This window comes from Cornus florida, unplaced genomic scaffold (assembly GCF_030987335.1).
Source record: "Cornus florida cultivar Cherokee Brave unplaced genomic scaffold, ASM3098733v1 CherokeeBrave_3.0.0_Hap2_Chr07, whole genome shotgun sequence".
Lineage (NCBI taxonomy): Eukaryota > Viridiplantae > Streptophyta > Magnoliopsida > Cornales > Cornaceae > Cornus > Cornus florida.
The window spans coordinates 2,175,851-2,299,889 of NW_026775577.1; the positions used below are offsets into that span (position 1 = coordinate 2,175,851).

At 32.7% G+C, this 124,039-nt stretch overlaps 3 protein-coding genes, 2 long non-coding RNA genes and 1 pseudogene across 27 annotated transcripts; 3 read left to right on the forward strand and 3 right to left on the reverse strand.

The window, feature by feature from the left end:
- Positions 1-9,605: 9,605 nt before the first annotated feature.
- On the reverse strand, positions 9,606-11,830 carry LOC132267545 (uncharacterized). The gene is made up of 3 exons (XM_059768695.1): positions 11,407-11,830; positions 10,567-11,336; positions 9,606-10,481 (listed from the first exon to the last, which is right to left on the reverse strand). Exons 1-3 carry the CDS (start codon positions 11,828-11,830, stop codon positions 9,606-9,608), a joined length of 2,070 nt encoding a protein of 689 aa, XP_059624678.1.
- Positions 11,831-23,281: 11,451 nt separating this feature from the next.
- On the reverse strand, positions 23,282-59,280 carry LOC132315716 (bidirectional sugar transporter SWEET4-like). 14 transcript variants are annotated; one of them, XR_009483773.1, is made up of 6 exons: positions 27,834-28,255; positions 26,640-26,705; positions 26,303-26,362; positions 25,200-25,379; positions 23,927-24,036; positions 23,282-23,813 (listed from the first exon to the last, which is right to left on the reverse strand). XR_009483773.1 is itself a non-coding variant. In XM_059814075.1 (5 exons), the coding sequence occupies exons 3-5, from the start codon at positions 26,328-26,330 to the stop codon at positions 23,607-23,609; spliced, it is 306 nt and encodes a 101-aa protein (XP_059670058.1). In that variant the 5' UTR covers positions 26,331-26,362; positions 26,640-26,705; positions 27,834-28,248; the 3' UTR covers positions 23,282-23,606. The 14 variants fall into 14 exon arrangements, 6 of the variants coding, with proteins under 6 accessions (XP_059670058.1, XP_059670059.1, XP_059670061.1 ...); XR_009483777.1 differs by lacking the exon at positions 23,927-24,036 and having other exon boundaries at positions 27,834-28,254; XR_009483771.1 differs by having other exon boundaries at positions 23,282-24,036; positions 27,834-28,254.
- On the forward strand, positions 35,808-46,211 carry LOC132315720 (uncharacterized). Of its 6 annotated transcripts, none has more exons than XR_009483785.1 (6): positions 35,808-37,465; positions 38,645-38,730; positions 40,523-40,614; positions 41,495-41,736; positions 43,039-43,138; positions 43,712-46,211. It is a non-coding gene; the product is annotated as an uncharacterized LOC132315720 (long non-coding RNA). The 6 variants fall into 6 exon arrangements; XR_009483788.1 differs by lacking the exon at positions 41,495-41,736 and having other exon boundaries at positions 35,999-36,367; positions 37,347-37,465; XR_009483786.1 differs by lacking the exon at positions 41,495-41,736 and having other exon boundaries at positions 36,001-37,465; positions 43,712-43,783; positions 45,023-46,211.
- A 9,335-nt stretch (positions 59,281-68,615) lies between the features above and the next one.
- On the forward strand, positions 68,616-77,882 carry LOC132315718 (uncharacterized). 5 transcript variants are annotated; one of them, XR_009483780.1, is made up of 8 exons: positions 68,616-69,335; positions 70,024-70,123; positions 70,231-70,349; positions 71,458-71,541; positions 73,344-73,435; positions 74,350-74,613; positions 76,085-76,176; positions 77,102-77,882. It is a non-coding gene; the product is annotated as an uncharacterized LOC132315718 (long non-coding RNA). The 5 variants fall into 5 exon arrangements; XR_009483782.1 differs by having other exon boundaries at positions 68,616-69,059; XR_009483781.1 differs by having other exon boundaries at positions 68,616-68,883; positions 68,987-70,123.
- A 1,847-nt stretch (positions 77,883-79,729) lies between these two features.
- LOC132267546 (uncharacterized) lies at positions 79,730-83,309 on the reverse strand. The gene is made up of 5 exons (XM_059768696.1): positions 83,281-83,309; positions 81,283-81,340; positions 80,848-81,186; positions 80,368-80,709; positions 79,730-80,284 (listed from the first exon to the last, which is right to left on the reverse strand). Exons 1-5 carry the CDS (start codon positions 83,307-83,309, stop codon positions 79,730-79,732), a joined length of 1,323 nt encoding a protein of 440 aa, XP_059624679.1.
- A 9,586-nt stretch (positions 83,310-92,895) lies between these two features.
- Positions 92,896-93,999, forward strand: LOC132267547 (DNA (cytosine-5)-methyltransferase DRM2-like; annotated as a pseudogene).
- Positions 94,000-124,039: the final 30,040 nt, after the last annotated feature.

Genomic DNA, 124,039 nt, shown 5'->3' on the forward strand with positions numbered 1-124,039 from the left:
ACGAGAGATTGACCTCTTTGTAGAAGAGGGAAGCATTAATGACTTGTTCATGAATGATTTTTCCAAATCTGTTAGGCTCCGAACATTGAAAATCGCATTCCAACTGATCCCAATAATATTTACTCGTGAGGTCATGTTGAATGCAGGTGAGACATTGATGGAAAGTGAATGAAGATAAAAGATTGGAGGGCGTGGTACATAGTGATGGTCTAAATAGAGAATGATGAAGGTAGCTCCTAGAGTGATAGAAACGTATGCTGCAGCGTCTAACTTGGGCGGCGCATTAGAGGGTTTAGAGGTGTGCTGGGCGGGAGCCGGTGGAGCTTCCACATTGAAAGGGTAAACGGCGGCCATCTTAATTTTGCTCAAGGCGGCACTGACATGGCCCAAAGCTACTTGATCACGCTGATCTTCCATTGCTTGATAAAATTAATCTATCACAGAGAATGGAATACTTGAATGAAGGTAATAATAACACATAACAACTACTGTAATATAGAGCGTTTTAGAGATGAATATATGTATAGATACATACAAGGAAGATGTGTATATATATATAACAATAAACGTACAAGGAAAGAATTAGTGATGGTCTCAATTTTGTTCTAAATTTTTTAAATCAGATTATGTTTACATAAGCTTTTGAACCATATTTTTTTCTGGTGTCTCCTATATCAATCAAAACACAATTCAAACAAACAAACTGAAACACAAATCGCACCGGATCACATGAGAGTTCAATTTGAACCCTAAGAATTATAATCAAACACAAATCAACCAAGGTGAAGAAAGAAATTAAGTAATAGCACAAAATAAATATATACTGAAATACTGAAACACTGAAACTCTTTGCACATTTAATAATAGTATAGAAATGTTCAGATCACTTTCACAGATTTTGTTACATATATCTATATATAGATTTTGTGACCAATTAGGTGTGGTCAATATTAAATACATGGGGACGCTTTTGTCCACGTAAAATAAATAATATTCATATAGACTTGAGGCTTTGAACAAGGATGATTTTGTAATTTTAAGTAGTTATAACAACTGGGTGATAATTGGCTGACCTCATTTTTACACAATTAATGTCAATTATTTCATTTCAATTAGAGAAAAGAAGCATGCCATAATAAGTATATTATATACGAGTATAATGAATATTTACATGGGTATAGGCCCACTGACCATAAAGGCAACAAAAAAGAGCCCAACAAGAGGCTTATATAAAACCTATCTAGGTTTACAGTGGGAGGCCCAATCAACGTGTTACATATAGACTGACCCAAAAGAAATTGGCACATTTAGAATGGCCCATCAACTTATTCATAGTCTAAAAAAGATTTCTACTATATATAAATAAATATACTAACTAATTAATTCATTTGTTGAGACTTGCCTCGCAATGTGTAAATATGTCTCATTTTCACACTCTCTTCTTGATCTCATGATTTTTTTCAAAACGCATATACAAAATTATCCAAACGTGGACCTCATCTATAAAATAGATTCTCCTACACTAGTGATAGTATTATAAATCAATTATATCTTGAGAAAAATGCACCCATTAAAACATTTCTTATTATCTATACAAACAAGTTGTGACAATAAAACTTTATAATGCAATTTGAGACACTTAATTAATATTATTGTTTACTAATAAGGTGATTGCGAACAAACTAATCCAACTTGTGTCATTGGAATAACGGTATATATATAATATAAAAGTCATTACAACTCTGAGTATAAAAATTAGAAATGAATTAAGTTTTATAATACTATTACATGTGTATATAAATAAAAATTTATATTTATAATTGTGTTCTCGTTGTACATTGTGTCCTATTTTTTCTAAATATTGAACCCGTAATATTATATTCATGTCCCCTATCCATATTACATAGATCAGAGACCAAAAATTCAAAATTATATTGCATTTCATTTTTTTGAAAAGAAAAATATCATTTTCACACAAGATGCTTTATGCCTCAATTAGAAATGACTAATCCTTCCATTATAGTTCAATCACTCGCCAGCTGTGGGACCCTAAAAAAAGTTGCAGTTGCCAACTTCATTTGAATCAAAACGTTTGGACGGTGGAAAATCATCCTCCATATGTTTCTTGCGCAAATCGTGTGGCTAGCTTGTGTAGAATGGGGTCCACCAAGTGGAACACTACACCTGATCTTTTCTGCTGACATGGCACTAATCCGTTAAGGGCCCAAGACAACACCCCACTCTTGAACTGAAGAGGACAAGAACAAACGGAGCATCCGATATATAGTTGGTTTCCCACTGACAACCTATTCACCAGGTCCCACTCATCTCTCTCTCTCTCTCTCTCTCTCTCTCTGTGAAATGTTAGATATACATGACATGTACTAAAGAGCTCATCAGCATGTTCTTCAAACTGGAAGCCGAAAACATCTGATAAACAATTAATAACAACTTTAAACGTAAGTCCATTCTCATCACTTCAATTTTTTATATTTTTTATAATTCGTTTGATTTTTTGTCTATTTAGTTTGGTTAATTATCTGTTTATGTTTGACACTCTATTTATTCAAATTAATATTAAACTGTAGTTCATAAGGGTTTCTAGCATCAAAACTAGGGTTTTAAAAGCTAGCTAGCTCCTTTTTTACTTGATTGTTACTGTTGATTATATACATGTATACATGTATGTGTATATATACTTTGTTTTGTTTTGTGTAGAGCAAGGTTGTGAGCAAATTAGATGCCGATGAATATAATTCATAAAGGCCGTGGATCTCCCAAAGTTATATTGTCTGAACCCACAAGATCGACGGTTGAGGTTTGTTATTTTCCCATCATTTTTCTAATATTCTTGATTGAATTGACATATAATGATAGGCTACGAATTAAGGCGTAAAATACTTGTTTTGGTTTAATTTTGAAGGAGAGAGAGAGTTACGGTTGTGTGGTGATGTTTGATTGGAAAGAAAGAACCTTTTAGATTGATACAATTAGAGACTTATTCAATGTGAGAAGTTTTCAAAAACCATTTTTTTTTTTGTGTGTGTGTGTGTGTGTGTGGAATTGTTGGGTAATCAAAATTGGTATTTGAAAGCTAATTAGGTGATGAAAAATATAGTTAAATGTAGAGATGTAATTAAATGTTTTCATATTTAATCTGTAATCACATTACCCGAGTTGACAAGGTTTGTGTTGGGAGTATTTAAGTGAGACATTGAATTACATCCCCATTCCCAATGATTAGGTCAACTTAATCATGCGTGTTTCCGCATATATTTTTAATTTGATTGTGATACTAAGTAATTGACTGCTCCCCCTTGATTTCATCTGCCAAATAATTTTCGTAAAGGAATTCTCTGCTTGTTTGAACACCATCTCATTCAACATGAATTGGTTCCAGGTGCTTCTGTATGGCGGGTAGGTTATTTCTTGAAAGACTGAACAAAGAGAAGAACTGCTTTTTACAAGCAGCAAGGAATTTAAATTTAATTAGATTATAGTTAACCACCATTTTGACATCTAATGCCCAGATGGTTCGTTTTCTATGTGCTAGAATTCTGAAAATGCTCATTACCGGCCTTTTGATTCTGAATAACCCGGGCCTTTGTAGGAAAATAAACATGATTTTGTTATTTAGTATTTTTCAAGTATTTGGCATACATAATTCATTTGTGCATTTAGCATGGTAATGGCTAGTAAATTGTCTTAATGGGAGTTATAGTGGAGGTTATGGGTATTCAACCTACTAAATATTATACTAGTGGGAGTAATTGAGCATCTAAATGTAATTGGTTGTGCATGTTCTAGACATGAGAGAGCATCTAAATGTAGTAAAAGCAGGCTAGCAGACCTGTCACCTGAGAGTACAAGTTAAGGGCAGACACTGGGTGCAATTAATGCCATAAATTGTGATTAATAACTAATACATAATTTTTGTTATTCTTGCTCTAGTTCAATTTTCAGTCAAAAATATTTAATTATTTCCCTCACATAAAGCTATTGGTTTTCATGAATATTGTAATGAAGCTAATATTAAATTACATGTAATCAATTGATTACATGTAATTTTAAACATGTAATCAATCAATGGGCTCAAAGCCTCAAACATGTAATCAATTGATTACATGTATTTTATCTAGGTAAACAGTGGGAGGCCCAAAGAACAAGCATATAGAATGGCCCAAAAGAAATTGGCACATTTAGAATGGCCCATCAGCTTATGCACTTTATCTGTTTGATGAGCTCCCTTCCTAAATATAATTCAATTATCAAAGGATAACTGGTGACACTATATCATATATATATATATATATATATATAAAATGAAAATTGGTGTTTGATCTTCAAATTAGACCTCTCTCTAGGCATTGTGAATAGGGTGATTGTTAGTTTATTATATAAACAATCCTTTAAATGGAGATGAGATGATGACCTGATTGGATGAAGATAATTTTGCATGAAATTGTGTCTTAAAATTTAAACTATTTTTTCTCCAATTCTACTTCCAAAAATACCAATATGAAGAGAGCATAAATTTATTCGCAATCTAAGACCAACAAAATACAAATGAAGCGAGAAGACGAGTACAGCGTTCTACAAATCTCCCTATAATTCAAGAGAGGAAGAAAAAAAAAATAATTTCAAAAATTGTGATTATGGCTTTAAATATATATATTCTTTAGTTTTCAACCATAATATACATCTAACAAGAAGTAAATATAAGAAAGAAAACCAAAAACCTTGAACTCTATTGTAGAACAGAATCTTAATGAAATAGGTGACAGAACAATCAAATAAAAAAGTTTTCTACTGTATATAAATAAATATGCTAATTAATTAATTAACTAAAGTTATTTAGAGTGATACTTCAATTTCTTGCAATATTGGATCTTGCATTGCTTGGACCGATCCCCAACATTGATGCCCTTGTTCTTGTTGTCGTTGTGTTATGAGAAGAAATTACGACCTTCACATCCTCACAAGTGACTCTCATATTCAGCCGTTTGTCAAGATAATATGGTTTTGCACCGAGCCTCACAACATCATCTATGGTCCCAGTAAAATTCATTAAACCACCACTTTTTGACCAATTTGCCACCAAAATATCATCATTGGCCAGGGACACCAAGGTAGCCTGTAGGAATGTTTTATCCTTCCCCAACTGATAGAAAGGTGAGATAGTAGCGTGGATGACGAGAGATTGACCTCTTTGTAGAAGACCGAAGCATTAATGGCTTGTTCGTCAATGATTTTCCCAAATCTGTTAGGGTTCCGAACATTGAAAGTCACCATTCCAACTTATCACAGTAGTATTTACACTAGAGGTCATGTTGAATGCAAGTGAGACATTGATGGAGAGTGAACGAAGATGAAAGATTGGAGGGCGTGGTACATAGTGACCGTCTCAATAGATTGCAGTGTACACAAGAATGATGAAGGTAGCTCCCAGAGTGATATAAATGTATGCTGCAGCGTCTAACTTGGGTGGCGCTAGCACACTAGAGGGTTTAGAGGTGTGCTGGGCGGGAACGGGTGGAGCTTCCACATTGAAAGTGTAAACGGCGGCCATCTTCATTTTGCTCGGGGCGGCACTAGCATGGCCCAAAGCTACTTAATCAATAATATTACTGCGACATTGATCTTCCATTGCTTGATAAAATTAATCTATCGCATAGAATGGAATACTTGAATGAAGGTAATTAATAATAACACATAACAACTGCTGTAGTATATAATATAGAGCATTTTAGAGAAGAATATATGTATAGATACATGCAAGAAAGATGTGTATATATATATAATAATAAACGTACAAGGAAAGACTTGGTGGATAGTCTCTCAATTTTGTTCTAATTTTTTTAAGTCAGATTATGTTTACATAAGCATTTGAACCATAATTTTTTTGGTGTCTCCTAATATCAATCAAAACACAATTCAAACACAAACCGAAACACAAATCACACCAGATCAGAGAGTTCAATTTGAACCCTAAGAATTATAATCAAACACAAATCAACCAAGGTGAAGAAGAGAAAGTAATAGCACAAGCCCTTAAATCAAACACATAAATATGATTTTAAAAATAATTTTGTAAGCAACATTACATAAGGCAATGAGACCAGGTGAAGCAATTTTTATGATTCAAGCTCGAAAGGGGTACCCCGAATGAATGAAGGTACGGACCCCAATCACCTCCTTTTTCACAACCTGTTGAACTTCAGCTTCTGATGGTGGCTGCAATAAGGCTTGATTCATGTCTTCTGTTATTTTGCCCGGGACGTATTGTCCAAGTGATAAAGGGGTTGAAAGTAGTTGGACAAAAATAGAATTCACTTTTGGGTCATTCTATTTTTCCCATGTAAATGAACCAGGTAGAATAAAACTTGGAAGGAGAAATTGTCCTAATTTTGGAAAATCAAGCTCCAAATCCAAGGAAATGACTCCCAACATCATTGAAGTGATGAGTTAATTTTAAATTCATATTCGAAAAAAAAAAAATTGCAGGTGTCAAAGGTTTTTAAATAATGGAAACTACATAATAATCATATTCCATTTTTGCAAACTACTCTTCTTTTTTTTAAGATTTTTATAAGATGATTAAATAGTAAATGTATGATGAGGTTGAAAGATTATGTTACTTTTCTATTTATAATATTTTTAAAAAATTAATTAATTAATTAATTAATTATATATATATAAATAGAATTTAGTAAATTTTATTGTTATATCCTAACTCATATAAAGTTCATTCTTCCAGCTAGAGAGAAGATAGATCGGTGCAATGCAGTGCATGGAATCAGTGTGAATTATATATATATATATATATATATATATATATATACCGTAAAAGTGACGTGGCAATTATTTTCAATTATTATTATTATTATTTGATTATATATCTCGTGATTCTTGGGAAACAAAAAAAAAAAAAAGCGATCCAAACTGTTCAAATTGTTATTTTACACTATCATATGCATATATTTACTATAGGGTAAAGTGCAATAAACTCCCTTGAACTATACCCCAATGAGCACAAAACCCCCTTGAATTTTTAAGGTAGCATTTAACCCCCCTCAACTTAGGAGGTTGGTGGCAATTTACCCAATCCGACCATCGGCAAAAAATTTCGCCGTTAAATTGAGTCCCTTAATACTATAATTAAATTAAATGACCATTTAACCCTTATCATACAAAAATACCATACTACCCTTATATTATACATATTGTTACCCATTCAACCCAAAATCCCTAATTCTTCTCTATCCTCTTCAGTCTTCACCAAATTTTCTCTCTCTTCTCTATCCCCATTGAAGAACAAAAGCAGAGCTATTCGTATTGCCAATCAAAATAAAGGAGTAATAAAGAACAGTCTAAAAGTGAATTTCAAAGATTGAAGATTTGGGTGTATTTTGTAATCCCTTCATGTTGTGAATTGGCACAACAGGAGAAAGCAGAAACAGCAAGTGAAAGATTACCGAACGGCGGGTTAGTGGTTGCATGCCCAACTTCTCGAACGGATCTCTCTAAACATCTTGGTTCTTTCCATTTCCCCTCTACCAAACGAGAGCGGCGTGTACACCAAACTGAGAGCGGCGTCCACACCATGAACTTTTGCGACGGCCTTGATCGGAACACCACGGCGATTTTTGTGTTGCTGTGACAGAATATGAGCAGGTCGTTTTTGTGACCTGGTTTTCGCCATGGATGGTAGTGACCTTTGGGTTGCTACATGTTAGAGGATGGGGTCGCTAGTACTGTAGTGACCCAGCAAGCTATGGAGGACATGGGTTCCTCTGTATTATATCTCTCTGTGTGTCAATCTCTCTCTATATTATATACACATATACAATATTTATATTTTGTATTTTTTTTTTTACAGTATGAGTTCCTCTATATCTTCTTATATATGTATACATAGTTTAATTTTGGTTGTGTATGTGGCGCGCGCGCGCACACACACACACACACACACACACACACATATATATATATATATATATATATATATATACTGATGTGTAGTATTTTCTTTTACAAAGACTGAGTTCTATTGGTGAATCATCTTTGAGTATTCAAAAGGGTCCTTTCAAGAACTGGAGATGTTTTGTCGTGAAAAGGTAGCCGTGTACATTTCTGATTCCAAAAACAATACAGGTTTTTTCCTTTTTTAAGTGCAGTGCGGGTACTTGCAAGTTATGGGAATGGTGGGTTGCTTCCTTGCACTATGTTATCAGTTTAAACTATTAGCATATCCCTGAGTTAATTTCAATCTGTTAGGACTTTGAACATTTAGCATATACCTGGGTTACTTTCAATCTGTTTGTTATTGGTGACGCTATACAGGAATAAATCAATGCCCAGGCAAAAAAAGAAAGTGAAATTTAGCCTCAAATCAAATTAATAAAGGTGATCGGTTGAAGATTTGCGCATTGTTTCTATTTGAAGCTTCACCCTTTACAATTCATGATGCTGTTTTAACTGCCAATTATGGCAATTTGATTCTTCATCACATATCATACATGTCCTTAACTTGATGGAGTGGGGATTTGAACTTGGGCTATCACACCACATCCAGTTATTGTGTTGATCATGGCAATTGACCAAAAATGAGAATTTGACCTAATTGAGTAATTGACCTGCTGCACATAGCACCTAACCAAAACTGGTAATTTGACCTAATAGAACAATTTACATGCACTTAGCTACTACACATATATTCTGCACATAACACCTGCACATATATACACCAAGTAACTACTGCACTAATCTACTACTCATATATCCTATATTTAGTACACTTTATTGCACATATCATTCATCAAATTCACTTACCACCTGCACATGATACACACAAATATTAAGTCACAATACTAATTCGCATAGTGCACTAGCAAACATAAAATTTAACAACACAAACATTAAGTAACAGTCTTCAAAGATACTGAACTTTTATTACATAACCAAATTAATCTTAATGTTTCCATATCCCAGTCATCAGTACTTAATTAATAGAATATTAATATTTGGTCATTCTTCTTGTCAACATAAACAATAAGACAAAAAAATAATTTAAAGGTCATTCATGTTAACAAAAGCCATTAGTTCAGTACCATCAACCACCCAAAAAACTGTAACCATCTTCACTACCAACAAGCATAGTCATTGTCCATCATTGACCTGTGAAAGCATAAATTACACATGTTCAATATTTAAACAAGTTTCAGTAGCTACCTAAATAAGAAAAATAATGAAACACACCTAGAAAATGAAGCCTGTGTTGATGCCAGCTGAGAAAATGTTATGTTTTGAACCTATTATGAACATACACATGTGAGAAGATTTGGAAAACACCAGCAAAGAACTATGTTTACCGAAAAAAGAAAAAAAAATTAATTAAAATGTACCTCCTGACTCTGATTTGAAGGTACTGTAGTAGGAATTTCAGTTCTAGCAACTCTTCCTCTTTCACCCCTCCTTCCCCTTCCTCTCACTGGTTGTCCTTTTCCTCTGCCAATAATTGGTGGTCTACCTCACTTTTTTGGTGAAGGTTTCTCAATGACCAAAGGTGCAGAAAGTTTACAAGTCCTTGAGTTATGACCTTTAACCTAGCACTTTGAACATTTCAGCTGTTGCTTTGACCTGCTAAGCTTAGTTGAAGTACTGGGCTCATCATTTTTCTTGTTCCTAGCCTTCTTTGGTCTTCTAGTGGGTTTCCTAAAGGTTGGTGGAAGCAATGGGTTGGAGGGTTGTGCTTTCAACAACTGTCTTATAGGGAAAGGATGTATTAAACCAGAATAGGCCTTCAAGTATGTTTCCCTATAATAATATGGATCAACATATGACTCAGGCAGGTCCTTCCTTAAAAATATGCATGCTACAACATGCCTACAAGGTATACCAGTCAAATTCCATATTTTGCAACTGCAAGTTTTCTTCTCAAGATCTACTGTCTCGCCAATGCCAAAGCATTCAACATCATACTTGTTATGACCAGCATAAAGAACCTTGCACATCCTTGCTTGCCTTTTCACTTTGTTCAAATTCTTTTGAATTTCTGGACACAATAAACCATCCTTTGATTCCATCCATTCTCTTTTCTTTTGGAACCTCAACATTAAATGTCTTCTGATCCACTCCAACATGTATATAATTGGTTTATCCCTTACTTGAAGGATGATAGCATTCCAACTCTCACACATATTATTGATCACCATATCACTTTTTGATTGATATGTGAATCTTGATTTTGACCATAATTCAGGTGGCACATTGTGAAGCCAGCCATAAGCTTCAGCATTCAACACCTTAATATTCCTCATATGTACATCAAAATCAGCTTCTGTGAAAGACCTTGCTGCTTCCCACAACTCATTTTTTAGTTGTTGCCCTTTGAACCTGAGTTTGAAGTTCTCATATAGATGCCTCACACAGTATCTATGGTGTGACCCATCCATTATGTTCTCAAAAGTGTCAACCAGACCCTGCATTCACAAGAAAAATATTTCAATTCTAAACTAACAAAATTTTTAAACCACATATGAACTGAATAATGTTAAATATACTTACTTTTTGTCTATCAGATATGAATGTGATTTCTTGGTAAGGCCCCACAGCATCCATGAGCTCTGACATAAACCAATTCCAAGAATCCCTTGTCTCAGACTCAACCACAGCAAAGGCAACTGGGAACATTTGTTCATTTCCATAAATAGATACAACACTGAGAAGGTGACCCCCATATGGTCCCTTTAAGAAACAACCATCTACACCAATCAGTGGCCTACACCCTTCTTTAAAACCCTTTCTCATTGCAGCATAACAAATAAAAACCCTCTGAAATTTTCTCACATTTTCTTCAGCTGTGGGCTCAGTTTGAATTTTAACTACACTGCCTGGGTTTGATGTAAATATCAAATGAGCGTACTCCCTTATCTTTTCATATTGTACTACTTCATTTCCCTCAACAACATCTAAAGCTTTTCTCTTTGCTCTTCTTACTTTGTAGTCTGACACATCAATATCCAACTCACTTGCAATAGTACACTTAAGTGTATTTGTTGGCATGCCTGGATTAAATCTCACTTGCTCTAAATACTTATTTGCTAAGTAGGTAGATGTGGCTTGTCCATTTGTATGAAACCAAAGGTAGTTATTATGCTCTGGAACATATGTCTTCACTATTATGCAATCCTCATCGTCTAGCTTACTTGCAAATATCTTCCAACCACAACCCCCCTTACATACTATAGAAATCCTATCCCCATCATTTCTTTTGAACTTCAAATCAAACCTTTTCTTCACTGCTATTTCTCTAAGTGCTAGTTTGAAATCTGCAGCTGTCGCAAATTTCATGCCCACTGCTATTTCTTTTTGAAGGAATAAATTCTTGGTGCTTAGGACCATTACCCTCATCATCATCTGATCCACATGCACTTATCAACTCATCAGTAGGAGCATAATCAAATTCAACCTGTGTAAAATCTGCTTCAACTTGTGCATAATCATCAGTTGAAGTTAAGCCCTCATTTTCTGCACTATGTGTTGAAATTGAAATTTCTTTCCCTTGCAGATTCAACATAGGTGCAACAATGTATAACTTGACCAGGTTGCCTTCCCTTTGAGCTTCATAGTCATAAAACATCCTTAGAACATCTAAATCACATCTGACCTCTCTGAAGCAATGATTACCATTTAAGAATGGTACTTTATAAAACACTTCTTTGATATCCCCATATCCCAAATTATTTGCCATCTCTTGGATATCAGTATAAGTCATGAGGTCTGGGTCTACACTTTCAATGAAGGATGTAGCTTCTCCTATGTATGTCATATGGGGTGTTTTTGAAAAAAGACCTCCATAACGAAGCTTAATACTATAAAGGTGCATCTACAAAATTTGTACAAGACAGGCAAGTACTTTAAACACACTAAAGAAGTAAAAAGTGGAAAGAAAAAAAAAAGAGTGACTTAAATGCAAGCACTTTAAAGGTGCATAAAGACAAACAATAACTTTGAAGTGTAGGATAGGGTCAATGGTCACAAGTGCATTACAAGTGGACAGTTTCAAAAAAAAGAAGAAAAAAAAAAATTCAAACTACATTCAGCATGACCACTCAATCGCGGGGTAACAAATTCAATAGCAACTCCACACTTCAATAATTGAAAAGGACCTAAAATAAATACACAACAAAGACCATTCAATCACAATCCAAACATACAAATGATTTTACTAGGGACCACTAATGACCAAGTTGCTGCCTACTAAAAACATTATTGATGTCTGATGCAAAAAAGAACAAGCTTTTGGTACAGAACTTTAAAAGTAGATGCTTTCAACACTATATAACAAAACATGGAAGAATCTAAAAGTGACAACATATGCAAATACACAATCAAATTTATGTCGCCCATAACTTAGTAAATCACTACTCATTTTTTTTGCAATTTTTACTTAATATGTTTCAGTTGCTTAAATTTTTGAGAGAGAGAGAAAAAAAAATAATAAAAATAAAATAAAATAAAATAAATCTTTCACAGGTCATTCACAGGTGGAAAAAAAATCAAATAAAACCAAACATCTTGGATTAACATACTAAACCCTAACATAGAACAATTTTCACAAAAACTTAGTAAATCACTACTCATTTTTTTTGCAATTTTTACTTAATATATTTCAGTCGCTTAAATTTTCAGGAAAAAAAAAAAAAAAAAAAAATTCTTTCATAGGTGAAAAAAAAAAAAAATTCAAATAAAACCAAACATCTTGGATTAACATACTAAACCCTAACATAGAACAATTTTTAGAAAAATTTAGTAAATCACTACTCATTTTTTGGCATATTAAATCAATATTAACAAACTAATGTGCTAGGGTTTAGAGCTTTACTGAGTAACCCTTGAAGATCAAGACTGAAGATCGAACGAAAGCACGAATTTGATCCTAATCAATAAAGTTTTATCTCTCTGTATTCAATATATGAAAGCCTCTGTTGATATTGTACTCCGTAAATAGGGTGAATGAATGGTGGTTGGTGATAAAAGTGTCAATTACAGTGATAAGGGTGAATGTGTGTCAATCATTAATTCACTGCCTCCATAAATAAAAATGGGTCCCACATCAATTTAACAATTTTATTACTTATATTTTTTTTATCTGTTTTATTACTTATATTGATGCGTTTTATTGAAGGGATAAAATGGTCTTTACACATTTCCGATTATAAGATGTCACCGGCAAAACTTTCTCTGTCCTAAAACTTAACTAAACTCATAGTTTGGGGGGGGTTATTTGTAGTTGAGTGGGGTTTGTTGCACCTGGGGTATAATTCAGGGGGTTTATTGCACTTTACCCTTTACTATATGGATAACAGAACTTTCATTTAAAATATTTTTGATATATAGCTACTAACTGTACTATTTACAGTATCACTTCATTGGTTCTTTTTCTTAATTTCTTTCTATATCATATATTCATATCCTCTAATTTTTTATAATACAGACACAACACAGTACGACACGAATATATTGATTAGTCAATTAAATTTTTTAAAATTCATTTATATATCTTTTGAATATAATCAGATAATCATTGACCTTTAATTAATTTATAAATTTTAAAGGTACATAAAGTTAGAATATGACAGTATTCAAATATTAAAAAAAAAAAATGTTACTATATGATATACCATTTACTATCGTATCTTGTCATTATAACTATAATTTTAGTCGTTAAAAGTTGAGCAATTTAATATATTTTTATAATGTTGTGTTCAGGAATGATTATGCATTTGTTTTATGTAAGACGAAGAGCTTGTAATGTATTAGTCAACTATTCAAAATGTGTTGGCCAATTATTCGAAATTGACCACTTATTCGAAATGTGTGATTGAATATCCGCGGCAGTGTCCCGTGGTTCAAAATTATTCCTAGTGTGCACCTTTCTGCCCTGGACCAGCTTTTGGCCCTCCCAACGATTCTCTCTCTCATTTAATAATTATGTTCAGCTTCAAACCCATGCATGACCAAGGCAGAGAAGTGTTGGATAAGACTGGGTATTACCTATATGTAGATTCAGTGCCCGTGCTCTTTTTTAAAATAAAAATAAAATTCAATCTAACTTTGGCTTTAATATATTTGAACGTGAATCCATAGTTGGACCAACACTTCAAAGTTATTTGATTTATGATGAATTGGAACGGTGGGTGACATTCACAAATTATGAGCATCAGACACTTTATTTATTGCTTTTTGCAGCTTTTTTGGGTTGGAATGATAGAAATTTTATTGAACCAGAATTAGGCCCTTAAAATTTTTGTTCAAAAGTTACCACATTAGTCAATAACGATCTCATTGTGTTTGTGTCCCCTCCCTAATATAATAATAATAAATAACTGGTAGAATTATATTGTAAAATAGAATCTTAATGGAATAGGTGACATAATAAGCTAATAAAAGAGCTTTCTACTATTTATAAAAATAAATATGTTAATTAATTAATTGAAGTTATATAAGGCCGATAATTGAAGTTATATAGGGCCGATACTTTCAGTTCCATGGAATATTGGATCTTACATTACTTCGACTGATCACCCAACATTGATGTGACCTTCACATCATCAAAAGATATCTTTTTTTTTTTTTTTTTTTTTAAGCAACTGTTATATATAATATGAATAATTACAAGAGGTGGGCCATTTGATCAAAACAACCCAAAAAGATGGTAACAAAAGCCTAAACAAGGCCCAACAAAGAATATAACCGGTGCAATTATCAGTCCGACGGCCTCGGTAAAGGACGGCAGCTGGCAAGAGAGAGATTCCAGTCCGAGAGAGTATCCGTCTCGAAGAGGAACAATCACGTAAGAAGCCCAATTTGAGAATAGCAATGATGGTGGAGGTGATTCTAGCAAGAACCATTCTTTGAGTAGAACTCTTCCCAAGATACCCTCATATTCAGTTGTTTGTTAAGATAGTATGGTTTTGCACCAAACCTCACAACATCATCTATGATCACTGTAAAATTCATTGCATCCACACCTTGGAAGATTTTTTATTTTATTTTTTTTTTTTCAAATTAAAGCAAGCTCAGAAGATATAAAGAATGATATAAATAGTTTCCAAATAAAATTACATAACCATTTGTAAAGGTGTGATAGACTATAAACCCTTAATTTTTCCGCTATTAATCAAAATTCAAATGAAAGAAAACGAATCTGTCTAACACAAATCACATGTGACTTCAATTGAACTCTAAGAATCATAATCAACACAAATCAACCAAGGTGAAAAAGATTGAGTAATGGCACAAACCCTTAAATCATGTGCCAAATACAATGAATCTGTCAAATATGAACAACGATGAGGAAGAAAAAAGAGAGAAAGATCCCACTGACCGGAGCTCCGGCGACGTTTGTGAGGCTGACGATGATGGTGGCGGTGGCAGTCAGTGAGGGTGGAGAAGGAATTTGGGAGTGTCTCAAAGTTTTCTTGATGGCTAATGAATTGGGAAGATTATTAAGGGATTTTATTTCAACCTTAAAAGAGGTTAAGGGGTAACTTGTAAATTTGTTAGCTCAAAAGTCGAGACCTGGAATACACATATGTTATTGTACTAGTATTTATTTTTCCTAATAGTGAATTAAAAGTTTTTCTCTTAATGGGTTTAATTCAGTCAGATTCCTGTGATTTGTTCACTCTTTAAAGAGACCTCTTTATATATATAAAAAGAGAAATGATAGGTCTTCCCATCTCAATTGCCGACTCTTCCTTCGAATATGACTTGGTTGGATCACGTTGGAACTCTTAAAAAACAATCCCGTAAACATCTCTTTCTCTTGGACTTATTTCCAACCACGTTGTATTCAGAGCAAAAGTCGACAATTGAAATCGAAAGACCTATCAGTACTCATTATAAAAATTCAATCAGACTCTTTATGTTTTTCGGCTACAAATCAATCTCCCTCTTGGTCAACCAGTCAAAGCTGGTTGAAGACACTTTTTACGACATCATAAAAAATAAACAATAATACCTAAATTACTCTCGAATAATTATGTTTGACTACATTCAATAGTCATGTTTGGCTAAATTATATATATTAAATTTAATTTGAATATGGTTGTACACAATTTAAAATAACACTATGCTTGTAACCAAACAGGATTTTACCATATATAATATAAATATATATTTATGTAATATTAATACAAAAATATATTTATAAATATTATATAAATATTTTTATATATTATATAATATAAAAATATATATAGTATATAATATAAATATATATAGTTTATAGTATATATAGTATATAAATATAGAAAGTACATACGTGGCACAACCCAATTTTTTTCTCTCATCGCTCATCTTCACGTCAATACGATTAATCTCTCTCTTCCCTGAGGCATTTTAGACAACAAGTTTCATCTCTTCTCCATTTTTACCAAATCCTTCGAAGGAAAAAAAATGGATTTGCCACAGATTTATCCATTTTTTCCCTTCAAACTCTGTTTTAGTTGCTCTTGATGTTCGTATAAATGATATAATCCCATTTCAAGTAAAAATGATTTTTGTATCAGTTCTTTTGGAGTGATCCCTCCCTCCTTGTCTTGATCTCTGTTGGAGTTTGTTGAGTTAATAAAATGTGAATTAGGGAAAAAAAATAAATAAATAAATACTACTTCAAACCCTTTATACAATCGCATAGTCGGAATTATAGATGTATTCCTTCCAAAAATTTACACATACATATATAAATCGAGTAAGGAAAAAATTAACTCTCTGCAAAGCCAATTTACTTTTCATTTATAAATTTGCAGAAATATATATTTCATATTGAATTGCAAAATGAGAGAGAGTCCATGTGCAATTCGTTGGCTCAAGCGTGCTCCACCTTACCCAACAGAACAATTTTAGCGTGGTGAAAACAGACCCAGTTCTAAAAAAGGTGTTTGGTTAGCTATATATGGAAAAATGACAAAAAAGGTAAATTAGTCATTTCATTCAATTATTTTGTTTTGTCAGTTGATAATGTCTCACGGAGTCTGACTGAATTTTTGTAAATGTGAAAAAATTTCTTTGAAGATTAAAAAAACACAAGGGGTCTAACTGAATTAAATCCAAATTCACCGAATTCGTACATACTTTAATAATTAGTAATGAATTACCTCATACTCAAGTGCCTCCTATATAATAACTTTTTATTTATTTTAAAATTATAATTTAGATCTTCAAAGTCAAACAACTCAAAAAAAAAAAAAAAAAAATGGGGTCATTGTGATGTCATATCATTTCATTTTGGAATCTAAAGTTTCTTTGGTGGTAAAATATTTTTTTTTTAATTTTTTTTTGGGTATTCGGAGGACTCTGAATTTATAAAATATTTTTCATGTAATTTATTTTATTTTCAAAATAACTAAAAATAATTTATCAAAATTTTTTTTAGGTTTCCTCATTTTTCCGGTATTTGGGAGAGTTAGAAAATTATTTTATACTAGCGAGAGGAGAGAGAAAGAGGGACACAAAAGAAAAAGATTATGTTTCCACGTAGTGAGAGGAAAGAGAAAGTATTGCCGAGGAGAATGGAATTTGTTTAGCATAGAGAAAAATAGTTTCGGGTAGAGAGAGAGCTTGTGTTTCATTGAGAATGGAGAATGGAGAATGAGTGAGAGACATATTATATTACTATATTACATTATGGTACTAAATATAGAAGGGTCTCAAATTTAGTACCATAATGTAATATACTAGTATATGTTTAAAATATCACTACTTCTCATAATTGAACATAATTAGTATTTTAATCAATTAAAAAATAAAAATTTTTAGCCATAATTTTCATAATTAAAAAACGATGCACAATTATATATCATGTAAATTTATGGCAATACATAACTTTCAAAAAAAAAAAAAATTATGATAATAAGCACGTATTTATAATACCAATATATATATATATGTAATATAATAATTTGTAAGGTAAAAATAATTTGTTTCTATTCTTTCATTCAAAAGAAAGAAGATTTTTTTATATTTAAACAAAAAATTGATTTATTTTATTATTATATTAGTTTTGGACTCACGTGAATGCATGTTAAGCCCAATTTAAACAATCAAAATTTTAACTTATAAATGTAATCAACTGTCAAAATTTTAACTCAGCTCAGTTCAAACAATAAAATTATGACACTCTAAATTCTGTCTATGTCATGTTGGGCTTGTCCCTGGTTCCTTAGACTCATGTTTGTTTACTAATCTGTTGGCCTCTGTCCACTCTTCGTGGGCTGGGCCTTTGATCATGGCCTGGCCATTGAATTTTGTACTTATTTCTCATTTATACAATATTTACATTCCCAAAAAATATATATATAATTTTTATGACAGTGATTGGAGCATTTCAATTTTGCATCTCAAAATATAAAACAGTCACATTTATTTTGATATGAAGTTGAATTTTGATTTTTGTGACTAAGTTGTGTTGAATATTTTTAAATTTTTTAATATAAATTGGATTGTGCTCTTTATAAAGAATGAAGACAAATTTTTTGTTTTATATGTTTTCAACCTTAATATATTTTATGTGTTTATGGTCTGATTTAAATATAAATTTTGCACTCAAATAATTTTTTTGCTCATGTGAAACCTTATACATAAAGAGTCTCACATTTAAAATTTTGCCTAGGTAGAGAGAGGATGGAACAAATTTGGATCAAGAGCATGTTCTCAGTGGAGAGAGAAAGTAATATGAAGAAGAGGGAGGGATGGTTCAGGGAGTACTACTCCCTGAAGAATAAGAGAATTAATTATGCACAAAAACTGATTTAAAAAATATTTTATACCAAACACCAAAAAATAACATTTTACATGAAATTTTTTGGTTTAAAAAATATTTTACTAAAAGTCAAACAACTCTGACTGATTTATATGATGAGAGACATTATCCTGATATCACTAAACCCATTAATATTTTGATAACATAAGTATTACTCAATAAAATTTATCCCACATTTTGAACTCACATTATTTAAAGATCAAATATTTGGATCTTGCAAATGTATACTTATATCACAGTGAAATTTCATCGTTTTACATTTTATAAAAATAACTTTTTCATTTTGAAAAAGTGAATGATGTAATGTGGGGCACATCTTTAATTTGCAAGGCGAGATGAGATGCTATTGTATTTCACTATTTTGTACTCCAGATATTTTCACACACTGCTTAAATGTCTTTTGCAAAGACTCCACGAGGCTTCAATCAGCATATCGACTAGTTGAGCATTGATTATTCAAATTTGTTGCATTACAAAAACATAAAAATAAAAATAAAGAAAAATAACATGATGCATTTTGTGATTCAATTGAAAATGTCCCTTTCATCGGTTGCAATTTATGTGGGTCATAACCGTATCATATCAATTTAAGGATATTATACTAAATAATTCAACCCAAATACAACCCGTTTAATAATCATATCAAAAATTCTAAATACAAACCCGACTTATTTATTAAACGGATTATACGTGACCTATTTATAAAAACAAAACATCATATTATTTAAATTACTAATAATTCTTTATCAAACAATAAAACCTGAAAAAAATATAAGTTTCAATCCAACTTAGTTGGATGTGTCTTGCTGCCCAAGTGGGGTGGGTGAGCCTCACGGTTCGGTGTGAGTACTAGAGTTCAAGCCATCCATCCTCTTCTTCTCCCTTTAACTACTAACTCCTAACCCCATTATAATTAGACAGATTAATCATGGGATCAATTTACTACTTAACTCATGATGTGTTAGCGTATTGTGTCAAATTTTACCTTTCTATTCCATCACATCACCCCTGGGACCTAGGTGAGTCCCACTCTAAAAATGCAATTTTTTTTTTTTTTTATATCCTCTACTTGAAGAAGTTGCAGTTGTCAAATTCAGCCCCTTGACTTGAATCGAAATGTCTGGATGGTGGAAAACTTCCCCAAAAAAATGTTTCTGGGCCGAGTAAATATTGATTGCCAGATAGGAAACACAGATACCTCTGCCCTATGTATAGACGCAACTATTAATATAAAAATAAAAAATGAATTGATTAATATAAAAATGAATTTATTTATATGCATGTGTTGATTAATAATATAAGTATAAAACTTTAATTTATTTTTTTTATTTTTATACTAATAGCTGTAATGACTTTTATATTATATATATAATTATTTCACTATTTTTTTCGTAATAGTGTTTTTATTGTAAATGAACAAATATTATTTTTGTAATATCATTTTATCTTACAGAAAAAAGTTTTAACACTTCGGTTTGGAATGTGTTCATATCATTTTTAAACTTATAGGGTAAACTTGTGTTAGAAATGTTTTAGAGTGTTGAGTACAGAAAGTGTGACAAAGTGTCCGGAATAATAAAAATTTGTCCAGAAAGTGTCCAAAGTAATAAAAATGTATTTTTATTTGTGAACATGTATATGAAGTGTCAGACACATATCCGAAGAGTATCGGACAAATTACAATTCCTTCATAGAAGTACTCCACTATATAAAAATGTACTCCAGTATATAAAATAAATAAAAATAAAAAATCTTAGTAGTTTGTAGTGAACATAATATGATTCCAATTTACAACTAACAAAGAGACACTAACCATGTCCTCGAAGGGTGCCGTTGCCGGTGTCACCGTAAACAATGGACTTTGGTTTACTTCACAATATATTAATATTTTATTGGTTGATTAAGAGAAAAATAAATAAATAAATAAATTTAAATTTAAATTTTCTCCAATTCTATGTGACAAAACACAATGTCAATATAAATCTAAAAGAAAAAGAATTGTAATTTGTAAGCAACAACATTGTACATTATTAATCATTGTCGACAAAATAATTGAACATTATAATTGAGATAAAAATCAAAATGAGAGATAGTAGATTAAGAAGATAAGCACATGTGAAAAAAAAAATTACTAAATACCGAGGAGTGACATGATTCTGTTAGGGAAAAGGAAATATCAAAAGTACCTACTCCAAAAATAAAAGGAAAAAAAAAAATCAAATTTCACATGAATTGAGCTAATAAGAAAAAATATGATGACAAGTAATTCGAATGAGACTATAGCCTTGAATAGAGCAAAATAAAAAATTAAGACTCATGCGCAACTTCAAGTAGTTGCAAAGGAGGTTTTATTGAATTGGGTATAGAATCGTCATTTAATGAATAGCCTAATTGTTAGTTTTTATAATTAGTTGATCCTATAAACATCTTGGCAATTTCTATATATTTAGAAGTCTAAAGAAGAGCAGTTTAAATGAATATGCAACTTTGTTACTGAATCAACAATTTTCGACAATGGTAATTGCATTGAATTGGGTAATTTATGTTAATTAAATTAATGGTAACGTCAAATTGGTGGCAATAAACTTATATATGTATATTCCTATATATATATATATATGTATATATATTATACTAATTTTTCACACCAAAATAGAAATAAATGAACAATGAAATAGACATGCATATATATAATAATTGGGTTTGGGTGGTTGGGCTCCGAAGACGAGCCGAACCCAGTGTTTGAATCCGAATTACCGAAAGCCCTCTATCAAAACTACTCCCTGTGATTAATAGTATATCAAATGAACCAATTCAGAAGGTAACATGTGAGCTAATATGGTCACGCGATAAACATGTGACTAGCATTTGTTGCATAAATAAATTCTTGTCTCAAAAATACCAGTTCTAGTTACAAGTTACAACTTCTATATATGGATATAAAAAATGATACATATATATATAGATATATTATTATCTTGATCAAGAAATTTACACATACAGTGTGAAAATTTATACTAATGCTCTTAAAAGTGAAAATTTTAGAACTAAGCGACAAATTACACATTGTGTATATACGTGCAATTAAAAAAAAATCATGAAACATTTAATATGTACTAACTGGAACAACATCCATCCAAGCTATGGAGTAGAATTGAAGCAATTAGCTCATAGTAAGTTTTTTTTTTTTTTTTTTATTTAAGAAAAATGTGTAAGAGCTAATAAAATGTTGATCCCAGGTGATACGTACAATGACAAAGATATTTTTTGGCGGTTACCGTTTGAGAGCTATTGAGGAGCCGAACCAACTAATGCCCATAGGTGGGCCTCTTTGTTTTCTGCAGCCCAGACCCATTTTCTTGCATCATTTATGGTCGAATCTTGGGCTGTTCAGGCCCATGCTGAGAATTGTTTACCAGCAGGTCCACTTGTTGTGTGTGCTATGATCCGTGGACCATTTAAAGAAGGCCCATCAGTGACTATGGATTTGAATGGTTTGGTGGATTACATTCCGAATTAGCTTTCTGCCTATTTCACTGCACATCTTGTGATGGGCTCTTTGCCGCCCGGCGGATTTATGTTGGGTTCCTTCCGGTCTATTTGAGTTGCAGTGTGTTAAGAATGCCTCATCTTCAGTTTCCATGAATTTTGGAGACGAAGGAACCGTTTTTCAAGATTCTAAGGGCTTCGTCTTGCAGGTGGTTGTTGCCGATATCTTGACATAGCCATATTAAGTCTCTAAGACTTTCCACACAGTAGTTTGATTAGGAAGGTAGAATGGAAAGCTCCATGTATTGGTCTATATGCTTTTAAAGTGTGCCTGAAACATGAAACAACCAAATGATCGAATTATGGAAGCAGGATTACTAGTCTTGAATCTTGATAAGTAAAAAAATGCATGTGTCAGGCAAGAGATACAGCAAGTGGTATAAGAATGGAGAGGATCGAGTAATTAAATTAATGAATAAACAAAAAAACAAACATATATATATATATATATATGAGCATTCATGTTCCATATATATTGGTACTTAGTAGCAAAAAATTCATATACCTTCAAAGTAACAGACATGTATTTAGAAAAAAAAGAAAATTATCGACAACAGTATAGTGGAAATTCATGGTTTTGGACATTTAGGTACATATAAGTGCCAGCTTCACTCATTCTCATCAAACATACACATATCAATTATAGCTTGGCAAGTGGCATTGTTTAGTCTTAGCATGACGCAAAACACAAATGCAAGACCAAACCCTTAATTCTATGCTTCACACAGTCATTTCAAGGTTGACTACAAAATTAAGAAAAACTTCCAACAGCCCAAAATCTGATTTTTGTCTCCTGCGTTCAATTTTCTAAATAAAGCTATTTAAAATTTTAGAAACAAACAAAAAAAAAGCTAAATAAGGATTCTAATGAGCTTGTATCCTCAGTGGGGAATCCAAAGAGCATCACAAAAAAATCTCGATCCAATGAGAATTGCTGAAATGATTATCCTTAGAATAGCCTCTTATATACAAATAGTATTCTATGAATCCCAAAAAAAATTGCAATAATTTTTTTTTTTAAGAAAGAAAATAGTACAATTTAGGAGATTTCTTAAACTAATATTTACAATAGCCTCTTCCATACAAATAGTTTTTTCATGGAAATTTGAGAAGAGAGCAATTTAAATCTTCCTAAATGCAGAGAACATGAAACAACTACCACGAATCAAATTATGAAAGCAGGATTGCTAGTCCGTCGGTAGCATTTGACAAGTAAAACAAAGCATCCTCATCTCTCCGTCATCCTCTGCATCCTCATCTCTCCTCTCTCCGACATCCTCTGCATCCTCATCTCTCCTCTCCCCGTCATCCTCTGCATCCTCTCCCCAGTAAGAAGTGGAAGGTTCAACCAATTCCAATTCTGAGCATGGTTGTTGTAGATGAGGTAAATGGTGATTTGGCCCACTGTAGAGACTATTCCCACAACACTAGGAACCTGCAAATAACAAACCACTCAAGAATATACTTAACTTGTTAGTTTAAATCACTAATTTCTCTACCTTAATAACCTTAAAACAAAGTTCAAGCTATGAATGTACTGTGACAAACCAATTGCCCACCAGCACAGAATCTACTAACGAAGTGATAGAATTGATGCACCCCGCCAAAGCTGGAATAATTGGCATAAATTCAAAACTCTCAGTTTGAAGTACCCGCCACTAATAAAAAAATAAAATAAGATTGAATAAATGGAAAGAAAAAATAAATAAATAAGTAGATAAAAGAAAATAGCAGCATTCTACTGTTGGAATTGGAATTGGAGTGCAGTACATTATCACAGGAAAAACCGTGCAGACCCATCACACATAATAGGTTTTGTTATCTAGGTTCTCAAATGCATTAGACGCTACCATCAGCATGGTAACCAGAAGACTAATCACTCCAACACCAATAAACAGGTTTCTCTGAAAATTTAGAAAATAACTTATAAACATGTATATATATATATGCAATGATATTTACAAACTCCACGCTTATTATCTATAGCCATAATAGGTTTGTGCAACATGACAGGTACAAATAATATACATACAGGGAAGGCAAAAAAAAAAAAAAATCTTATTGCATAAGCACTGCAAGAACAGTTATTCAAGCAGGCTAATTTACATTCTGCGTCACTCCCAACAGGCAAAGATTGAGGATTTTGAGGCAATCCCATGTGTGGATTTTCCGGAATCAATCTTGTTCCCCATTTGCAGTACTGGTATTCCCACACTGCAGTACAATATTTCTCTCCCACCCGCTAGAATAATCACTCAAATTCCAATCATCCATGGACTTAATATTAAACTCATGCAAACAATTACAGAAGGGTTGAATAATCTGATTGCAGGCACCAAATAACCCACAATAAGCATTAAATTCACATTGTTCTTTTGGTTGAGACCAAAACAAATTCCATTCCTTTGTAGTTTCCAACCAAGTGAGTTGTTTAATTTGCCCTGAAATATCCATAATAAATCTAGAAAAAATTGAAGGATTATAAAGAGAATAGGTAAAATAACTCTCATTTTCATTGTTAACATAACTAAAATCATAGATATAATTCAACCTCATTTCTGGTACTAAACTGAAAATATGACCATTCCAAGCCCCACTAGTCCAGTATCACTCAGACCTATTCCACCAAATAAGATACTGACTACCATTTGGGTCTAGCTCAAGAGAGAATATCCTGCTGTAGGAATCTCTGAATTCTTCCTTGGGGTAAGAAGTTGATTTTTATTATAATTCTTCCAATTAATTACAGTATATAGCAAACATGCCAAACAAGTAATTTTAGAAGTAACTAAATAACATAAAGTAACAAGAGAATACTTACCCTTCTGACATTAGTGCCAAAACATTAAAAAAGTGCCGATATAGAGTAATTCAAGGGAAAGGCCAAATGAATTCACATAAAATATCCCATCATCTGGATGAAACCCAGGACTGGCGTACAAGAGCCAAAATCCACAATTCGTAGCAGTCGCCACAAACAAGTACGGCTCATTGTTTTTCTCTTGTACAAGAAGAGTCATGTAAATAAATGTATTTAGTCAGTCATTAGGCGTCACTACCATTACGCATTTTAGTATTAAAAATATTATATATCAAATACAAATTACTGATCATTAAATATGTTTAAATTATTTCTAATTTAGTGTTAAATAAAAATACTAATATAAATAAAATTCATATACCTTCAAAGTAACAGACATGTATTTAGAAAAAAAAGAAAAAAAATTATCAACAAGAGTGGAGTGGAAATTCATGGTTTTGGACATTTACGTACATATAAACACAATTATACACAATTATTTTAAGAAGAAGTACAAGTCTGTTCACCTGCCACCAATCTCACACCATATGTGGCAGCTTCACTCAAAACATCTAATTGTGATGTGCATTGGCAATAATCTAAGATTAGTAAACAATGTGGGGAAAAGAAATGTCAGAACAACTAAGCAATTTTTTTTATATATTTATCTTGACCAAGAAATTTACACCCAAAAGCGAAAATTTTAAATTACACATATTGTGTATATACGTGCAATTAAAAAAAAAAATTCATGAAACATGTTATATGTACTAACCGGAACATCCAAGCTAAAGAGTAGAATTGAAGCAATTAGCCATATGTGTGTGTGTGAATATGAGCATTCATGTTCCATATATATAGGTACTTAGTAGCAAACAATTCATATATCTCCAAAGTAACAGACATGTATTTAGAGAAAAAGAAAAATGATCGAACCAAAACTTCGTGCTTCTTAAAGTCCTAAATATCTAGAATCACGTAATTCACTTGCATAGATATATATCTGATTAAGATAAACTAAAAAGAGGCTTCCTATCATAATTGGTCATTTTAAAACCAACATCATTGCTACAACGGTAAGAGGATTTATATAATTCAATTAGCTGGGCAAAAAAAAAACATACCTATTTCCTTTTTTCCTATTCCTCCCATGCCAATCAACTCTCTTCTTTCAGGAAAGAGACCTATATTATTAGAACAAAAGAGGAAAAGTTTTAAAAGCATTAATAAACTTGTAAAACATATATTCTGAAATTGAAAATTAAACTTCCAAGTCTTTAATTCCCATTAATAAATTGTTCGAGCATCACATCATAACAATATTATATATATGTATGTAGAAACAATAACAAAAACAAACAATCAGTACGTAAAACATGAGTACGTAAAACATGAATAAATATACGTAACCAATAGCTAAAAATGCCAATTAAAATTTTAGAAAAAGTATGAGTTTGTTACCTGATGACTGAGGAGGCACGTTTCTTGAACCTTGTTCTTGCTAAAGGTTAAGGCCCAATGCTAACCCTGAAAATAAGAAAACACTCAAGTTGTGAGGAAGAGGTTTCACAATCTCACTCATAACAATTAAAACACCAACAATCCGTATCATGTATCAACCCAACCCAACCCAAATATGCTTTCAGTCAAAATGTTGGACACTTATCCATAGAAAGAGGTGTGATTACGGATAGGTGTGATTAGCACATATTATACTCAGCTCTTATGTTAAATTAATCCAATAACAAAGTACAATGCATCAGTTTAGGAATAATCTTCAAAATTAACAAATCGATATCCTGATATTCTGCATTCTAATAACAAAATAAAATCAAAAACCAAAATTTGAAAACAAAAATATGGCAGAAAGATTGAATATATCCTTCATGCATTACACAAATTGTATTTCACATCCAGTATTTCTCAATGGGGTGGGCTAAATCAATATATATCAACCAAAATCAACGGTTGTTTAATTCAATTTTAGTTAACTAACAATGTTTCTTTAGACAAATGACTGATTAAGGCATAGAAAATCCAATTTGGGTAATTAATAAAAAAAAATTACCAATTTATTTCTGAACAATTCACCACTCAGTATCCTATCTCTTCTTTTGACCAATTTACTAATCCTATTTCAGAATCTACTAGTGGAAGCAGAGTATGAGGTAGTTCCTGGCAAGCCCCTTCGAACACTATGGAATTCACTCAAAAGCATGCTTTTTGTAAGTATTTTAATTTTCAAGAAGTAACTTTAGAGCTTTACCCTATATTAAGTACTTTTGCTTGTCAAAGTTCTTGTTATGATCTTCAAGAAGCTTGGCATGTTGATAAAAATTATTTCAGATTTAATCTCTGCAGATTTCTAATCCAATCAGAATTTTTTTTTCTTTTTTCTTTTTTCATGCCCAGATTCAAATTTTCTTATAGACAAAAAAAAAAAAAAAAACACGGAAATAGAAGTTATAGAAATTAAAAAAAAAAAAAAAAAGTTTATTTGTTGTGCTGAAATAAAATGTAGATTACCTCAAAATGCTTGTAAATATATATATATAAAAAGATCATAAAAAATTTCACCAAATAGGATTTAGTTTGCAAAACAAGAATAACAGACGTTGATTTAGAAAAAAATATTAAAACAAAACCCATACATACAAGTTAGCAGTTGCAGAGAGGGAGGGGGGGCAAGCTTGAGATTTGAGAGACAGCGGGCCAGCGGCCGAAGCTTGCGAACGGCGAACCCGAACTGGAACAGCGGGCGATGGAAACTGAAGGATATGGGTTTTGATTTTTTGAACAATCTGAAATGATATGCCGATATGGGTCTTGAACTTTTGAGTCTTGCAGACAGATAGATAAACTGAAATATATGGGTTTTGAACTTCTGATTCTTGTAGATCTTGTACTTTGCAGTTGCGGATAGAGAGAGGGCAAGTTCAGAGTTGAGAACGAGTATAACGATGGAGGCGATTGGGGAGGCTGAAATGATTTGCCCTAAAAATATATATATATTTTTTCTGGAGGCCGAAATTCATAAGAGCATGCAGATGTGGGAGTAAAAGTGAATCAGACGGTTTAAAATAGTTATTCGTGTGCATTTTAAGAACAGTATTGAATGGTTGAAAATTTGTCTGATTACGTTTTCTTCATAGGTGTGGACAGTTGGGGTTGGCTCTAGGTCATGAGTCGGATAGGAAAAGTTGAATGTTCAATTCTTATTGGTCCAAAATGTTACCACTTATTTATATGCCATTATAGTGCTTTTGGGAAGTTAAAACCATGATTGAATAGGATTTATTATTTCCTTAAAATGTTTTTTACTTAGCAATAAATTGTCACCGTAAGAATAATATTAGAGTAGTTCGATTGTTGTGCTTATGAGTACCTTATCCTTTCCTCTCTAATCACTTATTCATCCATCGGCCTATAAATTTTGAGTCCCTAGGCAATCGCCTTGGGTTAGACGGATCTGGACTTATTTGACTTGGACCTTTATTATTGTAGTATAGCAGCTGAGTTGACTTGAGCTTTGTGTAGGTGGGCTAATTCTATTAATAATTTTTTTTTTTTTGAAGGCTGAGCTAAAATTAGTATAGACAAATGTCAGTATCCGATACAAACACAACACGGATAATACTCCTTCAAAGAGGTACTCCAATATATAAAAATGTACTTCAATATATAAATAAATAAAAATAAAAAAACTGTAGTGGTTTGTAGTGAACATAATATAATTACAATTTACACCTAACGAAGAGTCACTAATCACGTCCTCAAAGGGTGCCGCTGCCATTGTCACCGTCCACAATGGGCTTCGGTTTACTTCACAATTTATTAATATTTTATTGGTTGATTTAGAGAAAAATAAATAAATAAATTGAATTTAAATTTTTTCTAATTCCATGTCTAAACACAACTTCAATATAAATCTAAAAGAAAAAAATTATAATTTGTAAGCAACAACATTGTACATTATTAATGATTGTCAACAAAATAATTGAACATTATAATTGAGATAAAAATCAAAATGAGAGATGGTAGATTAAGCAGATCCGTACATGTGAAAAAAAAATATGGAGGAGTGACATATTCTGTTAGGGGAATGGAAATATCAAAAGTATTTACCCAAAAATAAATAAATAAATAAAATTTAACGTGAATTGAGCTTGTAAGAAAAAAATATGGTGACAAGTAATTTGAATGAGACTATAGTCTTAGATAGAGCAAAATGAAAAATTAGAACTCATGCAGCAAATTCAAGTAGTTGCAAAGAAAGTTTTACTGAATTGAGTATATATAATCGTTATTCAATGAATATAATTGTTAGTTTTTATAATTAATTGATCCTATATTCAATTGCAGTACTTAATAAACATCAATGTTGGCAATTTCTATATATTTAGAAGTCTAAAGAAAAGTAGTTTAAATGAATATGCAACTTAGTTACTGAATCAACAATTTCCGGCAATGATCATTGCATTGAATTGGCTAATTTTATTAGCAGCCAAGGCATGTTAATTAAATTTATGATCACTCCACCATTTTCAAATTGGTGGCAATAAACTTATATATGTATATTCTTATTTATATATATGATAATATGTATATATGTTAGACTAATTTTTCACACCAAAATAGAAATAAATGAACAATGAAATAGACATGCATAATTCGAAAAAATAAAATCATTTTACCATATTTTTCTCAGAAAATATTTTCTTTTTTTAGGTAAAATATTTTCTTTTATTATTATATTTTGGTGGTTTACAAAGGTCGAGGTTGAGATTGAGTCTATCGGACAGAGCATATAAAATAACTTGTCGAAAATTAATGAGTAAGTTATTTTGATTAAATTTTAATATTTTTTTTTCTTCGTAAATTTTACAACAACCAAACATTATACCTGTTTACCTGTTTGATCATTGATGAGTTCCCTCCCTAATCAATTCAATTATCAAAGGATAACTGCACTGGTGACACTATATCACACACACACACACACACACACATATATATAATAGATGAAATTTGGTACTAGATCCTCAAATTATACCTCTAGGCATTTGTGAATTGGGTGATTGTTGGTTTATTATATACCCATTTTACTTGGAATCAAATATACGGTCCTAACTTGTAACTTATTTGTATTGAGAGCTTATTAAATGTAATTTATTTTGGTGTTAATTTATATAAGTATGTATTTTCCAAAATGTTAATTGAAATGGAAGTCATTTACAAGCTTGCTCATCCAATTTAGTATAAGAATATTTAATCAGTACACCAAGTCGGAACTGTGGGACTCCCCTCTTAAATGGAGATGAGATGAGATGATGGCCTTATTGGATTATGACAATTTTGCAGAATTAAAATTGGAGAAAAATGAGTTCAAACTTTAAATTATTATTATTTTTTTTCAGTTCCAATTTCAAAACACCATTCTATACAACTAAAAGAGAGCACAAATTCATTCACAGTCTAAAAAAGATTTCTACTATATACAAATAAATATACTAATTAATGAATTCATCTATTAAGACTTACCTCGCAACGTGTAAATATTGTTTCCTTTTCACACTCTCTTCTTAGTTTCATGATTTATTTCAAAACACATCTACAAAATTATCCAAATGTGAATGTCATATATAAAATAGACTCTCCTACACGAGTGACATCGCGTTATAGTATTATAAATCAATTATATCTTGTCACATAAAAAAAAGTGCATCCATTAAAACATTTATCATTATTTGTATAGACAGGTTGCGACAATAAAACTCAGCAATGCAACTTGAAGCACTTAATTAATATTATTGTTTACGGATAAGGTCATTGGGAACAAAACTAATCCAACTTGTGTCATTGGGACCAAACTAAATAAACTTTGTACAAAATTGAATTTAGTTTGGTTGTTCTAATTCTATAATAATTTTGTCAACTTTTATTTATTTATTTTTGAATAAGAACAATACCAAGCTACTTTTTTCTTTTCATCTTAAAATTCTTACATAACTCGTAGAAACAACTTCAAAATGCATACTGTCAAACCATGATCTCTCAGCTAAGCTTATCCAGTATGCAAAACATGGTCCAGTGTCCAAGTTCATGTCCTTCTGTTTGATATTTAATTCATCTTTTAATGATAAGCATTATTATAAACGAAGTCGAGTTATGGTGGGCTGCTTTGTTAGGCAAATATTTATGCTTATAACACATAGTAAAATGATTTTCCCGTCCAGGAGTTTGGACAAAAAAAATTTAACTTTTATTTGATCACCGCATGTCAAATATAAACAAAGTGTGATCCTCAATTTCCTTAACTTTTATATTTATGACTAATTAAATAGATCCGATCAAAGATTCTTGCGTAGTTCTTTCATCCAAATATCACTACTCTAGCACAAGGATTTTAATTTTTTTTTGTAAATTGCTGTGTTTTTAGGTATCCAAAATTGTGCCAAGCCTAATTACAAACGTCAATGTAGAATGATTTTTTTTTAATAAATGTCATTTTTCTTAGCATGACATCGTATATAACACTCTTGTAATACACTGTACCATATACAAAAAAAATATTTAGAGTTTGATGTATGTCATCAAGAGAGAATAAATTAGTACCTAATAGTTAAAGAGTGTTCACTTGACAAAGTCTTTCGGTGAATCTCCATGACATCTGTATACATTTTCTCAAATCACATACATATCTATATATTTGTTGTGAGTTTGATGTATGTCATCAAGAGAGAATAAATTAGTACCTAATAGTTGAAGAGTGTTCACTTGACAAAGTCTTTCGGTGAATCTCCATGACATCTGTATACATTTTCTCAAATCACATACATATCTATATATTTGTTGTGTTGTGGTGTTGTTTATTTATTTTAATTTTTTCTAACTCAATGGAGGAACTGAGCCAAACGAGCATACTAATGACTGGCCAATGAAATTTGACAAACTTAATTGGCCGGTCATGATCATTTGCATGAGAAATTATTACATAATTTTATTTATTTATTTATTTATTATTATTATTATTTATTTATTTATTATTATTATTATTATTATTTTGTGTGTTACTTTTTGGACCGAACCAATAACCCCGAATCAAATAATAACTTTTTTAACAGTAAAACAAAGGGTTCATTTCTTATAAGTTACAATAGGTGGAAACAATACAGTAGATTGCTTGCTCACGGAATGGAAATTAATGAGTACCAGTCCAAGTCCTAAAGTGGGTCCGTGGGATCCACTTTGAAAAGCCCAATTCAAACGTATTAAACAAATGGACTGAGTGGTGATATGTCGGCCGAGGAGGCCAGCCCAATTTTGACTTTTGACTTTTCAAGATCAATTAAGGGAAGGGTGGTGTAAAGTTAAAATTGACCACATCTGTTGGAAGGTTTAGACCTTTTTATTTTTTTATTATTATTATTTTTTTTACTAGTTTAATTGTGAACAAGCAAACTAAAAAGGCATAGCACTTAACCCTATTATTTAAGGTTTCTATTTTTTTGAAAAATTGTTTTGGGCCAATCACCATGTGACATGTCAATAAATGTGTCTTTAAGTTATAATTAACTTTTTATTAATGTGTCATGTGGTGATTGGTTAAAATCGATAATTTTAAGAACATGTAATAATTTCTCTAATATTTATTTAGTTTTTTTTGTTCAAGTGTCAAATGGTAATAGGTCGGAACTATAGGATCAATTTATTTATTATAACACCAATTTATTTATTAAAAAAATTTTATAGCATAAACAAAGTTATGTTTTAGATTCTTAGACTACTTTAGAATATTAGAGAGTTTATATAAATTAATAGATTTTGAAATATTCTAAAGGTAAAGAATTTTATAAATATATAGATATTTGTAAAAAATTCTAAAAGTTAGATATTTTATCAGGCACTACCGAATAGAATTTCTATAAATAAATCCCTCCCTTAAAGTTGAACCAACGTGCTAGTGAGGTAGTGGTTGATTTTACTTATCAACATAAGATGATCTGATGTGAAATTTTTTATAAATTTCGTTTTCAATGCAAAATATTTTGTTTAGGAAAATATTTTTTATTTTTTTGATAAAATATTTTCTTTTATTTTTATATTTTGGTATTTTACAAAGGTCGAAGTCGAGATTAAAATCGAATCCATCAGAATAACTTCAAAAATTAACGAGTAAGTTATTTTAGTCAAAGTTATTATATTTTTTTTAGTAAATATTTTGGGACAACCATCCATTAGAAAATAAAATAAATATTTAAAAAATATATATATATATTTTACATCCAAACAAAGGAGCCGATTAAATATGATATTTCATCCCTCGAAAGTAATGGATCTCACATGGCCTATTCTTCTCAACAATGGACGGCCCAATCAAATTCAAATAAAACTCGACCCAATTTATGATCTCAACTTCCCAAATCTCGCGGTTGATGTATTTAGAAAAAAGTAGTACTGTAATAAAACATTCAGGTTATACACAGATATCTAAATATATATATAATAAGGATGATTTTGTAATTTTATGTAATTATAACAACCTGATGATAATTGGCTGACCTCATTTTTACATCATTAAGGATATTTAATAAGTATAGTATAGATAATTATCTATACTATACTCATTTTTAATAAGTATAATATAGATAATGAATATTTACATGGGTATAGGCCCACTGACCATAAAGGCAACAAAAAAGAGCTCAACCTATCTAGGTTAGCCGTGGGAGGCCCAATCAACTTGTTACATATAGACTGACCCAAAAGAAATTGGCACATTTAGAATTGCCCATCAACTTGATAACTGGTGACACTATATCATATATATATATATATATATAATCTTATAGATGAAATTTGGTACTAGATTCTCAAATTAGACCTCTAGGCATTTGTGAATTGGGTGATTGTTAGTTTATTATATACCCATTTTACTTGGGATCAAATATACGGTCTTAAGTTGTAATTTATTTGCCTTGAGGGCTTATTATATGTAATTTATTTTGGTACTAAATTATATAAGTATGTATTCTCAAAAATGTTAATTGAATTGGAAGTCATTTACTAGCTTGTATTGAGATAATATATATATATATATATATATTATATTTTGTGTTCTTTGTCCCTTATTTCCTCCTTAAATTACATTTTGACATAATATTTGATATGAGAATATCATAAGAGAAATTTTTAGCCAAAAATAGAATATTGATTGAAGTGATTTATGGTATTGATTTCATTAATGTATTTTCCATATTTATCACCTTTATTCTTTCCTCTATAAATAGAGGTGATCCAATATATACAAAGTTTAAGAGAGACTATAATAAATAAAGATGATGTAGCTCTTTTAGTTTTGTGTGTGCTTCATTTTCTATTTCTCTCTTCAACTTTAACATGGTATCGTTTGCATTTCCCCCGCTTTGTTGGCCGCTTTGTTACGGCCATGATCCTAGATCGTTTGCACTTTGTTTTCAGATGGATTACCCGGATGTCTCTGGCCATTTCCCGGCTTTGTTCCGACCCATTTCCCCGGTGTTGTTTTGGCCATTTCGTCAGCATTGTTCCAACCTTTCAGATGTTTTTCTCTCTACCACTCTTTTTAAAATTTAATCTCCAAACTCAAGTTGGCTTTGAAAAACTCATCTTAACTTTGCGGTAGAATATTGACTTTGTGCGTGCTTCATTTTCTATTTCTCTTTTCAACTTTAATAGCTTGCTTAACCAATTTAGTATAAGATTATTTAATTAGTATACTAAGTCCGAGCTGTCCGACTCCTCTTAAATGGAGATGAAATGAGATGATAGCCTTATTGGATTATAACAATTTTGTGGAATTAAAAACGAAGAAAAATGAGTTTAAATTTTAAATTTTAAATTAACAACTTACCTTGCAACGTGTAAATATTGTTTTATTTTCACACTCTCCTCTTGCCTCGTAATTTTAACGTGGACGTCATTTAGGAAATAGATTCTCGAACACAGTGATATCACATTATAATATTATAAATCAACTATATCTTGTCAGGTAAAGAAAAATACACCAATTAAAACATTTCTCATTATCTGTACAGACAGAGTACATGTGTGAGATATATATATTATATAGAGAGTGAAAGTAAAAAATAAAGAGAGCTAGAGAGATAAAGAGAGGGGTCAGGTGCCCAATAGCTGTTATTGCTTTATCTCCGCCCCAAGCGAAGGAATAGCTGTTATTGCTTTATCTCCGCCCAAAGCAAAGGAATAGCTTTGACCCTAACGAAACGCGTTACAATAAAACTTGATAATGTAATTTGAGACACTTAAATTAATATTATTGTTTACGGATAAGGTAATTGGGAACAAACTAATCCAATTTGTGTCATTGGGACCAAACTAAATAAACTTTGTACAAAATTGGATTTAGTTTGGTTGCTCTAATTCTATAATAATTTTGTCAACTTTTATTTATTTATTTTTGAATAAGAACAATAAAAAGTTACTTTTTTTCTTTTCTTCTTAAAATTCTTACATAACTTGTAGAAATAACTTCAAAATGCATATTATCAAACCATGAATTTGTACAAAATTTTACTCTGTACTTCGTAATTGTTCCTAAAAAGTTATTACAATAATAAATATCACAACATCAATCTTAAGAATGGTGAAATTTTAAATTGAATATTTTAATTCAATATATTTATACACTATATTACTAATTTATGACCTTTTGTTCAACCAATTATCAACAAGACATTTAAAATTATCAAGCCAAAAACCTGATATAGAATTATCCTTGAAATTGGATAAAAAAATAATAATAATAATTATCCTAGAAATTTGACATATATGATCCCAACTAAGGGTGCACAAAGTTTTCAAACCCCTTCTCCTTACGCAAGCCAAGTGTCCATCTTCTCATATCCCAAACCCAGGGTTTATGCGCAGTCCCGAAGAACTGAAATGAAGACCATACATATCGAAGGGTTCGATTCCTAATTTCCTTGATAGGAAATAGAGAGAGAAAAGTGTGTGTTTTCTCTCTCCAAACAAACCCTCTATTATCACCATGTGATCTTGTTTTCCCTTTTTTATTTCTCACTCTTCAGGAAGACACTACCGATCACTGGTTCGAGCCCTAGGCGTCGACACTTCGCCACTTCAACAGAAGAGTATGCCAAGAAAAATGACGCTAACAATGATTCAGAGTACAACACCGTCATTACCTCTCACTTCGAATGTCTCTCCATTTTCTCAATACTACTCATATATATATATGTGTGTGTATATGTATAAATTGATATTCATCTACATTGTGTGTATGTAGATGTGTGTATATATCTGTGTATGTATAAATTCATATTAATCTACACGTGTGTGTGTGTGTGTGTGTGTGTGCTTCCGTGTCTTTTGCAGACATTATTTTTAGAGGGATGTGTATGATTTAGAAACATGATCCTGCTTTGTCTAAGGTCTTAATTTTTGTGTGACCAAACTAGCATTTGTTTCTTTATTATGTCAGCCCATATTATTAGATACTAGAAATTCATGTGTAGTGGTCTTACTAATTTCAGGTTAGTTTTGTTTAAATATAAAATTGCATTTTGGGAGCAGAATCATATTTAATTGGGTGTGACATGAGCTAGTTTTTCATGGTAATTGTTCTTAACATTTATCTCAAGCTTCCCTTCCCAACCCAAAAAAGAGAAAAAAACTAGAAAAATGAGAGGAATGCAAATCCAAGTTCTGGTGATTATTAATATCCATTTCCAAAGCATGCTCCCTGCAATTCAAGAGAGTCGATTATCTAAATTTTACCTCTAATGTGGGAAAGAAATCCAAACTCTTGATCTCAAATGTAGTCTAGTGCAACTATAAAATAATCCATTCTTTAATCATTACTGTTGTTTTAAATTGGTCATATATATCTTCAATTAATGTCACACAGCTGGGTCTGTAAGTTACTCATTTTTATTTGAATTACCTGCTTTAGCAAGTCTTGTGACCGTGAATTGAAGCATTACTTATCTACTTTATAGGTTGCTTTATATAACTTCTTGATCTCGTTCTATAGCTAGAATAATAAAATAACCTCCCTTCAATATTTAGGTATGCTATTGTTCATAATAAAATAACCTCCCTTCAATAATCGTTTTCCCGAAAAAGATTACCGAGCTTGTTGAGCAGGTCCAAGGGGTGGTCATCACTTGAAGCATCAAGAGACAAAGCATGGCAGATTACTGAGTAAAGAGTTAACAGTTCATCACGTTGCAATTCATGCATGTGCTGACCTTTGGAATGTAGAGGTATCATCTCAAATATTTAATTTTATGCTTTTCAAATGAGAATTTGTATAAAACTCTGCTTGCCATCAATGTGACAATGAATATAATCTGCTCATATAAGAAAACATTTCTGTTATATAGTGAGTCTGTTATGAGATTAAGCTTAATTTATATGGTTAACAGGGCAAGTTACCTGTTTACTTTATTAGCGCTGTTAGCATGATTTTTTTTTTTTTTAGGTGTCAAATTATTTGTTTAGTTAAGAGCATTTTTTTCCTGTTGAGTTGAACAGTGACATCCACATGCATCTGCAAGAAAAAAGTTTTATTTATCGCACTAATGGTTTATATACCTTTGTATAAATGGGTGCACCCCCTCTTGGGCTCTTCAGTGATTTACTGTAACCATGTGTTGAGATTGATTGATAACCCCAACATCAGCAAAGCTATAGCAATAATTTACTGATTCCTTTTTGCGTTTCTCCTCCATACGCTGTTTTGATCTCTACTTTTTCTGTTTTGTTTACATGGAAGCATACACAAAACTAAGAAATTATGACTTGGGGCATTATAGCACCTAGGCGCTCCCAACATGGCGTCCGGCCTAGAGAAGGAACACAATCAACTTCTTGTGATAAACTAAAGTTAGCCATCTATTCTGCACTGCACTTGGTTTGTCTATAGGCATGATGAAGGATGCATTCCTGTTCTGTGGAGAACGGGTGGCAGCATGACTCAGTTTGATCAGATATGGGTGAAAAAAACTATAGTTTGAACTCCTTATTTTCTACCTAGTTTGACTTTAGGATGAGCTTCCTAATGCCTTTGAGCAAACTAATTGTTGTCCTCAAAAGGAAACTCTGCATGATCATTGCTGCTGTACCTTTCTAAAAATAGCACTATATATTCGTGAACCAAATGGATGTGTGGAACCGCATCTAATAAATTTTTGAAGGTGCGAAACGTTCATGGTTTGAACCTTTGTTCTTGTTTATAACCTTTGATAATGTAAATGGAACTTGCTTGGGTATAAATTTAATATTATCCCCTACCTATCCAAAAACAAATAAATAAATTATATTCTGCCCACATTTTTCAAGTTGAGTCAGTCATAATGTGAACAATCATGTAATTAATTGTATCATTTAATAGTTCTTTGCCACCAATTTCGTGTTACTTCTGATTTTGTTCATTGTGATAGGGGATAGGCAATGGAAACACTTTTGGAGATGCTTAAAAAGGAGATGCTAAAACTCTTGATGTCTTTATTGTGATGCAAACTGTGAGGTACCTGATTGTTAATGAGCAATTTTTTGTCCACATACTTTTCAAGCAAACTATTCATACTCATACATACAGTACATTCATATTTGCGTGCATACATTTATTGATTATTGAATAAGTATGTGATTCTTGGTCAGCTGATCTGGTTCATTTTGTGCAATATTTGATTAAAAATATCAATGATCATCTTTTGTTCCTATGGTGCATGATCTCATTATTGCTGGGTTTCGTTTTTAGTTTACATGCCTTCATCCTTCTTTAATCTCCTATTCAAGTCATGCTGTAGAAACTGTATGTCATACTTAATTGTTTACTACCTCTTTAATGAATTTACATCCCATCCAAACAAGGTCTTTTGTGTTAAAATACATAGGAAATTGGGAGGGGCTTTTATGTCATTCCAAAGGGTAATTTCAGGTTTTCAAAAAAATCTGATTTCATACTTGCTCAATTAAGCACATGATGTATGTTCATCCAGGATACAATTTAAAAAAAAAAAAAGAGGAAAAAAGGAAAAGAAATAAATGATGGTGTGGCATATTTTTAACCCTCGGATGCATCTTTGGAGATGCTTGGACACAAAAATTACAAATGGAACTGGATCCTCTCCAATAATTTTATCTCCAGGCATGCATCCAAGAATAACAGTTACTATCTGTCAAATATCATTTATGAGTATATATATACACAAGGAAGCAGTATGGTATGGAATAGTCGAGCCCCATTTTGATGATGGCTTCTTCATCGATCGTGTAGAAGATAATGAAATTTTATACATCTATCTGCATGTTTTGCGCCTCATCCCACTAATGGGCATTGATGTTTATTTTTCTTTCCGACTGCTCGGCATTGGTGTTCATTTCTTTTTGTTTTGCCCTCCGGTTCATGAACCAGATAAAACCATGTTACTCTACTGAGATTTGAACCATGCATCAAATAATTTTATTTTGATGTGATTTTCAATTACTTCATTAACACACTCCCCAATCACAAGAACAGTCACAAAAATGGGATAAAATGAAAAAGATTTGCTTCAGCCATAATCTTCTTTGAGCCTTTATGAGCTTCTTAATATGCCATATCCTACCCATATTGGTGTTTGGTGCATATTTAGTTTTGTTATAGTCGTCTTAAAATCAAATTGGACGGGAATAATGGTTTATCTTGATTTGAAGAGGCCTGACTACCTGTCTACATCATTTTAATTTACTGATTTATCGTAAAAAGGTGGCTAATCAGTGAAAACTCATGTGCTTTTGTTTACGAGCAAGTTTAAGGATGTAGTTATCATCCCTAATCAGGCTTTTATGCTAATTTTTATTACAAAGGCTTTATGATCATGTTATGGGTTACTGAATGAGACATGCTTGCTTTATAGATGAGCTCTTAAGGGCCAGTTTGGACTTTGGAGTTTGAAGGATTAAAGTCTTACTGTTTTTTGGATGCTCAACTGCTATAATTTTTTTGGAATGTTGTTCTATGGGAACTATACATAGAACAACATGAAATGGCTTTGTATGTTACAAACATTCACCTGGTGGGCTTTAAGTTGGACGACATGATCTGATATCATGTTTCCAACATAGACATCATTGAACATTGTTGCTTTATGCATGACACCTAGTGGTGGTTTTAATCAAGGGTGTTGGGAGGGATATACCGGATATAAACTTAACATTTGACATTATTTGCACAAAGTGGCTCCTCTTTCTTCCACTTGACAGTTCAAACATTTATCAATGCACCAAGCCATGATACCTTTGCAACATTTCTTTTTCTTTTATTTGTGCACAAGGTGCTGCAACGCAGGCAGGGGATCACTTCTGGTGGACTAACAATCAAGCAATTAAATGACTTGCTTGATCGCTTGGCTTCAACTGAAAATAGGTAAATGAGTTTCAGTTTGGTATTTTATAATGAGAGTTGGTTGCCACAGAATATTTTATAATGAGAAACATTTTCTGTCCCCACATTTGCTATAGTTCCCTTTAGTTTCTGCTCAATTATGATACTGTTCTTTGCATTCCTGGACTTATTTACTTCCTTTCAGTGATGAACAGTAGCTTTCCACTATATCTTGCATTTATTATCTGAACATCAATTTACTTTCAGATTGTAGATAAGCACTAGTTTTCTGCTTTAAATATAACGGGAATATAATTTACTTCAGAATTGAATTAGCTGGGAAGTTTTGGAAGAAATTGTCTATTGTCGTAGGCTTGACATTGCAAAGATTTTTTTTTTAAGTTCTATTAATTTTTGTCTTTTATATTGGAACCTAGAAAATTTCTTTAAAATGTAGAAATTGATTGTGGTATTGTTGTGAATGCTTAAAACAAAATTTGGCATACCTAATGTATACTCCCAAGTCATTGAGTTTTTGAGAAGTCTCACCATGCCAATGGTTTTTGGATGGGATGTAAATTTTCCTCCCTCCTAGATTCTCTCTCTAATTTCTTCTCACCTCACCAGACCCAAATCGGATCACAGAAGACCATATAGGCTAGAGAGAGTTTAATCAAAGAGTTCATCAAAAAAATAATAAAAAATCAAGCAATTACATTCAATCAGCCATAATTTTCACCAACAGAATCCTTAAAGAAGACATATTTGGGCTTTTGCCACATCTATCTTTAAGGAGGGCTAAAGGCCTAAGAATGGGTAGCTGTGTAGATGTCATTAGAAAAGGGTCCGAGAATTGGGTGATTGTGTAAATGTCATTAGAAATGGGTATGAGAATTCGGAGTTGTGTGTTGTGATTTTGCAGTTGAGCCCCTTGTTGAACAGTATGCCGTTGACGCTGTTCTCCTTCAAGATCCCGCCAGCATGTGTCCGAACTCGTCAAGATCCCAGTATGTACGTGCTTGAACTCATCGTCTCTGAGCTTCCGGGGGAACGCTGCCTTGCTCCTGAGCCTTGTGATGGCGATAGTCACGTTCGCCGGAGCCCCGCCGGGCACCTTCTCACACACCCATTGGAGAAATGTTGATCTCCATGCGTTTGTAGAAGGTGAGAAGCTGACCAACCATGGCATAATTTCCTCCTCAAGCACCCCACACCCACAACTTTATTTTGACATCTCTCCCTATATTATATATATATATAAAAAGTTTTCTCTACGAACAACTGAACTGAAATGAATGAATGAAACAAAAGTCTTGCATTAGATATGGCGCGCAGTAGAGATATATCATATGACAAAGAAAAGTGCACATTATATATGCACTTACATAAAGATTTCAGTTACATAGGATTTCAGTTGGTGAATCATGCAAAGATGGAGGAGTTTGGTGAGCCATGCAAAGATGGAGCTAAAATGCCAATGATGAATGTGTTCAGTTCACCTTTACAGATTTTCTTATATATATATATATATAGATAGATATATATATCTTTTATTAGGTTGAAAATCTGTTACAAATTACTGAATTAAACCTAACTATATTAATTTTCCAGGTTTGTGCATGTTAGGTAAAGAATATTCATCTAGACTTGGCTTTCAACCGGGATGATTTTGTAATTTTATGTAGTTATAAGGTATAAGATATGGGGCACCTGATGGTTAATTGCATGCAGGGCACCATTAAGATCAATTATAATAAGTATAATGAATATTTACATGAGTGTGTGTGTGTGTGTGTGTGTGTGTATTAGCCCATGAACAAAAGGACCAACTGGCCATAAGGCAACAAAAAAAGCCCAGTTGGAGGCCCAAAGAACTTGTTACATTTAGAATGGTTCAAAAGAAACTGGTACACCAAGTGGAACCCTACACCTGATCTTTTCTGTTGACATGGCACTAATCCATTAACGTGCCAAGACAACACCCACTCTTGAACTGAAGAGGACACGCACAAACAGGGCATCCGATGAGAATAATACTCGTATATAGTTGGTTTCCTACGGACAACCTATTCACCAGGTCCCATCCATCCTCTCTCTTTCGCTCTACTCTTTCTCTCTCTGAAATGTTAGATATACATGACATGTACTAGAGAGCTCATCAGCATGTTCTTCAAACTCGAAGCCGAAAACATCTTATAAACAATTAATAACAACTTTAAACGTAAGTCCATTCTCATCACTTCAATTTTTTATAATTCGTTTGATTTTTTGTCTATTTAGTTTGGTTAATTATCTGTTTATGTTTGATACTCTATTTATTCAAATTAATATTACACTGTAGTTCGTAAGGGTTTCTAGCATCAAAACTAGGTTTTAAGAGCTAGCTCCTTTTTCACTTGATTGTTATTGTTGATTATATACATGCATAGTTGTACGTGTATATATGCTTTGTTTTGTTCTGTGTAGAGCAAGGTTGTGGTCAAATTAGATGCCGATGAATATAATTCATGTAGGCCGTGGATCTCCCAAAGTTATATTGTCTGAGCCCACAGGATCGACGGCTGAGGTTTGTTATTTTTCCATCATTTTTTCTAATATTCTTGATGGAATTGACATATAATGATAGGCTAGGAATTTATGTGTAAAATACTTGTTTTGGTTTAATTTTGAAGGAGACAGAGAGTTACGGTTGTGTGATGTTGTTTGATTGGAAAGAAAGAACTTTTTAGATTGATACAATTAGAGACTTATTCAATGTGAGAGTTTTCAAAAACCAATTTTTTTTTTTTTTTTTTTTTGTGGAATTGTTGATAGTCAAAATTGGCATTTGAAAGCTAATTAGGTGATGAAAAATATAGTCAATCTAGAGATGTAATTAGATGTTTTCATCTTTAATCAGTTGTCACATTACCGGAGCTGACAAGGTTTGTGTTGGGAGTATTTTAGTGAGAAATTGAATTATGTCCCCATTCCCAATGATTAGGTCAACTTAATTATGCGTGTTTCCGCATATATTTTTAATTTGATTGTAATACTAAGTAATTGACTGCTCCCCCTTGATTTCATCTGCCAAATAATTTTTGTAAAGGAATTCTCTGCTTGTTTGAACACCATCTCATTCAACATGAATTGGTTCCAGGTGCTTCTGTATGGCGAGCAGGTTATTTCTTGGAAGAATGAACAAAGAGAACTGCTTTTTACAAGCAGCAAGGTGAATCAATTCTTTTTACCCGAGGAATTTAAATTTAATTAGATTACAGTTAACAACCATTTTGACATCTAATGCCCAGATGGTTCGTTTTCTATGTGCTAGAATTCTGAAAATGCTCATTACCGGCCTTTTGATTTTGAATAACCCATGTCTTCTCCTTATGAATTTTAAGAATTGTGTTTTTTCCACTTAAGAGCTAGAAGTTGAATCTCTAAATTTATTTCATACTTTTATTTTATTTTATATAATTTGAATTTGACACAAGAGACCATTGCTTTATATAGTAGTAAGAGCACAGGCTAGCAGACCTGAGAGTACAAGTTAAGGGCTGACACTCTCCAATCCCGCTCAATTAATATCTAATAGATATTATTTTGTTATTCTTGCCGTAGTTCAATTTTCACAACCTCTATTGAGGGAAAATAATGTAACTATTGCCCTCACATAAAGCTTTTAGTTTTCGTGAGTATTGTAATGAAGCTAGATTTTCCAACATTAATTAACATAATAGTAAATAGTATAATGTGATTATTCATTTTAAGATATGTATTGTGGATTGTAGAATCCTTGTTAAAATGATGCGGAACTATACTTAAAGATCTTTAGATTATACACTCTAGACTATCTAGTAAGTTAACTATTAGAAAAGGGAACATGAATCTTCACATGTATATGCATATTTTCTATTTCATGGTTTACTAATCTTTATGTTCCACTTTGGTACTACTTATCAAAAAAACATTTCTCTTTTGTATTAATTGAAACCCTAATCTAATCTTGTTTGAAGCAGCAAACCAAGTTTGCAATTGTTTACAACTGTCCTTGTTTGAGTTACTAACACTCAGCTACTACATAAGAGTTCTTGCTATGTTCGACAAGCTGTTTGGAAACCACCTAAATCCATCAGGGGAGGTATACCCATCTGCTTCCCGCAGGTTGGCTGATGACAAAATTAACAATAATATTGCTTTTGTATTCGTAGCATACATAGATATTACGTGAATATTCCAGTTTGCAAATTTTGGTTCACTGGAGCAACATGGATTTGCAAGGAATAGATTGTGGTCGCCGGACAACTGTCCTCCTTTGACTCCTGCTAATAATCAATCTTATTCTGAAGTCTACTGAAGAGTCTGAAAATTTGGCCACATAAGTATGAATTGTATGGTATTATAATAATGTGCTAGTATATCATTACTTATTTAGACATTAAAAAAATATATACGGTGTTTTCTGCAGATTTGAGTTGCGGCTTCATATTTCTCTAGTGCTGGCAAGCTCACTCTGATTCCCGTGTGAGAAATGTGGATAACAAGGACTTCTCATTCACGTTCCCACTGCGTAATTACTTATCTGTTTCGGATATCAGGTTTGCCAAGTATTTACCTTCTTTTTTTCCCAACTGCAACGATTATGGTGTCATTCTGTTCTTTTTTTTTTTTTTCCTTCTCCCCGGTAAAACCTCCCTGTCATCGTGATAGTAACTGAGTTTGCAATTACCTTTGATGATGAGGTACCATGTAGCATGTACTCTGCTTTTGTTCTCAATATGGTGTGTTTTCACAATTGGCAAATTAGGATTGAACTCGGGACCTTGGGATTGCATATTAACTACCATAGAATAAGTTAAAGGTTCTATATTTTATCTAGTTTTTAGTGATTTGGAATTAAGATTTTCTTAATATTTGAACTTTCTCAACCATTTTTGAAGTTGTATTGTTTTTTGGCCTTTAGATCGGTCGAGTGTATTTGAGCACACCACCAAAGATTGCAATAATATACCACGAGAAGAAGAGAACCTTTGTACTGAAGGCATGCCTGATGCAGGTTTATATTGTTATACTTGTATTAGAGCTCCGTTATTGTCACAAGCTTCATTTGTATTCCTGATGCAGGTTTACGTTGTTATACTCGTTTTAGAGCTCTTTTGTTGTCAGTCTCGATTTCTCTTTCTTGCTTGCTCATACGTGAATTTCATGTGGTGGATGTACAATTTTATGGAATCCCTGGGACAAAAAGGCCAAGGCTCTCCCAGATTTGGGCGATGAAGATTACAAAACTATGTTAATGGAAGAGCCATCAAGAGCTCACTACTTTGCAATGGGCAGCTGGACCCTCGCAATGTTCTCGGCTTTTGCTGATCTCTTGCATGAATTAAATAAATGGGGTTCTGTAATTTTAGAACAGTCTAATTTAGTGTACAACATACATGCACTTGCTCGACTGCATATAAGCATTGTTGTGTCCAGCTGAACGTAATATATAGCAATAAGCATCCTAGAGTCACAGGCTTATCAATGAGAACATCCTCATCTTGCCTTTTGTAACAGTGAGGCACGCACGGTTGGTACCAAATGTGACTTGATCAACTGCCTCTTTGTAATTGTGACGATTGCCTCTTTATTTTTTGAATCGTAAAATTGTTGAATGGATGGTTGTCAGTTATGACAGTCCTTGTCATGACTCATGCATGAATGGGTGTTAGCTACACATAACGTATAGAAGTAGGATTGATGAAACTTGGATTTTTGTCACCTGGATCAACTACATTTTGAAACATATCTAAGTTTTGATGGGGTTTTACAAAAATTTTTACCTTTTGATTAAGGTCTTTCCCTTTCTCATTAGCTGTATATACACCTGGAATTGAAGGATGACATGAGGTGTTTACACACTATTCAATCTGTGTATTGTCATGTAGCATCCTCTATCAAATCAACTTTTAGAAATTTGGTTTGTGCTCTTTGGCCTTCTAGCTATTGGTCTTGTCTGTAACATTGTAATGGATTTACATAATAAAATGATTGTTCTGTTGTTTGTATTAGAACATTAATTTAATCATGGTGATTATTAAGGTAAATTAGGTAATAATTCTTCAGCATGTCAGATTAATGGATCTTCCTAGTTGTTTTATGCATGTTCATTGCTGGTGTTCCACCTCTTTTGTAACTTATGCATGTAGATCTTCCTAGTTGCTTTATGCATGTTCATGTTGCTGGTGTTCCACCTCTTTTGTAATATATGCATGTCGATCGGCTTCTAGTTTTACAGGAGAGGTCGACTAGTTATTAATTTGAGGTTTTGTAAACAAATATTAAGCATATACAAATCATATAATTGGAGTGTTAATAGAATAATACCGAAGTCAAAGAAGCCCGTTTGGTTTAGTTTTTGGGGAAATACTAATCTATATGAGCTTTGAAAACAAAAACAATTTTTGGAGAGCTACAAAAGCATGTTTTGAATTAAGCATTATTTACTTGATTTTTAGATAACTGTCGACCAAACTAATTTTCTAAGCTGTTGCTATCCATTTCTCGCATACTCGTACGTTTTGATATAATTGAACAGTTGAACGCAAATTTTTTTTTTAGCAAATGCACATGTTCATCTGTATTTCATCATTTTAACTTAATCCAAAACGTCAGTCGTCTTTGGGTTTTAAAACTTCAGTTATAGCATCCAATTTTTGCACCAAAATTCAAACAAATGCATAACATTTGCGTATTTTAAACTACAAGTGTGGTAGCAGATTTAGAATGAAGCTAACTTATGATTGGAATAAAATCTGAACATGGTTCAGACAAAGTTGGACCATTCTTAAAAAGTTGCAATTCCCCAAGGTTAAAAGTTGCAGCAATCAAATGCACCAAGAGATTTAGAGGTTATAACAGACCAAAAGTAAAGAAAGTAACATAAAAATGTTGTACAAAGTCCAGATCCAACTCTTGGTCATGCAGCAAGCAGTCTTCCATCCTTTATATTTCCAATTAATACAATGTGAAACAGTGTAGTGGTAGTAGTATTATTTTTTGAAAGTAACAAACTTTAACGGGTGGACGCTTACCCATTTACTCAAAAACTCAAACTGTTAGGTAGTATTGCATACTCATCCATTTATATTCAATCACTTTCCCATCCGAATCCGATATAGGACAAATGACCCTTGTTACACAAAGGAAGTAGGGGTGTCAAAATGGGTCACAACCTATTAACCCGATCATATCCGCCCATTTTTTAATGGTTTTGGGTGAACCATATTTAAGGTGAGTCAAAAATGGGTTAGGTAATTTTTAACCACTTAATTTTTTACTCATCACGTCATAGACGCACAATACACATCTATTCTACATTGCACACACCCCATTTCTCTCTCTCTCAAATTCTCTAACTAACCATCCTCTCTCTCTCTCTCTCTCTCTAAGTTTGTTTTTCATCAATCCCCTTTCTCTCAGTTTCTCTTTCTAGAAGTTTCTTCTCTTTCCTTCAATTCTCTCTCTCTCTAAAACAAATCAATAAATATTGTTGAGTTTGATATTGTTTTTATTTTTATTTTTTATTATTATTATTTATTTATATAAATGTACATATAAATATATATGTGTATCTCTGTATTTTTGTTATAAAAAATAATAATACATTATTATGATAAGAGATATGCACATGAACTTTCACTATTTAAATTGAAAATTTTCTCTTTTTGACAAATTACGTCTCTACATAATGCCGATATATATATATATATAGGGCGTGATCATCGGGCCTTTTTACATCATTTGCTTCTCTTCTACTTTAATACAAATTTTACCATATATATATATATATATAGGCGTGATCATCGGGCCTTTTTACATCATTTGCTTCTCTTCTACTTTAATACAAATTTTACCATATTCATGTGAGTTGAAGGTTGAAATTTCATAAAATAATATAAAAGTATATTTTAAAAAAAAAAAAATATTGAAGAATATATATGTACTAAATGGATTTTTTAAACTTATACTTACCTTCAACCCATAGCAATTAAAATAAATTTTTCCCTAAAAAAAAAAAAAAAATTAAAAGGATGAAAATGGGTCATTAGGTCTTACGGGTTGACCCAACTCATTTTGTCCCAATCCAAACCCATTGCAAACGGGTTAAATATGAGCAACAAGCCTACAACATATTTTCAATCCGTTCATATTTAATCCTACCCAAACCCGACCCAACCCGTCCATTTGCTACCACCAAAGAAAGTTTAACAATCATTCGCATCATTAACCGCCATATATCCACCATCAGCCTGTGCATTCTCATTTTGAGAGTAGCAGCAACAAACATAGACTCCCACTTGCACGAAACTTGACAACACTAGCACTTCCAATCTATTAAAGAAGAAGTTAGTATCAAAATTAAACACCAAACCACAGTCATTAATACACCTTCAATATTAAGTACAGTAGTAAATATTAATTACTTACCACTATGAAAGTGTCGTACTTGGTTTGAGTGACTGCATAGAGGAGCCATATTAGGCTATTTGCCAAACCGGCTAATAAGTATGGCAGCAAGGGCATGGCGTTCACATCATTTGCAGTTATCGCTCGACACTACTTTTCAAAATGCAAGCAAAAAGTCAAAAAATAATAATAATAATAATAATAAAAATAAAAAATAAAAAGCTAGCTAGCATTTAATAAGTTAAGAAGACATAGTGATTTACCAATGTTAGTCCTGGGACTGTATACATGATAACCCCTGTGATACAGGCCAAAATGCCTATTAACTTGGACCTCCTCTCATGTGAGTCATAGTACAGTGGTAGCTATAAAGGTCACCGCAAGAATTTGGAAGCTGAAGCAAATCTTGATTAATATCTGAAAATAGAAGAAAATTGAAAAATAAATGAAATGAATGTAATAGAACTAAAACAGAAATGCTGTAAATAAGATCATTTAACTTAATTGATATGTTTCATTACTACTTACACGACGATTGTGATTGACGTTGTAATAGTGAAACACAACCAAGTATCCAATTTCCACCATTATACCCACGCCACTCACAATAGCCATCCATATGTCTGGATGAAATCCGGGAAGTGAATGTATGAACCAGAAGGCACAATATATTCACCCAAATGGCCAAGTAAGAATAAGGGTTAAAGTCTTGTACCTGGTGTTCGGTGTGAATTTGCCACATTGTGCGACTGAAATTAAATTAATATCAATGCAATACCATTAATTAGTATAAGAAGTAAGTAACATAAATTGCTATAGCAGACAGAGGGTACCGAGGGGATGCAAAGAGGAATAAAGAGGTCATCAATCCTACAAAAACAACAATTTGATGTAACAATATAAGAAATTCACATCAGGATGATTGGTAATTATATCAACATAGCAACATTAATGTATTAAAAAGTTAACAAACATCTAAATCTAAGCTATCAAGGGCAGTTTATGATATGATAAACACAATGAAAATTCCCATGACTCTCCCTCAGTCCCTCCCTCCCTTCTCCTCCTGGGCCTCCTCCCACACCTCCTTCCCAGCACAACCACCACCTCCAGTTTTGCAGCAATCATCAACAACTCACAAAATGCCATTTTACCACACCTGCTTGCTAATGCAAACTCTTCCCCACCAACACTTGCTTCATCTCTCCCTATTGCCAATAATCAACTTCTCCCACCTGGACAAAGAGCCAACTACTTTTTTTAATATAACTTAAAAAAATATAACTTAATTTTCCACTTTTAACTACCAAATTATCCAGGGACCAAAGCCTGCACACCCTGAACCATCCTGCAATAACCTTGTTCATTCACCTACCAATTGTCCTAAAGTCACTAAAGCATGGTTTGTTAAACAAAAATTCACCCAAAACCTACAATGAAGAACTACTACTACTCAGCTCACTGGCTTTAGGAGATCACAACAGAAAGCAAAAGTTCACTGGCTTTAGGAGATCACAACAGAACACACTGAACGACAGTGTCAAAACTGATGATAACTCAGTCTCCCATGAGCCCAAACTGATTCAACATGAGTTCATTCTTTTTTCAAAAATCTCATAGGATCAGACCAACATACAATGAAGAACTACTACCACTCAGCCCTTTAGCTAGCATTCCAATTAGTAATGTCCCAGCTAGTGTAGTAATTGTCTCCACCAGTTCTAATTGGGCCAGTGGAAGTCTGCAGCCCATGGGCTTGTGGGCACTTTTTTGTAGGCCCGTGGAGTATGCTCCACGTAACTTTTTTTTTTCCTTTGCTTTAATAAATTATTGAATTTACCCAAGAAAAAATTAAAAATAAAATAAAATAAGGCAATTGAGGCACATCTTAATCAAAAATAAACTTGCATATAATAAGTAAACTAACAGCAAAATAATAATAACAACAATAATAAAAAAAAAAATTTTAAAAATGGATATGACAATTAAAACAATCATGCAATTAGTTTCATGTGTCATGGATACAAATGGACATGTTGAGAGTCTAAACCACGTACCATTCATCCAGCGAAATATCAAAAAACTACTGTGGTTCAACTCTTCATCCTCATTGACATAAATAAGAGATTATATATATATATACTTCTCCTTCTAAGAAATGGAGTTGGCCATTCAACAATCATGGTGTAAACCTCGTTTACATACAAACTACAGACTGCGTACAAATATCTTTATACACACATAAATGTTTATGCATATATGGAGATCAAAGAGATTTGAGGTCGGAAAAGCAAATACACAAATTTAGTTCAGCAATCGTTGATAGTCATTCATATAAAGCACATATTACATTGCGCACACACACACATATATATATTACATGAGTAGATACCGAGAGACAGATAGGTTTGAGGGAAAAAAAAAAAGAAGCAAAATCCAATTCAGCACTCTTAATTTTCATCATCCATCAGGATGAAAAATCACAAATTACTTACATAAATATATATAGTGTGCATATACAGAGAGTAAGATCGAGATTTGAAGTGCATGCACAGAGAGAACTGAAGATCAAACACTGTTCATCATATATCATTCAAACACATCATATATAACTATATATCCACTGGATAAATTAACAGACAGGCAGAGCCATGTGTGTATACCTAAGACGCCATAAATAGTGTGTGCGACTTCCAACCCTGAGCTCGCCATCGTTGCAGAGATATTTCCCACGGTGAGAAGCCCTTCAAAATTAGAAAAAACTGAGATAAATGGCTTGTGTGGTAAAGCTGTAAGTTTTCATTTTAGGTTGTGTGTGATTTCACGTGAAAATGGCAAGTTTTGAAAAGTTGTCAATTCATTGTTGTCAAAATTAAATATGTTTGGCAACGTGTTGAATTTTTGAAAAAAAATTATATGTTTGGTAATATTTTTATTTTATTTTTAAATTGACTCTTTTATTTACTAGTATAATTGAAAATAATAAAATAACACTCTTAATTTTACTATTTGACTGTATTAAAACATATATATTTTTTAATTTTATTTATTATTTGAGTATAATTAAAAATAATAAAATAATATTATATTTACTATTTGAGTATAATTAAAAATTAATAAAATAACATTTTTAATTTTACTATTCAAGTGTAATAAACTATTTTTTAAATTTTATTTACTGTATGAGTATAATTGAAAAATAATGAAATAATATTTTATTTACTATTGGATTATAATTGAAAATTAATAAAATAATGAATTAATATATTATTTATGATTTGAGTATAATTGAAAATTAATAAAATAATAAAATGACATTTTTAATTTTACTATTCGAGTATAATAAAATATATTTTTAATTTTACTTATTATTTGAGTATAATTAAAAATAATAAAATAATATTTTATTTACTATTTGAGTATAATTAAAAAATAATAATTAAATAATTTAGTGTACAACATGCATGCACTTGTTCAACTGCATATATATAAGCTTTGTTGTGGTGTAGAATTGTCTGCCTCGAGAAAGGAAAAAAAAAAAAAAAAAAATTGTCTGCCTCGGATTTCCTGTGTAAATCCAGCTGCATGTAATATATATAGTAATAAGCATCCTAGAGTCACTGGCTTATCAACGAGAACATCCACATCTTGCCTTTTGTAACAGTGAAATGTGACTTGATCAATTAAATTGCCTCTTTATTTTCGAATAGTAATATGAGAGTCTTCTCATGCATGAATGGGGTGTTGGCTCCTCATAACATATAGAAGTAGGATTAAGGAAACACATCTAGATCAACTACCTTTTTGGTTTCGGCTTTTAGCACTTTATCTATTGATTTTATGTTTAGCCTTGCCTAAGGGCATATCGATCGGAGTATATTCTTCTTTTCGATCAATCAAAACCCATTCCCAAAGTCTTTAACATTGTGATGGATTTACATAATAAAATGGATTGTTCTGTTGTTTGTACTAGAACATTAATTTTATTTAGAATAAAGCTACTACATCTCCATACAATAGGGTAGGGCCGGCCTTATGCTTGACAAAATTTTGAGGGGTTCTAGACGAACTTAAATGTAAGATCTTTTCTATGTAAGCATTCACAGGGGTAAATTTTTTTTATAAAAGTGCGAAATTTTTATTAAAATAAGAAAATAATCACATAAAATATATTATTGTTTAAAAGACCAAAAAAAAAAAAAAAAATACGATTTATTAGTTTCTCTCAAATTTTACATCTACCATCCCTCATAATAAAGTAAAATATATATATATATATATATATATATATATATATATATATATTCTTTTTTAAGACCCAAGCATTTTCCCTTTAAATCAAATCAATAGATAAAGTGACTTCAAATTTAGACCCAAGCATTTTCCTTTTAAATCAAATCAATTATAAAAGTAATACAAAACTAACTTATATTTATTTAAATTTCGTCAAAAATATATTATCTACCCCAATAATAAAGGATTGCATTTAATTTCAAAGTAATTACTGACCTACATACATATTAACACATAAAATTAGTAAAGGACCGCATTTAATTTCAGAGTTAATTACTGAAATACACACTAATATACACATAAAATAATAAAAGGTTATATTCAATTTCGAATTTAATCACCAAATTTTTAAGGGCCCTAATTTTGAATGGGCTAACAAGAGTGTGAATTCTTCTTCTTTTTTGGTGTTTGGGGGGGTTGGGGGAATAAAATATTATTAAATATGATTTTATTGAAATTGCTATTTCTTTGGGGCCAACCAAACTTTTTTTCAGCAGTAACTGTCTTATAACATATTTATTTGAGAATTATGCTTAGCAATTTTAAATTGTTTCTACATGAAACAGCACATACTCCTTGTCCACAGCAAGAATATATATATATTTGGGAGTTCTAAAAAAGTTTTATAAAGTAGTAATTACATGTGCTACTATAATAGAGCTGCACATACTCCTTGTCCACAGCAAAAAAGCGATTTGAAAAATAAAAATAGAGTTGCAAATGGACGGAGCAATTCATAGTACCTCGGCTTGACTTGTGATACTATCTGTGTTTTTTTTTTTTTTCAATCAAGAAAATGAGTCAATCTCAAACTCAACTATTGAGGTTAGGTTTTAAATGGGCCAATATTTACTTGTGTAGACTGTGAGCACATTCCTAATATTTTTTTTTGTAATATTGAAATATTTCATATGACAAATAAAGTAATAAAATTACCGGAGTTTAAATTTTTTTTTCTAAACATGCCGGAGTTTTTGCTTATTTTTCTTTTCAGTAAAAGGTTGAGAATTTGTGGCAGAACATCCTGTGTCCAATAGCTTTGTCAAACAAGTTACCACTAGATATGAAATATGATATTCAGGCCTAGGTGTTACAAGTGGAAATTGTTCACATCAGATCTGAATAAAAATTTTAATGAGTATATATAGATTAAGTGTTAGTCCCCTACTTACCTAATAGCTTAAGTTTTTGAGTCGAATCGCGAAACACGACTCCTTATAATTAGTATTAGAGTTACACACAGTCCTTGATTCAGTGTCATGTCGAGCTCTTAGTCTAAAAGTATCCGAGTGTGCCACCTCGAGTAGGCAAAGTGGCCCCGACTACAAAAAGGACAACTTTTGGTAGGGGCGGAGCAAGGATTTGAAAAAAAAATTCAAGCAGTGAAAATGATTTACTGGGGAAAAAAATTTATTAGTTCTTTTAAGAAATCCAAATATGAAGTAACCCAGATCCAACAACATGATTTAACACAAGACAATCAAAATTTAACTTGAAGTAAAGAAACCAATATTCAAAATTTTCAGACAATAATAAAAAATATTAAAAAAAAAAAACCCAATTACCAATATATAAACAAAATGTTGAAATTATTTTTATTTTTTATTTTTAAAATCTCCACTAAGATTAAAAAAGTGGGAAGAAAAAAAAAAAACATTGTTGAAGAAAAAAGAAAATAACTAAAAACTGAAAAGGTTTTTTTTTTCGGTACACATACACATACCTGTGTATCAGTGTATTCGTGTATGCCACACGCCCGCAGTGCTGAAAAGTTTGGTCTTCTTGCTTTGGTTTGCTGGGGTAGTGGGCTGGGCCATTTATCATGGATTGGGCAACTTAAACTGGGCTATAACTGATAGAATATAGTAGTAGGAATTTTTTTTTTTTTTTGGACCTGGGTTAGCCCACAAAGGGCTCCGCCCTTGCTTTTGGTTTGGTCGGATCTCAAAGCAATTTAATTTTAAGCTATCATGAATTTTTTCCTCTTAACATAAATCATGCTGGTATTTTTTCCCGCAATAGGTTTCAGTAGGGGAATTTACTAATTAGTCCCTTAAATCAAAGAAACAAAGGAAAAAAATATGAAACTTAGTATTTGAAATTAGTCCACCTGATTACTTAAACATGAAAAAGTCTCAATTTGAAGATTAATTCAATTTGAATTGGTGCTCTAAATTTTTTGGTGGTTGTATTTTGTTTCCCACGTCTTGACACCATTTGAGTAGGAGATCCGAATTTTTGGTAGTCTTTATCCTTATTTCTTTGATATCAACATCTATACATTTTTTTCTCTATAATTAACCACCATAAAGAAGTGAAAGTTTCAACATCTATAAAGAAGTCAAAGTTTCAAGAAGTTAAACAACGTAACACTGAAGAAATGTAAGGGCATAAAGATAGACAGCAAATCCACACTTCCATGCAGCATTTCTTCCCATTCTACCTTGCCTTAAACAGGCTGAAGCTCAACCTGAGGAGGAGGAGGTGCCTCACGCTCATGGCAACAATAGTACAGGTAACCAACTAGTTGGATTGAACTGGAAATGATACCAAACAGCTTGAAATCTATAAAAATGTAATTATAAGTTAAGTTTGTTAACAACACAACAAACAAAATAAATTGAACGCTCACTGTAGACTTACCATTATGTATAGATCAAATTTCAACATACATAGCATAGATGAGCCATAGTATGCCGTTTAGGAAGCTTGATAATAATGGCCAAAGTGGCATTCCATCAAGAGTGTTCTTCTGAGCCAATGAAAGTAAGAAATGAGTTTAAAAATTAATAATAATAAAAAATAAAAATACAAAATTAAACCTAACAACAAACGGCCGCTGAAACTAAGAATTGAATTAAAAAGGAACAAAAATAAAAGGTAACATAGAATTAAAAAGGGATTACCAAGGTGTATAGTGGAGACAGATACATAAACACCTGTGAAACGCAGAAACAAATCCATAACCAAATATTGATATGATAGCAATAATGATCGCCAAAAGCAATAAGGAGCAACCCCATATTATAACGGTCCTCTGGAAATGAAATACAAACGGACAATGGAGCTAAAGAGAAAAATATATGTTATAAATATGATAAATTTCAATCAATTAATGTGCTCAACTACTACGCACCTTTATTGTAGTGTCATACGTAGCAAACACACACATATAGACTGTCTCCAATGCTACTCCAAATACACATATAGCAAATAATCCCCAATGAAGATGAACCCAGGGGAGTGAATATAGTGCCCACAATGAGCAGTTCAGCCAAACTCCTAAATGAAGAAGCGTGCTCAACTGTTGGACTGGTACTTTCTTTTTGACTACGTCCCACATGATTTTTCTGAATATATATATATATATATCCATGCACATTAAATTAGTTAATTACACCTTCATTTGAATTTCCATTCACAATTATCGATTTGTATGCATAGAAATTAGGATTAATTTCATTGACGGCCCCTTTAGATTTAGTCAAATATCACGTTAAAACAATTTTCGAAAATAATTATCACTTAAGTCCAATGCCACTTTTCCATTATTGACGGTATTTAAAATGTGTGAAAAGACAACTTTGCCCCCAATTTTTTAAATTCATTTTAATCTAAAATATCATAAAACTTAATTGACAAAATTGCCCCTAAGTTTTCATTGGCTCCGTCCCTGCTTGAGATAGCTAGATTGACGAGCACTTTTTGAGAGTTTAAAATGATAGTTTTATGGAAAGAATGCTAAAATAGAGTGGTATTTTTTCATAATTTGTTTCGGATAAGTCATTTGTCTTTTCAAATTTCAAAAATTAAAAAACCATACAACAAAATTAAGCTATATTCATATCAGATAACTTCCAATTTGCCTCAATTGCAATGAGCACATAATCACTATTAAGTCTCATGATCACAAAAGCCTCGTCAAAAATAGTTTCGCATGATTTTATGACAAAATCCAAAAGAAGATCATGACTCACGAGAGAGAATTGATAGATGCAACAGAGTAAAGTCGAAGTGCGAGATATTGAAAGAAGGTTGGTAGATCAATCAAGGGGACTATGGTAAGTGGTTTCAGATGAGCTCAACTATCAGGAAATTGAGTTTAGTGACAACTTTCCTCAAAATCAGGTAGGCAAAAAATTAAATAAATATATTAAATATACTTTCAGATAACTTCCAATTTGCCACAATTGCAAGCACCAGAAAGATCAAGTAAAAATGCAATCACAGAGGAAAATAAAGTAAAATTAGAATTCTTTAAGGTTTCACGGGGGAAGTGCAAAACAGAGGAAGATCAAGTAAAACTGCAAGTATGAGAAAGATATCATCCTGGCATGATGTTTGTTCACGAGAACCAGCTACTGGTTGTGTCCTATGTGAAATGTCAGCATAAACGAGCAGGAGGAACTCGGTCCATCTTAGACTAAAAATGTGGTAAGAAGTTTTGTTATTTGGGGAGCAGTAGTTGAAGCCAGAGGCAAAAGACATGCTGTGAGGGAAGAACGTAAAGGCACTTGCATAAATAGCCACTAATATTCTAGTCTTGGTCATGTCAAACACAATCAACCACTAATTACTAAATGGATGACTCCAGGAAGAATACATATTCAGACGCGGAAACTAAAATGAAACTTTACGAACTATGTAATTCATATATGCCACAAAATCAGTTTGTTTATCTTTCAAAGTGTGAAGTGATGTTCCACTTCATCATTCTCTCAAAACCCGTGACTTTCTTATCATTTCAACTATATAAACAGTAAAATATAAAATAAAATAAAAGAGAATAGTTACAGCGAAGATATTTTTATCATTTTCAGTACTTTGTACAGAGGAAAGTAAGGGTGAGAGATGCTGAAAGAAGGTTGGTAGATTAATCGAAGGGGACTATGGCTGATTCGATCGCGGCGGCATGATGGACTTCAGTAATGGTGGTGTGTGTTAGAGATGCAGAGAGGGGTGTTAGGTGTTGTGTGTATTAGATGCAGAGAGCGGTAATTCTGTCTTTTAGAATTATAGATTTTTTTGTATTAAATTGTATTAAAAAATTAAGGATAAAAGAGTCAATAGAGTCAATTCACATGTGTCAAAGCCCAAAAAGCAAATTGGGGTGTAGGTAAAAGTTAAAACCAAAAGAACAATGAAGATTCTTCGCCCACCTCCTTTGCTTTGTTCAAATAGAGGATTTTTTTTGCTTTAACTGATATGGCTATTAGATAAGCCAGGTACATCTAGTGGAGGTTTCCCTAACCACCCTATAATGAAAACCAAGACGAAAAATCCAAACCAAGAACAATGAAGATCAAAAATTGGGTTTTCTGAATATTGAGAGAGAGAATAGACTGACAAGGGAAACGGGTATAACTCGTAAAAATGGGTATTACCCATCTTAAGTATGGGACACATGGCATGAAAATATGGATGCAAGCATTACTCTTATTTTTATCTGCAACCAACCACCAACGTTAAAAAGCAGTTGCAGCAACGATTACGACTAGACTACCGAAGTGAAGTAAATGTAAATAAGACCGGATCTCAAAAATCAGAAATTAATTAAATTTATGTTCATTATAACTTTTAATAATATATGTAGGCGGGTATGATATCTGATAGATAGAAATTGTGTTATTGTTGTCCATACAGAGCAAGTGTGAGTGGGTGACGACATATGCCCCATTAAAATCATTAATAACTTTAGCAATATCTCAACAACCAGAGAGAATGGAAAGCTTTCATTTTCTGGTTCATCTATTTAGAAGTCCTGAATATCTAGAATCACGTAATCCCCTTGCATAGATATATATTTGATTAAGATAAACTGAAAGAGACTTCCTATCATAGTTGGTCATTTTAAAACCAACATCATTGCTACAACGATAAGAGGATTTATATAATTCAATTAGCTAGGCAAAAAAAAAAAACATACCTATTTCCTTTTTTCCTATTCCTCCCATGCCATTCAACTCTCTTCTTTCAGAAAAGAGACCTATATTATTACGACAAAAGATGAAAAGTTTTAAAAGCGTTAATAAACTTGTAAAACATATATTCTGAAATTGAAAACTAAACTTCAAAGTCAATAATTCCCATTAATAAATTGTTTGAGCATCACATCATAACAATATTATATATATGTATGTAGAAACAAAAACAAAAAAATCAATATGTAAAACATAAATAAATAAACATAACCAATAGCTAAAAATGCCAATTAAAATTTTAGAAAAAGTAAGAGTTTGTTACCTGATGACTGAGGAGGTATGTTTCTTGAACCTTGTTCTTGCTAAATGTTAAAGCCAATGTTAACCCTAAAAATAAGAAAACACTGAAGTTGTGAGTAAGAGGTTTCACAATCTCACTCATAACAATTAAAACAACACCATCTAAGTACTATCTGTATCATGTATCAAACCCAATCCAACTATGCTTTCAGTCAAAATGTTGGACACCTATCCATGGAGAGGTGTGATTACGGATAGGTGTGATTAGCACATATTATACTCAGTTTTTATGTTAAATTAATCCAATAACAAAGTACAATGCATCATTTTAGGAATAATCTTCAAAATTAACAAATCAATATCCTGATATTCTACATTCTAATAACAAAAGAAAATCAAAAACCAAAATTTGAAAACAAAAATATGGCAGAAAGATTGAATATATCCTTCGTGCATTACACAGATTGTAATTCTATGTGAAACAAAACATCCAGTATTTCTCAATGGGGTGGGCTAAATCAAAATATATCAACCAAAATCAACAGTTGTTTAATTCAATGTTAGTTCACTAACAATGTTTCTTTACACAAATGACTGATTAAGGCATAGAAAATCCAATTTGGGTAATTAATAATAAAAAAATTACCAATTTATTTCTGAACAATTCACCACTCAGTACCCTATCTCTTCTTTATCTCTTCTTTTGACCAATTTACTAATCCTATTTGAGAATCTACTAGTGGAAGCAGAGTATGAGGTACTTCATGGCAAGCCCCTTCCAACACTATGGAATTCACTCAAAAGCATGCTTTTTGTAAGTATTTTAATTTTCAAGAAGTAACTTTAGAGCTTTACCCTATATTAAGTACTTTTGCTTGTCAAAGTTCTTGTTATGATATTTTTTTTTTTTTTAGTTCTGAAAAGATTTCCATCTTCAAGAAGCTTGGCATGTTGATAAAAATTAGTTCAGATTCAATTTATGCAGATTTCTAATCCAATTTAGAATCTTTTTGCTTTTTTTGCTTTTTGTCTTTTTTCTTTTTCTGTTTTTTTTTTCCCTTTTTTCATGCCCAGAATCAAATTTTCTTGTAGACATAATTGACAAAAAAAAAAAAAAAAAAAAAAAAAAAAAAAAAAAAAACAGACAAACGGAAATAGAAGTTATAGAGAAAAAAAAAAAAAAAAAAATTATTTGTTTTGCTGAAATAAAATGTAGATTACCTCAAAATGCAATGCAAATTTTGTTACTTTATATTGTGTGTGATATTTAGTTTGCAAAACAAGAATAACAGACCTTGATTAGTTGATTTAGAAAAAAATATTAAAACAAAACCCATACATACAAGTTAGCAGTTGCAGAGAGGGAGGGGGGCAAGCTTGAGAGTTGAGAGACAGCGGGCCAGCGGCTGAAGCTTGCGAATGGCGAACCCGAATTGGAACAGCGAGCGATGGAAACTGAAAGATATGGGTTTTGATTTTTTGAACAATCTGAAATGATATGCCGATATGGGTTTTAAACTTTTGATTCTTGCAGACAGATAGATAAACTGAAATATATGGGTTTTGAACTTATGATTCTTGTAGATCTTGTAGTTTGCAGTTGCAGAGAGAGAGAGGGCAAGTTCAGAGTTGAGAACGAGTATAAAGATGGAGGCGATTGGGGAGGCAGAAATGATTTGCCCTATTCTGGAGGCCGAAATTCAAGAACAGTATTGAACAATTGAAGATCTATCTGGTTGTGTTTTCTTAATTGTTGTGGACGGCTAGGATTGACTCTGGGATGATGAATTGGATTGTGAAACTTGAATGTTCAATTCTTATTGGGCCAAAATGTTACCATTGTTTATATGCCAGTGCTTTTGCAAGTTAAAAGATAAGATTTGTTATTTTCTTAAAATGTTCGTTTACTTAGCAATAAATTACAATAGACTGCCACGTTAAGAATAATATTAGAGTGGTTGGATTGTTGTGCTCAAGAGTACCTTATTATCCATCGGTCTAATCACTTATCATCCATTAGCCTATAAATTTTGAGGGCCTAGGCGGCCTTGGGTTAGGCGGATCCTGGGCTTATTTGGCTTAGGCCTTTATTTTAGTATAGTAGTAGCTGAGTTGACTTGAGCTTGATTAGGTGGGCTAATTCTATTAATATTTTTTTTTTTTTGGATGGCTGAGCTAAAATTAGTATAGACAAATGTCAGTATCTGATACAAACTCGACACGGATAATACTGCTTCAAAGAGGTACTCCAATATATAAAAATGTACTTCAATATATAAATAAATAAAAATTAAAAACCGTAGTGGTTTGTAGTGAACATAATATGATTACAATTTACACCTAACGAAGCCAGTGTCACTGTCAACAATGGATTTCGATTTACTTCGGAATATATTAATATTTTATTGGTTGATTTAGAGAAAAATAAATAAATAAACTGAATTTAATTTTTTTCTAATTCCATGTCTAAACACAACTTCAATTTAAATCTAAAAGAAAAAGAATTGTAATTTGTAAGCAACAACATTGTACATTATTAATGATTGTCAACAAAATAATTGAACATTATAATTGAGATAAAAATCAAAATGAGAGATAGTAGATTAAGAAGATCCGTACATGATGTGCAATGGCGTATCTAGGGTAGGGCTGGGCTCCAGCCCAACCCAAAAAAAATAAAATAAAATAAAAAATAATAATAATAATTACTATTGGTAATTTTAATTCAGCCAAAAAAAAAAATTATTATTAGTATTAGCCCACCCAAACAAGCCCAAGTCATTTAAGTTACAATACTAAAAGAAAGGCCCAAACCAAACAAGTCCTAATAAAAAAATTTTGTTTAAAAAATTGTGTTATTAAATTTATATTTAATTTTAGCCCACCCCATTGACAATTTCTAGATTTGCCTTTGCATGTGAAATAAAAAAAATTACTAAATACCGAGGAGTCACATGATTCTTTAAGGGGAATGGAAATATCAAAAATATTTACCCAAAAAATAAATAAATAAATAAAATTTAACGTGAATTGAGCTTGTAAGAAAAAAAATATGGTGACAACTAATTCGAATGAGACTATAGCCTTAGATAGAGTAAAATGAAAAAATTAGAAGTCTTGCACCAAGTTCAAGTAGTTGCAAAGTACGTTTTACTGGATTGAGTATATAATCGTCATTCAATGAATATAATTGTTAGTTTTTATAATTAATTGATCCTATATTCAATTGCAGTACTTAATAAACATCAATGTTGGCAATTTCTATATATTTAGAAGTCTAAAGAAAAGTAGTTTAAATGGATATGCAACTTAGTTACTGAATCAACAATTGCCGGCAATGAACATTGCATTGAATTGGCTAATTTTATTAGCAGCCAAGGCATGTTAATTAAATTTATGGTCACTCCACCATTTTCAAATTGGTGGCAATAAACTTATATATGTATATTCTTATTTATATATATGATAATATGTATATATGTTATACTAATTTTTCACACCAAAATAGAAATAAATGAACAATGAAATAGACATGCATAAATAGAAAAAAAAAAAAAAAAATTCATTTTACCATATTTTTCTCAGAAAATATTTTCCTTTTTTAGGTAAAATATTTTCTTTTATTATTATATTTTGGTGGTTTGCAAAGGTCGAGGTTAAGATCGAGTCCATTAGGCGAAGCATATAAAATAACTTGTCAAAAATTAATGAGTAAGTTATTTTAGTTAAATTTTAATATTTTTTTTTCTTCATGAATATTTTGCGACAACCAAACATTATACCTGTTTACCTGTTTGATCGTTGATGAGTTCCCTCCCTAATCAATTCAATTATCAAATTATAGATGAAATTTGGTACTAGATCCTCAAATTATACCTCTAGGCATTTGTGAACTGGGTGATTGTTAGTTTATTACTTTATTATATACCCATTTTACTTGGAATCAAATATACAGTCTTAACTTGTAACTTATTTGTCTTGAGAGCTTATTAAATGTAATTTATTTTGGTGTTAATTTATATAAGTATGTATTTTCCAAAATGTTAATTGAAATGGAAGTCATTTACTAGCTTGTTTAGCCAATTTAGTGTAAGAATATTTAATCAGTGCACCAAGTCGGAATTGTGGGACTCGTCTCTTAAATGGAGATGAGATGAGATGATGGCCTTATTGGATTATGACATTTTTGTGGAATTAAAATCGGCGAAAAATGAGTTCAAACTTTAAATTAATTTTTTTTTTTTTTCAATTCCAATTTCAAAGCACCATTCTATACAACTGAAAGAGAGCACAAATTTATTCACAGTCTAAAAAAGATTTCTACTATACATAAATAAATATACTAATTAATTAGTTCATTTGTTAAGACTTACCTCGTAACGTGTAAATATTGTTTCATTTTCACACGCTCTTCTTGGCTTCATGATTTCTTTCAAAACGCATTTACAAAATTATCCAAATGTGGATGTCATCTATGAAATAGATTTTCCTACACGAGTGATATCACGTTATAGTATTATAAATCAATTATGTCTTGTCATGTAAAGAAAAATGCATCCATTAAAACATTTCTCATTAACTATACAGACAAGTTGTAACAATAAAACTCGACAATGCAATCTGAGGCACTTAATTAATATTATTGTTTACGGATAAGGTCATTGGGAACAAAACTAATCCAACTTGTGTCATTGGGACCAAACTAAATAAACTTTGTACAAAATTGAATTAAGTTTGGTTGTTCTAATTCTATAATAATTTTGTTAACTTTTATTTATTTATTATTGAATAAGAACAATACCAAGCTACTTTTTTCTTTTCTTCTTAAAATTCTTACATAACTTGTAGAAACAACTTCAAAATGCATACTGTCAAACCATGATCTCTCAGCTAAGCTTATCCAGTATGCAAAACATGGTCCAGTGTCCACGTCCATGTCCTTCTCTTTGATATTTAATTCATCTTAAACGAAGTGAGTTATGGTGGGCTGCTTTGTTAGGCAAATATTTCTGCTTATAACACATAGTAAAATGATTTTTAAGTTGAGGAGTTTGGACAAAAAAATTCAACTTTTAATTAATCACTGCATGTCAAATATAAAAAAGTGTGATTCTCAACTTTCTTATATTTTATATTTATAACTAATTAAATGGATTCGGTCAAAGATTATTGTCGAGCTCTTCCATCCAAATATCACCACTCCAACACATAAGGAATTTTTAAATTTTTTTGTAGTTTGCGGGTGTGTTTAGGTATTCAAAATTGTGCTCAGCTTTATTACAAAACGTCTAGTAAGAACGATTTTTCTTTAATAAATGTCATTATTCTTAATGTGACATCGTATATAACACTCTTGTAATACACTGTACCATATAAAAATATATATATTTAGAATTTGATGTATGTCAAGAGAGAATAAATTAGTACCTAGTATTTAGAGAGTGTTCACTTAATAAAGTCTTTCGTTGAATCTCCATGATATCTGTATATATTTTCTCAAATCACACACACACACATACTTGTTGCGCTGTATTGTTGTTTATTTTTTTTATTTTTTTCTAGCTCAATGGAGGAACTGAGCCAAACGAGCATACTAATGACTGGCCAATGAAAATATGACAAAATTAATTGGCCGGGCATGATCATTGGCATGAGAAATTATTACATATATATATATATATATATATATATATTTTATGCGTTACTTTCTGATTGGACGGAAACAATAACCCCGAATCAAATGATAACTTTTTTAATAGTAAAACAAAGGGTTACTGTCATTTCTTATAAGTTACAATCGGTGGAAACAAATACAGTACATTGTTGAGTGCTCACGGAATGGAAATTAATGAGTACCTGTCCACCTCCTAAAGTGGGTCCGTGGGATCCATTTCGAAAAGCCCAATTCATAAGGATTAAACAAATGGACTGAGTGGTGATAGGCTGGCCGAGGAGACCAGCCAAATTTTGACTTTTGACTTTTCAAGATCAATTAAGGGGAGGGGGTGAAAAGTCAAAATTAACCAAATCTAAAGGAAGGGTTTTTATTTTTATTTTTTATATATATATATTTTTTTGGGAGAGCAGTAAAGGCAAACTCAAAAGGCAGAGCATTTAACCCTATTAGTTAAGCTTAGTATTTTTATGAAAAATTATTACATGGTTCGGATTATTGGTTTCGGGTAATTATCACGTGACACGTCAATAAATGTGTCTTTAAGTTGTGATCAATTTTTTTTATTAATGTGTCATATGAAAATTGGTTAAGATTTATAGTTCTAGGAAAATATAATAATTTCTCTAAGATTTTTTTTTTTTTTCGAGCGTCAAATGGTGATAAGCCGGTACTATATAACAATTTCTCTAAATATGTGACATTCCATTATAACACCAATTTATTTATTTATTATTATTATTTTTTTATAGTATAAACAAAGTTATGTTTTAGATTCTTCGACTTTCTTAGAATATTAGAGGGTTTATATAAATTAATAGATTTTGAAATATTCTAAATGTAAAGAATTTTATAAATATATATAGATATTTGTAGAAAATTTTTAAAATTAGATATTTTATTAGCGCACTACCGAGTAGAATTTTTATAAATAAATCCCTCCCTTAAAGTTGAATCAACGTGTTAATGAGGTAGTGGTTGATTCTACTTATAAACATAAGAAAATCTCACGTGAAATTTTTTATAAATTTCGTTTTTTCTCACGGGGTTAATAAGAAAAGACTATTTTGTTTTTCTCACGGCGTTAATAATCTCATTGGATATAGTGACTCTAGTATCGTCACCGTCCATGGCGATCCATCTCCTCCTTTGGCCTTAACCCCCATCGCCGCCACCATAACAGCACCACCTATACTAAATTCATCTCCTCCTCCAACCTCAACCCCCTTCGCCACCGCCACAACAACACCACCACCTCCACTACATCCATCTCCGCCTCCCACCTCAACCCCCTTCGCCGCCGTTGCCACAACAACACCACCCCCCTGCGCTAGATCCATTTCCACCTCTTACCTCAACCCCCTTCACAGCCGCTGCCACAACAACACTACCACCTCTACTAGATCCATCTCCTCCTTCCACCTCAACCTACTTCGCCGCCGCCGCCACAACAGCACCACCACCTCGACTAGATCCATCTCCTCCTCCTACCTCAACCCCCTTCACCGTCGCCCTTGATTTCTGTTTTGTTTTTCTCTGGGCCTTGTAAGTGTTTATGGTTGGTTGTAAAGGGAGAGTAGGGTGTTGGGCGAAACTGTGTCGTTTTATAACAAGGGTAAAATAGTTTTTTATTTTTCCGATAAGCTAATGGGTAAACTGTAACAAATTCATAATTTAGGGAAGTTTTTTTTTGTAATTCAGGGAGTTTCTTACAATACTTGATTTTTTTTACATTTTTTTTATTAAGTTTAAAATCTGTAACAAATTAGGTGTGGTCAATATTAAATACACGGGGATGCTTTTGTAATTTTATTAATGTAGACTTCAGCTTTTAACAACGATGATTTTGTAATTTTATGTAGTTATAACAACTGAATGATAATTGGCTGACCTCATTTTTACACCATTAATGTCAATTATTTTATTTAAATTAGAGAACAGAAGCATGCCATAATAAGTATGGTATGGATGATGAATATTTACATGGGTATAGGCCCACTGACCATAAAGGCAACAAAAAGGAGCTCAACAAGAGGCTTATATTAAACCTATCTAGGTTAGCAGTGGGAGGCCCAATCAACTTGTTGCATATAGACTGACCCAAAAGAAATTGGCACATTTAGAATGGCCCATCAACTCTTGTCACTTTACCTGTTTGATGAGCTCCCTCCCTAATCAATTCAATTATCAAAGAATATATATATATATATATATATATATATATATATATATAGATGAAATTTGATACTAGATCCTCAAATTAGACCTCTAGGCATTTGTGATTTGGGTGATTGTTAGTTTATTATATACCTATTTTACATGGAATCAAATATACGGTCCTAAGTTGTAACTTATTTGCCTTGAAGGCTTATTAAATGTAATTTTTTTTTGGTGTTAATATATGTAAGTATGAATTCTCCAAAATGTTAATTGAAATGGAAGTCAATTCACTAGCTTGCACAATTAATTCAGTATAAGATTATTTAATTAGTACACCAAGTCCGAGCTGTCGGACTCCTCTCTTAAATGGAGATGAGATGAGATAATGGCCTTATTGTATTATGATAATTTTGCGAAATTAAAATTGGAAAAAAATGAGCTCAAATTTTAAATTAAATTATTATTATTTTTTTCAATTCCAATTTCAAAACACTAATTCTATACCATTAAAAGAGGGCATAAATTTATTCACAATCTAAAACAGATTTCTACTATATATAAATAAATATATTAATTAATTAATTCATTTGCTAAGATTTACCTCGCAACATGTAAATATTGTCTTCTTTTGACATTCTCCTCTTAACCTCATAATTTTTTTCAAAACACATCTACAAAATTATCCAAATATATTCTCCTACATGAGTGATATCCCGTTATAGTATTATAAATCAATTATATCCTATCAGGTAAAGAAAAATGCACCCGTTAAAACATTTCTCATTATCTATAAAGACAGATTGTGACAATAAAACTCAATAATGCAATCTGAGGCACTTAATTAATACTATTATTGCTTATGGATAAGCTCATCGGGAATAAACTAATCCAACTTGTGTCATTGAGACCAAACTAAATAAACTTTATACAAAATTGGATTTAGTTTGATTGTTCTAATTCTAGAATAATTTTGTCGACTTCTATTTATTTATTTTTGAATAAGAACATTACCAAACTACTTTTTTTTCTTTTCTTCTTAAAATTCTTACATAACTTGTAGAAACAACTTCAAAATGCATATTGTCAAACCATGAATTCAAAATTTGAATTTGTAACAAAATTTTACTCGGTACTTGGTAATTGTTCCTAAAAAGTAATTTAATTACAATAATAAATATCACAACATCAATATTCTATTTCAATTGAATATTTTAATTCAATATATTTATATATTCTATTACTAATATACGACCTTTGTTCAACCAATTATCAACAAGACATTTAAAATTATCAAGCCAAAAACCTGATATAGAATTATCGTAGAAATTGGATAAAAATAAAATAAAAAATAAAAAATCCTAGAAATTTGACATATATGATCCCAACTAACGGTGCACAAAGTTTTCAAACCCCTTCCCCTTGCGCGAGCCAAGTGTCCATCTTCTCATATCCCAAACCCAGGGTTTATGCGCAGTCCGAAGAACTGGAATGAAGACCATTCATGTCGAAGGGTTCGATTCCTACTATCTGGTATGGCATCTAGAGAGAGAGAGTGTGTGCTTTCTCTCTCCAAAGAAACCCTCTATCATCACTATGTGATCTTGTTTTCCCTTTTTTATTTCTCACTGTTCAGGAAGATTCTACCGATCACTTGTTCGAGCCCTAGGACGTCGATACAAGAACCATGACGCTAACAATGATTCAGAGTACAACACCGTCATTACCTCCCTCACTTCGAATGTCTCTCCATTTTCTCAATACTACTCATATATATATATATATATATATATATATATATATATATATATAAATTTATTCATCTACATTGTGTGTATGTATATGTGTGTCTGTGTCTGTGTGTATGTATAAATTCATATTAATCTACATGTGTTTGTATATATATATATGCTTCTGTGTCTTTTGCAGGCATTATTTATAGCGGGCTGTGTATGATTTGGAAACATGATCCTGCTTTGTCTAAGGTCTTAATTTTTGTGTGACCAAACTAGCATTTGTTTCTTTACTATGTCAGCCCATATTAATTTTGGTCTTTCCCTTAACTTAGATACTAGAAATTCACGTGTAGTGGTCTTACTAATTTCAGGTTAGTTTTGTTTGAATATAAAATTGCATTTTGGGAGCAGAATCATATTTAATTGGGTATTATGAGCTATTTTTCATGGTAATTGTTCTTAACATTTATCCCAACCCAAAAAAGAGAAAAACCGAGAAAAATGAGAGGAATGCAAATCCAAGTTTTGGTGATTATGAATCTCCCATTCCTTTGTAAAAGCATGCTCCGTGCAATTCAAGAGAATCGATTATCTAAATTTACCTCTAATGTGGGAAAGAAATCCAAACTCTTGATCTCAAATGTAGTCTAGTGCACCGATAAAATAATCCATTCTTTAATCATTACTGTTGTTTTAAATTGGTCATCTCTATCTTCAATTAATGTCACACAGCTGGGTCTGTAAGTTACTCATTTTTATTTGAATTACCTGCTTTAGCAAGTCTTTGTGACTGTGAAGTGAACCATTACTTATCTACTTTATAGGTTGCTTTATATAACTTCTTGATATCGTTCTATAGTTTGACTTTTAACCTGTCTATGTTCATTATTATACTAAAATAGATTGAATAATAAAATAACCTACCTTCAACATTTAGGTATGCTAATGTTCATGATATGACTGCTGCTGGTCTTGGTTTAAACTAGTTCTGCTACGTGGGGCATATAAGTGCACATAAGAATGATTCGGTGAACAAAGTAAGTTTCAAGTATTTAAATGTTTTTGTTAAATTTTTATTCTGTAAGTTTCTAAATTATTTCTGATTTACTTTTTCCTGAAAAAGATAACCGAGCTTGTTGAGCAGGTCCAAGGGGTGGTCATCAGTTGAAGCATCGAGAGACAAAGCATGGCGGATTCCTGAGTAAAGAGTTAACAGTATATCGCGTTGCAATTCATGCATGTGCTGACCTTTGGAATGTAGAGGTATCTTCTCAAATATTAAATTTTATGCTTTTCAAATGAGAATTCGTATAAAATTCTTCTTGCTGTCAATGTGACCATAAATATATTCTGCTCGTATAAGAAAAAATTTCTGTTATATAGTGAGTCTGTTATGAGATTAACCTTAATTTATATGGTTAACAGGGCAAGTTTCCTGTTTACTTTATTAGCGCTGTTAGCATGATTTTTTTATTATTTTTAGGTGTCAAAGTATTTGTTTAGTTAAGAGCATTTTTCTTCCTGTTGAGTTGAACAGTGACATCCACATGCATTTGCAAGAAAAAAGTTGTATAAATGGGTGCACCCCCTCTTGGGCTCTTCAGTGATTTTACTGTTACCATGTGTCGAGATTGATTGAGAACCCCAACATCAGCAAGCTATATCAATAATTTACTGATTCCTTTTTGCGTTTCTCCTGCATACCCTGTTTTGATCTTTGCTTTTTCTGTTTTGTTTACATGGAAGCATATGCAAAACTAAGAAACTATGACTTGGGGCATTATAGCACCTGACATAGGAGTAGGTGCTCCCAACATGGGGTCTGGCCTAGTGAAGGAACACAATCAACTTGAAACTAAATTGTTGAAAGGAAGGATGCATTCCTGTTCCGTGGAGAACGGGTGGCTGCATGACTCAGTTTGATCAGATATGGGTGGAAAAAACTATAGTCCATCATACTTTTAACTCCTTATTTTCTGCCTAGTTTGACTTTAGGATGAGCTTCCTAATGCCTTTGAGCAAACTAATTGTTGTCCTCAAAAGGAAACTCTGCATGATCATTGCTGCTGTACCTTTCTCAAAATAGCACTATATATTCATGAACCAAATGGATGTGAGGAACTACATCTAATAAATTTTGAAGGAGCGAAATGATCGTGGCTTGAACCTTTGAGAATGTAAATGGAACTTCCTCAGATATAAATTTAATATTATGCCCTACTTATCCAAAAACAAATAAATACATTATATTCTGCCCCCATTTTTCAAGTTTAGTCAGTCATAATGTGAACAATCATGTAATTAATTGTTATCATTTAATAGTTCTTTGCCACCAATTCCGTGTTACTTCTGATTTTGTTCATTGTGATAGGGGATAAGCAATGGAAACACTTTTGGAGATGCTTAAAGAGGATGGTAAAACTCTTGATGTCTTTATTGTGATGCAAACTGTGAGGTACCTGATTGTTAATGAGCAATTTTTTGTCCACATACTTTTCAAGCAAACTACTCACACTCATGCATACAGTACATTCATATTTGCGTGCATACATTTATTGATTATTGAATAAGTATGTGATTCTTGGTCAGCTGATCTGGTTCATTTTGTGCAATATTTGATTAAAAATATCGACGATCATCTTTTGTTCCTATGGTGTATAATCTTATTATTGCTGGGTTTCGTTTTTAGTTTACATGGCTTCATCCTTCTTTAATCCTATTCAAGTTGTGCTGTAGAAACTGTATGTCATACTTAATTGTTTACTACCTCTTTAATGAATTTACATCCCATCCAAACAAGGCATTTTGTGTTAAAATATATAGGAAATTGGGAGGGGCTTTTATGTCATTCCAAAGAGTAATTTCAGGTTTTCAAAAAAATCTGATTTCATACTTGTTCAATTAAGCACATGATGTACTTTCATCCAGAATTCAATTTTTTTTTTTTTAAAAAAAAAAAGGTAAAGGAAAAAAAGAAAAGAAATAAATGATGGTGTGGCATATTTTTAACCCTTGGATGCATCTTTGGAGATGTTTGGAGACAAAAATTACAAATGGCACTGGATCCTCTCCAATAATTTTTATCTCCAAGCATGCATCCAAGAATAACGGTTACCATCTGTCAAATATCATTTATGAGTATATATATACACAAGGAAGCAGTATGGTATGGAATAGTCGAGCCCCATTTTGATGATGGCTTCTCCATCGATCGTGTAGAAGATAATGAAATTTTATACATCTATCTGCATGTTTTGCGCCTCATCTCACTACTGGGCATTGATGTTTATTCCTCTTTCTGACTGCTCGACATTGATGTTCATTTCTTTTCGTTTTGCCCTCCTGTTCATGAACCAGATAAAACCATGTCACTCTACTGAGATTTGAACCATGCATAAATAATTTTATTTTGATGTGATGTTCAATTACTTCATTAACACACTCCCCAATCCCAAGAACGGTCACAAAAATGGAAAAAAAAAGAAAAAGATTTGCTTCAGCCATAATCTTCTTTGAGCCTTTACGAGCTTCTTAATATGCCATATCCTACCCATATTGGTGTTTAGCGCATAATTAGTTTTGTTATAGGCATTTTAAAATCAAATTAGACGGGAATAATGGTTTATCTTGATTTGAAGAGGCCTGAATACCTGTCTACATCATTTTAATTTACTGATTTATCGTAAAAAGCTGGCTAATCAGTGAAACTCGCGTGCTTTTGTTTATGAGCAAGTTTGAGGATGTAGTTATCATCCCTAATCAGGCTTTTACGCTAATTTTTATTACAAAGGCTTTATGATCATGTTATGGGTTACTGAATGAGACATGCTTGCTTTATAGAAGAGCTCTTAAGGGCCAGTTTGGACTTTGGAGTTTGAAGGATTAAAGTCCTACTGTTTTTTGGATGCTCAACTGCTATAATTTTTTTGGAATGTTGGTCTATGGGAACTATACATAGAACAACATGAAATGGCTTGGTATGTTACAAACATTCACCTGGTGGGCTTTAAGTTGGATGACATGATCTGATATCATGTTTCAAACATAGACATCATTGAACATTGTTGCTTTACGCATGACACCTAGTGGTGGTCTTAATCAAGGGTGTTGGGAGGGATATACCGGATATAAACTTAACATTTGACATTTTTTGCACAAAGTGGCTACTCTTTCTTCCACTTGACAGTTCAAACATTTATCAATGCACCAAGCCATGATGCCTTTGCAATAATTCATATTCTTTTATTTGTGCACCAGGTGCTGCAACGCAGGCAGGGGATGACTTCTGGTGGACTAACAATCAAGGAATTAATTGACTTGCTTGATTGCTTGGCTTCGACTGAAAATAGGTAAATGAGTTTCAGTTTGGTATTTTATAATGAGAGTTGGTTGCTGCAGAATATTTTATAATGAGAAACATTTTCTGTCCCCACATTTGCTATAGTTCCCTTTAGTTTCTGCTCAATTAGGATACTGTTTTTTTCATTTCTGGACTTATTTACTTCCTTTCAGTGATGAACAGTAGCTTTCCACTATATCTTGCATTTATTATCTGAACATCAATTTACTTTCAGATTGTAGATAAGCAGTGGTTTTCTGCTTTAAATATAACGGGAATATAATTTACTTCAGAATTGAATTAGCTGGGAAGTTTTGGAAGACATTGTCTATTGTTGTAGGCTTGACATTGCAATTTTTTTTTTTTCTTTCTAAGTTCTATTAATTTTTGTCTTTTATATTGGGACCTAGAAAAATTCTCAAAAATGTGGAAATTGATTGTGGTATTGTTGTGATGGTTAAAACAAAATTTGGCATACCTAATGTATACTCCCAAGTCATTGAGTTTTTGAGAAGTCTCACCATGCCAATGGTTTTTGGATGGGATGTAAATTTTCCTCCCTCCTAGATTCTCTCTCTAATTTCTTCTCACCTCACCAGACCCAAATCGGATCACAGAAGACCATGTAGGCTAGAGAGAGTTTAATCAAAGAATTCATTAAAAAATAAATAAATAAAAAAAATCAAGCAATTACATTCAATCAGCCACAATTTTCACTAACAGAATCCTTAAAGAAGACATATTTGGGCTTTTGCTACATCTATCTTTAAGGAGGGCTAAAGGCCCAAGAATTGGGTAGTTGTGTAAATGTCATTAGAAAAGGGTATGAGAATTGGGTGATTGTAGGTCTAAGAGTTGAGTGATTGTGTAAATATCATTAGAAATGGGTATGAGAATTCGGAGTTTTGTTTTGTGATTTTGCAGAGTTTGAGCCCGAACAGTATGCTGTTGATGCTGTTCTCCTTCAAGATCCCACCAGCATGTATCCGAACTCGTCAAGATCCCAGTATGTATGTGCTTGAACTCATTGTCTCTGAGCTTCTGGGGGAATGCTGCCTTGCTCCCCGAGCCTTGTGACGGCGATAGCCACATTTGCCGGAGCTCCGCTGGGCACCTTCTCACACCCATAATTTCCTCCTCAAGCACTCCACACCCATTGGAGAAATGATCTCCATGCGTTTGTAGAAGGTGAGAAGAAGACCAATCATGGCATAATTTCCTCCTCAATTACTCCACACCCACAACTTTATTTTGACATCTCTCCCTATATATTATATACATATATGTGTGTGTGTGTATATATATATATATATATATATATATATATATTTATAAAGTTTTCTCTATGAACAATTGAACTGAAATGAATGAATGAACAAAAGTCCTGAATTAGATATGGCGCGCAGTAGAGATATATCATATGACAAAGAAAAGTGCACATTATATATGCACTTATATATAAAGATTTCAGTTACGAAGCATTTCAGTTGGTGAATCATGCAAAGATGGAGGAGTTTGGTGAGCCCTGCAAAGATGGAGCTAAAATGCCAACGATGTGTTCAGTTCATTTTTACAGATTTTCTTAAATATATATATATATATATATATATACATTCATATATATATATATCTGTTTTTCTAGGTTGAAAATCTGTGACAAATTACTGAATTAAAACATAACTATATTAATTTTCCAGGTTTATGCATGTTAGGTAAAGAATATTCATCTAGACTTGGCTTTCAACCGGGATGATTTTGTAATTTTATGTAGTTATGAGTTTATAAGATATGGGCGACCTGGTGGTTAATTGCATGCAGGGCACCATTAAGATCAATTATAATAAGTATATTGAATATTTACACGAGTTATATATATATATTAAATGAAACTGGGGCGGCGCATCAGAGCATGCCTCAGAGGGTTTACGCTAAAAAATTTGGAAGAGGCCGAAACTCTCCATTCAAAAATAAAATAAACAAGGAGGGTTCATATACACACACACACATATAATAAACTCTGAGATAGAGGTTGCATCCGCACTTACATTTTATCATCTAATGCGTATATGGGTAATATTGACGAATTCAATGAAGCTTTGAATTTTTTCAACTGAAGCATTAGTTTGTTGATTCTAAAGGTTGCAATGGTTTGGTTTTGTAATTGTCCCTCCATTAATAAGCATCGATGGAATTATGGTTTCAAAATCATGTTTATGTAGGTGTGTGCTGTTTCTTCCCCCGAGTCACTTTTCTAATGCTATGTTTGAGAGTCTTGAGTTGACGTCTTGTATTTGAAATTCAAATTACCGATTAAGTGTTATAATTTTTTTGGAATGTTGTTTTATGGGAACTATACATAGAACAACATGAAATGGCTTGGTAAGTTACAAACATTCACCTGTTGGGCTTTAAGTTGGATGACATGATCTGATATCATGTTTCAAACATAGACATCATTGAACGTTGTTGCTTTACGCATGACACCTAGTGGTGGTCTTAATCAAGGGTGTTGGGAGGGATATACCGGATATAAACTTAACATTTGACATTATTTGCACAAAGTGGCTACTCTTTCTCCCACTTGACAGTTCAAACAGTTATCAATGCACCAAGCGATGATGCCTTTGCGATATCTAATTTTCTTTTATTTGTGCAGCAGGTGCTGCAACGCTGGCAGGGGATGACTTCTGGTGGACTAGCAATCAAGGAATTAAATGACTTACTTGATCGCTTGGCTTCGACTGAAAATAGGTAAATGAGTTTCAGTTTTGTATTTTATAATGAGAGTTGGTCGTCGAAGAATGTTGCAGCGTGAGGGACTTATTGAGAAACATTTTCTGTCCCCACATTTGCTATTGTTCCCTTTAGTTTATGCTCAATTAGGATACTATTCTTTGCATTTCTTGACTTATTTACTTCCTTTCAGTGATGAACACTAGCTTTCCACTATATCTTGCATTTATTATCTGAACATCAATTTACTTTCAGATTGTAGATAAGCAGTAGTTTTATGCTTTAAATATAACGGGAATATAATTTACTTCAGAATTGAATTAGCTGGGAAGTTTTGGAAGAAAATGTCTATTGTCGTAGGCTTGACATTGCAAAGATTTTTTTTTTTTTAAATTCTATTAATTTTGTCTTTTATATTGGAACCTAGAATATTTCTTTAACATGTGGAAATTGATTGTGGTATTGTTGTGAATGGTTAAAACAAAATTTGGCATACCTAATGTATACTCCCAAGTCATTGAGTTTTGAGAAGTCTCACCATGCCAATGGTTTTTGGATGGGATGTAAATTTTCCTCCCTCCTAGATTCTCTCTCTAATTTCTTCTCACCTCACCAGACCCAAATCGGATCACAGAAGACCATGTAGGCTAGAGAGAGTTTAATCAAATAATTCATTTTAAAATAATAATAATAATAAAAAAAATCAAGCAATTACATTCAATCCGCCATAATTTTCACCAACAGAATCCTTAAAAAAGCATATTTGGGCTTTTGCTCATCTATCTTTAAGGAGGGCTAAAGGCCTAAGAATTGGGTAGTTGTGTAAATGTCATTAGAAAAGGGTATGAGAATTGGGTGATTGTAGGTCTAAGAATTGGGTGATTGTGTAAATGTCATTAGAAATGGGTATGAGAATTTGGAGTTGTGTGTTGTGATTTTGCAGAGTTTGAGCCCCTTGTCGAAGTGTCTGCCGTTGACGTTGTTCTCCTTCAAGATCCCGCCAGCATGTGTCCGAACTAGTCAGGATCCCAGTATGTATGTGCTTGAACTCATCGTCTCTGAGCTTCCGGGGGAACGCTGCCTTGCTCCTGAGCCTTGTGATGGCGATAGCCACGTTCGCCGGAGCCCGTCCCGGGCACCTTCTCACATACCCATAATTTCCTCCTCAAGCACTCCACTCCCATTGGAGAAATGTTGATCTCCATGCGTTTGTAGAAGGTGAGAAGCAGACCAACCATGGCATAATTTCCTCCTCAAGCACTCCGCACCCACTTTTTTATTTTGACATCTCTCCATATATATATATATATATATATATATATATATAATTTTCTCTACGAACAATTGAACTGAAATGAATGAATGAAATAAAAGTCTTGCATTAGATATGGGGCGCAGTAGAGATATATCATATGACAAAGAAACGTGCACATTATATATGCACTTGTATATAAAGATTTCAGTTACGAAGGATTTCAGTTGGTGAATCATGCAAAGATGGAGTAGTTTGGTGAGCCATGCAAAGATGGAGCTAAAATGCCAATGATGTGTTCAGTTCACTTTTACAGATTTTCTTTTATATATAGATATACAGTCCTGTTCAGTTTACTCCCTGGTGTGCAGGGAACAATATAAGCGTCTTTTAATATTATTTGTTTGTGGTTTTTTAAAACTCCAAAACCACTCAAGTGTTTTAAATAAAATAAAAGACCTTATAATAAGGGCTGATTATAAATAAAATAAAAGACCTTATAATTTCCTGCAGTGATTTTAGTGACGACATGAAGATAAAACAACATTCCCTCTTATACGTCAACCTCCCAAAACATCCTCTTGCTTGTGGTGAATTTGACATTATTAACCATTTCCTTTATTTGGGGAATTGTGTTTTTGTGTGTTGCAGTCAGAGTTCGGCATGCTTACGGGTGGATTTTCATAGTTTAATTTGGTTTGATTGTGTCTAAAACTTTCTATTCTTCTTTTGACGAAACTATTGCACATTACATATGCTATAAAATTATATTCTTCTTTATTAAGAATTATTAAGGATAAGGATATTTCTTCATGCAAAAAATTTATATGTTTTTTTTTTCTCTCTTTTCTCTTTATTCATAATTACTAAATCCTTCCGTATGGTAAAAAATAATAATAATAAAACACTGACTACAACTTGTTACTTTAATTACGGAAAAATACAATAGTGTGTCCTTTTTAAGGATTTTAGCTCTTTATTATAAAGTCTTTTATTTTATTTAAAACACTTGTGATTTTGGAGTTTTAAAAAATCACAAACAAATAATATTAGTGTTTTCAATTTCAATTTCAGTCGCTATATATCTTTTAAAAATCTGTGACAAATTACTAAATTAAACATAACTATATTAATTTTCCAGGTTTGTGCATGTTATGTAAAGAATATTAATCTAGGCTTGAGGCTTTCAACAGGGATGATTTTGTAATTTTATGTAGTTATAACATATGGGGTATCTAGTGATTAATTGGCAGAAGATCAATTAAAATAAGTAGTATATATAGATAGTGAATATTTACATGAATATATATATATATATTAGTCCACAAGATCAATTATAATAAATGGTACGTATAGATAATGAATATTTACATGTGTGTGTATATATATATATATTAGCCTATGAACAAAAGGACCAAATTGGAGTCCAAAGAACTTACTACATTTAGAATGGTCCAAAAGAAACTCGTATATTTAGAATAGCCTGATGACAATTTTACAACTTGTTACATAAAGAATGGTCTAAAAGAAACTGGTACATCTAGAATAGTCTTATGACAATTATGCAACTTGTGAGTGCTGGTGATACTATATAATATTAGGATAATGATACTTGGTCCGACCATTTTAGAGTTGGTCATTCAACAATCATGCTGTAAATAAAAAGCACGTATTAGATCGTCATCACAGTTTATAGGTATGGTGTAGATATAGAGGAGAGAAAGAGGTTTGAGATGGATATAGAAAAGTACGAGGAACGATCCCTTCATCTTATTCATATAAATCACAGATTACGTAGCATATATATAATATATATACTAAGAAATAGAGGTTTGATGTGAAAACTGAATTTAAAAGCCAGATCTACATTATAAAACATTTGTGATGTATACAAATATTACATATATTTAAACACTATTGCTTATGTAGAAAGAAAAAGGAACTCATGATACGTGTTCATATCGAATATGTCGAAGATAGTAGGTGCGATAGCCATTCCTGAGTTCACCATTGCTATTATCTATAATAAGCTTGAAAATATGGAAGCAGAAACATAATACGAGTAATCGAGAGAAAAAGTGTGTTTATGCTGTGCGTGACCTTTTTTTTTTTTTTTGGTTTTTTGGTTTGGGCAGAGACAACACAGAAGAAACCAAAACAATAGAACCAAACTACGAAACGACATCAGCAACAACCAACAGAATGACTGAAGGAGGTAAAGAAGAGGAAAACAGATCTGACAATATCCCAGGCCGTGAAAAAGTTGCCAACGCATGAGCCACCCTTACCCTGGCGACAAACATGAGTCAAAATAGTAGACTAAAAAACCCTCTGGTCTCGAGAAATGTCAAAACAGATAGAAGCAATATCCAAAGGACACGTCTCTCGATGCGTTACCCCATTCACAACCACCAAAGCATCTGACTCAGACCATAAGCAAGAAAAACCCAAACGCATAGCGCATAAAACAGCTCGTTGACACACCAACGCCTCAGCCTCCAAAGCTGAAGAAGCAGAAAAGGGACGAAAAATAACTGCTTGAAGCACTACCTCTCGAAAATCACGGAAAACAGCTCCACCACCCCCCTGTAGAGAGGGCCGATAAAAAGAAGAATCAAAATTGCACTTAACAATTCCAGAAGGAGGAAGACACCACAAATCCACCAAATTGAGAACCGAATCATCCTGCACGGAAAAACGGAGGGACCGAGCATCATAAAATTCCCAAAAACTAGCCACAGCCTTCTTAACTACAACTTCAGGTTGCCATAAAAATCCCTCAAAGACCAACCGATTCCTGGCTTTCCAAATACTCCAAACACAAAAATAAATCAAACTAAGAGCATCCGCAAAATCCGAAGATAGGATAGTCTTCTGCACCAAAAATTTCCAGGCAACCTAGAAAGAAGGAAATGAATGAGCTGAGAAATTAAGACGAAGTGGGGATAACTTCACACCTGAAGGGAGTGAGTGCAAGAAAACATGAGATGCACAATCGATTCCTCCTGTAAGCCACAACGAGGACAAAGAGGCGATACCACACACCCACGGTCCAGCAAAGCTACCCGAACCGGTGCGGCATGCAGACAACAGCACCAAAGAAAACGTTGCACCTTAGATAGAGTACGACACCGCCAAATCGAAGACCACGGACAAGGAAGAAGAGAAGCACCTGCAAAATTAGACATGGAGATGGCCAATTTATAAGCAGACCTCACAGAAAATCTACCCGACCTCTCTGGACGCCAAATGACCTCATCCTGTTTATCCCATCTACTAATGTGAACTTTGAGAATTTCCTGCACTATAGTAGGAGGAAAAAAGTGAGACAAAACATCCACCTTCCACTAAGGGGTAGTAGTATCAATCAACTCGGAGACAAAAGAAAAAAGAGGAGGATCCGAGGAAAGTGGCAATTTATCCGGAAGCGTAAGGACCCAATGATCTTTCCAAACATGTGTAGATGAACCATTGCCAATCAATGAGTAGACCCCCTGGCATAACAAAGCCTGAGTAGACCATATACTAAGCCATCCCCAGGAAGGATTGGATCCCAAAGAAGTATCCAAAAACGAAGCAGAAGGAAAATACTTGGCCTTAAAAAGTTGATAAAGCAATCCGGTCTTCTGAACTTGAAAATGCCAAGCATGCTTTGCTAAAAGAGTTGAATTAAAAGCTTCCAGATCCTGAAAGCCAAGACCACCCAAAGGCTTGCTCAGGCATAGAAGATCCCAGTGGAGCCAATGGATTGCGTGAGGCTTATCCTTATTACACCACTAAAAAGAACGAATATGCTTCATCAAATCGTGACAAAGTGCAGTAGGTAACCTAAAAGATGACATAACATACGTAGGCAAAGCACTCAACACTACTTTAATCAACACTTCCTTGCCACCCGTGGACAGAGATTTCGCTTTCCAAAAAGCTAACCTGTCCTGAATTTTAGTCAGAAGAAACTGGAACACGTCTCTTTTAGACCGACCTAAAATAGCCGGTACTCTAAGATACCGACTATAAAAACCCTGCTGCTACAAGTCTAAAGAATGAGTCAGAGAGCGACGCAAAGAAACCGGAGTATTACGAGAGAAAAAAATAGATGATTTACTAAAATTCACTTATTGTCCAGAAGCCTGTTTATAATTTGTGAAAGAATCAAGTCGTTCGCTATTTGTTACTAAATTCTGTAGTAGAGAGCAGTTTGTTATATAGAACTAGTGTGGGCCCGCTATATATATATATATTGTCCGAAGAAGCTATATTTCTCAGCTTGTTTTGTCTTTTTCGTATGTATAGATAGAAATAGCGAAATGACGAAATGGTAATCTTTTCACACACGTATATATATAACCATATTTATCATATATATTTTTGATTTATTAGAAATAACTATTTGACACAATTTGCCTTTTAATTTATTTGCTAGCATAAGACTACACCGTCTTTGGTAGCCGAAAACGAAGACTCATATAGAGATCTTGGGCTTGTATCGCATGGGCCCATTTACCCTATTTTTTTTTTTTGTCTCTTAACTTTTGTAGCTCAGAAACATTGTAGTCCAAAAACCAGTTTAAGGGCCTGTTTGGTTGGGAAACAAATTCCAAAAACTAGATTTTTTGTTTTTTTTTTTTTTTTTTCCCTCAACATAATTGAACCAAAGAGCTGTTAAGCACTATTTGGCTGGCACAAATAGTGCCTTAAAGGCGTTTTTGGACAATTTTTTTTAAAAAACAAATGGAACAAAGTAATTTTTTTTTTTTTTTAAATGTTCTATGTTCTTATTGATATTATAACTGTTTTAGGCACTGTTTGGCTGAAAGGCTATATTGGCACAAAAACATTTTTTTTTATTTTAAAAGTATTATAATTTTATTGTTTTACACTGTATAAAATAACTTAATTTTGATAAGTGAGTGTCTTTTGCAAAAACTCCATTGTGCTAGGGGAAAAAGAATTGAAGGTTTCAATAATTAGAGACTATAAAGCACAAACACTTCTAGAAAGAAACCGTATTAGTTATATGTCGTGACACTTTATATACGCGTTCGTAAATAAAAATAATTTTTTATTATTTTGAACACTTCTAGATACTTTAAAATATTTTGAACACAAATCTAATCGGTAATTTTGAAAATAATATTAATACATTTTAATGTATTCAATTTTTTCTTAAAGAAAAATTGACATTATACACGTATGATCACAAATAAAATATTAAATAATATTTATTCATTTAAAAGAAAAACATTTTTATGACGAAGTAGTGGAGTAATTGTATATATAATATAAAAGTTATTACAACTCTTAGTATTAAAAATAGAAATAAATTAAGTTTTATAATATTATTACTCAATAAATATGTATATAAATAAAAATTTATATTTATAATCATATCCAAATCGTACTCGTATCCTATTTTTTTTAAATTTTAGCATGTAATGTCGCATCCATGTCCCATGTGCACGTGCATTTGCATGCTACATAGATTAGAGACCAATAATTCAAACGTATATTGCATTACATTTTTTAAAAATGAAAAATATCATTGTCACAGGATGCTTGGAAATGTCTAATCCTTCCGCAATCACTCGCCAGTTGTGGGACCCTAAAAAAAGTTGCAGTTGGCAAATTCATTTGAATCAAAACGTTTGGACAGTGGAAAATCATCCTCCATATGTTTCTTGCGCAAATCATGTGGCTAGCTTTTGTAGAATAGGGTCCACCAAGTGGAACCCTACACCTGATCTTTTATGCTGACATGGCACTAATCCGTTAACGTGCCAAGACAAGACCCACTCTTGAACTGAAGAGGACACGAACAAACAGGGCAACCAATGAGAATATAGTTGGTTTCCTACGGACAACCTATTCACCAGGTCCCATCCATCCTCTCTTTCGCCATACTCTGAAATGTTAGATATACATGACATGTACTAGAGAGCTCATTAGAATGTTCTTCAAACTCGAAGCAAAGATAAACAATTAATAACAACTTTAAACGTAAGTCTATTCTCATCACTTCAATTTTTTATAAGTCGTTTGATTTTTTGTCTATTTAGTTTGGTTAATTATCTATTTATGTTTGATACTCTATTTATTTAAATTAATATTAAACTGTAATTCATAATGGTTATGTATGTTCTAGTATACTATAGACACAAGAGACCACTGCTTTATGTAGTAGTAAAAGCGCAGGCTAGCAGCCCTGTCACCTGAGACTGAGAGTACAAATTAAGGGCAGACACCGCGCGCAAATAATGTCATAAATTGTGATTAATAACTAATACATAATTTTTGTTATTCTTGCTCTAGTTCAATTTTCACAATCAAAAAAATTTAACTATTTCCCTCACATAAGGCTATTGGTTTTCATGAATATTGTAATGAAGCTAGATTTTCTAACATTAATTAACATACTAATAAATAGTATCATGTGATTATTCATTTTAAGATATGTATTGTGGATTGTAGAATCCTTGTTAAAATGATGCCAAACCATACTTACAGATCTTTAGATTATACGCTCTAAATATCTAGTGTGTAAGTTAACTTAGAAAAGGGAACAGGAAGATTCTCGTGTGTGTGCGTGAATATATAGCATGCAAATATATCATTACTTAATTAGACATAAGAAAAATTATACGGTGTTTTCTGCAAATTTAAGTTGTGGCTTCGTATTTCTTTTAATGCTGGCAAGCTCACATTGATCTCCCGTGTTAGAAATGTGGATAACAAAGCCTTCTCATTCACGTTTGCACTGCGTAATTACTTATCTATATCGGATTTCAAGTTTGCCACGTATTTACTCTTTTTCTTTTTTTTTTTTATCCCAACTGCAATGATGATGGTGGAGGGTTTTATTTGTTGGTTTTGTAAACTATTTATGATTTTTGAACAATTTTGAGTCTTCTGAAAATTGTTGTCCTTTTTTTTTTTTTTTTTTTCACCCCCGGTAAAATTGTAACAGAGTTTGGAAGATACTTTACCGTAATCCTTTTTCAGAGAGGTTGCATGATGCTTTTTAATTTGCAGTGAAGTGCGTGTTGAGGGCTTGGAGACACTCGACTATTTCAATAATTTGATGGATAGAGACAGGTATACAAAGCAAGCAGACGCAATTACCTTTGATGATGCGGTACTATGTAGTATGTTATCTGCTTTTGCTCTCAATATAGGTTTGTTTGTTTTTAATTAGTACTCACGTACACATACCTCCACCAAGACTTGAACCCTTAATTTTCTTTTGAGAAATAAAGGCCTAGTACCATTAGGCCTAGTACCATTAGGCCTAGTAATATAGGTGTGTTTTCACAATTGGCAAATTAGGATTGAACTCAGAACATTGGAATTGCATATTAACTACCCTATAATAAGTTCAAGGTTCTTGTTTTCAGTGATTTGGAATTAGGATTTTCTCAATATTTGAACTTTCTCAACCATTTTTTAAGTTTTATTGTTTTTTCGCCTTTAGATTGATAGAGTGTATTTGAGCACACCACCAAAGATTGCAATAATAGACCACGAAGTAGATGGGTTTACATTGTTATACTCGTTTTAGAGCTCTTTCGTCGCCATTGTTGTCATTTTTTTTTTATCTTTCTTGCTCATACGTGAATTTCATGTGGTGGATGTACAGTTATATGGAACCCTTGGGACAAAAAGGCCAAGGCTCTCCCAAATTTGGGCGATGAAGATTACAAAACTATGATATGCGTGGATTTTGCTGCTGCTGAAATTCCAATTCTATTGAAACCCTTGGAAGAACGGAAGGGCTATCAAGAGCTCTCTACTGAGTAATCTAGCAAGGTTCTCGGTTTTTGCTTATCTATTGCATGAAATAAATAGAAGGTTCTACTGTTACAGTCTAATTTAGTGTATAATTCTCTGCCTCGAGAGCATGTACCATACTATATGGTAATAAGCATCCTAGAGTACAATGTTCAACTGTATTTCATTTATTTAAGTAACTCAAAACAGTTAAATTCTATATGTCCATTTATTGTTTTTTTTACCGCCACTTATTTTTCTTATATTGTACACCTTAGTATACAATGTAATAAAATCTTTCCAATGCACAACATATATGTAGGTCATATTTAAAAGTCAAATCAATGCAATAAAATCTTTGAAGTAAAGAACATTGGTCATGTTCAGACAAGTCTTAAAGATGCAATTCCCCAATGTTACGAGTGCGAGTCCAGACTGATGAAGATGTGGGCAAGCACTCTATCCCTTTTGAATTCCAGCCTGCCAAAATACATTGTGAATCAGTGTAGTAGTATTATTTGAAGGCGGGGACAGAGCCAGCTTGGGCCTGGGAGGGGCACATGCCCCCGGACCCAAACTGGCCCATTGAAATTATTATATATATATAGGTATAATATTTATACAATATTACTTTGTGTCCCCTCTCAAATTTAATTTTTTTTAAAAATACCCTTGAAAATAATTTGTAAATCACTACTTTGTGCCTTATTAGCCGGGCAGCGATAGAGTAGTAGTAGGCATACACTAGCAGCCAAACTTGCAATCTATAAATTAAATAAGGTTTGTATCAAAATTGTACACCAAATCACATTCAATGTACACATCCAATGTTTAATCACATTCAATGTGCACATCCAATTTAAACATTATGAAATTGTCTTGCTCCATTTGAGTGGGAGCATGGGTTATTAGCCCAACTTGCCATCGATGGCAATATTCTCTAGTAAAGAAAATTCCACTAACAATATGTTAAGGAATATACCAATATTTTTCCGATACCACTCACTTCACGTTGAGCTTTCTTCCCAACAAGTATACCTATAATAACAGGATTAAAGATGAGAAAACTTAAATTTGTTACTGAAGTTTTATACATTTCGGAAGCTCAACAAGTAATACTTTGAACTCAATAACTTTTGTTAATTTTTTGGGCTTATAAAATCCGCAGATAAAAAACCCTTACTCTAAAAACCCAAAAACCCAAACGAAGTAGTAGTAGAAGTGGTCATGTTACTTACCAGATGACTGAGGAGGCATGATCCTTGGGCAGGGTAGAGACTGGAGAGAGGACTGATATCTGATATCTGCAACAGAGACAAACAACAAAAACAGAGAGGAATGAGAAAATGAAGCAACACAGAGACGAGAGGTATATAACAGCATGTGTATTATTATATAGATGGAGGAGATGCATAAATCGATTATATAAAAAAGATCATAAAAAAGATTATATAAAATTAATCATAAAAAATTTTGTAACTTCATATTGTAAAATATTAAAAGATCATAAAAAATTTCACCAAATAGGATTTAGTTTGCAAAACAAGAATAACAGACCTTGATTAGTTGATTTAGAAAAAAAAATTAAAACAAAACCCATACATACAAGTTAGCAGTTGCAGAGAGGGAGGGGGGCAAGCTTGAGAGTTGAGAGACAGCGGCTGAAGCTTGCGAAGGGCGAACCCGAACTGGAACAGCGGGCGATGGAAACTGAAAGATATGGGTTTTGAACAACCTGAAATGATATGCCGATATGGGTTTTGAACTTTTGATTCTTGCAGACAGATAGATAAACTGAATTATATGGGTTTTGAACTTCTGATTCTTGTAAATTTTGTAGTTTGCAGTTGCAGAGAGAGAGAGAGAGGGGGAAAGTTCAGAGTTGAGAACGAGAATAGAGATGGAGGCGATTGGGGAGGCTGAAATGATTTGTCCTAAAAATATAGTATTTTTTTTTTTTTTTTCTTTTTTCATGCCCAGATTCAAATTTTCTTGTAGACATAATTGACAACAAAAAAAAAATAAAAAATAAAAAACAGAAATAGAAGTTATTGAAATGAAAAAAAATATTTGTTTTGCTGAAATAAAATGTAGATTTAGGTGATTACCTCAAAATGCAATGCAAATTTTGTTGCTTGTAAAAAAAAAAATTTATTTAAAAAAGATCGTACAAAATTTCACCAAATAGGATTTAGTTTGCAAAACAAGAAATACAGATCTTGATTAGTTGATTTAGAAAAAAAATTAAAACAAAACCCATACATACAAGTTAGCAGTTGCAGAGAGAGAGGGGGCAAGCTTGAGAGTTGAGAGACAGCTGAAGCTTGCGAACGGCGAACCAGAACTGGAACAGCGGGCGATGGAAACTGAAAGATATGGGTTTTGATTTTTTGAACAATCTGAAATGATATGCCGATATGGGTTTTGAACTTCTGATTCTTGTAGATCTTGTAGTTTGCAGTTGCAGTGAGAGAGAGAGAGAGAGAGAGAGAGAGAGGGGGGGGGAAAGTTCAGAGTTGAGAACGAGTATAGAGATGGAGGCGATTGGGGAGGCTGAAATGATTTGCCCTAAAAATAGTGGGGGAGTAAAAGTGTATCGACGGTTGAAAATGGTTTTTAGGAATAGCATCCAACGGTTAAAGTTCTGCCTAATTGTGTTTTCTTAACTGGCTTGTGGAAGGCTAGGATTAACTCTAGAATTATGAGTAGAATTGTGAAGCATGAATTTTTAACACTATTTATATGCTATTATGATGATTTTGCAAAGTTAAAACTATGATTAAGTAGGATTTATCGTTTCGTCACGTTAAGAATAATATTAGAGTGGTTAAATTGTTATGCTTAATAATACCTTATCCTCTCCTTTCTAACACTTATCATATGCTCAATAATATTAGAGTGGTTGAATTGTTATGCTCAATGGTACCTTATCCTCTCCTTTCTAACACTTATCATATGCTCAATAATGTTTCGTCACGTTAAGAATAATATTAGAGTGGTTAAATTATTATGCTTAATAGTACCTTATCCTCTCCTTTCTAACACTTATCATATGCTCAATAATATTAGAGTGGTTAGAATTGTTATGCTCAATAGTACCTTATCCTCTCATTTCTAACACTTATCATATGCTCAATAATATTAGAGTGGTTGAATTGTTATGCTCAACACTACCTTATCCTCTCCTTTCTAACACTTATCATATGCTCAATAGTACCTTATCCTCTCCTTTCTAACACTTATCATCCATGGGCCTATAAATTTTGAGGTCCATAAATTTTGAGGCCCTAGGCTGCTGTCTTTGTTGCCTTGGGTCAAGACTGCCCTGAGTGTATTCGGCTTGAACCTTTTATTTCAATATGATGGCTAAGTTGATTTGAATTTGGTTGGGTGGATTAATTATATATATATATATATATATATATTCTTGGATTACCTAAAATTAGTATAGTAAAAAAAATACCCGACCTCCTCTTTTCAAATTTTTTAAAATCAAATTGAATGCTAGAGACATAATGATACATAGAGTTGTTGATATTTGCAAAGTAGAGTGACGAGATAAAAAAGAGGAAAAAAGCTAATCTAAAAGAGAGGAAAAAAGGTGAAAATTAGTGACTCATACTACTCTAAAAATCAAACTTATTAAAAATCAAAATGTAAAACAGTATCGAAATGTATCCACAGAACAGAATCGTGAATTTTTTTCAATCTTACACGCATGATTCAAAATTCAGTAATACACACTTTTGAACAATATAATCAAAATTTTCAGAGATATAACGGCGTTGTCACTTAAATGATAAGAGAATAATATAATCAAATTAAAAATAAAGTTTTAGTAAATTGTAAATGTAATTTATGGTCTATTTATAATAATATTTTTAGGAAAAATTACATATAAATGGAGTCAAAGTTCCATATTTACTTAGAGGCTGAGTCAAAGTTCCATATTTCTCTAAAATAGATTGCTGAGGTGGCACATGGTTTTTTACTGTTTAAAAATTGTGGTGTCTAAAATACCCTTCTGCGAAGGTACTACTTTTTCTTCGAAGGTACTATTTTTTGAACTGAAGGTACTACTTTTTGGCGTCTAGGTACCATATTTTTTAAACACCCGCGAAGGTACTATTTTTTCTCCGAAGGTATTACTTTTTTGAACTGAAGGTACTACTTTTTTTGTTAGGAAAGGGCATTTAGGCACCACAATTTTCTAAACAGTAAAAAACCATGTGCCACCTCAGCAATCCATTTTAGAGAAATATGGAACTTTGACTCAGTTTCTAAATAAATATGAAACTTTGACTCCATTTATATGTAATTTTTCCTAATTTTTAAACATACTTTAAAATATATTTTTCACTAAATTAATCAACAATGATACATAAGGTACTAATTTGAAAGGCAAAAGAAATATATATATATATATATATATATACATATATATATATATAGCATTCCACGTATATTATGAGTTAACCAATTTAAGGCAATCTCCCCAAAAATATTCCCCAAATATTATTGATTCAACATGCAAGTTTGCAAGATTACTGTTGATCAGCCAAAAACAATTAAAAGAAGAAAGCATATAAATTGGTTTTTTCAATTTGATTTTTTTTTTAAATAATTAAAAAAACTGAGTTGTACCATTAAAAAAATTGAGTTGTCAAGTCAAGAGTCCCACTACCATTAAGTATCAACAACTTCACCCATTACCATCAGCTTTATAAAAAGCTGCCAGAGGCAGTAACCCATCTCAGCTCTTTTCAGTCCAAGTGTGAGATAAGTTTCTCCTTTTATATATATATATATATATATATATATATATTTGGAAAATAAGTTACATTTGAAAATGGGAAAGTACAATGTACAAAGGGAGGCCCACAAAATGGGAACAGCCCAAATCATTAAGAAGACAATTAGAAGACATAGGCAAAGCCCAAAGAACAAGACAACAAGCCTTATACAAGCCCAGGCCTAATAGTAGCAGCCACTTATAGTCTAGCAAACTCTAGACCATGTCTAAATTATACATTCGTCCGGTGAGAACGGGAAATTAGGGTTCAGAACCCTTTCATGCTTTGTCGGTTGTATTTTGCTTCTCGTAATACATGCATGATATACAAGTGACCTGTGTGAGATGATAGGAGAGTGGATGTCTACTTTGTTATATACATATATTGGTATATAGGAGAGAGGATGTCTGCAGTTCCATTGAATGCATAAAATTACTTTATATTATTATAAGAACAACTATTTCATTTTTTTTTCCTGTTAATTATCTGCTTAAAACTTTTGCGTGAAACAACAGGAGCGGTCCACTGGTTGTGTTTCATGCCTAAATCATTGGACTTCTCTCTTTTGTTACTTTTCTGATTTCAACAAATGCTCATCACGCTCGCTATTGTGTTTGGCCTATCTGATCATCATTTTATTTTTTGTCTGGGGGTGTTGTTGCTGCATATTGAAGAATTTATATGAAAACCCATGGATAAAAGACCTATTCTTTTCTTTTTCCTGTAGCATGAAACATTTTAATCAAACCCTTTTTTTTTTAATTATGATTATTATTATTTGAAACTATTTGAGGTGAGATTTGGGTGATGGATGAGCAGCACTGAGGATGATGATGGTTTGAGGAGGAGGAAGAAGAGGAAAGGAGATGACACAAGCAGAGGGGTAATTTGGGCACAAAAAGAGTTAACAAGAGGTCAAAAGATAGCATAGTCATTTAACACCTCAAAAGTATTCTGACTCATCAAAAATTGACATTTGGTGTATAAGTGAAATACTAAACCGCTAATTCAAATATAAGTAAAGTTTAAAACTAATCTGTTAATCTAGCCGAAAAATAACCTAACATCAGGGTGTAATTTATTCTAAAAAAATTGATCAGATTGCTTATGAGGGGCGCACATCCTCTGCATGGCACCTTTCAATGGAAGGTGTCCATGGCAGATCCAAGGGTTGGGATGAAGACACATCAGCACACTTTGTCATGTCGTTGCTTTGTCAGGGATGATGAAGCGCCAAGTCAGTAGTAATTTTTGAAGCTTACTTTTTTAACCATATACGAATACGGCAGACAAAATACGTACATAACATATACGAATACAATATACGAAAATTATACGTGAGCCAAAAGAAGGAAGGCAGACCCATGGCTTCCCCTTCTTCTTTCCTCTGCTTTCTCTCTCAACTCTCTCTCCTCTCTTCATCAACGTCCTCCACCATTACCATCCCTCTCTCCCATTTCCACACAAACCCATCTCCATCTCTAGATCCATACCAAACCCTCACCCATCTAGCCTCCAAAATCTTTGTGCGCAAATTGCCAGAAAGCGTGGCCACTAACAAACTCAGAAGATAAATTTAGTAATATGTGTTTATAGATAGAAATAGAGAAAAAGCAAAAGCTCAAATCCGCCATTAATAAAGCTTAATTTGAGAAATTATACATATAAATATATACTCATATATATATATAGACACATATGATTTTTTTTTATAGAAAGAGAGAGAGAGGTTTTGAGCATCTTCGAATATGAAAAATAGCTAAGAAAAAACTCAAATCCGCTATTAATGAAGCTTGGTTTGAGTAATTATACATATAAATATATAGGATTTTATATATATATATATAAAGAAAGAGATTTTGAGCATCTTCGAATCTGAAGAATTGTCAAAAAATAAGAAAAAAAAAGGAATCAAAAAGGTATAACACAATAGATCAATCATATCTAAATTTACAAAGGATCTCAGAAATCAAGAAAGTAGCACGTAGTTAGGATACAGATCTGATCATAAAAACACATATAATGATACGAATTAAACGAAAAACCAAAATTAAAAGCAGAATCCAGATAAATTCAAGCTTAGTTCAAGTAATTTGCTTCGTTTTGTCGTAGTAACGAATCGAAATTAGAGACAGCGAGAGGTGAACCTCATCCTTTCCCCAGCGAGTTTTGGCGGTGGCGGGCTTCGCTGGAACCTCCAGACACGGCGGAAGAGGTAGACACGGCTACGCCGACGAGGAGGAGGCGGAGGATGAAGAAGAGGAAGAAGGTAGCTTGGAGAGAGGCCAGAGGTAGAGAGAGTGGAGGCGACGGCAAGAGAGAAGGCAATAAGAGATACATACAAGGAGACTATTAGATACATACGAGGTAAATAATTTATGCACATACCTGCCATGTCACCCATGCCACATCGGCAATGGACACCCTCCAGTGAGAGGGTGTCTGGAGATGATTTTTCCCTCCACATGATGCAGACCAGCCTGGCTTGGGATATCGTGCGCTACTGCAAGTACTGGACCAATCTAGTCTTGTATTCTCGCATCACTATCTTTTGTGTACTCATTTCGAAGGGCTACTAAGTATTTTTGGTTCAGGTTGTGGTTACGTGAGAGAACAGTAGCATTGATGTAGTTATAATAGCATCTGGGGCGCCACCAATTGTAGAGCGGGGAGAGGGGGGTATGCATTGATTATTGACTGCACTTTTTGTGAAATTCACAGTTAGTTATTCATGAACTTGTTTGCGAAGAATTGACTATTATTATTTTCATTTATTTAATACTTTCTATTTATTTTATATAGTATTTTAATACTTTTTGGTCCCTTTTGTGTTCTATTTTATTATTTTCACTTTTGTCTTCAACAACAGCTATACTAATACATAGCTCAAACAAAAAATAATAAAATAAAAAGTAAATAATGAGGTAGATGTACCACACTATTGCACATTCTTGAAAAAAAATAAATAAATAACTTATTGTGGAATTAGCTCTAAGAGGAGTTTGGAATACCATTCTTGTATGATGTTGAACCAGAATTTGTTGATTCGAAGTATTTCTGTGCAGCTTCCAATTCGAGATAGGTTTCCTCTTATTCCGATGCCTGCACGCACCATACATGAGGCGTTACCCTTAACAAGGAAATGGTGGCCCTCGTGGGATACGCGAACAAAGCTGAATTGCTTACAAACTTGTATCGGCAGTGCAAAATTGACAGATAGGATCCGCAAGGCTCTAGAAGATTGGGATGGTGAACCACCATTGAGAGTGCAAAAGTATGTACTTGATGAATGCCGAAAATGGAATCTAGTCTGGGTAGGAAGGAACAAGGTTGCACCTATTTTGAACCCGATGAAGTGGAAATGCTACTGGGGTTCCAAAGAACCGTACAAGAGGTGGTACAAGTAGGACTGACAGATATAAATCTTTAGGCAACTCATTCCAGGTGAACATGAATAAATCATGAATATTTGAATATTGCAAATAATTCTGAAGTTCTAAATAATATTAGAATAAAGTGTTCTTACTTCCAATAAATTACGAAATTTAAATCATTTCAGCGACTGATGTCCTAAATGTTGAATTTGTGATATTCTTTATGGGATAAATTCTTTTCAGGTTGATGCCGTGGCCTATCATCTCTCTGTGCTGAGGGACTTGTTCTTGGGTGGCATCAACCTTTTCTCTTTTTTCCGGGATTGGCGGTGCAGAAGTAGCCCTCCATCGGCTCGGTATAGCTTTGAAGAATGTTGTATCTGTTGAAATTTTTGAAGTTAATAGAAATACTGTCAGAAGCTGGTGGGAACAAACAAACCAGAGAGGGAATCTGATTCATTTTGTTGACGTTCAACAGCTAAATGCTGACCGGCTGGAGCAGTTCATAGACTCCTTTGGTGGTTTTGATCTTGTTATTGGTGGAAGCCCATGCAATAACCTTGCAGGCAGTAACAGGGTGAGTAGGGATCGACTGGAAGGTAAACAATCTGCACTTTTTTATGATTATTTCCGTATTCTAGACTTGTCAAAGAGATAATGGGAAAGCAACGATAAATTCATATGGAAGGACCTACATTTTGGGAACTTGTATTTGTTTAGATCTTTTAGGCCCTCTCCCCTAAAAAGGACTGCCATTGTGTATCCAAATTTCATATTTTTTTAACCTATTTTGGAATACTGAATCGGCATCTTGGAGTTTGAATTATGAAAAATTTTCAATTCCAATTTCAATGTACCGATTCTTGAAAATGGAAGGTGTTTATGATGTTGGATGACACTTGCTAGTGTGTTGTTTTATTATGATATGATGCTTTTTTGTCATAAGGCAAACAAATTGATCCTCTTAATATGCAGGAGCATTCTAATTTTATTATTGTGAACATGATTTTTAGGTACCTTCAACCTGTAAATTTGGCACTTTCCTATGCGTTAAAGGCTAATTATTACTAGGTAAAATGTTCTCTCTTCTAAACTAGCTTGAATTTATGCTCCTCTAAGCTAGCTTGAATTTATGGGAGGAAAATAAAATTATCCCATTAAAATGTTCCCTCTTCTGAGCTAGCTTGAATTTATGCTCCCCTAAGCTGGCTTGAATTTATGGGAGGAAAATAAAATTATCCAATTGGATAAGTACAACATATTGGTGCTTTGGATGGATGTCTAGCCTGGGCTAATATATAGGGTACTTACATGTTGTATGGTAATTTATATCTTAAATAAATTTCTATCATACATACCAATAAAGTAGTTTAAAGAAAACAGACTACGGTGTGTGTGTGTGTTTTTTTTTTTTTTTTTTTTTTTTTTTTAGAAAGAATGGGAAAAAAAAAAAAAAAAAAAATGAGGCCCTATTACATGATAGATGGGGTTAAGTGCAAAAAAACACTTCTAATTTTAAAAAATTACACATAATACTCCTATTTTTTAAACGGCACTCTAATTTTAAAAAGTTACAAAACCCCCTTTGTTTAAACAGCACACCTCTAATTTTAAGAAGTTACAAACAAAGGTTTTTTGTCCAAGGGGTAGGTAAAAATACGAAAATAACAAACAAAGGTTTTTTGAATACTCCTCATAATCTTTATTCAATAATAATAAAAAAAATTAAAAAAATTAAAATAACTTAAATAGACATAAAACAAAACGACGTCGTTTTGAATAATGAAACATAACACACTCAAAAATTACGTCGTTTGGCCTAAATACCCTAAATAGGGTTAGGGTTAGGATTACACAACCCAATACACCATCAGTCATCTCTATTGTTGATCACACACACACAGCACCTTACAAACACAGACACCAAAGACGAAGCAAACAGAGTCATTTTCGTGGCTTGATTGTGGACGACCCTGGCTATTAGGGTTTGAGATTAAAGACGAAGTGCTGCCATTGAATGGAAAAAACAGTCATTTTTAAAATTTTTGAAGTAAGGAGGATTACAAAATGCAAAATATAATGGTGCCAAACACCATTGTCGCCGGTGCAGAGATCAGTCGAGGCTGTTCTTTGATGACCCGATTGGAGATCGACAATGGACAATGGAATCGAGCGGTCTGAGGAATGCTTTTCGATCCATTGCGACCCAATTGGTGGTTTTGGTTTCCTACGCAACGGAGGCTCAGAGTCGCCGCCATCTGATACAGATGGCGATTTGGGGATTTTTGAACCTCGAAACCGATCCCGCAACAGTTTTTTCCCGATTGATTGTGTCTTCGATTTTGGGTGGTAAGGAGGAGGAGAGTGTGTGTGTGTGTGAAGAAGACGATGAAGAGAATCTGATATATCGATTAATCGGAAAAAGGAGAAGACGATTGACCGGCGTTTGGGTCAAAGAAGGAAAGGGATTGGTATTGGGATTGGACTGAGTTTTCGCAAAATCTCTGGTTTAGGACTGGGAAAATAAATCCGATTTTGGTTGAGACTATTAATTTGTAAGGATCTGTTATTCTTCAAACATATTTTATGGTAAGAAGGATCTGTTACTTTTTAGGTTAAGAATTGATTGTCAATAATTTGCAGAAATTACAACAAAAGAGGCTTACAGTGGTGGCGTAAAAACTGTTGTTAAATATTGTTTATGCTGGTGTACTCATAGAGACGAAATTTCCCTCAAGTATGGTGCATATTTAGTTCTCTAAAAAAAAATAGTAAATTCAACTAAAATAAGTGAATCTTGTAAATTCAACCAAAATCGGATTTATTTATTAAAGGGGGATATTGGGCAGAGGGCTTGTTGAAGCAAGGAGGATTACAAAATGCAAAATATAATGGGAGAAAGAAATACAAAACGGAAATATAATGGAGAGAGAGAGAGAGAGAGAGAGAGAATGAGAGAGAGAGTAAACATTATATAGAGAGAGAAAGGGCTGTTAGATAGGAGAGAGAAAATAAAATTAATTATTTTTAAATTAATTATTTAGAGAGAGAGAGAGCGCGTTAGAGAGGAGAATTTCAAAATTATTTCATTATTTACAAAAAAAATCACTTCTACTTTTAAAAATGTGCAAATATCTCTATTTGGGCATTTTAGGTAGTGTAAAAGGGTATTTTTGGTATTACAGGCCAACATTTGCTCACATGCACGGCACATGTCAAAAATGTTGGTAAGAAGCCTTTATTTGTAACTTTTTATAGCGAGGGGTGACGTTTGAACAACAGGAGTGTTATTTGAAACTTTTTGAAGGTTTTTTTTGCACTTAGTCCTATAATTATTACTCTTCTACTTCTTTCTTTTATCTTTGGCTTTTTGTATTTTTATTTTTTATTTATAGTTAGCTTGTCAGATTCGGTTATTTGGTAAAGTAGATGCCACGTCATTTTTTTGTTTTTTCCTATTCCCCAAAAAGAACTGTGGTAATTTATCCAATTTCATAATTTTTGAAGCTATTTTAGAACACCGAATCGACATCTTAGAGTTAAAATGAGTTGAAATGACATTTGGAGTTGGAATGGGAGGAAATTCACAATTCTATCCTGCGATTCGAAAATGAATTCTCAAAAATAGAGGGCAATTAAAATGTAGTCTCTTCTAAGCTAGCTTGAATTCAAGGGGAAAAAAAATTATCCAATCGTTCAAGTACAACAACATATCGGAGAAAAAAATATTCTCCGATCGTTAAAATACAACAGCATATTGGAGCTTTGATGGTATGTCTGGCGATTGTTGTTGTTTTTATTGTTTTTAAACGTCATACAGCATTTACAGACAATAACATCGGGCATAGACATAGAACCACAAACACATTGAACACCAACCGTTATAGAACTAACTAAACCTAATTAACACCTCCTTATAATTAAGATTATAGTCTTGACAACTTAGAAAAGATGTCAGTTATATTGGGAAAAATAAGGATAGCTTTAGCACCACAAGCAAATCGAATCCAGTAAAAAGACTAATTGATTTGGTAAAAGCAAGAGTACAGACCCCATAGGGCCCACAACTCCAATATAGCCACTCAAAAAGACGTGTCTACCACGTTGATGTAACAGGTGCCTCATAACTTATGACTTTTGGGCTCATTCTGACAGCCAAATAGATGACGTGGAGTACAAGAAAGAGCCAGAATCATCGGCAACTGGGAAGAATGGATAAATGAGTGCACCGACAAACCCCAAAGTGTTGAATCCTTTACAACAGATCATCGACAGAACAGCACTGATAATCCAAGGCGTGGCTGGACTAGTATTTGCCGGGGCAGACACAACCATGGATTCGTGGGATGAACACTTGCGGAAAGAAGGCATGTCCATGGATGAAACAGACGGCCTGGATCGGCTACAAAAGGAAAAAGTACACCCGCCAACGTAATATAACACGTAAAAGGAAAAAGCAGGTCTAAATCACCGATTTCCAAAGATCGTGCCGGCTGAGTGTCTTCCTTACTAGCAATTAGCAAACACCCGAATCCAAGGGAATTTGAAAAATTGTTGCTTTAAATAGTTAACAAATTTAGTATTTGTAGTCCTTTTAATAGTTAAGAAATTTAAGAAATTTAGTTATGAGTGAAAGTCGTTAAATAATTTTTTTTCATTTTATTTTTTATAACTGTAATACCACCCCTCTTTTAATAACACCCCTCTTTAATAAAGCTGTTATTATCAAATATAGTAAGATCATATTTAACAATATTGTTATAAAATTAGCATTAAAAAAAAAATTTATTATCCAAAACGGGCTCTAAAACACCATGTGTCCTGATCTTGTGCCCTTAGACATTCTTTCCCACAAAAAAAGGTTATAATCCTAAATATATAATTCTCATGCATAACCACACGTAACTAACTCAACAGTCAGGAGCGGCTCAACGTAATTCTAGCCCTCAGGCGGAAAAAAAAAATAAATAAATAAAAAATAGCCTTTTCATATCATAATAAAAAATATGGATAAAAATAATCACAAGACTCACAACTCACAAACAAATATACCAATATATGAAAAATATAGATATATAAAAATTTATAATAACAAAAGTTAGTAAAACTAAAAAATAATTAAAGAAAAAGAACAATATAAACTAATTTAGAAAGCCCCAATTCAATGCTGCTGCAAATTCTTCAATAAAAGAAAAGTGCGTTCAAATTGAGATTTTAGACTAATAAATATTGAGTTGAGAAGAAAAAAAAAGTATAAAGTTGTGATGAGAGATGACTGAGAAGGTAGATGACTTGTAATTTGTTGAGTTTGGTGGAAGGGGAAAGGATGAACGTGAGGATTAGAAATAAGAAAAAAATAAATAAATAAATAAAATAAAATCTAAAAAAAGAGAATATGAAAAGTTTCTTCACTTCCAATACAACGCTAAATATTTATTGTGGTGCAACTTAACAAAAATATATATATAGGGCTGGTGAAAAAAATAACGTGTATAAAAAAAGTGTATAAGATAGACAAAGAAAAAATATGTTATTTAAGAATATAAATATTTGGCCCCATATTAAATGTGTGTAATGGTTAGTGTTTGGTTTACTAAACAACCGTGACCGAGGAATAAAGAGAAATTGTGAAAAAAAAAAAAAAGAAGAGATATTTTAGGAGATAAATAAAAAAATGAAATTTTTAGGAGATAAATAATTTCTTTCTTGAAAGAAATGGATAAGGAAAGAGAAAATAAAAAAAGAATAGTTATTTTAGGATTTAAATTTTTTACAATTAGTGTTCAATTAGGAAACCATTACAGTATATTATATAGAAGGCAACTATAATATTTAAGGCCTTTTTATTGGCTGGGGCCTTAGGCGACCTAAGGCTCGAGCTGCCCTTGTCAACAGTAAATGGACCATTTCCTGAAACTAATTGTATGTCACCATCACTTTCTTTTGGTAAACTTAGCGACTGTGCAAAGAAGACACAAAGACCATTGTTTTTGTCTCTAATAGCAATTTCGAGATTTGGACTCGAAATAGGTCAAAACAACGTTACAAAACTGCATATTAGATAAGGTGTATTCATGGTGATCGAGCACTGTTTAGGGTGATTGATAAAAAACCAATACAAAATGGAATCCAATGTATATACCAGGATAAACCAATCAACCTCATCAAGCAGTACAAAATATACCCCATCATTTGCGTACAATAGCCAAAATGCACAATTCATTGCAATCACCAGATACAAGTACGGCTTAAATTGCTTAGTGGTTTGATCAATGAAGATTAAAATCTTCAATAATTTTATATGTGTGTTATTACGCATTGCATTTTTTTTCCCCAAAAGTTCAAGTAAATACGCGTACACTCGTAATATTACTTTTAGTAGAATTTGAAAACAAGATCATACCATCTAATTTTAAAGGAAAAGTATGCATGAAAAATAAAATTTATAGACGCAAGTTCCTTAATTTGTTTTTTAAGATGGGGGTCGAGCATCTTAAAACATCCTATAATTCATCACTAGACAAATGCAACCTCCCCGACTCACATACATCAATCAATTACAAAAAAAAAGATTCGTTTGGCATATCCATCAATGTCAAGCTAGCTGAGGGGACCTATGACAGAAGAGATATTAACTGATTTACCAAAACAATTTATTTTCTGCAGATAAGCTTAGGCAGCAACACCAATAATACCTTCTTGAGAATAACTTAAAAGGCATTTGAGCAAATAACACAATTACACTTGAGTATGAAGTTCTTGACTAAGCCCCACTCTTCACGTATGTTCATCCCTAAGAGAAGAAGACTTCTAAATAGATGAACCAAAAAATGAAAGCTTTCCATTCTCTCTAGTTGTTTAGATGTTGCTAAAGTTATTAATGATTTTAATGAGGCATATGTCATCACCCACTCATACTTGCTCTGTATAGACAACAATGACACAATTTCTATACATCAGATATCACACTCGCCTACATATATTATTAAAACTTATAGATGAACATAAATTTAATTAATTTCTAATTTTTGAGATCCGGTCTTAGTTGACATTTACTTCACTTCGATAGTCTAGTCGTAATCGTTGCTGCAACTGCTTTTTAACGTTGGTGGTTGGTTGCAGATAAAAATAAGAGTAATGCCTGCATCCATATTTTCATGCCATGTGTCCCATACTTAAAATGGGTAATACCCATTTTTACGGGTTAAACCCGCTTCCCTTGTTAGTCTATTCTTTCTCTCAATATTCAGAAAACCCAATTTTTTATCTTCATTGTTCTTGGTTTGGATTTTTCATATTGGTTTTCTTTATAGGGTGGTTAGGAAAACCTCCACTAGATGTACCTGGCTTATTTAATAGCCATACCAGTTAAAGCAAAAAAAATCCTCTATTTGAACAAAACAAATGACGAGGGCGAAAAATCTTCATTGTTCTTTTGGTTTTAACTTTTACTTACACCTCAATTTACTTTTTGGGCTCTGACACATGTGAATTGACTCTTTTATCCTTAATTTTTTAATACACAAAAATCTATAATTTTAAAAGACAGAACTACCCCTCTCTGCATCTAATACACACAACACCCAACACCCTTCTCTGCATCATTAACACACACCACCATTACTGAAGTCCATCCTGCTGCCGCGATTGAATCAGCCATAGTCCCTTTCGATCGATCTACCAACCTTCTTTCAGCATCTCTCACCCCGACTTTATTCTGTACAAAGTACTGAAAATGATAAAAATCTCTTCGCTTTAATTATTCTCTTTTATTTTATTTTATTTTTTGTTGTTTATATAGTTGAAATGATAAGAAAGTTACAGGTTTTGAGAGAATGATGAAGTGGAACATCACTTCACACTTTAAAAGATTAACAAACTGATTTTGTGGCATATATGAATTACATAGTTCGTAAAGTTTCTTTTTAGTTTGCACGTCTGAATATGTATTCTTCCTGGAGTAATCTATTTTGTAATTAGTAGTTGACTGTGTTTGACATGATCGAGACCGGAATATCAGTGGCTATTTATGCAAGTGCCTTGACGTTCTTCTCTCATAGCATGTCTTTTGCCTCCTGTTTTAGCTACTGCTTCCCAAATAACAAAATTTCTTACCACATTTTTAGTCTAAGATGGACCGAGTTCCTCCTGCTCGTTCATGCTGACATTTCACATAGGACACAACCAGTAGCTGGGTTCTCGCGAACAAACATCATGTCAGGATGATATCTTTCTCGTGCTTGCAATTTTACTTGATCTTCCTCTATTTTGCACTTCCCCCCTGAAACCTTAAAGAATTCTAATTTTACTTTATCTTCTTATGTGCTTGCAATTTTACTTGATCTTCCTGGTGTTTGCAATTGTGGCAAATTGGAAGTTATCTAAAAGTATATTTAATAAGTTTATTTAATTTTTTGCCTACCTGATTTTGAGGAAAGCTGTCACTAAACTCAATTTTCTGAGAGTTGAGTGATCTACCAACCTTCTTTCAGCATCTCTGACTCCGACTTTACTCTGTTGCATCTATCAATTCTCTCTCGTGAGTCATGATCTTCTTTTAAATTTTGTCATAGAATCATGCGAGACTGTTTTTGACAAGGCTTTTATGATCATGAGACTTATTAGTGATTATGTGCTCATTGCAATTGTGGCAAATTGGAAGTTATCTGAAAATATATTTAATTTATTTATTTAATTTTTTGTCTACCTAATTTATTGGTTTTTGATTGATCACCCTAAACAGTGCTCGATCACCATGAATAGGGTGATCGATCACCCTATCCAACATGCAGTTTTGTTATACTGTTTTGACCTATTTCGAATCCAAATCTCGAAATTGCTATTAGACACATAAACGACGGTCTTCGAGTCTTCTTTCCATAGCCGCTTAGTTTGACCAATTTGGATTTTCAAATAAAAAGTTATCTCCAAAATACTGAAACAAGTACAGAATTCTTCAAGGGCGTCCAAACGCACTTTTCATATTTTACCTATTAGACTTCTGAATCATCCCGAAAGGTCCAAAACACCTCCAAAAGCCTCGGAAACATTATTTCATGCTTAAAAATCACGATTTGATCAACTTCTTCCAGAAATCACCTACAAAAGCAAATAGACTAAAATCCGTATAAAATCGGATAAAAGTATCACTTACGGTCTCAACACATGCACTTTTAAGGGCTCAAATATGCAATATTCAGTGCTTATCAGTTTTCAAATTTAGTGATATAGTGTAGTAAAGTTACTAGAAGTAAGCTCAACTTTTAATGTAGATTCTAGTTCATTATGCAGGGTTGTTATTACGGTTCTCTATAAAAAGAACTCACACACACAACATGCATATTCACCCATTCTTTTTCTCTTTTCTGACTTTTATCTCTCTCTCTTTCTGAAGATGAAGCTGTATGAGATCGTAAGAATTGCAGGTCTATTTTCTGTGTTATATATATAATCATTTCAATGCTAGAGGTGTTCATGTGTTTGTACAGATATAAATATTGAATCGTTTATTTAGTACAGTGAATTGATTTATTTAATAATGAATGGATCCATTATTTGTGATTATATGTGATTCTCACTATGTTTTCTCTAAACAAAACTTTTTCATGTAAAAAAATTTCTTTATTTTTTAGTTTTCAGTGTTTGGCAATAGTTTGTAACAATTATGTGATCTTCATTGTAGCTTTCAGAACACCTATTCCATCTTATATCGTTGCATACCTATTGTTAGACAAGTTACATCCAGAATAAACATATATGTCAATTCTAAGTTACATGTATTTGTGGTTTATAATTCAATTGAACAAAAAAAAAATCACAATATTTCCAGGAACTGGTTTTACTTCAAAGTTTGAATTTATACCATAATACAAAGACCAAAAGCATAAAGAATGCCGAAAAATTCAAAGTTTATTCTCGGCAAGTGTTGCTTAATTGTGATTTGGGCAACATCATACCAGAGATATTTGGTATGTGAGATGTGATTAGGTTTATGAAAGGTTGTGTCCATGGATGTTGATGTAGCAAAGGATTGTGAATTTAGGCTTAGGTTAGAACAGAAATAGATTGGTGGGCAGGCTTTATTTTGTGGATATGTGATTTGCTAGTTTAAAAGTTGAAAGTTGACTTGGTGGTTAGCAGAGCTGGGGGACAGAGGGGTAGGCTTTCAAAAATAGAACTGAAAATATTGAGAGAAACACAAGGAATGCTATTGACTTTCACTTTTTTCCTTTTTCCTTTTTTTTGGTCCTTGATGCAATTAAAAAACGTAGTTTGTTTAGTTAAATGTGCTATTCAAATTGTTTGTTGTTTTTGCAAGATTTCTAGCCTCTTTGTTCCTTTATGCATCCTCATGGTACCCTCTTTAAACTTCTATACCAATTTATGTTACTTCTCATATTAATTAATGGTATTGCATTGATATCAACCTGTTATTTTAGTATAATTCAGGCCCACAATGCGTCAAATTCACACAGTTCATGAAGTCCAAGGCTTTACCCTTATCCCTACTTGGCCATTTGGGTGAATTTTGCTTTCTGACTCATGTATTCACTCCCCGGATTTCACCCAGACGTGTGGCTTGCTATTGTGAGTGTTGTGGGAGTAGGATTGGAGCTTGGATACTTGTTTGTGTTTCACTGTTATGATGCGAATCACATTCGTCGCGTTAGTAGTAGTAATGAATCATATTTACAACAATTCTCTCTCTCTCTTTTTTCCCTTTACACTCTTTCAAAAAAAAAATTCCAGATATTCATCAAAACCTGCTTGTGCTTCTAAGTATTTATTGTGATCTTTATAGCTACTTTTACACTATTGTATTATGACTCAAATGAAAGGAGGTCCAAGTTGGTGGGTATTATGGCCCGTGTCACTGGCGTAGTCATGTATGGGTGCCCGTTACAAAAATTGGTAATCACCTCTAACCTTATTAAATGCTAAATTTTGTTAATTTGTATTTTCCTTTTTTATTTATTGACTTTTTGTTTTGCATTTGAAAAGTCTCAAGTGATTAAAGAAAATAATCTAAATGACATGCCATTCCTACCTCATTAATCACTATAGCATAGGTGCCATGCCACGTGAGCTATATCATGATGAAATGATTGTCTTCAAATCGCTTTATATAAATATATTATTACTACCAATAGGTTTAGCATATAGGGTTTAGAATTACTTCTCTCCATGCACATCATCCCCAATATAAATTCCTATGTATTTTTATATTATACAACATCAATACAATATACAATTGTTTTTTCTCTCTCTTATTTGTAACATATTTCTTCATTTGTTCTATGATTCTATACCTCATCATTTGCCATAATTTTTTTTACTAGATCAAAGAATTATATTTTAGTAGATGCCCCTTTTTTGTGCTAAGTTAATGTATCTTAGTGTTAGTGCTAAATTGATATTGTATTAAAATGTGATTTAAATTATTTTTTCCTCTTTACACAAATTTAAGATTTGTTGTTTTCATTATCTGTAAACATGCATTTGGGGGTTTTTTATATATTTCTCTCACTCATGTTCTAAATCTAAGACTTTCACTGTCAATACAATAGGATTTTCAGTGTTCAGAACAATATTAGGGACCCAAATTGTTTAAATCCTATTGAACACACTTTGAGACTAGTTTTGTAAACCCGAAACTGAAACTCAAATTATTTTAAAAGCCTTTTTTTTTTTTTTTTTGTTATGTGATTATATACTTACAATGTTCCTACTAAATCTAAGTTTGGGAGTATTTTTGTCTTGAAAAATTGAGGGGTATTTTTGTTATGAAAAAAATGAAATACATTTTTTTTAAGTCAACATATGGTCAAAAAGGTAGAATAGTCATTTTATACCTAAAAAGTACTTTGACGTCACTATAAATTGACATTTGGAGTGTAAGTGAAATACGAAATCACTCTTTCAAATATGAGTGAAAATTAAAACCAAAATCTTTACTTAGGTGAGAAATGACATAACCTCAGGGGGTCTGAGTGTAATTTACCAAAAAAAAAAAAAACAGTGCATACTTATAGGTCACATAATAAAAAAAAATGGTATATGCTCACGACGTCTTTGTTTCAACCTTCTTCTTATTATTTCAGTTTTCTTTATCATATCTCTCTTTGTTTCGACCTTCTGATTATTTCAATCTTCTTCTTATTATTTCAGTCTTCTCTATCATAACTTGCTTTATTTCAAGCTTATTCTTATTATTTTAATCTTTTTTGTTTCAGCTGCATACTATCAATTTTGAACCTTCTCTTTAGGCTTTGAAAGATGGCGAGCTCAGCTATTGAAACAGCACACCAAATGGTTAGTACTTTTGGTAAGTTGATCAAATCGTAATTTTTAAGCATGAAACAATGTTCCTGAGGTTTTTGGACGTGTTTTGCACCTCTTGGGATGATTCAATAGGTAAAATATGAAAAGTGTGCTTGAGCACGCTTAAAGGATTCTATACCTGCTTCAATATTTTGAGGATAACTTTTTATTCGAAACTCCAAATTGGGTAAACTCAGCGGCTGTGCAAAGAAGACTCGAAGACCATTATTTTTGTGTCTAATAGCAATTTCGGTATTCGGACTCGAAATAGGTCAAAATAACGTTACAAAACTGCATATTGGATAGGATGTATTCATGGTGATCTAGCACTGTTTAGGGTGATTGATCAAAAACCAATACAAAATGTAATCCAATGTATATACCAGGATAAACTAATAATACAAGTACGGCTTGAATTGTTTAGTGGTTTGATCACTGACGATTAAAATCATTGTGACTCTGCAATAATTTTATATGTGTGTTATTACGCATTGCATTTTTTTTCACAAAAGTTTAAGTAAATACACGTACACTCGTAGTATTACTCTTAGTAGAATTTGAAAATAAGATCATACCATCTAATTTTGCAGGAAAAATATGCATGGAATATAAAATTTATAAATGCAAGTTCCTTAATTTGTTTTTTAAGATGGGGGTCGAGCATCTTAAAACATCCTATAATTCATCACTAGACAAATGCAACCTCCCCGACTCACATACATCGATCAATTACAAAAAAGATTCGTTTGGCATATCCATCAATGTCAAGCTAGCTGAAGGGACCTGTGATAGAAGAGATATTGACTAATTTACCAAAACAATTCATTTTTTGCAGATAAGCTTCAGCTGGCAGTAACACCAATAATACCTTCTTGAGAATAACTTCAAAGGCATTTGAGCAGATAGCACAATTACACTTGAGTATGAAGTTCTTGACTAGGGCCCATTCTTCACGTGTGTTCATCCCTGAGAGAAGAAGATTTCTAAACAGATGAACCAGAAAATGAAAACTTTCCATTCTCTCTAGTTGTTGAGATGTTGCTAAAGTTATTAATGATTATAATGGGGCACATGTCGTGAATTTGTAACTGCTAATCAAGAATCTTTTGGTTTTAACTTTTACTTACACCCTAATTTACTTTTTGGGCTCTTACAAATGTGAATTGACTCTTTTATCCTTAATTTTTAATACAAAAAAAACTATAATTCTAAAAAACAGAACTACCCCTCTCTGCATCTAATGCACACAACACCCAACACCCCTCTCTGCATCTCTAGCACACACCATCATTACTGAAGTCCATCCTGTCGCCGCGATCGAATCAACCATAGTCCCCTTCAATTGATCTACCAACCTTCTATCAGCATCTCTCACCCTGACTTTACTTTTTACAAAGTAGTGCAAATGATAAAAATCTCTTCGCTGTAATTATTCTTTTTTATTTGATTTTATTTTTTGCTGTTTATATAGTTGAAAAAAAAAAGAAAGTTATGGGTTTTGAGAGAATGATGAAGTGGAACATCACTTCACACTTTGAAAGATAAACAAACTAATTTTGTGGCATATATAAATTACATAGTTTGTAAAGTTTACAATGATTTCAATCTTAAGTGATCAAGCCACCAAGCAATTCAAGCCATACTTGTATATGGCGACTGCAATGAATTGTGCATTTTGACTGTTGTACACCAAATATAATTTGTGATGCTTGATGAGATCGATTGGTTTATCCTGGTATATACATTAGATTCCATTTTGTATTGGTTTTTGATCGATCACCCTAAACAGTGCCCGATCACCATGAATAAGGTGATCGATCACCCTATCCAACATGCAGTTTTGTTACACTGTTTTGACCTATTTCGAATCCAAATCTCGAAATTGCTATTAGACACATAAACGACGGTCTTCGAGTCTTCTTTCCATAGCTGCTTAGTTTGACCAATTTGGATTTTCAAATAAAAAGTTATCTCCAAAATATTGAAGCAAGTACAGAATTCTTCAAGAGTGTCCAAACACACTTTTCATATTTTACCTATTAGACTTCTGAATCATCCCGAAAGGTCCAAAACACCTCCAAAAGCCTCGGGAACATTATTTCATGCTTAAAAATCACGATTTGATCAACTTCTTCCAGAAATCACCTACAAAAGTAAATAGACTAAAATCCGTATAAAATCGGATAAAAGTATCACTTACGGTCTCAACACATGCACTTTTAAGGGCTCAAATATGCAATATTCAGTGCTTATCAGTTTTCAAATTCAGTGATATAGTGTAGTAAAGCTACTAAAAGTAAGCTCGACTTTTAATGTAGATTCTAGTTCATTATGCAGGGTTGTTATTACGGTTCTCTATAAAAAGAACTCACACACACAACAGGCATATTCACCCATTCTTTTTCTCTTTTCTGACTTTTATCTCTCTCTTTCTGAAGATGAAGCTGTATGAGATGGTAAGAATTGCAGGTTTATTTTCTGTGTTATATCGAATTGAGTATGATTGTATGTGTGATAGCATCTACTATACCAGGAATATCAATGAACCCGATTATTGCAATTGCTCAGGATACCCTTTTTTAGCTTCTAGGGTCTATTTCTTAGTTCAAGATATAATCATTTCAATGCTAGAGGTGTTCATGTGTTTGTACAGATATAAATATTGAATCGTTTATTTAGTACAATGAATTGATTTATTCAATAATGAATGGATCCATTATTTGTGATTATATGTGATTCTCACTATATTTTCTCTAAACAAAACTTTTTCATGTAAAAAAATTTCTTAATTTTTTAGTTTTCAGTGTTTGGCAATAGTTTGTAACAATTATGTGATCTTCACTGTAGCTTTCATAACACCTACTCCATCTTAGATCGCTGCATACCTATTGTTAGACAAGTTACATCCAGAATAAACATATATGTCAATTCTAAGTTACATGTATTTGTGGTTTATAATTTAATTGAACAAAAAAAAATCAAAATATTTCCAGGAACTGGTTTTACTTCAAAGTTTGAATTTATACCATAATACAAAGAGCAAAAGCATAAGGAATGCCGAAAAATTCAAAGCTCATTCTCGACAAATGTTGCTTAATTGTGATTTGGGCAACATCATACCAGAGATATTTGGTATGTGAGATGTGATTAGGTTTATGAAAGGTTGTGTCCTTGGATGTTGATGTAGCAAAGGATTGTGAATTTAGGCTTAGGTTGGAACAGAAATAGATTGGTGGGCAGGCTTTATTTTGTGGATATGTGGTTTGCTAGTTTAAAAGTTGAAAGTTGACTTGGTGGTTAGCAGAGCTGAGGGACAGAGGGGTAGGCTTTCAAAAATAGAACTGAAAATATTGAGAGAAACACAAGGAATGCTATTGACTTTCACTTTTTTCCTTTTTTTTTTTTTTTTTTTTTGGTCCTTGATGCAATTAAAAAACGTAGTTTGTTTAGTTAAATATGCTATTCAAATTGTTTGTTGTTTTTGCAAGATTTCTAGCCTCTTTGTTCCTTTATGCATCCCCGTGGTACCCTCTTTAAACTTCTATACCAATTTATGTTACTTCTCATATTAATTAATGGTATTGCATTGATATCAACCTGTTATTTTAGTATAATTCAGGCCCACAATGCGTCAAATTCACACAGTTCATGAAGTCCAAGGCTTTACCCTTATTCCTACTTGCCCATTTGGGTGAATTTTGCTTTCTGACTCATGTATTCACTCCCCGGATTTCACCCAGACGCATGGCTTGCTATTGTGAGTGTTGTGGGAGTAAGATTGGAGCTTGGATACTTGTTTGTGTTTCACTGTTATGATGCGAATCACATTCGTCGCGTTAGTAGTAGTAATGAATCATATTTACAACAATTATCTCTCTCTTTTTTTTTCCCTTTACACTCTTTCAAAAAAAAAATTCCAGATATTCATCAAAACCTGCTTGTGCTTCTAAGTGTTTATTGTGATCTTTATAGCTACCTTTACACTACTGTATTATTACTCAAATGAGAGGAGGTCCAAGTTGGTAGGTATTATGGCCCGTGTCACTGGCGTAGTCATGTATGAGTAATCACCTCTAACCTTATTAAATGCTAAATTTTGTTAATTTGTATTTTCCTTTTTTATTTATTGACTTTTTGTTTTACATTTGAAAAGTCTCAAGTGATTAAAGAAAATAATCTAAATGACATGCCATTCCTACCTCATTAATCACTATAGCATAGGTGCCACGCCACGTGAGCTATATCATGATGAAAGGATTGTCTTCAAATCGCTTCATATAAATATATTATTAGTACCAATAGGTTTAGCATATAGGGTTTAGAATTACTTCTCTCCATGCACATCATCCATTGCATTTATCGCAATATTTTCTATTAAGACCAAACTAGTTTCCTCCTAAACCACATTCCTTAGATGTTCAAGATTAGCTACCATTCATAAGGCAGTTACCTAGCTAGCTCATCCATATGGGGCACCCACTATTCTGTACCACCATGTCTCTCTCTCTCTCTCTTATTAGAAAATCTGACAGCACTGAAGTCCTATAATGTAATTGAAAAATGTAGTAGGTTCAGTGGTGGGATAAGTTGATTGGCAATAAGAAAGATGAAGCAAGTGTTGGAGGGATATAACTAGTTTACATTAGCAAGCATGTGTGGTAAGGAGGCCTTGGGATTGTGTGAGTTATTGATGATTTAAGTATTATCTGACGACTGCAAATAATTATGCATTTTGGCTGTTGTACGCTAGTGATAGGGTATATTCTGTGCTGCTTGATGAGGTCGATTGGTTTATCCTGGCATATACATTAGATTCCATTTTGTATTGGTTTTTGATCGATTACACTAAACAGTGTTCGAAAACTGGATGATCGATCATCTTATCCAATATGCAGTTTTGTAACGCTATTTTGACCTATTTCGAGTCCGAATCTTGAAATTGCTATTAAACATAAAAACGACGGTCTTCGATTCTTTTTTCCACAAAAGGTAAGTTTGCCCAATTTGGAGTTTCGAGTAAAAAGTTACACCTAAAATACTGATGCAGGTCCAGAATCCTTCAAGGGTGCACAGGCACACTTTTCATATTTTGCCTGTTGGACTTCTAAATCATCCTGGGAGGTCCAAAACACCTCCAAAAGCCTCGGGAACATTACTTCATGCTTAAAAATTACAATTTGATCAACTTCTTTGGGAAATCACCTACAAAAGCTAATAAACTAAAAACAGTATAAAATCGGATAAAAGTATCGCTTACGGTCTCAACATATGCAAGAACCCACACACACACAACATGCATATTCACCCATTCTCACTCTCTCTTTTCTGATTTCTCTATCTCTCTTCCTAAAGATGAAGTCGTATGAGATCATATGAATTACATGTAAGCAAAAAAATAGTCTAACTATAATTAATTATTATTCTATTAACAATATATTTAATAGAGGTGTGTTAAATCATATTATTAATTCTTAAAGGTGCTTTCAATTTCAATGACTAGTCACTTATGCGTGTGTGTGTGTGTATATGTGAAGAGTTGTGTCGGCTGATGGAACCAACACATCTCTTCACGTATAAGTGAAACGGTCCCAACCCTCACTATATAAGTGAATGAAAACCTGGAGTCTATCATCCAATTTTGCGGACATAGGAGAGGGTTGAAGATCGTTTCCGCTATACTTATCTCCAAACTGAGTTTCTGTATCTGGTATGTCTTCCTCTATCAAATTTATGTATTGGAGCCATGAATCCTATTTGGGTTGTAATTGCTTACATTACAGGTTTTTTTTCTCTATGTTATATATATAATCATTTCAATGCTAAAGGCGTTCATGTGTTTGTACAGATCTAAATTTTGAATTATTTGTTTAGTACAGTGAATTGATTGTCATGCGTCCCAACGTCCCTCGGGTCTAGTATGGTGCCTTTCAAATTATTACATATAGAAGGAAACTGTGTGTATTGGTTACCTTCATTAAAATTTACCGGGTAATTCCTAACCTCAATATTATTTCTGTCTCATTCTCAAATTAGGAAACTGTGTGTATTGGTTACCTTAACACTTCTAGAGATCCATCAAAGAGTTTAACAATGAAAATTGCTTCACTTTAGTTGAGTTACGACATATGTTAGGTTTTTCTTATGAAAAAATAATAATTGTCTATTGTAGGATCTTTGACTAGATATAGTTATATAAATGATTTGCCAGTTCTAAACTTAATTGATTCTGGTAATGAAAATTATATCTAAAATATGCCCACAGCTTCCCATTTTTAGGTGTTATCAAATCCACAATTTCTGTCTTAAAAGTTTTTTAAAATGTAGTAAATTAGTTTTAAAAAATCATCAATAGATAAAAATATTTTTATCAGTTGGTCACAGGATTTGCTAGCTTGAAGAAAAAATTTACTGCCATGATAGATATTGTGACGTATCCATTTATTGTACTATGTACGCTGCTATACCCCAACCTTGACTGTACTATATATAGTATTGTGGCATTTAATTCGATGGATAGGATTTTCATTGATTGAGCTTTTATTGGTCCACATGATTGATATTAATTACATTTCACCATGGTTAAAGGAAGCAGAAGGGGTGTGTATATATTTAATCACTCATAGATACTTGTATAGATTTTATGTTCACACCACCATTGATAAACTTTTACTTATTTCTGGAAGCTGTGTGAATATATCTATCATGTATAAAGCACATATTTCTGGTAAACCATGGATAATTTTCATCGACAAAAGTGATTCTGCAAGGACATTCATGGTAATCATCCAATTTATTAGCTCCCTTTAGACTAAAGCCAATCACACCTTTACATAATTCCTTGAATTTTGACATAGATTTAATAATTCATATTTGTAAATTGTGGCTAGTAGTAGGTTGCCACTTTACTATGTAATTGTTTCACCATTCATCAACTGGCTGCTTGCCCTTTTATATTATCATCAAATATTTGTCCACAATATAGACATGCCACCTGGATGAGACTACACATGCACTTGATTCGTTACAACACTTGGTAAAGATATCACATTACAGAATTTTTGGCGCATTTTGATTTATTTTTTAGTCAAACGAAAGTGCTTTTGCTATCGTAGACAGCATTTAGAAAACTCTAAAATGTGAAAGAGAAGTCATGCCTGCTATTTTTTTTTTTTTGTCAGTGTTCTTCTAGTTTAATTATGCAAAAACATCAGCGTTCGACTAAACAAACTCCAAAATGAACCACACATATATATATTTTTTTATGAGACTTGAGATTGAGAAATCATTTGTTGTTCGTTTTTGAAGTTTAAGAATTTAAGATGACAGTATTTCTCAACTCACCTTGCATGACATGGTGTTTTTACCTGGTAGATTAACTGGTTGGTATCATCTTATTAGAATATTCGGAATTTGGATGACAAACAAGGTTTCTATGTTCATGGGTCCCACAACACTGGTTGGCAACAACCATTCTTGGATGAGAAAATCATGGCTTGTCTACTCTTCTCCTTCTGATGATGCTGCCCTTATGGTTGGAGATTAGTCCATGTTTGGCAATTGGCTTTAACAAATTCATCAACTTGTTTTAATTATAATGTTAAGAATTTGTTTTGATATCTTTGTATATTATATCAACTTGTTTTAATTACTTTCTAATTCTCTTTGAATGAATAAGATTACATATCTTGCAGCTCTTAAAAAACCGTAATTACATAAGAAGATCGATCAACTATCTAGAAAAACTCGACATGATTTTAGATAACTATTTGTAGTTAGTTTTTTTTTTTTTTATTTTTTTATTTTTTATTTTTTTTTTTAAGTTTCTATCAGTAATTAGTTTTTATGATGCTAAAGACTTTGGTTCTCATTGTAAGTAATCTTGAACTATATTTTACAATTATTAACGTTTGCATTAATGTCAATTGCAAGTTTAAGAAAAAAAAACATAAAAATTGGCTTATTATGTATTTGTTGTTTATATGTTTGTGGATGGTTATTTGGCTTGTAGTTTTATTTTATTGTTATTAGTGTGTTAAATGTGAATTCTTACACGAAAACAATGGACCAAATCATATTTTTATTTTTTAAAAAATCACTTTAAACATGGTGCAAGTTGACCTTGTAAATATTCAAGATAAATTAATACAAGACAAAACAAGGTGTTGTGACTGTGGATAATCACGACGACCATACAATTCTTATAATTATCTCTTAGGGTTCATTTGGTTAGGTAGAACTAGCAAGAAAAGAAAAGAATTGAAAATATTTAAATTTTTTGTGCGTTTGTTTAGGATGAAACGGAAAATTTTCAGAAACGATTCATGTATAAAACAGGCGAAAATTTTTATTTCTCGGGAAAGTGGTTAACTTATATTTTAAATTCCTATTATACTCATAATTATAAGTTGGATAGCTTGGGTTTCCTTTATCTTTTTGTCCCTTTTTGATAGAAACTTTTTTTTCCAAACGTAAATGAAATCGTGAAATTGGAGGGATCTTATTTTTAGCAATTTTTTTTTAATCTATTTTTATTGCTTTATTCTTTTTTTCCCTTTTTTTTTTGCTTCTGTTTTTTTTTTCCCCCTTCCAAATACATATATACATATAACATATTATGGTGGATATTTTTTTAAGTGCATTATATTAATTTTCAATATGTATATATACATATCACCTAGGTTTTAGAATTTTGATACTAGAGTTATTATAAATTTTAAGAAATATATACGATCCTTAAAAAGAATAATACAAAATATTTTATAGTTATATAATTCTAGTTGAATTTAAAAAGAAAATCCTCATAAATTTGGTTGTTATATATAAAATTCTATTAGTTTTGGTTATTCTATTATATATAAACAAACATATAGTAGAACAATCCTTATCTTATTCGATTTCATCAAAATCCTTACAATTACTATATAAATTGTAAGGTCCAAATTATATATATATATATATATATATATATATATATATATATATTTTTGAGTAAATAAATTCTGGTGACTTGGTATCTCACACAAGTTCAGAATATTATTATCAACAACAAAATTTGATCCATGAATTAATTTTACTCAAATTTATTTATATTTTTAGTATTTAAAATTATAAGGGCAATTTTGACAAGTACAATCATTTTCTTTTCTCTTTCATTCTATCCAAACTAACAACATAATATTTTCTCATAACTTTCTTGAAAATTTTTCATGCTAACCAAATGCACCATAAAAACTTAATTTTCTTTTCCTTCACTTCACTTTCTTTCACTTTCACTTTCCACCATCTATTTTCATCTAACCAAATAGACTCTTAGCTACCCACAACATAAAAACTTTCCATAATACCAATTCTTTAATATAATTAATCTACCGTAGTCGGTATCATGGTAAGCTCAATAGAACTCACCATGTGTTGACAAACAATTGGTTAGATGAGCCTTGACTTGGATATTTAAAGTTGGTAAGTCCTATCAGGACTCACCACTTCCCTTTTAATCAATAATTCCACGTGGTAGAATTTAACTAGACCAATCATTATGTTTCTATATGAAACCACGTAGTTTTAACACTCTAAAGAAAATTCTATCAAGATTGCAATCTGGCGTGGCAAGTTCCATTGGAACTCGTCACATACTCCTTCTTTATTGGTGGATCATGTCAATAATTTTGTGTCACACCTTCCTCTTTTGGATAATTAGAGTACTAATCCAATGTGACAAGCTTATTGAAACTCGCCACATGTCGTGTTTCCATTGAACCAAAAAATAGTGGAGTAAACACTATCCATAACAACTTGAATCCGCATAGGTTCAAATTATGTCATCCCAACTACATAGGTTCAAATTATCCATAACCAACGAACTTGAATCCACAGAACACTATGCCTTGTGGTTATAGTTTATTGTTATTTGTAGTGTTGAATTTGTACAATTAAGTTTGAAAAGGGCACTGTTGTTGAGCTTGTAAGGAACTTAACATTCCATCAATTTCAATGGACATAAACTCTTTCTCTCAGCTGCATACTTTCAGTCTTTTTTATTTTTTGGTCTTGAGTTTATCACACAAATTAGAAGGAAAAATAGAAATCTGACTAGCAAGCGGCATGTTAAATCTATTTTCTTCCAATTGCACTTTAGGTATTCAAAGGTTCATAAACTTGTTCTTTGACATGTTACTTTTATTGATCTTCAAATCTGATTTGTACCACTTGTTACTCTTTTTTTTTTTTTTTTTAATTTATCAAAGCATCCCTATTCAAGAACTTTTTGGAAAGGATGCAGTACTGTGTGTAGATCTTATGACGTGTGCAAGTATTGATACTTGATATGAATCATAACTTTATGAACATCAGTCACTAACACAACGCAAGACTCCCTCATTATGTGGTTTACTTGGATTTTGGATCATCAAATTGCTTCCTTGTTCTTCTCAGAAGTCTTATTTCCCAGTCTGTTACTTGACTATATCATTTAGCTTTTGAGCACATTTTGTAAAGATTTCTGTGGCCTTATGGTAAAAAGACTTTTAAGAGCTCAACTGGATCTATGCACCTATTGAAAACTGGCGGTGGACGTTCAACTTTCCCACTCAGCTTTTACATTTCCTGCAATGTTGAGCATTTTGGAAGCACTTTGTAAAGAGTAGGAGTTGATTTTAGTGTTATTGATTTGTTTCTTTTTTTATATAACTTGTTCTACCTGACCATTTGCCATAATGTTGTTAGAATTGTACTTCATTTTTCTCCCTCTTGACGTCCTTTCTATTTTCAGGAGCCACTTGTAACAAAAATGTTGATTATCTTTGAGTTTACTTTTTTGGCAGAGAACTTGCTCTTGACAGCAGACCACAAAACCGTCAAACTTGCGGATTTTGGTTTGGCATGAGAAGAGTCATTAACAGAGATGATGACCGCCGAAACGGGAACCTATCACTGGATGGCTGGATGGTGTGGGGCCATCTCTAATAGAGTTAATAACATGCAAAATGGACTTGCTCAAGCCCAGTGATGTGGGGGGGCTAGTTGGCCCGTTATACACCTTCTCTCTCTGACTTGCTCAAGCCCAGTGATGTGGGGCTAGTTGGCCCATTATCCACCTTCTCTCTCTTCTGTTTCTCTCTCTAGGAAAAATTGAAACTTTTGAAATTTAACTCAAACAATACCAAAAATACACTTATTTCAATTGTGTTAATGTACCTATTGGATTAAGTTGAGTAAATTTTCAGTTTTCTTTTCTTCCTAGTTGATTTAATGTACCTGATGATGTTTTGCTTCCAAGCTGTTTGAAAATTAAGCAATGAAAATTTTGCCAACTGAATTTTTGTAAATCAAGATTTTCATTGGTAATTGTTTGAATTTTAAGTGTTTAGTGGAAAGTGTAATCTATCTCACTTAAATTTTACATAGTAAAATTTATTCATATTTAAATTACCTTATCAAACACATTTAATTGGATAATTGAAATAAAGTACCGGACTGAGTTAGTCTTCAAAATTTATATTCTTTTTCTTTTTTTCCCATCTTAAGCAATGAATTCATGTACTCTTGGTATATTAACATATTTGGTAGGACCTTAATCCATTAAAAAGGTAGAGGAGCTACCATTAAGTTACAACCCACCGGCTAACTTGTTTTTTAATCAAATACTACTTCAAAGCATTGTATGAAATTAAGTTTGAAAGCTGAAGAAACAGTTAATATGAGGCTTAATAGAATGGGTTAATTACAGCGACATCCCCCGTGATTTGTCCTATTTGTCCTATTGACAGTTAGATGAAACTTGACTCATTTTTAGACAATAACACCTTCACATCTAGTAAAACTAACAATGACACCCAATCATCAACTAACACATGCGTGAGTGAGTAAAATGGCCTTAATGCCCTTTAACTTATAAATTGATGAATTGAAATCATAAAATTATTAATTTAACCTTTTTTACAAATCATTTTAGTGGACCAAACTAACCTCCATCCCTACAAATCAACACACCCAATTTCTCTCTCTACAAATCCTACACACCCATGTATATACATTCTATTATATCAACTAAACCACTAGAGGTTGGGCCGCCATTCACGGGCATCAAATTGGTTTTAATTTCATGATATGAGTTGATTATCTTCGATATGTACTTACATGCATGTGCATACAAAACGGAAGAGATGGGGGTATGAAAGATGAAATCCGATCATATAAGAGTTTATATAGTTGTTGAGAACTTGAATTCATTATATTTATTAAATCCTATTATATATATAGGTGTGTGGATATGGGTCTATATATATGAAATCAAATTTTATATATATTTATATTTTCACTTCAATCTCTTTCTCTAAAATGAGTTTATAATCTAATGGATTATTAGTATTTGATTTAGTGATGACTTTGGTGTCAATGATGAATTTGGTGAGATGCATTCTTGGAAGGGTCGGGGCATGAAAAATGATGATGAATTTGGTGAAGATGCAATCCATATGTGATGCGTCTCAACCAGAAGAGAGCTAATGAGAGAGAAGGAGAGAGCAGTAGGCATTTTGGTCATTTCTCTATTATGATATCTTTCATTAAAACTAATGCTATGTTCAGTAACGAAGAAAAAAATTGAAAGAAAAGGAAGAGAAGAAGTGATGGATGAGACATCCCGGAAAGATATTATATATTTTCTTCTTTTTGTTTGGTTAGATAGAAAAAAAGAAAATAAACTTAAAAAATTTTATATTCGTTAAGAGAGAAGGAAAGAGAAAGTTTTAATTGTTTTTACCATAATATCCAATAATATTTATACTATTGTAATTTATAGAATATAGTACTGTAATTTAAGACTCGTATAATTTTGGATAGTATTTAATTTAAAATTTCTATAACAGTTCAATTGTCTTTCCTCCTTTCTTCCGCTCATTTTTGGGCGGATGGAAATTTGTAAAGAAGGAAGGGTGGGTCAACTTTTCTATTTTCCTTTCTTTCCTTGTATCATTCCTACCGAACAATGAAAATTTATTCATTCCTTTCTATTTTCTCTCCACACCTCTTCCTTCCTTCCTATGGAAAATCTCAACTTTTCACATCGATTTAGGGGCTGTTTGGATTCAATTTATGACCGGGGGTGTCATTGTCCAAAAATGGGTCAAGTTTCATCTAACTGTCAATATGACAAACCTCAGAGGATGTCACTGCAATTGACCCTAGATAAATTAATATGGCCTGGCCAAATATATATTTCTTAAACACCATTATTGAACTGTATTATTTACCTGCTAGGCTGCTTGAGCTACCACCAAGTTGGGTGACAACCAAATTATGAACAGACAAGATTCCTAGCTCTATGTCTGCATAATCAAGAAGTATCTAAAATCTTAACTCGAAAACATGTATTGGCTGTCTCTCTAGGTCTGGAATTCTGCAACATAATGTTTAAGTTCTACTTTTCTTATTTTATTGGGTTAACTTTTATTTTGTTTTCATGTGGTGATGTAGGTCTAAGCTCGGGAAAGATGGTCGATATATGCTCAAGTGGACTCCTAATTTCTGTTATGCGGCATAACTTGCTACCGAATAAAATTGCATTAACAATTCAATGAATGCAATGCAGATATTCCAATTTCCAAGTCATGTTGGATTTCATGGGTCTTAGAATAGTATACCTTCTAGTAGCACACCATTCTTGACACTGTAAGCACACCACCATTGAATGTTACGCTACCAAATTACACCAAAAATTTGTTGACTAGTTAGCTCATTCTTCTTGTAATCTTGTAACAATGCACAACATCAATCTATCGTATCTTGTATCATTTACTCAACATTCATATATAAAAATCAAAAGTTACTTACAAAATGTTGGATGTGACAATTTAAACCATCATGCTTACTCATACACATTAGGAGAGATTTTAGATAACCATGTATCATGCTGCGACTGTAATTAACCACCTTTTTTTATCTTGGGATTATCAAAGACCTTATGTCTGTGCGAACTGATTTTTAATCGGAGGTTTTTGCTACCATATCATCGTATGAGATGATGGGATAAAAATGCAATCTCGAAGAAATTGCTTATAATTTGGTTCATATATTAGCACCTTTTCTGTAAATATTTACATTTTTTTGGCTAAATTATATTAGCACGTTTATTTGTAAGGAAATGTTTGATCAGAACTTAACCTATCAAGAGTCTTAACCTATTCTCATATGTATAATGTTTATTATAAAAAAAAAAAAAAAAAAAAAAAAATTAATGAAAAAAAAAAACATGTAAAATTGCATAGGAAAAATGACAATTAGATGAAGTGAAAAGTTTGAAATCAATGATCTTTAAAAATAAAATATTTATGAAAAGAAAGTTAGAATTCACACACAAATCATTCATATGTATTGTTGTGGTTAGACTTGTTTTGTATCACAATAATCGCATGACTATTAATTATAAATTTAGTCGAGTCTCATTTATTATATATTGTATTTATCTTGGGTTGAATGTCTTCTTATTCGAGAGAAAAAAATAATGCTATTTTAATTTTAACTTTTGAGAGAAAAAATGGTAATTTAAACTCTTGAGACATTGGAGAAAATTAAATAAAAAATTAATAATTATTTGTTGCAACAACCCACCCATTTCATTGTTAATCTTTCTCATAAATACTCCCACCACAAACTCACCAACTCTCCCTCAGTAACAGTGACTGTGTGTGTCTGGGGATTATAATTGCATACACTAATCAATAACAAACTTGTGCCTGTGTGGGGGAGTGAGAATGCAGTAACAAAATATTTGAGGAATTGGATCGCATTACAGATGTTTCCATCTGACCATTGGATGCATTTTTATTTTTTTTTAGGTAAAATATTTTCTTTTATTTTTATATTTTGATACTTTTTTTTTAGTAAAATATATATATTTTTTTATTTTTATATTTTGGTGTTTTGCAAAGGTCGAGATTAAGATCAAGTCTAGTGAAAAGTATAAAATAATTTATCAAAAATTAATGAGTAAGTTATTTTAGTCAAATTTTAATATTTTTTTTTTCTTGATAAATATTTTACGAGAACCAAACATTAGAAAATAAAAAAATATTTTTTAAAAAATATTTTATATTCAAACAAACTGGACAGGAGAATCTCTTCTTTACATAATTTGATGAAATATCTTGAATCTATATCAATAGGCTTTCTATATGACTTATTTTACTGACATGATTCATTACTACTTTAGCTACTTTAGCGGTTTGACCAGTTACTCGGGATTCTCGATTATTCCATTTCCTGATGTTAGCAATGTACAGCAGTCAAGTAGGATCATTTTCTTCTCGGGACTAAAAGGCATTCGAAGGATTAGCGCACCCTCAAGGCAACATAACAACGTTCTCTTAGAAATAAAAAAGAAGATATTTTGTTCCATTACTGAAAATTATTTGGTTCTTGCCTTTCAAAGAATTTCGAGAGCTTAGATTAAAAATTAAATGTGATATTCCATCCGAGCTCAAAAGTAATGGGTCCCACAAAATCTGATATTCCATCCGAGTTGTCATTGGGCCCTATCCTTGTCAATAATGAACCGCCCAATCAACTTCCAATAAAAACCTGACCCAATTTATGATATCAAGTAATTAGATGATTTTTTTATAATTGTTTTGTGTCACTCTTCAGCTTCGACCTTACTTACCCTCTCGTTGGTCATTTGTGTAATTTAAATTTTATGATTTTATGCTTCCGCAATTTAAATTTTAAGCTTATTCTTTCCAAATTATTGGACTGTCTTGGTCAAAAGCCCACTCCATGTAACTAACTTTTATATTTATATATTAGTTACTTCAAATTTCGAAAAAAAACTTAGATTTTTAACATTAATGTTGCATCTAATGATTTTGAATCCTCATTTTCTGTGCTTCTTCTAGAATGAACCCATTTTTTTTTTTTTTTTTTTTTTTTGTCCTTTTCCGAATAAACACAAATAGAACCAAAATTTCTTTCACACTTCCGCGCGTGTAGTTATGTATGTATATGTATATATTATATGCATGAAGTTGTTTTTGTCATTTTACTATATTTTATTTTTTTTTTTTCATCCCGTTTTGACTTCCATATATTACGACTATCCCAACTCCCAAACCACCGCCACCATCACCACCCCGACACCCACCCGTGTATTCTGGCATGATCTAGCACCGATACCGCCACAATCACCACCTCCACTCTCACAACCATCCCCATTAACCCAATACCCACAATAAAATAAAATAAAATAAAATAAAACCCTCACTCGGCAAATATGGGGCTCATGGATTCCGGCGACCTTGGCGTCCATCGATTCCGGCAGCGATCTGCCATGTCTTTATGAAGGATCGATTGCGCCGGCAACTTGTGGCGGCGAGGTCGGAGGATTGGGTTTGGTTCGGCAGATTGTCCTCATCGGCAAATCGAGCTGCGGCAATCTGCCGTGGTGGCGGCCATTTGCGGCAACGATGTTATGGGGGCCGGAGAGCAACATGCCGCGACGACGGCGACAATATGCAGTCACCGTCGCCGCACTTATCTCATCGGCGACTATGGGTCTCCATGAATTCCGGCGTCGGCGATTGCGGCGTCCATCGATTCCGGCATCAATCTGCCATGTGTTTGCGGAGGAAGGGATCAATTGCGCCGGCAATTGGTGAGGGCGAGGTCGGAGGATTGGATTTGCAGCATAGGCAAGGATCTGCCGTTGCGGCGGCGACATTATGGAGGAGGGCAATATGCAGCGACGTCGGCGACAACTTAATTTCCGGCGATGGCGACGTTGGGTTCTGATATTGGGTCGAGGGAGAGAGAAGGTCGGGCTTTTAGGATGAGAGGGGAGGGCAATATGTAGCTTACATCTTTAACTATAAAAAAAAAAAAACATATGTAGTGTACATGCCATTTTGACTTTTCAAAGAAACTGACAAGGCACTAAAGGACAAAAATAAAAGAAAGCTTACGTGTTAAAATGGCGGCATGCCATTGGGTTATTTGGGTATTTACCACCCTTGTGTTAGGCAATAAAAGTAGCATTAGATTAAGCATGTCAAGGGATGCTTACTCAGAGATTCCAACATTCACAAACACGTATTTGATCCAAGTCTACTTTCTTCTCTTCAACCAAATTTCTTCCCTGAGCCTCGTATTTGTAATTTGATATCTCTATTTTTTTTTATTGTATTACGATAAATAATCCCTACAAATACTTATAATTTTTTATAAGTTGACGAGTTTAATGTGACTTTTTAATTTGTTCAATAAAAATTGGGAACAAGGATTTTAGCTTCCTCCATACATATATATATTGATAAGTAATTCAAATTTGTTTTCATATAAACTTGAACGGTTGAACCATTCATTGAAAAAAGGATAAGGGATTTAATCTTCAAAAGATAAGTAAAAAAAAAAAAATTATTTCTCCACTAAATATGTCACGACTTGGGTTTTCTATATAATGTGTACTTTGCATCAAAATGTATCCATACATATAAATGGCAACGACATTTGTCATGTGGGACATCATAGGTACATTCTTGGCATATAAATGTCTGCTTTGCATCAGATGCATCTATACTATATTGTTTTAGTGTTAATTGTACTTAGAGAGAGTTAATTTCCATGGTAAAACTTATACATTACTCCGTCACATATCAACACATACATATAAATACGTTCACAATTTCACATACATAAGAGAGATAATAATAAGCAAAAGTAGTGTGGAATAATTACATGAATCATGTGAACACTCTTATCTTATCTTGACACTCCAAATACTGAAAAGAGGCATGACATGTATGCCACGAGCTTTCTCTCTTTTGTCTAAAGAGAGAGAGAAGGGGATTTTTTTTTTCTTGGCAAACCGCCTACAACCAGGCAAGAAACTAAAATCATCTAGACTGATGTAAGTAAGCATAAAGAAAAATTTCCACTAGGATATGAGCTAAAACAACATCCTAACAGATGTGACTTTGCGAGAGCATGACCACTTTATGGGCAAACTCATTGCCATATCTCTTAACATGCATGGCTAATCTGAGATGAGGCAAACATCTGAAGCACACACTGAAAGAGGCAAACATCTGAAGCACACACCGAAAGTCATAAGCAAAAACTTCCAACTCCACTGGACTCCATATTAATCATAACATTACACGCTATTTGGGAGTCACTCTCAAAGCAACAATTATCATATCTAAATTGAAGAGCCTAGAAAGCTGCTTTATGAAGACAAAGGGCCTCTGCTATAGAGGCGTTCTTAGCCTTAAACGGACAAAACACGACAATCCTACAAATGGATCCGAGATCATCCTAAAGACTGCTCCACCGCCACCTACACAAGAAAATGATGCGTCCACATTACATTTAATTTCTCCAGGTCGAGA

Excerpts from the sequence above, each read along its gene's own strand:
- LOC132267545 (XM_059768695.1), bottom strand. The coding sequence starts at position 11,830 with ATGACATACATAGGAGAAGCTACATCCTTCATTGAAAGTGTAGACCCA. Across the intron at positions 11,337-11,406 it reads TGGATCAGATGATGATGAGG|CTGCAGATTTCAAACTAGCA; the intron begins GTAATGGTCCTA and ends AATTTGCGACAG. Across the intron at positions 10,482-10,566 it reads TCATATCTGATAGACAAAAA|GGTCTGGTTGACACTTTTGA; the intron begins GTAAGTATATTT and ends TTGTGAATGCAG.
- LOC132315716 (XM_059814073.1), bottom strand. The coding sequence starts at position 24,178 with ATGGGTCTGCACGGTTTTTCCTGTGATAAT. Across the intron at positions 24,037-24,148 it reads ACGGTTTTTCCTGTGATAAT|TGGCGGGTACTTCAAACTGA; the intron begins GTACTGCACTCC and ends TTTTTTTATTAG. Across the intron at positions 23,814-23,916 it reads TGGGCAATTGGTTTGTCACA|GTTCCTAGTGTTGTGGGAAT; the intron begins GTACATTCATAG and ends TGTTATTTGCAG.
- LOC132267546 (XM_059768696.1), bottom strand. The coding sequence starts at position 83,309 with ATGGCGAAAGAGAGGATGGATGGGACCTG. Across the intron at positions 81,187-81,282 it reads GCAAGGAAGTGTTGATTAAA|TGGTGTAATAAGGATAAGCC; the intron begins GTAGTGTTGAGT and ends CGTTCTTTTTAG. Across the intron at positions 80,710-80,847 it reads ATGTTTGGAAAGATCATTGG|GAAATTCTCAAAGTTCACAT; the intron begins GTCCTTACGCTT and ends ACTATAGTGCAG.